The following is a 144,179-nucleotide window of genomic DNA, read 5'->3' as shown; positions in this document are numbered from 1 at the left end:
TTGGTCAGGTATGCTAAAATGGCCTTCCTCTGGGACAGTGAGAGGGCATGATCTGGCCAGAGGTGACGGTCAGCTGACTCCCTGGATAGCTCTGAGGTCTAATACAGAAAGAGCTGTGCACAGGGAAGTTGCCCGCAGGTTTTGAAGAAATGAGTCAACAACAACACTGAGCTGGGGTGAGGAGTAATCATTGCTGTTTTAAAAGAAGTTTGCAAAATTGTTAAAAAATAAAGGCCAGAATATAATCACTTGAGAGGATTTGCCACTGCTTGTTCAGGTATTCCTGCACTACCAGACACAGAGAGTTCCCAGGCCTCAATAGTGCTGCATGGGACCACGTGGAAGAGCAGATGCCATTATAAGATAGGCAGGATAGTTGGGATATGTATTCTGGTTTCAGTCACATGAAAATGTCATGCAAAGGAGAAAGAGTAGAAGGGACATTGAGAAATGAAAATCTGTTTGTTAGGACAATGTGTGCTCCTTAAACATTTAAATTCATATTATTACTTATTTAAATGCTCAGTACATTCTTTAGTTTTGGCAACAGATGAAACTGTGGGGTGCTGGGCAAATGGCAGCCTGAGCTCGTCTCTGTTGCCCTTGTCCATTTCTCCAGTCCAAACTCTGCACTTCTCCCAATCAAAGAGGTTGGTGGAGCTCAGGAGTGTCCTCTACAGAAGAGAGTTGACACAGTTATCTTCTCTGCTTGAGCCTGGTAAGAGTGAGATCAGTAGCAAAGACCTGGGGTGAGAATCAGACCAAACTCTAGATGCTCAAGATGGGAAGTCCTGTGGATCCCTGGAGGAGATGTTTATCCACTCCAACTTTTCTTGGAGATTGGTCTGCCCTCCCATGCCCCAGAGGAGGAAGGGAGCTGAGTCCTCTCCACTCCTAAGGACTTAGGACCCAATCAGCTGAGGAGACTGAAAGGAGAATTGCTTCTCTCAGTGCTCAAATGGGCTCTGACGACGGGGTAGTGGATGCTGAGTCATGAGAAAGGAGAGTAACATACCTCCCACACACATGGGAAGACTATCACTAGGAAGTTCTCCCCAGGTCTCAGGAAGCCAGCAAGGAAGGAGAGCAAAGATACCTGAGAGGCCCGGAAGCCAGAGAGAGGACCAACAAGCAGAAGCTACAGTCAGCAGTCCCCATGAATACCGCCGAACTGTTGGAGGAAGCAAATGACAATGAAAATCAAAAAGTGGCTGGCACCGTGGCGCACGCCTATAATACCAGTGACTTGGGAGGCTGAGGCAGGAGGATCTCAAGTTCAAAGCCAGCCTCAGCAACGGCACGATGCTAAGCAACTCAGTGAGACCCTGTCTCTAGATAAAATACAAAAGAGGGCTGGGGATGTAGCTCAGTGATAGAGCACCACTGGGTTCAGTCCCCAGTACCAAAAAAAAAAAAAAAAAAAAAAAAAAAGTGATCCCAGCATTTAAGAGAATCTCCACGTAACAACAACAAATACTTGTGTGTGTGTGTGTGTGTGTGTGTGTGTGTACTTTCTGGAACAAAAAGCCTTAATTTTTGAGCTACACCATTAGTCAATGATTTGACTGGGAGGATGGTCACTGTTGAGATTCCAAATATTTGAACTGAAAGACTAAAAGCGGAAGAATTAACTCATAACCCAGAAGAAAAAGAAAGAAAAACTGTTAAGAAAATGATAAAGGACTCGTAAGATAGATCCAAAAGACTTCTTGTGCAAATAACAGTAGTTGCAAAAGAATCAAAAAGAGGTATGAAGGAGAAGAAAGAAAAGACTAAGTTCCAGGCAGATTGATTTAGAATTGGAAAAATAAAGAGGAAATCTTTCAAGTTTCTAGGCAGAAAAATGAAGCACACTGATATGAGACTTTGGCCTGCAATACTGAAAGGAAAAATACACTGGTAGTAACATCCTCAAACTAACAAAAGAAAAGAATTGCAACTCAAGGCTCTGAATCCAACCAAGCTATCTTTCACTTATCAGGGTAAAAGAAAAGCATTTGCAGATGAGCAAGGAATCATGGACTGTCACTCACATGTGGCACTGAGAGCTCTTGACAATCACAAGGGAATCAGAACAGAGATTTGTTAGATAGAGGAAGATTTATTTCACATTGGCCTGTGGTTAAAAAGATAATGATTGACTAGGAAAGTCTAATTCAAACACTACATGAAATATCTTGAAATAGAAAAGACACACCTCATAAGAAAACCTAACGAACAGAAACACAAAGGACTAAACCATCTCTTCAAGACCAAGGAGTTGAGGAATGCTGGATAGAAGGGGAAAGGAAATGTGATTTTGCATTTTCACCAAGTGGGATATAGTTGAGAACTAAAAGCATTCTGAAGTTCTCATTTTATAGGAAAGACCTTAATCAGCATTTATATAAAGGAAAACTGCTGTTATCTTGTATTCACATAATACTAAAGAAATGTAGCAACATAGGGAATTAATGAATATTGTAATAACAAAATACAGTAAGCCATTCAAGTCAGTAAGGCGAAAAAGAATGCAGTGACTTGTCACAACCTGCAGAAGCAAGAAAAAGAGAAAAAAATAAATAAATACTAATATAGGATGGAAGAAATAAGTAAAATTTTCACTCAAAATAAAAAAATTCTAAAGGAATTGTGTCAGAAAGCAACTTCTCTAGTTGTATATTTCTTTAAAGAAAGATACATAAAGTGGGGGTGATGAGGTTTTGAAAACAAATCATTGCACCAAAGTGATGCAAATATAAACAAAGAGAAGAAAGATGTCAGTATAAATAAGCCTACAGTTTTCAAAGGTATTATAAAAGTTTTAAAACCCATTTGTACTGAACAACATCAAGTTACATGTAAGGGAGGGAAATGTGATGAAATACGATTTTAAAAAATCATTATTATTGAATCTGGGCTTGGTGGCATATGCCTGTAATTCTAGTGAGTCAGGAGGCTGAGGCAGGAGAATCACAAGTTCAAACCCAGCAACTTAGTGAGGCCCTAAGCAACGTAGAGAGCCCTATCTCAAAATAAAAAATAAAAAGGGCTGGGGATGTGGCTCAGTGGTTAAGTGCCCCTGGGTTCCGTCCCCAGTACACTCTCCCTCCCAAATATATATACATACATACATATTATTATTAGGAAATTATATTGTATAGGACATTTTGGTATATATCTTTCACTACATCTTTCAGAATCTTTTTTTTTTTTTTTTTTTTTTTTTTAATGGTACTGGGGATTGAACCCAGGGGGATTTACCACTAAGCTGTAACCCAAACCTTTTAATGTTTTTTATTTTGAAACAGGATCTCACTGAGTTGCTCGGGCTGGTTTTGAACTTGCAGTCCTTTGGCCTCAACCTTCTAAAATCTCTGGGATTATAGGGAAAGAAATTTAATAGACAAAAAATAAGTAAGGATATGGAGAAATTGAATGATACTATCTACTTCAAATTAATAGACATGATTCTTTTGTCCTTCAAATAAGAATATATATTTTTCCAATATGTCCATTCATAAAAATTGTTTGGTACTTGGTCTCAAAAAAATCTCTAACAAAAATTTAAGATTTTAACCAAGTTTACAGGTCCTAAGGAAAACCCTCACACCAAAAATTTTTTAAATCTTTGATCATAACAAAATAAAATTAGAAACAAATATTAAAAAGATAAAAAGATTATCACCTGTAAACTTTAAAAAATTTCTAAAATACCTTGGACTAGTGAGAAAATCAAAACAGATTACCAACTTGGAATGCAATGAAAAGAATAATACTTCAAGCAAGACAGAGGGGATACAGTGAAAGCTGTATTCAAAAGAAGTTTTATAACTGTAAACATATTAATTTCCAAAGAAGAGCCAGGTTCATGGTGCACGCCTGTGATCTCAGCTATTCAGGAGGCCGAGGCAGGAGATCACAAGTTCAAGGTCCGTGTGGGCAACTTATTGAGACCTTGTCTCAAAATAAAAAATAAAAAGAGCTGGGGATGTAGCTGAGTGCTAGAGCACTTGCCCATCTTCTCTCCCTCTCTCTCTCTCTCTCTCTCTCTCTCTCTCTCTCTCTCTCTCTCTCTCTCTCTTACACACACACACTCACACACACACACACCCAATTTCCAAAAGGGTTAAAATAAAGAAGCTTCACATTATACATTTAAAAAACCCCATATTTTCAAAAATATGAAGAGTAAAATAATGAAGATAAAACCTGAAAGAAATAAAATATAAAAAGAAAGAATAAGGGCTGGGGAGATAGCTCAGTCGGTAGAATGCTGGCCTTGTAAGCACAAGGCCCTGGGTTCAATCCCCAACACCGCCCCCCCCCCCAAAAAAAAAAAAAAGAAAGAATAGCTTTACAAAACAAATCTGAATGCTGATAGTTTGAAAAGATAAATAAGAGAGAAACTTCTGGGCTGGGGGTTGTTACTCAGTGGTAGAACACTTATCATGTAGGTTCCACCCCCAACTTTAAAACAGAGAGAGAGAGAGAGGAGTTTCTCCTAAACCAGATTAATATTTTTAAAGGGGAGAAGGTAGCAAAATTATACAGAATTACATTGAAATAGGAGGTGCATGTAATCATAGACCCTGAAGTGATTAAAAGAATTTTAAGTATGATATTCAGCCTCATGGATAAAAAGAAGACTTCAAAGAAATCACTAAAATAAATCACACTTTGATCTAAGGACACTAACTTCAATAAACTGATAACCAGTAAAGAGATTGAAAAACTCTATGAAATAAACTTTTATGTAACCTTTAAAGAACAGAAAATTCCTTTGGCAGTGGGGGTACTAAGGATTGAACCTAGAGGATGCTCTAGCACTGAGTTATAGCCCCAGCCTTTTTAAAAATTTTTAATTTGTTCTTTTTAGATATATATGACAGTAGAGATGCCCAGCCCTTTTTATATTTTATTTTGAGACAGGGTCTCATCAAGAGGCAGAGGTTGACCTTGAACTTGCGGTCCTCCTACCTCATCCCCCCCCTAGTAACTGGGATTACAGAAGTGTATGATCAACCTGGCTAAAATCAGCATAATCTTAATAGTAAAACCTAGAGAGAGAGAGAGAGAGAGAGAGAGAGAGAGAGAGAGAGAACCAGGAAAGAAACTACAGATCAATTTACAAATACATGAAAAAATCCTAAGCATTACCAATTAAGTATAACCCAATAGCAAAAGATTATCACATAACCATTTAAAGTGTGACCTTGAGATGCAAGGATGTATAATATCAGGAAGTTCTCATTAGAATGCATTACATCATCAGACTAAAGGAGAAAACCATTAATCAAATGAGATGATAAAAAGGCACTTGATAAATTTAGCTGCCATTCCTAATACAAATCAAGCAAACCAGAAGATGTTTGGGGAATTCTCCCAGGCTGCCTTAGAGCTACAGCTCAGACACCAACCTTATGATATTTCATCCGATCTGGTGTAAGACATATTTCACAAGAGCTGGGCCTCAGGAAAGATTTCCTAAGAGGGCAGTGTTAGAATATCATTTTGATAAATTTCAAGAATGAGAAGCTTTTCAGTTAAAAAAAATACAGAATTTCAGACATAGGTAGAAATGACAAGGACACATTTTTCTGGGACAGCACTTTTAGTATAAGCAATGCCCAATTCAGAGATGTGCAGTGTGTATATCACACATGGACCTACACTTAGAATAGCCTGTGTTTGGTTTAATGCTTTGTTGTTCTATCTTAAAATTCTTGTTTTTCTCTAACACAGTACCCTGCGTTTTCATTTTGTACTAAGCTCTGTAATGTTTTTTAATTCTTTCTTATACATATTTTGGTACTGGGGTTTGAACCCTGGACCTCATGCATATTAGGCAGGCATTCTACCACTGAACTCTATTGCAACATCCCTAGTGAGCTCTGCAAATTTTGCAGTTGGTTTTGAATATAAATTAGCACTCATCATTTTGCTGCCTAACACAGATCAGTTTTGACATATTTTAAGGGCTCTTAACTCAATTAAAGAAGGCAATATAAAGTTGTTAGTGGTCACACTCAAGAATGAGGCTACCTGGGGTGGGGGGATGGGCAGATAAGTTTAGTGTTTCTAGGCATTGCTGTTTTTAGGTGTTAGAATGAATGCCTTTAATTTCACAACTAAATCTAAAAAAATAAAAAAAATAAAAAAAAACAGTTTAAGAATAAAGCTACTTCTGAATATTACTGAACCTTTAAGAGGAAGGAAATTCTGACATACACTACGACATGCATGGAACTTAAGGCTGGCTTGCTAAGTGAAATGAACCAATCACAAAAAAGACAATGTTGTATAAGTCCACTTAAATAAAGGATCTAGAATAATTAAAGTCATAGAACCAGAAAGAAGATGATGGTTGTGGGGGGTGGGGGCAGGGAGACAGTACAATGGGGTTATTGTTCAATTAGTGTAGTTTCAGTTTTGTAAGATGGAAAACATTCTTGAGACTGGTTACACAACAATGTGAATATATATATATATATATATATATATATATATATATATATAAAACACTACTAAATGGCATGTTTATTTGTTTTATTTTTTATTTTTTATTTTTTCTGGGGCTGGGGATAGAATCCAGGACCTTGTACATGCCAAGCATGCTGTCTACAACTGAGCTGCACTCCCAGCCCTGAACTTTACATGTCAAAATGATTAAGATGTTAAATTTTAATATGTGTAATATTTCATGTTTAAAATTTTTAAAAAATAGAGAAATAGAGTTTTCTAAAACTCGTGTACAGAGGTGCTTGGCAGAACATTGCAGGGGATTTCCTCCATGGTAGAAGAGACAGTGGTATGAGATTCATGGGTGGTTGATGAGAGATTTGGCATCAAAAAAAGTCAATTTTTTCTTGGTACACAATCTCATCTATTTGCCTCCAAAGAACTATACCTTGCAAACTATCTTATGTCCCTCTGACTTTTCCTAAGTGTGTTTTTCATTTTCCTGATAAGAGTTTATCCTATTCTCAAATGTATTTTTTCAGAACATACAAAGCATATGGCACTGGCCTAGACACGAGGCGTCCTCTCATTCCCTGCCCTCTTTGAAGAGATGTTTCATATGGGGGAGACAGCTCCTCACATAACTCAACTTGTGGTAAACGTTATGAAGCAGACATTAAAGAGGCAAGGAGTGGCTATAACAGGATCTGTGACTTAAACTGGAGATCAGGCAAAATGCCATTATTGTGGGAGATAAAAGATGACTGTAGATCCTTTGAGCCCCCCTCATGGAGAAGTGGGCTCTATTGTCCTCCCTTTGAACCAGGCTGGCCCTGTGACTTGGCAAGTTCCTGTCTCAAAAATAAACACATAAATAAGACTAGGGATGTAGTTCAGTGGTTAAGCAGCGGCTAGGTTCAATACCCGGCAACCCCTGCCAAATTTGCTGTTTTGAGTCTTTACCTTTGGAGTAATTTGCTACATAACTATAGCTAACCAAAACATTGAGAAGTGAAAAATAGAAGTGGTATTTCTGCTTTAGCACATAAGCAAGATTCCCAATATTGAATCAAACTGTGCATTTTAGAACCATTTTCGAAACCCCAAGGAAAGGTGGAGAAAGAAAAAGGAATCTGATGGTTCATGGCTGGAAAGGAATGAGAGTCAACAGGTGATGTGATATTTACCCAAGCAATGGAGACTTCCTTTCTCTGAGACTCATGGCTGCAGTGATGGTGTGATGAATTTATAACACCTAAAAGCCAAAAGAGGGTCAATCTTAAGGGCATACAGAGATAAACATAAACCAATGCATTCTCTGGTTTTATGCAACAAGGCTATCTATAAACCCATAAACTTCTTAACCCTTCTGATTTCTGGCACCCATGCCTTCAACTCTAATGTCCTGAGGTTGCTATATGCCTACTCCCCAAAACCCAGCTGCAGAGGAACACTTCATTGAATCAAAATGGAACGAGTTTCTGGAAGACCTCAGCCTTCCCTTCTGCTGTCTTGGGCCACGACACCTGCAAGGAACTGCCTCTGCAGAAAGTCACACTTGCTAGTCAGGACATCTCTCTTCATCTTCTTCAGAAAGGGGCTTAAAATGAGGGGAGAGGCAGGCAGACTATGTGTTAATAACAACCACTTCAATTTATTTCACACTTAAATTGTTCCAGGATCTTATAATATCATGACAACCCCATGAGGATATGTTACCCCTATGCCATAGATATGGAACCCAAGGCTCAGAAAATATAAGAGCTTTGCTCAAAAAGTTACACTGCCCGTAAGTGACAGTGCCAGGAGTGAGCCTTTTGAAGAAGGAAAGGCTCTCCCTGAACACACTTCAAACCATTCAGTAAGAAAGGTCTATGTTCTCAGGGGGCTTCTTCAATTGTGGGTATATATATTCTTTCAGGTAAGGTCTTTCCTTAAAAGGGAAAGAGTTTTGGGGGTATGAATTAGCACTTGAAATATTATTCTACCTTAGTGCAAATAGCCTTTTTCTGGAATGCAGATCTATTTATTAATAGAGTTCACCAAATACAAATAGCACGTGGTTCATGTGAGGTGTTGGTCAGAGAGGGCTTCATTACAAGTCAGAGGACCTAAGTTCTACTTGCAGTATGAGCTGGAACTTTGTGGCAAATGACTTTATTATTCAAATTTCTCAGACCCCAGTCTCTGTTCTCCTTACTAAACTAAAAATAATTTGAGGAAAGGGAATGTTCTGAGTTTTTGTTTGTTTGTTTCTGTATCTCTAGTATCTAGCATAAGACCCCAAAAGGTCTGAGGTCGGAAGAGTTAGAGAAGGAAAAGAAAGGAAGAAGGAGTTCATCATGTAACACCCGTCATGGAGGTGACAAGATGAGTTAAAACAATTTGCGGGGTGTGTTGACAAGGTTTGTTGTTAATTTGGGTGGCAAGCTTTTTGGAGGAAATGGGATCTGCAGCAGGGGACTCTTGCATAAAGGGCACAGAAAATAGAATTGATGTGTACACACAAACGGATGCCTTGGCAACCTTCCCTTCCCCTTGTTCCTCCCAAATCAACTGATACCACAAATGACAAAGAGGTGGAACAAGAGGAAGGCTGTCAACAAAGACGCTGCTTCCTTTTTCATTACCTTCGGGAATGGCAACAAGAACGTAGGAGTCAGAGCTGCCCCCGACACAATGCAGAACTGTGACTTAATTTTATGCCACCAAACTCATCTGATAGCTGTTCTTTGGTGTCCTCAATTCTTTTTGCCTTTGCAAAGCTAACTCCCATTTTAGGATTGTGCCAGGATTTAAACTGGGAACATCAGCAGCAGAGGGCAAAGGAGTCAAGCTAATAAGCTCTCCGATTCTGCTTCTTGCAGACTACTTCAGTTTTGAAGGAGAAGGTATTATTTTTAGAATTCCTACAGGCTTTCACCCTGTGCCCTGAATGATTAACTCTTAGCATCTTCCATAAGTTTAACCCTTTTCCTCTCTGGGTGCTCCTGGAGAAGTAAGTGCACTTTCCTATCCAGAGACCCTGTTTTTAAAATAATCATTTTCGGCCCCTCCAACACCTCCCCAATTTTGGCCTTCACCCTCCACCCACTTTCTATTAAAATCATCTCCAGTCAGTCTCCAGGCTCATTAGAGGTGGTATATAAGAATGTTTTATTTCAGGGGGGCGGGGGCTGGAGATGTGGTTCAGTGATAGAGAATTTGCCTGGCATGTGTGAGGCACGGGGTTCAATCCCACTCCCACCCTCACATAAAAGAATGGTTGTTTGGTGCTGAGGATTAAATTTAAGGTCTCATACATGCTAAGTATGTGCTTTTCCACTGAGCTACACCCTAAGTCCCAAAACCTTAAGTAATGTTTAAACTGCAGTTTAACTTTTCTGGTGCCTACAAAGGTTGACTTTGTAGGATTTTTTTTTTTTTTTTTTTCTTGGTTCTGAGGATTGAACCTAGGGGTGCTTTATCACTGAGCCTTACCCCCAGCTCTTTTTATTTTTATTTTGAGAATGCTTAGGGCCTCACTAAATTGCTGAGGCTGGACTTAAACTTGGGATCCTCCTGCCTCAGCCTCCTCAGTCATTGGGATTACAGGCACAGGCCACTGTGCCTGGTGACTTTGTTGGATCTTAAAACAGATAATACAGTTGCTCATCTATGTCATTCAAATACAGAATATAAAAAGATGAAAGGACAAGGGATGCACACAACTCAGTAGTCTTCAAGTTTACTTAAAGCTTCTGTGGTCTTCCATAGAATATGCAGATGAAGTCACTGCTGACTTATAAATCAACAATGTACTTTAGAAATGTAACTCCTTTCCATGGTCTATTATGTTAAATTACCCTTGACTAATCTTTAGGAAAATCAAAGAGAAAGTTATGATTTTCACTCAAAACCTTTGTGTATCTTTCAAATCTTAAGAGAAAAATAAACATAGTTGTATTTTTGGAATGTTTGTACCTAAAGCAACAGAACATTCTCTGTGGTAATAGGGAGCAGTTCTTAATGTTGACTTCTCTGATTAAATGTATTATTTTTTAAAAGAAGACATAAATATGGTAGCCAAAAAAATAGCCCCCCCCCAAAAAAAAAGCATTCTGAGATTAAATGCAAAAGCTTATGTGGACTTGAACTTGCAGTGAAAAAACGGATGCGTTTTGTGCTGCTCCCCACGTGGGATAATGGGTTCTGACATCCTTCTGAGGCTGGTGGTGGTGGTGGTTCTCAAGGTGGTGATGGCTACGTTTTAAACAAGCCTATCTTAGCATTTAGTTCTCTAAAGCAGGTTTTAAATAAGGTCTGCCTCTGACAGAGAATCTTACTGTTCACTCTTTATAAAGTTACTAGCAGTCAAAAGGAAGTTCTCAATTTCTTTGGTGTGACTCATACAAATAAAAATTGGCATCCAAGATCTAAAGAACACAGTTTTAAAGTCTGAAATACAAATGACTTTGGACAGGGGCCCAGATGAGTGGGGAGGGGAGAAATGGGAGAGATTTTTCTCCCATGATCACCAAGCAGGTGCCTTGTGTACATTTTGTAAGGTCACTTGTCGAATAATGATTACGAACTCCATGAAAATAATCAGTATGCACAAGACCCTGGGTTCAATCCCCAGTACCACAAAAAACAAAAACAAAACTTGATAAAAATAAGTTTGATGAAGTCAGTACAAAACACGGAGATGAAACATCGGTGGTGAGACCTTGGCACACGCAAAGAAGGTCATGAACATTTGCCATCTTTTTTATTTGCTTCCTCTCCCACCACACAACATCTCTGCTGATGTTAAAGAAGTAAGGAAATATTTGTTGATAATACATTCATCCTGACACATATAGTCCTTTACTAAGCTTATGGCTTATCCAAACAAGATTAAACTCCCTCTCTCTCTCTCTCTCCCTCTCCACCCCACCTTTCTCTCTCTCACCCTAACCTCTTTCCTCCTCCAAGAAACCCAAAATAAATCAGATCTGCTAGAAATGATTTCTTCCATAGCGCCCACTGTCCTCAGAGTTCAGTCTGACCTGACACAGCAGACCAGCCCCTGTGAGCTCGCCCTCCACCTGTCCTCCCTCCCTCCCCTCCACAACTTCACCTTCACCTTGTCTGCTCTGAGGTTCTAGGACCCACCTCACCCGTCCCAACCTTTGCTGTTGCTGCTCCCCTTCCCTCCAAGTCTGCCTAATCCTGCCCTCCCCTCCAAATTTAGTTCACATGCCTCCTCCCCCTCCTGAAAACCTTCTCGGACTGCCTCCTTGCCCAGCTCAGGATTAGCTCCTTGCCAGAGTGTTCCCACACAGGCTGCCCATGCTCGACCACAATGTCATACTAATTGAAATGCTTTTCTTTTCCTGGTAACATTGCTTTCATTATAGTACAAAACCTGTCACATCACAAGCACTCCATGTACATTTGATAGATGTATTGTTTAATCAGAGTGTGTTTCTAATCTTGTTTCTAGCATACATTGGCTTAATCTCTTGTGTGCCAAAGTGGGTAAGAACAAATAAATCTTAAATAGGTTGCTTGACTAAGAATATTTTCCTGGTAGTGATTTGGCAACCTGAAGATGAGTAGAGAAAATAGCAATGGTTACTGAACAGACTGCGGATCTGGATTTTGACTTTCTGTGATGAATCATTTATTTAACTTATGAGTGCTTTAAATTATTTTTCTGGGTGTAACAATAATGTGACTAATTAAAAATAGTGAAGAGCACATTTGTTGTGATTATATTAAATGTCTTTTTTTTGCTGCTGTTCTTAGGGCTACAATAGCAACCCCCAAATTTATCTCCTTGCCCTGCCTTGCCTACACTGACACACACTCTCTCTTAGCACCTGACCAGACTCTGTCTTCATTGGAGTCCTTTAAAGCACATTTCACCAAATTTTCAAAGTTATAATGGATTTTGGAAGGAAGAACTAGAGAAAATGGTGACAGAGACCCACTTAGTTGACAGTTAGAGCTCCCTTTTGACCTCTTCAAATAAACCAAGAAACCAAGAAAGAAAATCATCTAAGGCAAAGCTGCTGGGATAGTCCCATTGTACCTTGTCATGTGGGTTTCTGTCAAGCCTGAAGTCAGTTCTGCAAGTCAGCCGGTAGAAAAAAGAGCTATTTTAGAAAGATCATCTCAGGAAGCTTAGTGCACTTCCTTTGAAGTAATGAGTCCAGTGAACCCTTGAACTGGAGACTAGAAGTCCTTAATTTCTGCTGTCACTTTGAAAGGTGTTACTCTTGATAACTTTCTATGTTATTTATGGGAGAGGAACAAAAAGTGGTCAAAAAAATTATTAACTAGAACCTTGGCCCGCTTATTTTTAATTGACATATATTAATTGTATATATTCATGGGGGTGCTGTGTGATATTTCAACACATGAATACATTGTGCAGTGGTCAAATCAGGGTAATTACCATATCTATCACCTCTGACATCATTTCTTAGTGTCAGAAATTTTTTTTTTTTTGGCGGTACTGGGGAAATTTTTAAAAACATCCTCTCGTCTAGTTGCTTTGAAATATACAATAAATTATTGTTAACTATGCAGATAAAAAGTGTTAAAAGGGGACCCTGAAAGTCTAATTAGAAACCATTAAAAATAAACATATCCATGGGTGAAGTGGCACACACCTGTAATCCCAGCTACTTGGGAGGCTGACGCAGGAAGATGGCAAGTTCCCAGCCAGCTTCAACAACTTGGCGAGACACTGTCTTTAAATGAGTAAATAAATAGGACTAGAGGTGTAGCCTGGTTGTATGGCACCCCTGGGTTCAATTCCCAGTACCCCTCAAAATCTTAGTATCAACCATAATTTGCATTTTCAAATGAATCTGAGAAACTTTTTTACCTAAGGCAAGTCTGTGATTCAGAAAAATGTCGTAGATCTGGGATGGTTTTGACATAGATTCTTTTCCCAAGCATTGAAGCAGGACCCCAAAGGCTCAGTTTTAGTGCAGTTTTGTGACCTGGTCAAGTCACTTCAGTATGAACTTCATTTTCCAAATCAACAAAATGAAGTTCTGACTGTTTTGACCACCCGTGTTAGATTATTCCATGCCCGGATTAAGGGACGCCACGTTTTTGGTAACACCAACTACCATTTAACAAATAGTCCTCCCCTGTCCAAAGGGCGAGGAGCTTATAAACACCTCCTACAGCTTCCCACCCTGCGAAATGCAGAGGAATGCCAGGCAGCAGCCACCAGCTGATTCCTTCACAGCCCTCTCCCTGGTCCACGGGTTGGGAGGCTTTTGGAGGCAGCTGGGTCATGCCACTTTGACCCAAATTGGTAAAGCAGAAAAGCAATCAGATATGCCGGCTCTTACATAACCCATGCTCAGGAGTGTGAGCAGCGAATCCCAAAAGGGTTTCTTCAGCACCTTTGTTCTTTGGGAAAAGCCCAAGGCCCTTCAGCTGACCTTGGTACAACTGCCCCTGACTCTTCTCTTCCCCACACCTTTTCAGTTTGTTCTCCACCATCAGAGATGGTATGTCTTCATGATTCCTTTCCCTCCTTGCTAGGAAAACGGGCTCCGTGATGGCTCACTTAGAAGATAATGTATGTAAATCATTCACCACCACCCCATCCTTCTGCACACATTTTCCTTGTCACCAGAACCTAGATTTTGTTCAAGGAGGCTCTTCGCCCCACGTGACTAAGAGAAGGGCTGCAAAGCAGGTCTCCAGAAAAGACGGGGTGGGTCTGTGCCAATCACTGCACTCCCATCCTCCCATCCCACTGCCATGATTGACATAGGCATGGCTGTGACTGTAATTCCAGCCAATGAGGGGGAGCCAGTTGAGAGGCTTCTGGGAATAACACACACAGCCAAGTCCTTGTGAACCCACTGGAATGCCACCACCATCTTTTTTATTTATTTATTTGTTTATTTATTTTTTACAGACTGCGTTTTGATTCATTGTACACAAATGGGATACATCATTTCATTTCTATGGGTGTACACTGATGTAGATTCATGACATTCGTGTAATGTACGTAGGGTAATGATGTCTCATTCCATGATTTTTCATACTCCCCCACCCTCATTTCCTTCTACATAACCTAAAGTTCCTCCATTCTTCTCTCACTCTCCACCCCCCACCCCCATTAAATATCATCATCCACTTATCAGGAAAAACATTCAGCCTTTGGTTTTTTGGAATTGGCTTATTTCACTTAGCATGATATTCTCCAATTCCATTCACTTATTTGCAAATGCTATAATATCATTATTCTTTATGGCTGACTAATATTCCATGGTGTATATATTCCACAGTTTCTTTATCCATTCATCTGTTGAAGGGCATCTAGGTTGGTTCCACAATCTAGCTGTTGTGAATTGAACTGCTATAAACATTGAGGTGACTGTGTCATTGTAGTATGCTGATTTTAAGTCCTTTGGGTATAGGCCAAGGAGTGGGATAACTGGGTCAAAAGTTGGGTCTATTCCAAGTTTTCTGAGGATTCTCCACACTGCTCTCCAGAGTGGCTGCACCAATTTGCAACTCCACCAGCTATGTAAAAGTGTGCCTTTTCCCCCACATCCACGCCAACATTATTGTTTGTGTTCTTGATAATAACCATTCTAATTGGAGTAAGATGAAATCTTAGAGTTGTTTTAATTTGCATTTCTCTAATTACTAGAGGAGTTGAACACTTTTTCATGTATTTATCAATTGTCTATATGTCTTCTTCTATAAAGTGTCTGTTCAGTTCCTTGGTCCATTTATTAATTGGGTTCTTCATATTTTTGATGTAAAGTTTTTTAAGTTCTTTATAAATTTCGGAAATAAGTACTCTACCTGAAGTGCGTGTGGAAAAATTTTCTCCCACTCTGTAGGCTCTCTTTTCACATTATTGATTATATCCTTTGCTGAGAAAAAGCTTTTTAGTTTGAGTTCATCCCATTTATTGATTCTTGCTTTAATTTCTTGTGCTTTGGGAGTCTTGTTAAGGAAGTCTGATCCTAAGTCAACATGATGAAGATTTGGGCCTACTTTGTCTTTTATTTGGTGCAGAGTCTCTGGTCTAATTCCTAAGTCCTTGATCCAGTTTGAGTTGAGTTTTGTGCAGGGTGAGAGACAGAGGTTTAATTTCATTTTACTGCATATGGATTTCCAGTTTTCCCAGAACCATTTGTTGAAGAGACTATCTTTTCTCCATTGTATGTTTTTGGTTCCTTTGTCTAGTATGAGGTGACTGTATTTTTGTGGGTTTGTCTCTGTGTCTTCTATTCTGTACCATTGGTCTGCCTGTTTATTTTGGTGCCAATACCATGCTGTTTTTGTTACTATTGCTCTGTAGTATATAAAGTCTGGTATTGTGATACCTCCTGTTTCACTTTTTCTGCTCAGGATTGTTTTGGCTATTTGAGGTCTCTTATTCTTCCAGATGAAGTTCATGATTGCTTTTTCTATTTCTATGAGGAATGTCATTGGGTAGTAGAAGACAGGAAATAATTAAAATCAGAGCTGAAATCAATAAAATTGAAATGAGAAACAATTCAAAACATTGACAAAACAAAAAGTTGGTTCTTTGAAAAAGTAAACAAAATTGATAAACCCCTAGCCGCACTAACAAAAAAGAGAAAACTCAAATTATTGGAATTCATGATGAAAAAGGAAAGAGCATGACAGACACCTTTGAAATACATAACATAATTAGAAGCTACTTTGAAAATCTATACTGCAACAAAATAGAAAATATCGAAGACATTGACAAATTTCTAGAGACATATGAACCACCCAAACTGAATCAGGAAAATGTACACAATTTAAACAGATCAATTTCAAGCAATGAAATAGAAGAAGCCAACAAAAGCTTACCGACCAAGAAAAGCCTGGGACCAGACGGATTCTCAGCTGAATTCTAAAGACCTTCAAAGAAGAACTAATTCCAATACTCCTCTAAGTATTCCATGAAATAGAAAAGAAGGGATCCTTTCCAAACTCATTCTATGAAGCTAATATCACCCTGATACCAAAACCTGATAAAGACTCATCAAGGAAAGAAAACTTTAGACCAATATTTCCGATGAACATAGATGCAAAAATCCTTAGCAAAATACTGGCAAATTACAAACAAAAATATATTAAAAAGATAGTGCACCATGATCAAGTGGGGTTTATCCCAGGGATTCAAGGTTGGTTCAACACCCAGAGATCAATAACTGTAATTCATCACATCAATAGACTTAAAGTTAAGAATCATATGATTATTTAAATAGATGCTGAGAAAGCGTTTGATAAAATACAGCACCCCTTCATGTTTAAAACACTAGAAAAAATAGGAATAGTAGGAACATACATAAACTTTGTAAAAGCTATGTTAAGCCCACGGCCAACATGATTCTTTTTTTTTTTTTTACATTGGCAACCTCTGTAATATCTAGAGACTAGATATTATAAAATTAGGACTCCTTTGTCCAGTATATATACAATATATACAGCACAGCAAAGTTAAGTGAAATGCACATCACAGGGCAATGGGTAAGCTGAAGTTTTCTAGCACACTCTTAATAAAACATCCTTGCAACTTCTTCCCTCCCACCTCCCTCAACCCAGTGAAAAAGTACAGACAGTATTCTGTTCAGAGGTGGCTTAACAATTCCAAACAGTATTTCCCATCACATTTTAAAAGCTATTTACAAAGTTTAATTCTACCACTTCTACTTTTAAACATATCAAGCACTTCTATATGGCCTGCACTTCAAGCACTTCTAAATATACAGAAGGACTAGATATTCCACATAAGAACCTGTCCACTATGCACACAGCACTGGTAAATAAAATTACACACATAGCAATGGTTAGAATCTGAGGTATTTTCTAATATGACCATTTTGTCCTTGAACCTTTCTATCCTCACATCCTTCTCTCTTTCAGTCCAGTGGGCAATTACAGGCATGTGTAACGCTTAGAGATGGCTGAACAAATTCATATTCAAAAGTCATTTACAGAGGACAAGCTTCCCTATGAATTTCAACACAAAGTGTACAAAATGTGCTAATTTTACTAACTACTTGGTCATACACTGGCAACCTCTTTAACATCTAGAGACTAGATGTTACAAAACTGGGACTCATTTGCCCATTATATACACTATATATACAGAAAAACAAAATGCACAAAACAAAGAAAATTGATGTCTGAAAATGTCCCAAGTATGAACACACTAACATATTGCAATTGCTTCCCTCCCACCTCCTCCACATCACTGAACAAGTGCAGACAGTACTATACTGCTCACAGAGGTGGTTTAACAGTTCCATTTCCCAAAAGACTATTTCGAATGAATTTTAGCAAAAAGATATTTACAAAATGATATCTTACTACCTCTACATTTAACATACATCGGGCACTTCTAAACATCTAGCCAGACTAGATGTTTCAAGTAAAGACTCAGTTAGTCCACTATGTACACAACAGTCTTGAATAAACTGCACACATGTGACAATAGTTCTAATTTAAAAATGTCTTCAAAATAAGAGCATTCTGGCCTGTCACCGACCCAGTGGGCTATAATGCTCAAAATTTTCAGAAGACAATCCTTCCTAGGAATTTTAACACAAAACATACAAAATTTATTTACTAATTCTACTTTTGTCATACACTGGCAACCTCTTTAACATCTAGATAGACTAGATGCAGATTAGGATTCATTTGTCCTTTATATACACAGCAAAGTAAAACAAAACCCATAGACATAAGGTACAAGTCTTAGCTCACAGTAGGCACACCCAAGGACCAGCACACAACTCTGTACGAATCAAAAGGGGGTTTGGCTACTGCTCCCCCCCCAAAAAAATTCAAAATTTCATAAGAATTTTAACAAAAAGAAATGTACAAAACGTGTTGTATGTTACCACTTCTACTTTTAACATATATCAGGCACTTTAGAACATCTAGAAAGCCTAGATATTTCCAAAAAAGTACTTAGCATTTTTCAACTATCTATACAGTAACGAGTAATAAAATGCACACACAAAACAATGGTTACAATAGGAAAATGTCTTTTACATAAAACCAGTCTGCACTGGACCTCCTCCTTCTCATGGTCAGTCTTCTCCACGTCCTCCAACCCCCTTAACAAACGTGGACACTGCAGCTCCAGAGATGGGCTAAGGAATCCATTCCAAAGTCACTTGCAGAAGACATTTCCGATTTTTAAAAACAAAAGGCCATTTACAAGACGTTATTTTCTAACCATCAGACCTCGGCAACCTCTTCACATTGAGAATGTCCGGACTAGCATACGTTTTAACAGGTTGGGGGATAAGTTGAGAGCAGCTTTTTCATATTATATACACAGGCCTTCTACACACGACCAGGACCTCTCCCCAGGGTGGCGGCCACGGCATGTGACGACCGCTTCTCTCTGGGAGAAGGAGCAGCAACCGCCCGAGGCCGTTCCACCCGTCATCGTCTTGGGGGGCTTCCCTCACCTTCCAGGACGGTTAAGGCCTTTGGTCGCCTGTCCCGACCAGGCGCGGTCTCGAGGAGCCGCCCCCGCGGTCGCGGAGGGCCCTAGTCTGCGCGGCTCCTCTGTCCGACGCGTGGCCCAGCTTTGGGGCGTCCACTCTCCTCCGAGGGCCCTCGAAGTCCCTGGCGGCCTCTGGTCTGGGCGGCCGCCATTCTTCTCAGCCCCGCCCGACGCCACCCAAAGGCGCCACGAGCTCTGCGACAGCTTCAGCTGGGACGAACAGGACTGGGCCCCGAGTCCCGGCCGCCCGCGGGGTCCGGGGGCGGGATGCGACAGGTCGCCGCCGCCATCAGGTCATCCAGCCAGGGGAAGAGGCTCGCAGGTCCTTCACAGGCAGGGCCAGCCAGTGGGCAGTCTCAGCGGGAGCTCCGGAAGGCCGTGGCCTGTCCCTGGGCCCCCAGCTCACCCGCTGGCCTGAGGCCCGAGGGCCCCAGAGGGCCCGGAGAGCAGGCCGCGCTCCGTTCCTCACCACGCTCTCCCCAACATGATTATTAATGGAGAAAAACTGAAAGCATTCCCTCTAAAACCTGAACAAGGCAGGGATGCCCTCTCTCACCACTTCTATTCAACATCATCCTTGAAACTCTAGCCAGAGCGATTAGACAGACCAAAGAAATTAAAGGGATACAAATAGGAAAAGAAGAACTCAAGCTGTCACTATTTGCCAATGACATGATTCTATATTTAGAGAATCCAAAAAACTTCTAGAACTAATAAATGAATTCAGTAAAGTAGCAGGATATAAAGTCAATATGCATAAATCTAATGCATTTTTATTTATAAGTGATAAATCCTCTGAAAGAGAAATTAGGAAAACTACCCCATTCACAATAGCCTCAAAAAGAAAAAAAAAAAAAAAGAAAAAAAAAAAACTTGGGAATCAACTTAAAAAATTTGTGAAAGACCTCTATAATGAAAACTACAGAACACTGAAGAAAGAAGTTGAAGAAGACCTTAGAAGATGGAAAGATCTCCATGGTCTCGGATAGGCAGAATTAATATTGTCAAAATGGCCATTCTACCAAAGGCGCTATATAGATTCAATGAAATTCCACCACCATCTTTTGAAAATGAGAATGATAAGTTGCCAGGCTGAGTGAGGTCCATTGAGTGGAGAATTGAAATCACCTAGATCCTGAGTGATGGAGCTGAGCTGATTAACCATCAGCCCTGGAAATCTCTACCTTTCGTATTTTTTTTTTTTTTTTTCCCACAGTACTGGTGATTGAACCCAGCTCTACCACTAAGGGCTGTATTTCCAATTTTTTTTAAATTTAAATTTTATTTTGGTATTGGGGATTGAACCCAGGAATGCTTTACCATTACGCTGTATCCACAAACCCTTTTTATTTTTTATTTTGAGACAGGATCTTTTGGTTGCTCAGATTTGTCTGCAAACTTGGGATCCTCCTGCCTCAGCCTCCAGAGTCACAGGGATTAGAGTCATGTGCTATCATGCTGGGTCTACCTCTGGAATTTTTGTTATCTGAGATTACTTTTTTTTCCGTACCCTTCAAGTCAGAAGCGCAAATCATCGTAATGATGCTTTATGTTAGCAGACTAGTGGGGCAACAAGGAAGTCTCATTTAGAATTGCATGGGCCTGGTGTCAAATCTCAGTTCCTCTGCTTAGAAGTTATTGCTGAGGAACAAATTACTTTAAAACTTAATGGCTTAAAATATCACTAAATTCCCCTTTATGGTGGGGGAATATATCCCAAGACATCAGTGGAGGCCTGAAACCAAGAATAGTACCAAATCCTATTAATACTGTGACTTTTCCTATATGTACATACTTACAAAAAAGTTAGATTTATAAAATACACATGGCAAGAGATTAACAATGAAGTAGAACAGTTATACCAAATAGTGTAATGAAAGTTATTTAAAATTTATGAATTATTTCTTGAATTTTTCATTTAATATTTTCTGACCTTGGTTACCTGTGGGTGGCTGAAACCTTGGAAAGCAAAACCACAGATAAAGGCAGACAACTGTGAGAATAAGTATGCACTGTCTCTCAGTGTCCGTGGTTGCAAACTTGGGGTGGTTTGAATGGGCGATTCTGGCTTCGCTTCTTTCCTGAGATTGCAAATGGGTGTCAGGCGGGGCTGCCAGGATCTGAAGGCTGAAAAGGGCTGGCTGTATCTGCTGCTGAGGTGGCTCCTTTGAACAGCTTACAAGTTGGTGCAATGTGGTGTGAGAGGCTCAGCTCTTTTCCTCAAGGGCTGTGTCACAGTTGAACTTCCTCTGTTTTAAAATATCGGCTTTGTTATTATTTAGGTTCAGTGGTGTCCTTGCTTCAGGTGATGACAGCCGAGGAAAAGGCAGTTTGTTGGCTGGGGATGTAGCTCAGTGGCAGAGCACTTGCCTAGCACGAACCAGGCCCTGGATTTGCTCCCAAGCCTTGCAAAGAGGGAAGAGAGAGGGAGAGGGTTGTGGCACTCACGGATTCCCAGAGGAAGCATGCCACAGCAGGAGGGCTGCGTGGGGAAACACCAGAGTGGGGGTGGGTAGATGGAGCGAGGGAACTGTGGGTAAGAGCTTCTGTTATGATTTCTATGGGAGAAACGAATAAGGCAGGGCAAACAGGTTTAGGATTGGCCAGTTTGAATAATTCCATTGGGCTCTGAGGGTTCTAGCTGTCTAGTGCCTGGCCCTGGGGTGATTACGGCAGGTGGATAGTGGCCTGGCATTTGAGAACCCAATAAAGGAGGAGGTTGGGGATGTGGGCTCTGAATTGTTTGGTTTGTAACTGAAAAGTGCACTCACAGAAGAGCCCTTTCATGTCTCTAGGAATGAGCCAGCAGTGGGAGGGAGAGGTGGTCCCTCCAAGATCAGCAAGGCCCTTGGTGTCCTAAAACTAAATACAAAAATAAAAGCCATGGTTAGAACATCTTCACCACACCATGCTGGCTTTGCTCTGAGTAAGCAGTCCAAGAGAGCAGGACAGAAGCTGCAAGGTCCTCTCTGTTCTAGGCTCAAAGTCCCCTCAACACAGACCTGTGCTAATTCAACTTGGGACGGACCACAGGAGGGCATGAATACCTAGAGGTGAGTATCATTGGGGCCATCCTGGAGGGTGAGTGCCTCACAGTCTCAGTTTCTTTATCCGAAAAAGACAGTAATAATATTAAGTTAGTCAGACTTCTTAGTTGCAACCTACCAAAAATGACTCTGGCTTGCTTATGCAAAAGTAAAAAAAAAAAAAAAAAAGATGAATTTTGGACAGTTTACATAATGGAGAAGAAGGTATATCCAGGAGTATGAGATGTGCAGAAACCACAGGAGGCCAGGGAACAAGAAATGTCGTCAGGACTGAGCTGGTTGGGAAGCTTGTGTCCCCGTCACCTCTTCTGGACACTAGGTATTGTTGCCAGAGCTCAACCTCTGGCCTGACAGCTGCTGTCCAGTGCCTGTTAATCATCTCTGTGTTCTGAAGGTTCTGCAGTACACATGGGGGCTGGGGCAGGAGGACAGGCCTTCCAGGACTGCCAAGCACCCACTACGCTGGGGCTGTCATGGGAATTAAACAAAAGTTAACTGAGAGCACTTAGAAATTGCAGGGTGTTTAATAGACAGGAAAAGCAGTCACCTGGGGAGGAAGGAGAGCGGGTTCTGGAGCTCTGACGTTGGGAGTGATGTCATCTTATACCCTGAAGCATTCTCATAATATTTCCATGAACTCTGATCATTTCTTTTCTTTTTCTTATCACTGCTGGGGGTGGACCCAGGACTTTACAGCGCTGGGCAAGGGCTCTAACACTGAGCTGCACCCCCAGACTCACTCCCTAATCATTTCTAGTCACACCCTCACCCACTCCTGCTCTCAGATGCAGATACAAATTCTTAAACTGTTGAGATTTATACAAATTCTAGACATATAATGATCTAGTTGCCCTGTCACCAGAGTTGGAAGCAAGAAGAGCATGTAATTCACTCAGACGAGGTAAACTAAGAGCTTCCTGTGAACATTACGTCCTTGCCCCTTGGTACCTGACGCAGACCATGACCACCACACTCTAAGATTTCAATGTTGTTATTATATGTTCTATCTCCATTTGAATTGCAAAGGTGTGGTGAGATGCCTCCTCCCAGAGAACCTGGGTTTTGTTACCTGTGGCCATGGGCCCTGCTCTTCAAAAGCAATCATTTTTTTTTTCAAGTGTTTGAACTCCTTCGATTTAAATTCATGGAGGTTGACCTGGGTAACTGAGGGCTGTGGTTCTGAAACTTTAGGGTACAGAGGCTCCTGACCTACCATAATTCAACTTCCAATTTTTCAACTTATTGATGATGCAAAAGTGATACACATTCAGTAGAAAGCAAACTTTGAATTTTAGATTTTGATCTTTTTCTTGAGTGCTATGTAGCCTGATAATTCCTTCAGCACTGGGCAATAATCAGGTAGGCAAGTGACTGACACTCTATAGTGTACTGTGTTGCTAAGCCGTGTTGTTCAATAGGTTAAGGGCAAAAACGCATTTTCCTTTTATTATTATTATTATTTTTTGATTCATTGTACATAAATGGGGTACAACTTTTCATTTCTCTGGTTGTACAGGATATAGAGTCACACCATTTATGCAATCATACATGTACATAGGGTAATGATATTTGCCTCATTCCACCCTCTTTCATTCCCCCACAACCACTCATTTCCCTCTACACAATCCAATGTTCCTCCATTCTTCCCTTCCCCCTTCTCCCCCATTATGTATCATCATCCACTTATCAGAGAGATCATTCAACCTTTGGGTTTGGGGGATTGGTTTATTTTCACTTAGCATAATATTCTCCAACTCCATCCATTTACCTGCAAGTGCCATAAGTTTATTCTTCTTCATGGCTGAATAATGTTCCATTGTGTATATACACCACAGTTTCTTTATCCATTCATCTGTTGAAGGGCATCTAGGTTGCTTCCACAATATAGCTATTGTGAATTGAGATGCTATTATCATTGATGTTGCTGTATCACTATAGTATGCTAATTTTAAGCCCACTGGGTATAAACCAAGGAGTGGAATAGCTGAGGCCAATGGTGGTTCCATTCCAAGTTTCCTGAGGAATCCCATACTGCTTTCCAGAGTGACTGCACCAATTTGCAATCCCACTAGCAATGAATGAGCGTACCTTTTTCCCCACATCCCACCAACACCTATTGTTGCTTGTATTCTTGATAATAGCCATTCTAATTAGAGCGAGATGAAATCTTAGGATAGTTGTGATTTGCATTTCTCCTATTACTAGAGATGTTGAACATTTTTTCATTTATCTGTTGATTGCTTGTAAATCTTCATCTGTGAAGTGTCTGCTCATTTCCTTAGCTCATTTATTGATTGGGTTATTTGTATTCTTGGTGTTCAGTTTTTTGAGTTCTTTATAAATTCTGGAGATTAGTGCTCTATCTGAAGTGTGTGTGGTAAAGGTTTTCTCCCACTCTGTAGGCTCTCTTTTCACATTATTGATTGTTTCCTTTGCTGAGAAAAAGCTGTTTAGTTTGGATCTATCCTATTTATTGATTCCTGCTTTTATTTCTTGTGCTTTGGGAGTCTTGTTAAGGAAGTCTGGTCCTAAGTCAACGTGATGAAGATTTGGGCCTATTTTTTCTTCTATTTGGTGCAGGGTCTCTGGTCTAATTCCTAGGTCCTTAATCCATTTTCAGTTGAGTTTTGAACAGGGTAAGAGATAGGGATTCACAATAGCCTCAAAAAAATACTTGGGAATCAATTTAACAAAAGAGTTGAAAGATCTCTACAAGGAAAACTATAGAACACTAAAGAAAGAAGCTGAAGAAAACCTTAGAAGATGGAAAGATCTCCCATGCTCCTGGATAGGCAGAATTAATGTTGTCAAAATGACCATACTACTAAAAGTGCTATACAGATTCAATGCAATTCCTATTAAAATCCCAATGTCATTCTTCATAGAAATAGAAAAAGCAATCATGAAATTCATTTGGAAAAATTAAGAGACCCAGACTAGCCAAAGCAATCCTTAGCAGGAAGAGTGAAACAGGAGGTATCACAATACCAGACCTTAAACTATACTACAGAGCAATAGTAACAAAAACAGCATGGTATTGGCACCAAAATAGACAGGTAGACTAATGGTACAGAATAGAAGACACAGAGACAAACCCACATAAATACAGTTTTCTCATACTAGACAAAGGTGCCAAAAACTTACAATGGAGAAAAGATAGCTTCTTCAACAAATGGAAATCCATATGCACCAAAATGAAATTAAACCCCTATCTCTTTTACCCTGTACAAAAAATGCATTTTCAACTTATAAGTTTATGGGGTTGTAACCCCTTTGAAAATTGAGGAGCATCTGAATACAAGGATTATCAGGAGGATGTGCTAAATGCAACTTGCTGAGTTCCAGTCTAAGTCCAGTTTCCTTAGGTCTGGAATAAGGCCTGAGAATGTGCATTTCTAATACAATCTCATGTGGTGCTGAGGCTGCTGGTCTGGGGACCACCCTTTGAGAACCACTGACTTGGATGATTTGATGCAGATTCTGGCCCACTTTGTAAACTCCTTATACCCTACCCAGTAATTATCTTTCATAAAGAAAGTCGAGATGACCCTATGGAGCAAAATTATATGATACTTGTAAATAAATATTGAAACATTATTTTGGTTGGAAAGATGTTTGGCTGCATGAAACAATAACTTGCCTATAGTAAATTAATCACAAAGCAGTCACTTTTTCTCACATTCTCTAAAGCTGTCCAAGACTGGTGAGACAACTCCACATCATCAGAGGCCCAGGCTCCTGCTAGGTTTCTGCACTGCCATTCTTGACAAATGGCTATTGGCCTCACAAGATGACTGTTCCACCTCCAGGTTTTACCTCTGCTCTTAGAGGAAAGACAAAGAGTAAATATGTGTATGGGCTTTTCTGGAAGACTTTCTATGGACTTCTGTTCCCATTTCCTTTGCCCAAACTATGTCATGTAGCCACATCTAACTTCAAGGTAGCCTGAGAAATCAAGCTGTTTTAGCTGAGGACTCATCAACTCAAATAAAATAGTTTAAGTTATTTGCTGGGCATGATGGTCCACATCGGTAGTCTCAGTTCCTTGGGAGGCTGAGGTAGGAGGATCACTTGAGCCCAGGAGTTTTAGGCCAGCCTGAGCAACATAGCAAGATCTTTGGTTAATAAGGAAGAAAGGGAGAAGGGATGATAATTAGCAGGTTCACCTGTTTGACTCTCTCGCAGGATCCCACACGGCATGCTCAGGCCAAGTCCACCTACAGTGCTGAAGTAACCACAGAAGGGAAGGGAAGGAAAAGACTCTGGGAGACTGTCTGCAGTCATATTTCTTGCTGCATGTAGCAGATATTAAGTGCAAAGGGCAAACTCTGGATTAGAACTTCCTTCCTTCCTTCCTTCCTTCCTTCCTTCTTTTCCTTCCTTCCCTTCCTTCCTTCCTTCCTTCTTTCTTTTCCTTCCTTCCTTCCTTCCTTCCTTCCTTCTTTTCCTTCCTTCCCTTCCTTCCTTCCTTCCTTCTTTCTTTTCCTTCCTTCCCTTCCTTCCTTCCTTCCCTTCCTTCCTTCCCTCCTTCCTTCCTTCCTTCCTTCCTTCCTTCCTTCCCTTCCTTCCTTCCTTCCCTTCCTTCCTTCCTTCCTTCCTTCCTTCCTTCCTTCCTTCCTTCCTTCCTTCCTTTCTCTCTTTCTTTCTCTTTCTTTCCAAGGATTGAACCCAGGGGTGCTTAACCACTGAACCACATCCCCAGCCCTTTTTATCCTTTTTATATTTTATTTAGAGACAGGGTCTTGCTGAGTTGCTTAAGGTCTCAGTTGCTAAGGCTGGCTTTGAACTTGAGATTCTCCTGCCTCAGCCTCCCAAGTCACTGGGATTACAGGTTTGGGTCACAACACCCAGCTTAGAACTTGTTTCTTAACTATAGAACAATGAAGTTCTCTTATGCTTATGTATATAATGACTTTCCAAAGCAGGAAAAAGCATGCTACATTTCCCAAAATTATTCAACATCAGAAGCTTATTAAAAAGCTTTCTGGAGCATCTCCCTAAACTCAGTTCCTTGGGCCTTTGCCAGGAAACTTTGATATACACATTGTCAAACATCAGTACATTTTCAGAGCTCCCATATGAGGGAAAAATGAGATACATTCTTTTTCAATCAATGGGATAGTCATATTTTTATAAGGGGAAGTATCGCGTTCCCTCTGCCCGCAGAGAGAGACACGACAAACGTCTGAAGCTTTGGAAGTATATTGCGTACAGTCTTCCTTTCTTTCCTTCTTATCTATCCCTTTCTCTCGCTCTCTTTCCCTCTCCTGCACTTCACTCTTCTCCCGCTCGGCTCTTGCCTGCTCCGGCCGCTTCGTTTCTCCCGCTCGGCTCACGCCCGCTTGCACACCTCTATTCCCAGCTTCTACTCCTACTCTCAGTTTCTTCTTACTCCCAGCTTCCGTGCCCTCCCAGCTTCAGCTTCTCCCTCAGCTTCTGCCCTCAGCTTCTGCTCTCAGCTTCTTCTCCTACTCCCAGCTTCTTCTCTCAGCTTCTTCTTACTCCCAGCTTCCGCTTCAGCAGCCTCTTACTCCCCCACCCACCAAGCTTATATACACTTCAACCAATCAGGGGAGAGCACACGAGGTAAACGCGCGGACAGCTGCAGGCATAGAATAGGTACACGAGGGGGGCATGCTCTAATCACATCGTTAACTAGCCAATCATTGGAATTCGCTGGTTGTTTACTGTATGGCTGGCCGCTTTTGGCTCAGCGCCAGGCGCCATCTTGACTGTGCCCAAGGCTGGGGGTCCCAGAAACCCCGACAGGGAAGGAAATAATAAGAACGGCTGGCGAGTCAGGGCTGGGGTGTGGTGCCTGTCTTCTGTCTGGTAACTGGACAAACTTAACAGGCTCCTCAGCTTCTCTAGAGTCTCCTATTCTTATTTGCAAAATGAGAGCTGTAGGCAATCACCAGAATGTATCCCCCAAAACCAAAACTCTGCAACTTCACAGTTTGTAGAAAAATCAAGGTGTCATGTCTGAACAAATCTCCCATTCTCTGTTATCAGAGAAAACATTTGGCCTTTGGTTTTTGGAGATTGGCTTATCTTCACTTAGCATGATATTCTCCAACTCCATCCATTTACCTGCAAGTGCCATAAGTTTATTCTTCTTCATGGCTGGGCAATATTCTATAGTGTATATATTCCAGTTTCTTTATCCATTCATCTGGTTGATTCCATAGTTTAGCTTTTGTGAATTGAGCTGCGTGGCTGTGTCACTGTGAGTGGGACAGCTGGGGAAAATGGTGGTTCCATTCCAAATTTTCTAAGAAATCTCCATACTGCTTTCCAGAGCAGCTGCACCAATTTGCAATCCCCCAGCAATGAATGAGTGTACCTTTTCCCCCACATCCCATCAACACCTATTGTTGCTAGTATTCTTGATAATAGCCATTCTAATCAGAGTGAGATGAAATCTTAGGATAGTTGTGATTTGCATTTCTCTTTTTACTAGAGATGTTGAACATTTTTTCATATACCTGTTGATTGCTTGTAAATCTTCATCTGTGAAGTGTCTGCTCATTTCCTTAGCTCATTTATTGATTGGGTCATCTGTATTCTTGGTGTTCAGTTTTTTGAGTTCTTTATAAATTCTGGAGATTAGTGCTCTATCTGAAGTGTGTGTGGTAAAGATTTTCTCCCATTCTGTAGGCTCTCTTTTCACATTATTGATTGTTTCCTTTGCTGAGAAAAAAGGTTTTAGTTTGAATTCATGTCATTTGTTGATTCTTGCTTTTATATCTTGTTCTTTGGGAGTCTTGTTAAGGAATTCTGGTCCTAAGTCAACGTGATGAAGATTTGGGCCTATTTTTTCTTCTATTTGGTGCAGAGTCCCTGGTCTAATTTCTAGGTCCTTAATCCATTTTGAGTTGAATTTTGTGCACGGTGAGATGCCGCTTACTGCCAACCAGCGGGACAAATAACACATACTCTTCAGAAGTTCACGAAGTAGCTTCCGCTTTATTCGGATAACACCCTCAATATATAAGCAGTCTCATGCATATGCAATTGTAACAAGATATGTCCATCCAATCCTATTAAAGGTCAAGCGATCACGAGCTCAAGCACACATGTAAGATATATCTATCTGTCCACGCGCTAGGCGGCTGAACTAATTATCATACAGCCCATGGTAAACGCTTCCTGTTTTTCTCAAGGCGCATTCAGCATGCCCTTTGGCTCTCTGCCAGTCGCCATCTTGGATGCATGTGGCGTAACCCTGGGCCCCGGGTCTCGCCCGCCCCAGTGAGAGATAGGGGTTTAATTTCGTTTTGGTGCATGTGGATTTCCAGTGTTCCTGGCATCATTTTTTGAAGAAGCTATCTTTTCTCCATTGTAAGTTTTTGGCACCTTTGTCTAGTATGAGAAAACTGTATTTATGTGGGTTTGTCTCTGTGTCTTCTATTCTGTACCATTAGTCTACCTGTCTATTTTGGTGCCAATACCATGCTGTTTTTGTTACTATTGCTCTGTAGTATAGTTTAAGGTCTGGTATTGTGATACCTCCTGTTTCACTCTTCCTGCTAAGGATTGCTTTGGCTAGTCTGGGTCTCTTAATTTTTCCAAATGAATTTCATGATTGCTTTTTCTATTTCTATGAAGAATGACATTGGGATTTTAATAGGAATTGCATTGAATCTGTATAGCACTTTTAGTAGTATGGTCATTTTGACAACATTAATTCTGCCTATCCAGGAGCATGGGAGATCTTTCTATCTTCTAAGGTTTTCTTCAGCTTCTTTCTTTAATGTTCTGTAGTTTTCCTTGTAGAGATCTTTCATGTCAGGGACCAAGAAGTTCTCATTCTGAGAACATTCTGACCTTTACAATAAGCAGCAGCGCCCCTCCCCCCTCCTGGCTGATAATTCTGACAGTATGGCGCCTATGGTGCCGTCCCTGCTTCTCTTCCGGGACTTCACCTTCCCGCCGTTGCGAACCTCACCTTCCCGCCGGCGCTAACTTGCAGCCTATCAGGAGCCCAATAGAAGAACACAGTCAACCAGGCTGCACCTCGTCATACCCCTCATTCCCTGAGCATATAAATACCCCTGTGTGAACAATAAAAATTTGCAGCTTGATCAGAATTCCTGTCTTGCTGCCTCTCCCTGCGTCTCTTGTCCCTTCATTCCTTCTCTCTTAGGTTTGCCGTTCCGCGTTGATGTCCCGCGGGTCGGGACAGTTGGCGCCCAACGTGGTTGGCTCGAGCCTTTGTTTGAGAAGCGAACGCTGCCCTCTGGGGAAGACTTGGCCAAGCGGGATTCGGGATCGCCTCGGTGGACGCGACCGGGAGTCAGATCCAGGAGGAGAGTGAGGCCAGCGCAAGGTGAGTGACGCACCATGGGACATGCAGTTTCGTCACATGATTTGTTTCTGTCGGGTCTCAAGGAGGCCCTCAAGACTCGGGGAGCGCGTGTTAAGAAAAAGGACTTAAAATTATTCTTTTCATACATAGAGGATTTGTGTCCTTGGTTTCCCCTCGAGGGGTCAATTGATGGTAAAAGGTGGCTCAGAGTAGGAGACTGCCTCAAAGATTATTATGAGACTTTTGGTCCTCAAAAGGTGCCTGTCACTGCCTTTTCTTATTGTAATTTAATTAATGAGATTCTTAAAAGCTCACCCTTTGACAGTGGTACTCTAAAACTTGTAAAGATTGGGGAGCAGGCAATGCAATCCACCTCTCGCCCCCCATCGGCATGCCCTTCGGTTAGTATTCATATGCCCCCTACTCAGCCTTCTCAGGACCCTGGGACCCTCCCAGACCCCAGGAACCTCCCAGACCCCACCTTACCAAAAAAGTCCCCTAAAAGTCCCCCTAAGATTTATCCGGTTTTAAATCCCTATGATGACGTGACCCCAGAGGAGGAGGCTACCCTGGAGGAGGCAGCGGCTCAACACCATTCTCCAGACCTGCCACCTCTTAAAAATCCACTTCCCACTTATACACCCCCTGCCTTTCGTGCTCCGGCCCCTCAGGGACCTACTGCCCCCCCAGACATTTTTTCCCCACTTCCCTTGCCTAATCTAACCCCTTTACGCGAGTCTCTCCAACATAGGCGGGAACAAATCCAACTTTTAAAAGAACTAAAAGCCCTTGATGCCGAGCTTCGCTCACTGGCCTTGGGCACGGAGTTAACACAAACTGGCCCAAGACCCCTCAATACTCGTAAGGTGAAGCCACGTGGTCAGCCTGTTCTTGCCTTTCCAGTCACTCACAGTCAAGCAGATCAGCCCGCACAAACTGAAGCAGAGAATTTAAAAGGAAGTCAGGAAGAGGAATCAGGGGAGGAACAAGAGGTAGAACCAGAGAGGGAACAAGAGGAGGACCAGGAATCAGGGGATGAGGAGGAGCCCACCTCTGGACAGAGTGGAGCCCTTGGTTCTTATAAAAGGCTGAGCCTCCGCTTTCTTGAAAGACTTAAAAAGGCTTGTACACAGTATGGCCCCACTGCACCTTATACACTGGCCTTGCTAGAGAACCATAGTACACAGTGGCTCACCCCTAATGATTGGAAATTTTTGGCCCGAGCCACCCTCAGTGCGGGTGACTTCCTGTTGTGGAACGCAGACTTTAGGGAATACTGTCGGGAAACTGCCCAAAAAAATTCAACCAAGGCTTCCTCTAAATCCTGGACCTATGTTAAACTAGTGGGTAATGCGCCATTTGATACCAACCCTAAACAGGCGCGCTTTCCTACTGGGCTCCTAGCACAGGTTCAAACTGCTGGTTTGCATGCTTGGAGACGGCTCCCTCAAAAGGGCTCGGCCACCACCTCCCTAGCAAAAATTCGTCAGGGTCCTGACGAGCCTTACAGTGACTTTGTTGCCCGGCTTAATCTAACTGCGGAGCGCTTACTTGGACCAAGTGAAAACGAGAGCTCCTTTGTAAAATATCTTGCCTTTGAAAATGCCAACCCAATATGTCAAGATGTTCTTCGGCCCCACAAAGATAAAGGGGACCTTTCTGACTTCATTAGGCTGTGTGCCGGGGTAGGAACAGCCCATGCCATGGGTCTCGCCATTGGTGCCGCCTTCACCAAGGCCCTTCACCACCCTGGCCCACGTACTTGCTTTACTTGCAAACAACCTGGCCATTTTGCGCGAGACTGCCCAACAGGGAAACTGGGTCAAGGACCCATATCTCCTCAAACAAGGACTAAACCACCTCCGCTCACCCTTTGCCCTAAATGTGGTAAAGGTCGCCACTGGGCCAAGGAGTGTAGATCCAAGACCAATGCCCTTGGACAGCCTATTCCCTCTAACTTCTCGGGAAACTCCTCTCGGGGCCAGCCCCTGGCCCCGACCACCCCCAGAGCAAACCCAGGGGCAATAAGGTTTGTTCCCTCTCAGACTCCCAACCCAATCCAGGCTCCCTGTCCTTCTCCACAATCACCTCCCTCCAACGTGCTACCCCAGGCAGCGCAGGATTGGACCTCTGTGCCTCCACCGATACAATATTAGACTCTATGCAAGGACCTCAAATAATACCCACTGGGGTTGTAGGCCCCCCTCCACCTCATATGTGTGCTCTTATTCTTGGGAGAGCTCCTACCACCTTACAAGGTGTTCAGGTCTTCCCTGGCATCACTGATGATGATTACACTGGAGAAATTAAAATACTGGCCACAGCTGTTAATGGAGTAGCTGCCATCCCTGCAGGAACAAAAATTGCACAATTAATACTCCTTCCCCTCAATTCAGGAAATTCACCAGGAAACACAGCCTCTTTAGGTTCCTCTGATGTGTATTGGGTCCAACCTATCTCCCACAAAAGACCCACTCTTACCTTATTTATTGAAGGAAAGAAATTCCAAGGGATCCTAGATACTGGTGCGGACGCCACAGTTATTTCTCAAAAATATTGGCCATCAGAATGGCCCCTCACCTCATCACTAACTGACCTTAAAGGAATAGGGCAGTCAAGAAACCCCTTAGTTAGCTCCAGGGTGCTTAATTGGACTGACACAAAAGATAACACAGGGAATAAAGGAACCGTTACCCCCTTCGTTGTTCCTGATCTCCCTGTCAACCTTTGGGGACGCGACATTCTAAGCCAAATGAAAGTTATTCTTGCTAGTCCCGACTCTTTAGTCACTCATCAAATGCTTCGTATGGGCTTTATCCCTGGTACAGGCCTTGGAAGGCTAGGACAAGGACAGGTTGAGCCTGTACAGCCCATACAAAAAACAGACAAATTTGGACTTGGGTATGTGGATTTTTAGTGTCGGTCCCTGACCCTCCTGTACCCCATGCAGACAAAATTATTTGGGAAACTCAAACTCCTGTGTGGGTGGATCAGTGGCCCCTTACCCAAGAAAAATTAGAGGCTGCCTCCATGTTAGTACAGGAACAGTTGACAGCCGGCCATGTGGAACCCTCAACCTCACCCTGGAATACTCCTATTTTTGTTATTAAGAAGAAATCAGGCAAATGGCGCCTTTTACAGGATTTGCGCGCTATCAATAAGGTTATGCGCCCGATGGGGGCATTACAGCCAGGCATCCCTACACCGGTAGCTATTCCTAGGGACTATTATAAAATGGTCATCGACTTAAAAGATTGCTTTTTTACTATTCCTTTACATCCTGATGACAGACCCTATTTTGCTTTCAGCCTCCCCCGCATCAATTTTCAGGGCCCTATGCAAAGATTTCAATGGAAGGTCCTTCCCCAGGGTATGGCTAACAGCCCTAGTCTTTGCCAAAAATATGTTGCTCAAGCAGTAGACCCTGTGAGAGAGCGGTGGCCACAAGTTTATATATTACATTATATGGATGATTTGTTAATTGCTGCACCTAATACCTATGATCTTAACAATTGTTATTTGGATCTCTATAAAGCCCTTACTGCCTTGGGACTTCAGATAGCCCCTGATAAGGTTCAAACACAGGACCCCTACACCTACTTGGGCCTCAAACTTCAAACTAATCAAATTCAAATCCCTAATATACAATTGCGTGTGGACCATCTCCACACTCTTAACGATTTCCAAAAACTACTAGGGGATATCCAATGGCTAAGACCATATTTAAAACTACCCACCTATGTGCTTTTGCCTCTTAGTGATATTTCAAGGGGAGATTCTGACCCTTCTTCTCCTCGAGAGCTTACTCCCGAGGCACGGCAAGCATTAATTCAAGTCACAGAAGCCATTGCTCAACAATTTGTTACACAAATATCTTATAACCTTCCTTTGGTTTTGGTTATATTACACACCCCTCATACACCCACGGGACTATTCTGGCAGCGGGATCCACATTTTAAAAATAAGGGTTGCCCCTTGCTCTGGGTTCATTTGCCCGCCACATCCTCTAAAGTTATTGCTGTCTATCCTGCTCAGGTAGCTTCTATCATTATTAAAGGTCGCTTGCTTTCTCGACAACATTTTGGCAAAGACCCTGATAACATTCTGATTCCATACACTAAGGATCAAACCCAATTTTTGCTACAGATGAGGGATGAATGGGGTATTGCTCTATCAGGCTTTTTGGGAATAATCGATAACCACCTTCCCAATGACCCCCTTTTGCATTTTGCTCAGTTACATCCATTTATTTTTCCTCGGGTTACTCGGAAGGCTCCTATTCCACAAGCCCTTACTGTTTTTACAGATGGCTCCAGCAATGGCCGTGCAGCCTTTGTTGTTGATAATCAGCCTACCACCTTTGACACTGCTTATCCATCAGCACAGCTTGTAGAATTGTTTGCTATAACACAAGTCTTTATGACATTTTTTGATAAACCTATTAATATTTATACAGACAGTGCTTACATTGCCCATTCTGTGCCCCTATTGGAGATTTCACCCGCCATTAAGGCTTCCTCCAACGCAGCCTTTTTGTTTAACCAGCTTCAACAACTAATTCAGGCTAGAAAACATCCATTTTTCTTAGGACACATTAGAGCACATTCTGATCTTCCCGGTCCCCTATCACGGGGTAATGCTCAGGCTGATGCAGCCACTCGGTCCCTTTTCCCAGTTCTTATTGGATCCATCCAAGAGGCCACAGATTTACACAAACTTCACCACTTAAATTCTCAGAGCCTTTGGTTATTCTGTAAAATTACCAGGCAACAAGCAAGGGAAATTGTAAAAGCGTGTCCTGCTTGCGTTGTCTCCCTTCCTATTCAACATCTGGGTGTTAACCCTCGAGGATTACTGCCCAATCAGATTTGGCAGATGGATGTTACTCACTTTCCTGAATTTGGGAAAACAAAGTACATACATGTTTCCATAGATACCTTTAGTGGCTTTATTTTTGCATCACCGCATTGCGGAGAAGCTACCAAGGATGTCATTTCTCATCTTGTTTCAGCCTTTTCCATAATGGGAAAGCCAGCACATATTAAGACAGATAATGGCCCTGCATATACCAGTACCAAGTTCAAACAGTTTTGTGCCACTCTTCAAATCTCTCATACTACTGGAATTCCATATAACCCTCAAGGTCAAGGCATTGTGGAACGTGCACACCTCACCTTAAAAACCTGGCTTACCCGCCTTAAGGCCTCTTCCCTTGCATTTACCACTCCCAGGGATCGCCTTAATCATGCATTATTTGCTCTTAACTTTCTTACCCTAGACAATGAAGGACATTCGACCGCAGACAGACATTGGCATCCCTCTTCTAATTCTGCTCGCCCATCTGTTATGTGGCGCGATCCTTTAACAAATAAATGGAAAGGCCCAGATCCCGTCCTCATTTGGGGACGAGGCTCAGCTTGTATTTTAGATCAAGAACAAGCAGCCCCAAGATGGTTACCAGAACGCCTGGTCAAACAGGTCAATGATTTACCACAACCCAGGGACGGAAACCTTCCCCCTGAGGATGAATCTTCCTCTCTTATAGATGCAGCCGACAATCTATGCGAAAAATCCCCTGAATGACAGACCCTGTGACTGCACACCATTGCTTCTCTGGATAATGGCTGCCTGTTCACTGCTCTCCCACAGCCATGCAGGACTTGAGGACCCTGCTAAGGTCCCCTCCTTTGCTTGCTGCTTATTGTATCTATAGGTCCTTTGATATTCAACAAGATCATGGCTTTTCTTAAAGCTCAAATTGAGGCTATACAGGCAAAACCTATTCAGGTTCATTACCATCGACTGGAGATGATGGATCGTGATGGTGATCTTAAAAGACCATCACCCCTGTGAGCTGAACTGGACAGCCAATGATGGGTAAGATTTGTAAGAGCTCATACCAACCTAAGACAGGAAATGAGGGCTAGAGCCTCATTATCCAATGACGGGTAAGGATGTTGCTCTATCACGGACAACCTAAGACAGGCGCAGTTCCCAAGGGATTGTCACTCCAGCCCTATACCTGTTCAGGCAAGCTGTGCCCCCGTCTCGCCACATAACCTCTATCACCCCCTTAAAATATGGCTATCGAAAAATGGTCAATAATTTTATATAAGAAAGGGGGAAATGTCAGGGACCAAGAAGTTCTCATTCTGAGAACATTCTGACCTTTACAATAAGCAGCAGCGCCCCTCCCCCCTCCTGGCTGATAATTCTGACAGTATGGCGCCTATGGTGCCGTCCCTGCTTCTCTTCCGGGACTTCACCTTCCCGCCGTTGCGAACCTCACCTTCCCGCCGGCGCTAACTTGCAGCCTATCAGGAGCCCAATAGAAGAACACAGCCAACCAGGCTGCACCTCGTCATACCCCTCATTCCCTGAGCATATAAATACCCCTGTGTGAACAATAAAAATTTGCAGCTTGATCAGAATTCCTGTCTTGCTGCCTCTCCCTGCGTCTCTTGTCCCTTCATTCCTTCTCTCTTAGGTTTGCCGTTCCGCGTTGATGTCCCGCGGGTCGGGACACTTTCAACTCTTTTGTTAAATTGATTCCCAAGTTTTTTTGTTTTTTGTTTTTTTAGGCTATTGTGAATGGAGTTTTCCTAATTTCCCTTTCAGAGGATTCATCACTTATGAATAGAAATGTATTATATTTGAGTGTTGATTTTATATCCTACTGCTTTTCTGAATTAATTTCTTAGTTCTAGAAGTTTTCTGGTGGAGTTTTTTGGATCCTCTAAATACAGAATCTTGTCATCTGCAAATAGTGATAGTTTGAGTTCTTCTTTTCCTATCGTATCCCTTTAATTTCTTTGTCTAGTTGCTCTGGCTGGAGGTTCAAGGATGATGTTGAATAGAAGTGGTTAAAGAGGGCATCCCTGCCTTGTTCCAGTTTTTAGAGCACATGCTTACAGTTTTTCTCCATTTAGTGTGATGTTGGCCTTGCTTAGCATAGATAGCTTTTACAATGTTTTGGTATGTTTCTACTATCCCTATTTTTTTCTAGTGTTTTGAGCATGAAGGGGTGCTGTGTTTTGTCAAATGTTTTTTCTGCATCTATTGAGATAATCATATGATTCTTTAAGTCTATTGACGTGAGGAATTACATTTACTGATTTCTGGGTGTTGAACCAACGTTGCATCCCTAGAATAAACCCTACTTGATCATGGTGCACTATCTTTTTAATATGTTTTTGTGTGCTATTTGCCAGAATTTTGTGAAGAATTTTTGATATTGGTCTGAAGTTTTCTTTCCTTATGTGTCTTTGTCTAGTTTTGGTATCAGGGTGATATTAGCTTCATAGAATGAGTTTGTAAGGGATCCCTTGTTTTCTATTTCCTGAAATACTTAGAGAAGTATTGGAATGAGTTCTTCTTTGAAGGTCTTGTAGAACTTAGCTGAGAATCTGTCTGGTCCCAGACTTTTCTTGGTTGGTAGGCTTTTGATGGCTTCTTCTATTTCATTGCTTGAAATTGACCTTTTTAAATTGTGTTTGTCTTCCTGGTTCAGTTTGGGTGGTTCATATGTCTCTAGAAATTTGTCAATGTCTTTGAGATTTTTCTATTTTGTTGGAGTATAGATTTTCAAACTAGCTTATAATTATGTTTTATATTTCAGTAGTGTCTGTTGTGATATTTCCTTTTTCATCATGAATTTTAGTAATTTGAGTTTTCTCTCTCCTCTTCATTAGTGTGGCTAAGGGTTTATCAACTTTGTTTATTTTTTCAAAGAACTAATTTTTTGTTTTGTCAATGTTTTGAATTGTTTCTCTTGTTTCAATTTCATTGATTTCACTCTGATTTTAATTATTTCCTGTCTTCTACTACTTTTGGTGTTGGTCTGTTCTTTTTTTAGGGCTTTGAGATGTAATGTTAGGTCATTTATTTGTTCACTTTTTAGTCTTTTTTTTTAATAATTCCATGCAATGAATTTTCCTCTTTGTACTGCTTTCATAGTGTCCCAGAGATTTTGATCGGTTTATTGGTGTTCTTTTTTACCTCTAAGAATTTTTTTTATCTCCTCCCTGATGTCTTCTACTATCCATGCATCATTCAAAAGTATATTATTTAATCTCCTTTCTATTTTATTATCATTGATTTCTAATTTCATTGCATTACGATCTGATAGAATACAAGGTAGTCTCTCTATTTTTTTGTATTTGCTAAGAGTTGCTTTGTGGCCTAACATATGGTCTAATTTAGAGAAGTATCCATGTGCTGCTGAGAAAAAAGTGTATTCACTTGTTGATGGATGGAATATTATACACATGTCTGTTAAGTCTAAATTATTTTTTTAAAGTCTAAATTGTTAATTGTATTATTTGCATTCTATAGTTTCTTTGTTCAGTTTTGTTTGGAAGATCTATCTAGTGGTGAGAGAGGTGTGTTAAAGTCACCCAGTGTTATTGTGTTGTGGTCTATTTGATTCCTGAAATTGAGAAGGGTTTTTTTGATGTACATAGATGCTCCATTGTTTGGGGTATAGACATTTAGGATTGTTATGTCTTATTGATTTATGGTTCCCTTAAGCAGTATGAAATATCCTTCCTGGGATTAAGGTATTTCTTATGTGTCATCTTGATGGTCCTCACAAAAAGGTAGTTATAAAAGGAGAAATCCTGGTTCCTCAATCTCTACTTCCTGGTTCATTCAAGGTATGATGCTTCCTTTTACATGTACTCTGCCATTGGCCATGGGTCATGCTGTTTGGACTTTCAGCCTTCAAAACTGTGACCTAATTAGACCTTTTACATTATAAGTTAGTCTATCTCAGGCATTTTATTATAGCAATGAAAGTCTGGTGAATAAAACCTTCTCTCTCCATCTTCACAGGCAAGCAACATTACTTCTGACCATTCCTCCATCATCTTGTCCATCTCTGACTGAAGCTTGGAAAGGTTTTCTTCTGGAGCCTGGTGCGGTGGCACATACCTGTGATCCTAGCAACTCGGGAGGCTGAGGCAGGAAGATCACAAGTTCAAAGCTGGCTTTAGCAACTTAGTCAGGCTTTAAACAACTTAGTAAGATCCTGTTTCCAAATAAAAATAGTAATAATAATAATGAGTTGGGGATGTGGCTCGGTACTTAAGTGCCCCTGGGTTCAATCTCCAGTACCAAAAAAAAAAAAAAAGTGACTATTAGGGGCCCAACCTTATAATTCAGGTTAAATATCCCATCTCTATCTGCAAAGTACCCCCTGCCTTGAAAGAATAACATATTTATATGTTCTGGGCAAGTAGATATCTTAGGGGTGGAAATCTATTGTTTAAAGAAGTATAGATGGTGTTGAGACATTAAAAGTGCCACAAATACTGCAATTAGGCTTACAATGTGAGGCAAGTAGTAGAAAGAGGTAGAGAAGGTTGATATAAAAGAAAACCCAGCTGGGCACAGTGGCACATCCCATTGCTCCTGAGGTTGCTGTAGGAAGATCCTGTGAGTTCACTGCCAGCCTCAGCAATAGGGAGGTGCTAAGCAACAAGCAACTCAGTGAGACCCTGTCTCTAAATAAAATACAAAAAAAAAAAAAAAATAGGGCTGGGGATGTGGCTTAGTGGTTGATGCCCTTGAGTTCAATCGTCAGTACCAAGAAAAAAAAAAAATCCCCAAAAAACAAAAATAAAAGCAGACAAAAAAAAAAAAAAAAGGAAATAAATGACAACACAAACAAAATTAGAACAACACTAGTTAACAGTGCTAGAAGCTAATAATGGTTTGTGAAAGCACCATCCCCAAGAGCAGAGGTTTAGTATGGGACTCTTATTTTCTCTCTGATAACTATCCTAACGTCACAAAATAGAACTAAAATTCTAAAAATCACACTATTCAGAAAAACAAGGATTATTAGCATTCGCTAAACTTGTCCCTGGGGGCTTCTTCGCTTGCTTTTCAGGGTGGGAAGTGATAGAAAGTGCAGAGGCCTGAAATCCCTGCAGGGAACTGGGGAGGTGGAACAAAAAGGAACATGATATCTATATTCAGAGTGAGAGAAGGCTTGGGGCCAAGGGTGGTGACGCATGTCTAAGGGTCAGTCAGAGAATAAGACCCAGATCCAAGTAAAGGGATCCGAGTGAAATGTGTGCCCCGAGGTTCCTCAACCTTGGCTCTATTGACAGGTAGGACCAGACAATTTGTGCGTGGGTCTGTCCTGTGCATCATGGGAAAGTTAGCAGTGTCGCTGGACTCCACCCATCTGAAGTTGTTGGCATCCCTTCCCCAGAACATGACAACTGAAGATGTCTCCGGGCATTATCAAATGTCCCTGGTGGTGGTAGAGCAGGGACAAAATCAGCACTGTTGAGAATAGGCCAGGAAAGCAGCAGGCCAGGAGGTGCGGCCAGAGCCGGAGACCTTCCCTGACACTGCGAGGACCTGAGGGGTCTTCTCTGAAGCCTTTGCTGGAGCTGGTGGGCCAGCAGGGAGCCACCAGGAGTGTCCAGCCACTTTGAATATTGGTCTCTGAGTTGGCCGGGGCAGGAGAACTAAAGTAATTCATTCAGGGGTGGCACTCTGTCTGGTGTCTATTTCTTATGTAAGCACAGGTTTTTAAGGGCAGACCACTCGGGCAGTGGATGTGCTCATTTGCAATATAAACAGCTTGGGACCTATTATCTTACACTGCTGTTGCACTTCCTCTAGTTAACTGCCTGTCCTCCTGACCCCTGATTTGTAGAGCAGGGAGAAAAAGGTGGACAGGAGAGAGACTATGCAAGAGAGGCTCCCTCCAGCTGATACACACTTTGTCATCTGTCAGAGGAGAGTGGGGAGCTGAAGCTCTAAGCCTCAGTTTTTGTTTTCTGATGAAAGAAAATTTAAAGTCAGACACCAAAAGTGATGCAAGAGAATTTTATTATGAGTGTAAATACAGTAAGGCTCAAGCCAAAAGCACTCTCAAGAGAGAGAGAATAGGTCAACTGCAAACAGAAAATGACAAAGGAAACAATGCTGCTTCCAAAGTCATTGCTGTTTGATGCTTACCAGAACTGGGGTCCACCCTCTGCAGTCTTCACGAATCAGATGTTGACCTCCTCCTTCACTTTGGATGGGAGAGTTTTTGACCCTAGATGGTCCTCTCCAGAACTGTCATGGCGACCATCACAGAGGGTGAGGGGTTCATCTTCAAGTCAATCCTACATTAATGCAGGTGCTGTGGTCAGTGACTGGAAATACTTCATATTAGTGCACCTGTGCCCTTAATGAAATTTCCCTTCCAAAATACATTTAGAAACCTGTGGCCATAAATCCTAACTTTACAGTGACTTCAGTAGACCCTGCCAAGATTGATCTTTCTTTCTTGACGTATTTCTTAATTGACACTCCCTTTGTTTCCATTTGTTCATTCTCAGGGTTAGTACACCTGTTGTGCTATGAGTTACTTGATTGTTCATTAGAGGCAATTCAAAGAAATCCTGTGACCTTGCTGTGTTATTGGTTCACATGTCACTGTCCATTACCAACTACTACCTAACAATGTGAATTAGAAAAGGTGCACCCACCCCTACCTGGATGACTTTGAAAAGGGTGTCTCCTGGGGGTGGGCAGGGAGACGGGCTAAAAGAGCAGGTGACATGGAATCTCCAGTCCTGTGGGGAGTGCAGAGCTGCATGTCAGCCCCACCTGGCTTGGTGACCTGCACAGTGAGCACCTGCAGGACCAACCCTCTAACATGTGCACTGGGTCTCACATGCCAGGTGACACAGAGCTTTACACAGGCAAACCTGGAGAAGAAGATGTAACATGTGGGCACCCCCAGCTGTGAGAGGTACTGTCACGAGAGAAGCCTTGTCTCCAGAGAAGGGGCTCAAGAGTTCCCAGAGGGGAGGGGAATTCAACTCAGGACTAGAGGTTCTTGGCATACATGACAGGAAAGAATTTCAGCACGAGCCAGACATAGACAGAGGTTTATTTAGAAGGCAGACACACATTCAAGGGAGAATGAGAGTGAGAGTGAGAGGCCCAGAGAGTGAGAGGGTTCAGTATTTAGAGGGCTGTTTGGGGCCAGACTGGGGGTGGAGCCAGGATGCAGCTGCACAATTCCACACCGTCTTCCCTGCACTTGCTCATCTTCCTCATTTTATAAGGGCATGGGCCAAGTGCACGGGCCAAGGACCTGTTGCTCAAGATTTGCAACTGTGCTCCCTCCATCTCAATGGCTTATGGGCATTGCCTTTAAGACTCTCTCTCTCTCTCTCTCTCTCTCTCTCTCTCTCTCTCTCTCTCTCTCCAAAATCCCTATCTCAGTACCAGACTTTTTTATCAGCAGAGTTAGAATTTTAATCCAACATAGGGTCAGATTGCAAAGGCAATAGTGTTCTGAAGGAATGAGTATAAGGTGATTTAGAATATTCCAAGGGAGGAAAACACACAATGGGCACATAGAAAAGGTTGAATCTGGTTGCCTCTGTGTCTGGTCAAATGAGTCTCTTCATTTAAAAATTTAGGACACAGGTGGTGAGGGGACTTCAAAGATAAACAAGAGAACTCACTTTTGCAAGGAGAACAAACCTCTAAAGCCTTCTTAAGTGTAAAACACAGATGGTGTTGGCATGGTGGTGCACACCTGTAATCCCAGTGACTCAGGAGGCTGAGATAGGAGGATTTCAAGTTCAAGGCCAGCCTCCTGGGCAACTTAGCAACAACCTGTCTCTAGATTGAAAAAAAAAAAGTCTGGGATGTGGTTCAGTTGTAGAGTGCCCCTAGGTTCAATACCCAGTACTACAAAAAACACACAAAAAGAAAATGAAGAACACAGAACACAGATAACACAGATGGCTTAAGACCGTTAAACACATCTGGTTCACAAGATGTGATACAAAGTAAATCAGGATCCACTGCAGGACTCCTATGCTTTGGATGTTGTACGTAGAACTTTGATGACCCTGGAAGACTAGATGAACTAGGTGCTATCCTACCATGGGACAGAGAGGAGACTGTAAGTCAGACACTCATCACTTACAGATGTCTCCCCATGTTACACATGGAAACCTTGAGTCACGGAAGAGACCAATCTAACATGGGCAGATCCTGGGAAATGGTATAAATGAAGGTCTACATATCAAATGTCCAGTGTTTAAGTACACTTTGCTTCTTCCTTGTAGCTTGTCAAATATACCTTCATAGCAATAAAATGAGGGGAAAATGAAAATTTATGCCTAGTATATGACAAAGCACATAAAGCTAAGAAGAAATGACTAGATTTCATTATTATTGCATGTTTCTAGAGGTTCTGTTTGAATGCATAATAAAGACATACAAAATTCATGTGTTGTGTATTTATTCATGAAATTAATGTCTTGTTCCATTTCAGAGAAGTTACTATGTTGCTATAATCAATATTTCACATAACTTGTGTTCTAATGGCTGTAATGCAAATAAACTAGTTTACCTTTTTTGAATCTTAGTTGTTCTTTTAAAAAATTCAATTTAGAGAAATCGCTCTGTAACAAAGACAACAGAAACTGAAATTGTCCATATATACATATATATATATATATTTTTTTTTTTCCCATGTGAGAGATTGAACTCAGGGGTGATTAACCACTGGGTCATATTCCCAGTCCTTTTTATTTTTTATTTTGAGACAAGATCTGGCTAAATTACTTAGGGCCTTGCTAAGTTGCTGAGTGCTGGCCTCAAACTTTCCATCCTCCTGCCTCAGCCCCCCAAGTTGCTGGGATTACAGGTGTGCACCACCATGCCCAGAGTCAATAAAATTCTTAAAGCAACTCTTCTTCAAAACATACTTCAAATTTGTGTGTAACAGTATGTGCTTCTTAGTGATAAAACCCAGGGCCTCACACTTGCTAGGCAAATCCTCTACCACTGAACTACATTTCCAGCCCACACCCTTTTTTATTTTCAACAGGTACATAGTAATTATACGTATTTATGGGTTGCAATACATGTATGTGATGTACAATGATCAGATAAGGGCAACTGTTATATCCATCACCCCAGACATTTGTCATTTCTTTGTGTTGAGAACATTCAAAACTCCTCTCTATTAGCTATTTTAAAATAAACTATTGCCAACCATATTTATCCTACAGTATTCTAGAACATTAGAAGTTATTCCTCCTGTGTAAAATGTACCCTTGTGCCTTTAAATATCCTCTCCACATCCCTCTCCCCGACACCTTTCCCAGACTCTGGTGTCCACTTCCTTATTCTCTACTTCTCTGACATCAACTATAGCTTCTGCATGTATTTATCTTTATGTGCCTAATTTATTCCACTTGCTATAATATCTTCCAGTTCCATCCATGTTGTTGCAAATGACAGAATTTTATTCTTTTTTCTAGCTAAATAATATCCCATTGTACATATAGACCACATTTTCTTTATCTCTTCACCTACTGATGCACACCTTGGCCAATTCCTTGTGAAGAATGCTGCAATAAATATGCAAGTTCAGATATTTCTTCAAAATGCTGTTTTCATTTCTCCAAATGTACAGGCAAGCCAAAACTGACAAATGGGATTACATCAAACTAACCAGCTTCTACACGGCAAAAAGAGAACAAAAGAAAGAAACCACCTACAGAATGGGACAAAATACTTGAAAACTGTTCATCTAACAAGGGGTTAATAATATCCAGACTAAATAAGAAACTCAAACAATTCAACAGCAAAAGAACAAATAATCCCATTAAAAATAAGCAAATGCAGCTGACTGTAGAGGTGCATGTCTGTAATCCTAGCAACTGGGGAGGCTGAGGCAGGAGGATTGCAAGTTTGAAGCCAGCCTCAGCAACTTAGTGGAACCCTGTCTCAAAATAAAAAGGACTGAATGTATAGCTCAGTGGTAGAGTGCTTGCCGAATATGCATAAGGTTCTGGTTTCAATCATTGGTATGACCACCCGCCCCCTAATCAAACAAAACAGAATAAAAACATAACAAATGCTGGCAAGGATGAAGAGAAAGAGGAACTCTGATACACTGTTAGTGGGAATGTTGATTAGCACAGCCATTACAGAAAACTGTAGAGATTCTTTAAAAATTAGAATTAGAACTACCATCTGATCCAGCAATCCCACTACTGGGTATCTCCAAAGGAAATGAAATCAGTATGCTGAAGAAACATCTGTACTTGCAAGTCTATTAAAACAAGTCTTAAATTTGGGGATGAATCATGAATTTTACATGTTGTTTACAGGGTAGTTGGATTACATATGAGATCATAGACACTGTTGCAAAATATTTTAATTTCATCCTCTAAATAACTATCATTTACATCACAATTTCCATAATTTCTTGATATCTTTTAAATATCCAGACCCTTATAGTTTGGTAAGAGTTTCTATCATGTTTCATGCATATTATGTTAAACCTACTATACTAACATTTATGAGTGATGTAGCCTGTCCATCTACTCAGGAGACGGGCTGGATGATCACTAGAATCAGGATTCAAGGTCATCTTAGGCAACACAGTGATATCCTGTCTTTAAAAAAAAAAAAAAAAGCAGGGCTGGGTTTGATGGCTGTTCTAGTCAGCTATTTCACTGCTGTGACTAAAAGATCTGACCAGAACAATTGTTTTGGTGGGGAGAGGGTACCAGGGATTGAACTCGGGGGCACTCAGCCACTGAGCCACATCCCCAGTCCTATTTTTATTTTATTTAGAGACAGGGTCTCACCGAATTGCTTAGCACCTCGCTTTTGCTGAGGCTGCCTTTGAACTCATGATCCTCCTGCCTCAACTTCCCGAGCCGCTGGGATTATAGGTGCTGACCAGAACAACTGTAAAGGAGGAAAAGTTTATTTGAAGGCTCACAGTTTCAGAGGTCGTAGTCTGTGGAAGGCCAGTTCCATTCCTCCGAGCTCAAGGTTGAACATCATGGTAGAGTGTGTGACAGAGGGAAGCAACTCACAGGGTGGTCACAAAGAAAAGAGAGACTCCACTGGCCAGATACAAATATATACCAAAACCACACCCAATTCCCACCTCCTTCAACCACACTCTACCACTTCAGTTACCACTCAGTTAATCCCTATCAGAGGATTAATCACTGATTGGGTTAGGACTTTTCAACTCAATCATTTCTCCTCTGAGCCTTCTTGCATTGTCTCACACATGAGCTTTTTGGGGACACCTCACATCCATAATAGTGGCACATGCCTGCAATTCCACCAGCTCAGGAGACTGAGGAAGGAGGATCACAATTGCAAAACCAGCCTCAGCACCTTAGTGGAGGCCCTAAGCGATTTAGTGAGACCCTTTCCCAAATAAAAAATAAAAGTCTGGGATGTGGCTCAGTGGTTAAGCACCCGGGGTTCAATTCTGGTATCAAAAAATAAAAGCAAGGGGCAGGCAATGACATAAACTGTTGTAAATATTCTGCTGTCATGCATAACTCTACAGCCATAAATTAGAACATGGAGAGAAACAATCTGTTGCTCTCAGCTAATCAGAGTGAAGGTTTTGGAGAACTGAAAATCTTTCCTCTTATGGAGGAACTCCTACAGTCCCAGTCTCTCTCACTGTTCAAGGCAGTGCCTGTCAGTGGTCAGCAGGAGCACACTGTACAAGCCTTTGGGGCTTTGGGTATGGCTCCCTTTCATTTGGAGAACACAGAGCAAAAGCCCTAGGGATCGCCTGGGATCCAAACAGTGTTAGTTGTGAGATTGCCCAGGGTTCAGTCTGCACAGAGCTGAGTGCCAAGCAACACAAGCCATCTAAAGTGAGAGGACCACTCCTGGCCCAGTGTGAAGCCAATACCATACTACTTATAAAATAACCACACAAACACAATTCTAGTGTGTTACATGGTGGTCCCCAAAAGGATATGTCCACATCCTAATTCCTGGAACCTGCAAATACAAATTTTTTGGAAAAAGGATCTTTAACAGGTATGTTGGAAAAGACCATTCCAGATTATCTGAGTGGGCACTAAATCCAATGACAAGTGTCCTTATAAGTGATGAAAAGAGAGGAGGGATGGGAGAAGAGAAGGCTGGGTGAACACAAGACAGGGACTAGAGTCATACTGCTCAAGCCCAGTTCAGCAGCCACTGAGGCTGGAAGAGGCAAGAAAGGACCCTGTGCCTTTGAGAGGGCAGGGTCCTGCCAGTGCATTGTATATGGACTTCTGGCCTCCAGAACATGAAAGGTTTCTGTTCTTTCAAGCCACCAGGGTTGTGGTAATTGTTATTGCAGCCCTAGGAAACTAGGGGTAATTATGACAATACTAATAATGATAAGCATTTACTAGGCCTGATTATTTGCTAGGCACTCTGCTAAGGCATTATTATTATTATACAAGCATTATCTTCTTTAAATCTCACAATAGCCTTATGACATAGGTGCTATCATTAGCCCCAATTTACCCATGATGAAATTGAGATTCAAAGAGGCCAAGTAGTCTGCCCAAGACCACACAGCTAGTAAGTGACTAAGCTGGGATTTCCACCTAGGTCTGTCTGAACCCAAGATCTGCCTTACACACCTGGTGAAGTCACCCTGCCTGGTAATGTACCCTGCTGTAGCACCAACCCATGCCTGATGGTTCCTAGCCATCTGTCATATGTTCTCTGTCCCCTCCATAACAAGAGGTCCAGCTCCTTAAGCTTCTTCTCTGAACCTCAGCTCTTTACCACTGCCTTAGAAATGAGGCATAAACCACAACCAACTGTTCTAACTACTGAGTCATGGGGAAAGGGTTTCCCTGCTATCAAGAAATATTTTTGATAAACAGTCATGCAAAGTTCTTTGCACCTATTCTGACTCTGGGTCATTTTGGGTTTATTTGCAGATATTGCCAAGATGAATCAGAAATCTGGGAAACTATTTGTCCTTAGAGGACAACAGTCAGAATGGTTTGCTGGATACTTTTGCTGATTTTGAATTTGTGTGAGGACTCTCACTGTCCCAATGGGAATATTTAAAAAGAAAAGTTTGTTTTCTTAAGACTTAAAATATGTCCTCTGAGCTCACTAAACTATCAGAATATCAACCCTGGACTCTGGTGATTGCAAGGTTTAGAAAGTGAGCATTTCTTTTTTTCTTCTAATTTTATCCTGTCTTTTGGGAACTAGAAGGGATTGTTCTTAATCTGTTGGCAAGTCCAAAGAGGCTGTGTGTGTGTGTGTGTGTGTGTGTGTTAGGGTCTGGAGGAAATGGTTATTTTAATTTTGTAACCCTTATTTCTATTCTCTCAAGCAAAATTTACATCCCATTTTACAGGTGGAAACACTGAGACTTAGTGAATCTAAAGGGTTTTCTCTAAGATGACTCCATTAGACAAATCACAAATGCTGTGTGTGACCTCTAAAGAACCTGTTCTTCTTAGTGAAAATGAGAACTGTTATACAATGAGTTTTGAGGCTAATTTTAAAGCAAGTCATGTGTCCCTCCCGTTGCTCTGACCCAAATATGAGACAGGAATTCAAAGTCATACACAAAAAATTCCTGAATCAATCAGGAGGCTCCGCTGGAGTGATGTGGTTGGCTAAAGGAGCACAGGCCTCCCTTGTAGCTGCTGCAATGCTCCATCATGTGGGGTTGATTGAGTGCTCTGGTGAGTTCCCGGCCTGAGTCCTGGACACGACCAGCTTTCTGGAGCAGTAAGGAGATGCTCACTGAAGGTCTCCCACAATGGTGCCTTTGTACAGCACAAACTGACCACTGCTAACAGAGGTCTGCAGCTACTCTGAGGGCTGACGGGAGGGACAGTGTTAGGGTTGCCAATAATCCTTAAGGCAGCCAATGCTGAGCCGTGTGGACACTGACATAAGTCACAGGCCTAAACAAAAAGGAGAACTTACCTCTAATTCCACCTTAAAGAACTCCTTCATCCTGTCTGACGCTACTTTAAATGGCCACTGGGTCCTGCAGAGCTTCTTTCTTTCTTCTTTATTGAAACTGAAACCTGTTCCCAGGAAGTAATTTGATGAATCCATCTGTATGGTGGAGAATGGACAAACTGTTATCATCTCAGATCATCTGCATTTGAAACCTTAAAACCAAAATAATCATTCTCTGCACTTTCCCGCATCAGGGAAAAGGGGTACGAGGTGGGATTTGCCCTGGGAGCAGAGCAGGAGCGTCGGGGGTGGGTAGGAACATTAGCAGTAAAGCAGACAGGCATTTTCAGAAAGAAAGGAAAGGAGTCGCTAGTCAGGTATTTAGTGGTTGATGGAGGCATGGGAAGGTAAGGAGGCAAAAAGAACACTGAGAGCTCTTCCCTCAACTGAAAAGATTCAGGAGAAGGACATGTGTATTGCATGTAAACCTGCCGGCTTAGAAGAGTTCCGTCCAGGTAGAGGCCTGGTCTGCCTTACTCCTGCCTATTGACCTGGAACACAGGGTAAATATGATTCCATAGGGATGGATGGACGGGCAGATGGACAGAGGTATAGGATGGCTGGGAAGAAGACAGACAAGGTTTCTATCTGCATGAAACTTTTTCTAAGCCAGTAAGTACAACTAACAATGAACAAACAATTTCATGAGACAGTAGGTGCCTCAAAAAAATGGTGAGGAGAAAAGGGAGATGGAACTCTGCACAGGGGTGCACACCTCTAATCCCAGTGACTCCGCAGCTGAGGCACGGGGATCACAAGTTCCAGGCCTGCCTGGGCGACTTAGCAGGGCTCTAAGCAACTTAGTAAGGTCCTGTTTGAAAATAAAAATTAAAAAGCCTGGGGATGTAGGTCAGTGGTAAAGTGTCCCTGGATTCAATCCCCAATACCAGAGAGAGAGAGAGAGAGAGAGAGAGAGAGAGAGAGAGAGAGAGAGAGAGAGAGGGAGAGAGAGCTGGAGCTGGATGAGGTGGTCAGGAAAGGCTTCCTAGGAGGGTCTCCCAATTTGGCAATTGCAAACATAGGATACCCGGTAGTTAAATTGAGCTTTAGATAAAAGCTTTCTCAGTGTAAGTGTGTTCCATGCAATACTTGAAACATTTCTGAGCTAAAAAAATCATTCAGCATTTATCTGAAAAACAAGGGTAACTTGATGTTCCGAATTTTCTCTTGTGCTCCTATGAGGCCTGTAAATGGGTGCTAGAGAGGAAACAGTAAGTGCAGATCATTCCAAAAAAGCTTCCCTTTGTGCCTGCCTTGTGTAGGAAGATTCCCTGTGTGGTTGGCATAGAGGGAGGAGGAGATGTGGTACAGGTGACCCAAGGAGATGACAGGGCCAGATCAAGTGTGGCTCCAGGCCGGTACGAAGAGTTTGCATTGATCTTTGGAGTTTTAGAGAAAAACATCGACTCTGCAGATTATCTATTTCCATGAATATCCAGTTTTGTATTGTCTTTCCCAAAACAGACTCCACAGAACAAACTTAGGCCGTGTGTGGTGGCACATGCCTGTAATCCCAGTGACTTGGGAGTCTTGAGGCAGAGGATCAGAAGTTTGAGATCAGCTCAGCAACTTAATGAGATCCTGTATCAAAATAAAAAAATCAAAAGGTCTGGAGATGTAGCTCAGTGGTTGAGCACCCTTGGGTTCTATCCCCTTTGTGGGAGGGAGGAGCACTTAAAATGCTACTGGTAGAGGAGACTTAGGGACCTAAATTCTTACTAGTGGATAAATTAGTATTAGAAACAGTTTTGTAACCAAATAAAGGAAGAACATATAATTCAGGTCGAAGGAAAACAAAACAAAACAAATGATAAAAAAGGTCACTTCGATGGTGGTGATGCCGAGCCCTAACAGCCTGACCTTCCTGACTGTGACCTGAGGCTGACAGTGTTTGCAGAGTGGAGCTGAAATCCCGCTCTCCCCACTCTCTCTTCTCATGGAAGAAAGATTCAGTGGGAACCAGGCTGGCTGGGAACTGAAGCTGCCAGTGGCAGAGCACTCAAAACATCTAGGTGTAAAGCCCACACTGTGTTTTGCAAAGTCTGAACTTGCATCCTGTTTCAGACCTTGGTGGGTTTCCTTCTGATAACACTTCCTGCGGCCTCCACCTTTTGCCTCAGTCAATTGGCCAATTTTTTTTTAAAAAAAGTCCTAACTGCAGTCCCAAGAAAACAACCTTATTTTACCTCCCATGCAATGTGGGTTTCCAGATTCAATAATCATCTTGCGTGGGCCGGGGTTGTGGCTCTGTGGCAGAGTGCTTGCCTAGCACATGTGAGGCACTGGGATTTGATCCTCAGCATCACCATATAAATAAATAAAATAAAGTTATTGTGTCCATTTATGACTAAAAATATATTTTAAAAATAATCATTGCCGCGCAAGCACAAGGCCCTGAGTTCGATCCCCAGTACCGCAAAAAAAAAAATAATAATAATAATAAAATAATAATAATAAAAAAAAAATCATCATGTTAGGTCATCAGAGTGACCACGCTCTGCTCTTTACAGAGGGGGAAACTGACTTTCAGAGAACTGATTTGCCCTAGGTTTCAAGAGCAGTAAGTGGAATTTCAAGAGCAGTAAGTGGAAGAGAATGAACTTGAATTCCATGTTGTGTTTTTTCTCATCCACCAGGGATTGTTAATTTGTAAAACATTTAATGATTTTTGTGAGCTCACATAGTCACAAGTCTTCCTCTAAATCAAACTGTTTTTTTTTTTTCTACAAAATTACGATGTAGAAACCAAGAGCAGTATCTACAAGGAGGAAAAGCTTTTCTTTCTCTTTCTTGAGGACAGGGATTGAAGCGAGGGTGTGCTCTACCATTGAACTACATCTCCAGTTCTCTTTATTTTTTGAGACAAGTTCTTGTGAAGTCACCGAGACTGACTTCAAACTTGAGATCCTCCTGCTTCAGCCTCCTGAGTTGCTGGGATTCCAGGCATGTGCCATCGTACCTGGTCTGAAAACTTACTTCTAAGGACAGAAAGGAAGAATCCTTGTCACAGTACCTGGGATTGTGCCCATGAAGCTCTTTGACAAACCCTAGCACCATTCTGGGATAAGGAGGACAAACCATAGTACCTATGGGCACCTCCCCGCAACCTAACTGTAGCTGACCCTGGGAAGTGGCAATAAATTTAAAGATTAACAACAATGATGTGACCTATGGATTTCTTTTATTTCTTTGCTGGACTGAGTTACTATCCCTCTCTTCCCTTCTTATCAGGAACTATCTGTTTTTTGGTTCTAGTAAGAACTGAAAAAGTAAGGCCATCCTATTCCCAAAATAGAATCTAAGAAACAGATAAGAGAGGTTATAAAAATCAAAAAAGACTCAATCAAGAGCTCTTTTTTTTTTTTAATCTCACTTGTTTTAGGGTCCTCAAAATAGTTTTTAATGCTGTCCTTCACCTTCACAATGACTTTTGTTTTCAGTTCTAAATCTGAACAGCACAGAGCAGCAAAGTTTATACATTGTTTGTAGAAGAAAAGAGAACAAAAAGCACACTGATTCCTACAGAGTGGGATTCCATTGTTCACCATCCTCTGCTCCATTCCATATCTGGGTCCACTCAGTGATAACTTCAGGGTCACTAAAAACACAGCCCTCTTCACATGTAAGTTAACAGCTTCCACTAGGGAAGGTGTGAGCCACATCCACACTAATCATCTCATGCTTGTTCGTTCACAAATTCACTTACTTAAATATTGAGGACTTCTTATACACCAGGCAAGAAAAAAAAGCTCTCACCTTCTAGGAGAGAGACAAATAAACAAATATATAACATAATGAGAAAGTCACAAAGAAAAATGAAACCAAGTAAAAATGGGGTGTACGGAGCAGAGAGTGATAGTTTAGATCTGGTAATAAGGAAAGACCTCTTCGGACAGGTGGCATTTAAGTGCAGGGACAGATGGTGCAGATAAATATCTAGGGACAAACAGGACAAAGGTCTGGGAGATGGAAGTGGTTCCTCTCGGCAACCAGACAGTGGGTGAGTGTGGCTGAATGTGGTGAGCAAGGATGAGGAAGGTGGACCTGAGGGGCCAGAGTAGGGGCCCCTGTAGCAGGAAATACCGAAGATCTTATTCACTGTGAAGCATCTGTCCAGTGGCAGCCCCAAGGCAAGGGGACCTTAACTTGTCCTACCACACTCAACTCCAAAAGCTAGTTCACTACAGAATCTCACAGGTCCTGACCCCAGTAGCGACCATCTTAGTTTCTGTATTAATCAGCTTTGTGTCGCTGTGATCAAAAAACTTGACAAGAACAATTTAGAGGAGGGAAGTTTATTGGGGCTCATGGTATTAGAGATTTAGTCCATGGTGGACTGAGTCCATTGCTCTGGGCCCAAGGGGAGGCAGTTCATCATGGCAGAAGTGTGACCTGGAGCAGTTCTGCTCCATTCACAGTGTCCAGGAGGCAGATAGAGGGAAGGAGGAAGGGGCCAAAAGGAAGATGTACCTTCCAGGGCACACCCAGTGACCCACCTCTTCCAGCCACCTGCCTACAGTTATCACCCAGTTAGTTCATTCAAGCTAGCATGGACTGGTTGGGTTACAGCTCTCATAATCTAATCACTTCAAACCTGAATAGTCCTGTATTAACACAGGAGCTTTGTGGGGACACCTCATGCCCAAACCATAAACTGGAAGCATTTAGTTAGGAATTCTGGGGAAACACTCTAGGTCCTGTACAATGGTCCCTGTGGCTTCCAGTTCACCCTCCTGGAGGTTTTAAAACTCAGATAAGCCTCTCCAGCACCCTAGGTCTTGGCAAAGCAGAGGATATTTTTAATGGAAGTAGGCTTTATTCCTGCTGTGCCACCAGCAGGTTTTAAGACCTCATGTAGCCATTAACTGTTACAAGGGGATCATAATGTGTTTGAGTCCTCTCCTGTACACCTTGTGGTCTATGTGTATTTTCTCAAATCCAAGAAATCCATGATGAGATTTAAGAGGTTAGGAAGTTTGACAAGGTCACGTGGTTATTGCACAATGAAGGGATTTGAACTCAGATCTAATTGACTAGAGAGCCTATTTTTCCCACTATGTACCACATTATGTAATATTTACCGGGTGCTTCTATTCATTCATCAAAATATTTATTAAACATCTGTGATGTGTTTACTCCTGGGCTGGGCACACCAGAGTTGCAGAAATGAATAAGAGACAGTTCTTGCCCTCAAGTGTCTTGGAATTGAGTGGATTGTCTAGAATCTATACTAAACCTCACAGATGGAGTGAGATTAAATCTGCTGCACCTCCTTCTTGCTACACATCATTTTAGATTTTCTGGAATAGAGATTTGTCTTCTTCTCAGTAAAGAATTTTGCCAGCAGCCAGGCAGGATATGACGTACCTGTCATTGTCTACATCAGTCATTGCCTGGGTGAAAATAGTCCATTTGCTTTAAATTGACGGTGGTGCCACCATTAGGTAGATTTCATGGAAATTTGGGTCCTTAATTAATTATCTGTGTAATCCTAGTGACTTGCAGAGGATTGCAAGTTCAGGACCTGCTAAGCAACTTAATGAGACCCTGTCTCAAAATAAAAAGTAAAAAGGGCTGGGGATGTGGCTCAGTGGTAAAGCACCTCTGAGTTCAATCTCTCTTACCAACTAACCAAAGAAACATCTTCGAAGAGATCAGATTACAAATGTAGGGTTAAAATAAAAAGTGATCAGTGTAGGAGACTGGCCATCACATGGTATAATCCAAGTGATGGCGGTCTCTGAGCACCCCCAAAATTATCAGGAGAAGGATAGGATTGACTCAAGCATAGTGAAGGCCTGTCATTGAGGTGGAGAGAAGATAGCACTCTAAGAAGTTTCTAGATAACTTTCTAGAGATGTGAAAGTTCCAGTGACTTTTCCTTTGGTTGAGGAAAATATGAACTACAAATTTAACCTCACACATAAAAATTGCAACATCTGGCTGGGTGCAATGGCACATACCTGTAATCCCAGTGACTAGGGAAACTGAGGCAGGAGGATTCCAAGTTCAAATCCAGCCTCTGCAACTTAGTGAGACTCTAAGCAACTCAGTGAGAACTTGTCTCAAAACAGAAAATAAAAAGGGCTGGGGGTGTGGCTCAGTACTTAAGTGCCCCTGGGTTCAATCACCAGCACCAAAACAAATAAACAAAAACTGCAGCATTGGAGCTGGGGGTGTAACTCAATGCTAGGTTGTGTACTTAGCATGCATGAAGCTCTGGGTTCCATTCCCAGAACCAAGCACATAAACAAAAATTTCAAAATCCTCTGGACAAGAGCTTAAGAAAATATTTTCAGCACCAGCACCTGGTTGTTCCTTCAGAAGTTTCGCTACTTCCTAAGTATTGTGAGGGTTTGTCTTTTGTCTTCCACAGATGAGGTTATCTTTGCATTGTTGTTTCCCCAGCAACTGGCAAGATGACTGGTGCAGAGGGGACACTTGCAGAACTGCAAGTAGGGGTGCATGGGGAAGGGAGATGCTATAGACCAACCCATGGCCAAGACGACTTCCTGCTGACTTTCTTTAGTGTCAGGAAGGAACTTAGACTCAATAGTTTTATTGTGGTACTGAAAAAGCACCATATGACTGCATAAATAAATACCTGCTACTATTTGTGTTTTAAAAATAAAACTGGGGCTGGGGTTGTAGCTCAGTGGTCGAGTGCTGGCCTAGCACGTGTGAGGCACTGGGTTCAATTCTCAGCACCACATAAAAACAAATAAATAAAATAAAGACATTGTGTCCATCTACAACTATAAAAATAAATAAGTAAATAAAACTATACACACACTATGTGATTTTTTTTTTAAAAATAGATTATTAGATTTACAGATATTATTCGTGTTAACTTTTGTGATTTTGAAGTTTTGTTTTTTTTTTTAATTCGGTGGCATCATAGAATGAAGGGAATAGTATAATGAATGTTAAAAGCCCTTTAAATATTTCAAACATTTGCTGTTGGAGCTAATAAATGAATTTAGCAAGTTGTAGGACACATTATCAACATACACAAAGAAAAAAATATTTTTACATCCTGATAATTAACCTGCTAAAAATAAAATCACTCACAACTACTACAAAAAAAAATAGCAATAAATTTAACAAAGGAAGTGAAAGATTTCTACACTGAAAATTATAAAGTATCAGCTGAATGTGGTGGTGCATGACTGTAATCCCAGCAACACTGGAGTCTGAGGGAGGGGATCACAAGTTTGAGGCCAGCCTGTGCAATTTAGTGAGACTCTGTATCAAGATAAAAAATAAAGAGTGCTGTGGATATAGCTGAAAGGTAGAGCACCCTAAATTTAATCCCTAGTACCAAAATATATATATATACACACTCGCCTATATGTATATATGTACATACAGACAAATAGCATTGATGAAAAAAATTACAGAGGACACAAAAAAATGGGAAGATATCCTGCATTCATGGATCATAAGAATTAATATTGTTAAGATGAACACACTACACAAAGCAATCTATAGAGTCAATGCAATCCCCATCAAAATACCAAAGACTTTCTTCACAAAAATAACAAAATCAATCCTAAAATTCATATGGAGCTACAAAAGACCCAGATTGGCCAAAGCAATCCTGAACAATACATTTGAAAAACAAAAAACAAACAAAAAATAAAGCTGGATGCATCATAATATCTATCTGCTTTCGAATCATACTACAAGGCAAGAGAGTGGCTTAAAAATTGACATGCAGACCAATAAAACAGAATAGAGAACCCAGAAATTAATAATGTACATACAGCCAACAGATTTTTGACAAAAGTACCAATAACATACAATGGAGAAAAGACAATTTCTTTGATAAATGGTGCTGGCAAAATTGGATGTGCATATGCAGAAGAAGGAAAGTAGATCCATTCCTCTCATGGTACCCAAAAAAAAAAAAACAACTCAAAATAGATCAAAGACCTAAGTGTAAGACCTGAAACTAGGGAATTACTACAAGAAAACATCGGGGAAACATCAAGACACTGGCATAGGTAAAGATATTTTTGATAGGAGCCAAAGGCACAGACAATAAGAATATAAATAGACAAATGGGATTTTATCAAACTTAAAAGCTTCTGCACAGAAAAGAAAAAAAGTAACTTACAGAAGTTAAAAGTCAACCTACAGAAAGAAAATATTTGCCAGCTACTCCTTCCATAGAGTGTTAATATCCAGAATATATAAGGAATTCACAAAATTGAACACGTAAACACCTCAAATGACCTAATTTAAAAATGGACTAAAGATCTCAATTGATACTTCCCAAAAGAGGGCACAGGAAGGGCCGAGCATATGAAAAATGTTCAGTATTACTAATTTTCAAGGAAATGTGAATGCAAACCACACTGAGGATATCATTTCGCCCCATTTAGAATGGATATTATCAAAAAGAAATACAAATCAAACATTGGTAAAGATACAGAGAAAGAGGAACACTTACACACTGTTAGCAGGAATGTAAATTAGTATAGCCATCATGGAAAACAGTATGGAAATTCTTTACTACAAATAGAACCACAATACGATCCTTCCATCCCACTGCTGCATATAGAGTCAAAGGAAATGCAATCAACATATCAAGGAGATACCTGTATACCCATGTTTATTGTGGGACTGTCCATAATGGAATAACCTAGATGCTCATGAACAGATGAGTGGATAAGGAAAATGTGGTATATACACAAAATGGAACATTACTAAGTCATAAGAATGAAATTCTGTCACTAGCAGCAACACAGATGAACAGGAGGACATTACGTTAAGTGAAATAAATCAGATACAAAAAGACAAACACCACATGTTCTTGTTAATTTGTCAAGAACTTTAAAAGTGAATCTCACAGAAAAGTGGTCCTTAGAGGCTGGCAGTTGGATTGACACCAAAACACAGTGGAGGAATTAGTTGTTTACTTTTGGTTACAACAATTTACAATATATTACAAAATAACTAGAAAAGAAATGCAAAAATTCCCAAACAGCAAGGGGTGGTGGCACAAGCCTATAATCCCAGCTACCTAGGAGGTTAAAGCAGGAGCCCCCTGGGCAATTAAGCAAGACCCTACCTTAAAAAAAAAAAAAAAAAAAAAAAAAAAGAATGAAAAAGGAATGTAGCTCAGTGGTTCAGTGGTAGAGTGATTGTCTAGCAGGCAGGAGGCCCTGGATTTAATCCCCAGCACTGCCAAGGAAAAAAAAAAAAAGACCAGTGTTTGAAGAGCTTGTTACTCTGATTTGATCGTTACATATTGTATACATATTTTGAATTAGCATAATCCACCTTCTAAAGATACATAAATATTATGTACCAGTAAAATATATTTTAAAGCTTTAAGTCAGATATTTTAATATTTGGGGATTTCCTTGAATCATTCTCCCCACATCTCTTCTCTCATCCACGGATTGGCTATCCTCATTAGATAATGTGGACTTCCCAAATATTCAAAATCATTTTGCTGTTCCTCCTAGGCAGTCTATCACCTGCTTGGAAGGCAAGTCGGTGGGCAGGATGTGAGTGCACGCAGCTTAACGGGGCTTGGAGGAGCTGGTCTGAGGGGGCTGCTTTCCACAGCATCTCCCTGCACAGGAGCGTTAATGGCCAGCACCAGCTTTGGAACAGGAGAGCTTGACTGAACTCTGGCATCAGGCTTACCTGAGCAGGTCATTTCCTCATCTGCAAAATGGGGAAGAAGGTCACCAGGACCAGAACACAGGAAAAGCACCTGCATCTCACTCTCAGGAGGCATGTGGTAGCCGTGGGAATTCCTTCTAGAACACCTTCCCAACCAGTGTGAGCACCTACAGAGATTTGGAAGGTTGCTGGGGGCACCAATGCTGTTTAACTCTATCTCTCTAGAACCACACTCCTCTGATGTTTGTATTCCTTTAACAGTGTTCTCTCTTTCCTTTTATCCAAACTCCATACTTTCATCTACTCTAGTCCTGCCTCCACTTTTTCAGAAAACTTTCAAATTCTACCACAAATTCTAGACAGTCCACACTAATTTGGACCTTGGACCCATGAGGACAGCTGAGAAGTTACTTAATTCCTTGACCTCATTTTAAGAATGACCACATTTAAATTACCTCCCATCAATTCTCTTCGGTAAATTTAACACATGCTGTAAAAAATTACACAAATCTTTTTTTAATCAAGCATACTTGATTAAACTTTTAGAGACAAATCTAAAAGAGGTCAAATAAAAGTGTGAGATGCTAACTATAGATGAGGAGGGTCCCAATTTTACATTTTGGTTATTCACTTTCAGTTGAGAAGGAGTCAGCCCACAGACCCACAGAGCCCAAGAGGCTCACTGCATACAGGATTCCTTGTAGGACATATTGTGCTTAAAGTCTATCCTTAGGGATGCACGCAAGGTCTCATGTTGCCATCCTGAAAAGTAAAGGAGCTAGAAGGAAATTAGGGCTATGTTGGACTTCTGCTTTGGAATTATAGAATGTTCCAGATGGAAAGAACTTGAACACTCCTCCAACCCCCTCATTTATAGATGAGATATCCCGAGTCAAGACGTGCCTTTCCAGAATTCCATGGCAGTTAGTGCAAGAACATATTATCTTTGTTTTAGAGTGACCACTTATAATTAGACGATTCTCATATTAATATCATTTTCTGAGTCAACTAAATTTAAGATACTGTTTGTCCTTTTTGTTAACAAATTTCAGTTTCCTTACTAAAAGGTAATATGAACTGAGCTTCAACCAAGGATAATTTAGTGCAAATAATTGGTTGAGCAACAGAATTTTAAATCTGATGAGTAATCAACCCATGTGCGTCTTCCTCTAACCTACTTTGTAATAAATACCCTTAAAAATAAGTGACTGCTACTGTAGAGCTGTGTGTGAGGTTTTATATTTCTATATTTAGCCTCAGTTGTCTGATCTAGGCATCCATCTTTCTGTTACAAGTGAGGGAACTGAGGGTTCAGAAAGTGAGCTGTCATCACATAGAGGTAAGTAGCAACAGCTCTGCCCTAATGAGCATACTAGCCCACCACCAAACATACACAGACCCATCTAGCAGGACAGGAGTGCTCTGTGGCCTGGGATATGCACGCTTCCAGTACCAGTTGTAAGGTAGGGGTGTCATTCTGGGTCTGGCTTGGGGCCATAACAATTTCCCTCTTCCACTGCCTTAAGAAACAGCTTTGCACTGAGGATCTGGTTTCCCATTGTTCCCTGTTAGGACATGGTGTGACTTTTGGCCTTGGCCTTAAAATACCTTTAGTCTAGCGCTCCTAGAGTAGAGGGCCAGAGCTCTGCATGAATGGCACAGGAGCAGGCAGGTGAGGTGTGGTCAACCCGTCTACACAGCCTTCCTTCCTGCAGAACTGAGCCCCACAGTGATTCATGAGGGTCAGGGAGTCCACCAGATTGTTGGAAACTGGTGCTGGGGCTTTGCTACAAATAGGCACCCCATTTGTTGGGAATATTTTCAAGGGAAGACACACCATTTGCTGAAAAGTGCTAGCTTGATTAAAGTATCATTGTTACATTCATCCATCAAGGGAAATCTACATCCGTTTGTCGTTTGAACGAAGAATGCCAGGAGTATGTTAACATAAGAGCTTAGGAATTTTTTGTTTACTAGTCAACATGACCCATCCTTGGGGTGCCCCAAGTTTTCAGAGTTTAAATGCCATCTCTTTGGTTAGGAGGAATTTCCTGGCTCTAAAGGAAGACTTCCATCAGTTTATAACTAAGACAGAAGTGAGTCCTAATTCACCTCTGCACTCCTCCCTTGCTCTGCTGTTTGAGGGGAGCAGGAAGAGGCAGCAAGGCAGCAAAGCAAGCTATAGTAGGCACAGCTCTGAATGATTCTTTGTGGTGTAAATAATGACTACTTCCTCTTAGAAATGCTGAGCAAGATTCTACACATTTCATCAATGAGAACACTCCAATTCCACCCTCTTCCCACTCTCTTAACAAGCAGTTTCACCCACACATCCAATAGCTCAGTGAAATAAACTGTCTCAGCATTCTACACATTGGCTGATGCTGAATCCTATACTCCAAACACATCCTCCCAGATGAACTCTAGGCTCCATCTATTGAAATCCAGTGGTGTTCTAGGCATGGAACCACCATATGACCTAGCTATACCACTCCTTGGTGTTTATCCTGAAGAATTAAAGTCATTATACTATAGTAATACACGCATACCCATGTTTATAGTAGCACAATTCACAATAGTCAAACTATGAAACCAGCCTAGGTATCCATTAAGCGATGGATGGATAAAGAAAGTGTGGTATCTATATACATACAATGGAGTTTTATTCAGTCATAAATAAAAATGAAATCATGGCATTTTCAGGAAAATGGATGGAACTAAAGACCATCTTGTTAAGTGAAATCAGTCAAACTCAGAAGGCTGAGTCATATGTCTTCTCTTATATGCAGAAACTAGAGAGGAAAAAGCAAACAAAGGTTGGGATGGATCTCCTAAAAATCAAAGGGAGATCAGTAGAGAAAAGGGACCAGGAGTGGGAGGTGAAGAGGAAGGGGAGAAGTGCTGGAGAGTGATATTGGTTAAATTATATTGTTATATTGTGTACGTGAATGTGTAGTAACAAATCACATCAATATGTACAACTAAAATGGAAGGGAAAAAAAATCGTGGTCTTTGAAGGCTCAGATGAAAGCCAGCTCCTTCAAAGTTTCTTGATGACCCTTGCTAGAAAGTTCCCCTGCCCTGGTATCTCAGTCGCTGGTTTATGGGAATCTTAGGGCACCATCACTTACATGTTCCATGCTAGATGTGGTTCCCAGGGCTTCAAAAACACCGTAACTTATGTAAACCTCAATATCACCTTACAATATAGGGAATAACATTTATTTGTTTGGCAGATGAAAAAACTGAGGTAAAGTTCAAACGATTTGCCTAAAGTTCTTGTAAGAAGGATTTAAAGCCAGGCAGTGTAGTCCCCAAGTTGAGCTTCTCAAACTGTCTTTCCATATGAAGAACAAGTTGCTAAATGGAAACTAAGAATTTTTTTCTGCACAAGAGAGTGAACTCACTTCTTTTGATGGTAACATGGAGATGCAACTGAGCACACCATCTTGGTGTCATAAGGCCAAAAGGGTAGAATTTGTAACTGTAAGGGCAGTTCCTGCAATCGTAGGGCTGCTTTTGCAAATACTTTAATAAACAATTCATCACTGGACCAATAATCAGAACTACAATTGGTGTCCCAGCCCCAGTTTGGGTGAATTTGGTAGGGTTTTTAGTGAGGGTAGGGAGCTATGTTGTGATCTTACTTTCACCAATCCAGTCTTTTCAGGAGAAGATGTGCTATTTTGATTTGTTGCTCCAATTTATGTCTAATCTTCCCCCACCCCAATTTGTTCTGGACTTAGAAGGGAAGACAGGATGTGATTAATTATTACCACTAACTCCCCAACCTCCTCTTGCATTTGGTAATATCCAAAATACTAAGTTCAGTTTCAGGTGACATTTTGAGGTAATATTTACAAACTCAAAGATACTCAAAAGCCAGAATTAAACCTGTACTGGGGATTGTGTGGTATGAAGAGTATTAGAAGGAAGATGGATATTTATGCATCCCTCCCATGTGGACGTGGATAGACTGAAGTCAAATGGACTGGGGTAGGGTGGAAGGGGCAGGATCTGGGACATGAAATGGCCTTTGGCAAAGTAAGTTAAGGAGCTTTGGGTCCTATTACTCTAGATTAGAGGTCAGCAGGCTAGAGTCTTCTGTTTTTTAAATAGTTCTATTAGAACACAAGCATGCCCCTTCATTTACATGCAGTCTATGGCTGCTTTCTGCCTTCTAAAATGCCATAGTTAACAGCTGCAACAGAGACCTGACAGCATTTGGTCTGTGATGCCTAAAGTTTTTCCTATCTGGCTCTTTATGGAAAAGAATTTTTGGATCTGTGGTCTAGACTTACGAAAGTGACTTGAACAGCCTGTGGGTGAGAGGAGTGGGTGGGACCAGAGGAAATAAGAACATAGAAGTGTGCTTGGAGCTGGGACCTCTAGTGGGAACCTGAAGATGACAGAGAATAAACTAGGGTGGAGACACCACTTATGCCTGATCATGTGGGGTGTCCCTTCTCATGTGAAGTGAGCGATAATAAAACCTTATATGCTGAATTACATCTACTTAGTAAATTCTGAGAGGATGAAGAAAGCGGGTTTTTTTCTCATCTTTCAAAATTAGCCCCACATAAACAATGTAAAACACAAGTGTTGGTAATCAAAAATGTTTTAATGATTAATGTTTAGACATTATTTAACAGTGTGGGTATATCCAGATGAGCTAAGCACACTTTGACAAGCACACTATTGAATGTTATAAGTTTCTGTATTGAAATATGTAAAGACATTTGCAAACTAGTACCTAGGAATGAAGACATACATTTACAAATATACACATTCTAGATTTGATAAGGTAAATGTAAACAGATGCTGTGACTCCATCCAAACAGAAAACCCACAAGACTAATAAGAGAACCAACTGGCTCCCTATAGTATGAATGTGCAAAATTAAAGCATGGTAAACTGATATTTACATAAATATCAAACCCACAATTAGTTTATACATTGTCAATGACCTTCTAAGATGTGTCACGAGTGGTTCCATGAATTTTTTTTCCCAATGGAGAAGGTACTCAGAGGCTAAACTCCAACACTTTAAAATGACACATATAATAGTCCTTATCTGTCTGACCACTGCCTCAGTGAATAAGACATGATTTTAGATAAGCAGTCTATCATTTTTAAACAAGTGGTTCTAAACAAATCTTTAAACTCTAAGTAGAAAAAAAAATCACAGATGCTATTAGATTTACATTAAACAGGTTATCTCCATCCAATTTCCCAGTTCTCTTATGAGTAGCTATCTGTTTAATTTTACCTTAATTTTTTTAAGGTTCTCCCCCCTCCTTTGTTAATTTTGGTAAACTAGGCACATTTAAAAGGAAGTCTGTCAAAACAGATAGCAGTACAGAAACCAATCCAAATTTGGACCCTAGCAACCAGTTCCCCATCATTCATCTATGGGACTCTGTCAAATGGTAAATATTCAATCATCTCTCTTAAAAAAAATACCAACCTCTCTTGCACTGGGGAAAGCAAAATGGACTTTTTTTTCTTGTATAAAAACACTTAGCACTTCAGAAATTAAAAATGGCCTACTTACCCTACACTCTTCCTAAAATCTTGAGGACAAAGAATATATATTTAAGTTTCATCAAGACTCCTTTAGAGCCCCCCCAAATTTTTAAATTTTTTACATTATTAATAGTGGCACTCAAAATAAAAAAATAAGATCTGTTAAAAAGTTAAACTGACTGTTCCTCTAGATTTGAGCCTGCTTGATTGAAAGCCAATATTATAAAACTGAAGGTGCCGTTTCTGATTTCACATCTAACCAGTCACTTAAAATTACGTGTCGCACGCTCATTTCATAAATCACGGTCTTTGATTCTTCTAAACAAATGAATACAAACTTGAAACATATCCTAATTTAAACTAATAAGCTTTGGGCCCTGCTTTTTAAATTTTAAGGCATGTGTGTTTCTCTACTGTAACAACATTATACAAATTTACATTTACAATCACATGCATGATCTACAGTTTAAAAAAAAAGTTTGGATTACAGTGTGTTTTAAATTGTGAATCACAATTCAGCACCTATCATGTTATAACTAATAAGGCAACAGCAGTGTCGAGTACTACGGTAACACTCCCTTTTCCACAGTCTAGCGCGGGGGTCGACGAGAGCCCGGAAATGTGAGAAATCTTATGCCTACTTGTATAATCGGTATACGTATTCTAGGGGTTTTGAACTGATGAAGGAGGTCCTACACGAATCACACTATTGTAGGCCGGACTAGTTACAGCAGCTGTTAACGAGCGTCGGGCACAATTCATTGTGCTTACAATTGCATGGCGTGTCTGGAGGTGTTCGACTCTGCCACTTCAATCCTTCCGTTGCTTCCTTGGCTTCACACTGTTTTCCAGGGAAGAAAAGCTGTTGGTATGTCCGTTCACGGCAGTCACAGACCCGTTCTGGTGGTCCTTCAGGTGGTCTTTCCTCCGAGAGGCTCCCTTCTTGTTGTAAGTCTGAAAGGCACAAGGTCGGATGAGAGCCAAGTGACAGTGGGAAGTTTCCTTTACTGGGAATCACATCCCTGACACTAGGCCTAGTTTCCTTTCGTGATTAGATCAGGAAGTAACTCTTCTAGTCAGGTTACCCTGTGCAAGCTTCTTGCTTCTGGTTTAATCACTCTTCCACTTTTCTGAGGCTTAGGTTGAGTTTAAGTTCCCTGAATCGCAAGATACAATAGAAATACTGTTCAAACCATAGGAGAAAATTCATCTATGCTTCACTCTTTTTATGTGGCCAAATTGGTTTGTCTTGCCAGGAAGTAGCTCTCCAGAAACTCCTGTCCCTTGTCTTAAAATTTTATCACTGCCTCAGCAACTATTTCAGCCCTTTGTACAAAGTGTGATGTTTCTATAAGCAATGAGGCAAAGGTCCTAACCTTTAACAACCCTCGTACCTGGCTTATGTTCCACAGTGTAATCATAAACTACCAAGCCCAGCAGAATAAGAATTCAACAAGCTATGCAATGGCCACAGAGAAGAGAAGTGGCTGAGCCCTGGGTGGCTGCTTTGCACCTCTGGCGCCTTTCCAGACTCAGGACCCCATGGCCTCTACCTCTTGGCTCCAGACATCCTACGTTGTTCTTCCCCAGGTTAGTGGGCAGAACTACTACCAGGCACTGACCACAATGGCAAGAACACACATAATCCAAGGGTAATGGGTGGCAGGAGAATCCATGGTATCTCCCAAGTGGTCAGTCTCCCCTGGAGAAGATCTGCCCCAAAGGGATCCTTCTGTGACCAAAAATCTAATCATGTGCTTGGGAATTAACTGAACCCTCAAACTTGAGCAGTGGATGTGGAAGCAGACTGACAAAAAGGGCAGATTTCTATCTATATCTGAGGATGTGATGGAAATTTATTCTGAAGATTCATTTAGACATGACATTCTAGGTAGCAGCCTTAGACTTCTGATTGAAATATCACCTCTCCTGTCTCTGCTGGAGGTCAGAGACAAGCAGTACAGCATCTTGATAAACAGTTCTGTGCTTTCCATTTGGATCCAGGACCCCCTTGCCCAGAATCTAGAACAGATTTCGGCTACCCTCCAACTCCAGTCTCCATTAGAGCACAGCACTGGTACCCAGAAGGGGATCCACATGTCCTTGTTAAATGATGGGATGAGGGTCTTTGTTGGAAAGACCCCAAATTTCAAGTGCCAGTGAACGATGAGATTTACCTCAATGTAAAAGTTCGTGAAAAGAGCAATCAGGGAAATCATGTATGCGATCTGGAAATACAACCAACCAAGAGGGAACGAACATGGCCAGATGACCCCGCAGCTGGTCTGAATGATTGTCAGCACAAACTGAACCTGGGGGAAGAGAAAGGACACAGCTGAGCAGTGACAGCACAGATGAGGTCCTGTGGCAGATGCACTGCATACCCAGAACCCCCAGCTTTCTTCAATCAACGCTTGCTAACATTTCTGTACATATGGCGAGCACTTCATGAACATGATCCACACACTACACTTATCCTGAACTCTGTGTGTGTGTGTGTTTTCTATGTTCTCCCTCTCCCCTCCAAGCTACTTGGACTATTTTCTTCAAAATTCAAGGATGCAGTATTGAAAAATGAAAGGGTACTTTTTAAAAGTTTCTTTTTAAGTCAGGGAACCTGTTTAAAGGGAACAGGTGATGTTACTGCATCATGAACAATCCAACTGGACATCCTTTCTATTCTTTACCCATGTACCCTTTGGTTTGGTGAAGGCTGATGAGCAGATTTAAATTCTTGGCAAATAATACTAAGTCCACAGATGATTGCTAATGAGCAAACCCTGAAAGCCCGTGGTACTGCTTGAAGACACAATAACAAGGGAGTTAAAAAGGTGTGTGGCTACTGGAAGCTACACCTTCAGGAAAAACAAGAGGATAAGGTTCTGTCACAACTGGATTTCTGGAAGCTTCCAATGCTTCAATATACAGAATACTTTTTTTATTCTTCACTCTCCTTTTTGGTACTGGGGATTGAACCCAAGGGTATCTACCATTGTGTTACATCCCAGTCCTTTTTATTTTTTGAGACAGTCTTGCTAACTTGTCCAGGCTGGCCTCAAACTTGTGATCCTCCTGCTTCAGCCTCCTGAGTCACTGAGATTATAGGCACCTGTCACCATACCCAGTATACTCTTTTTTAAGGTTAGTACTCTAGGTTGAGGAGTAGCTGGGAATGGTACTGAACATAAATCTAAACAGATTCATGAGCATAATCTTCTACCTTAAAGTACAGAGCCTAATGGAAGATCAACGTCTTCAGTCTATTCTTTCAATTTCTGCTTCTGTCAGAGTCATAATTGTGCATCATCAATCAATCTCTGTATCTCTTCTCCTTTGGTGTAACAAGAGGCTACAGAACAATTATCCCCCCTGGTAGGTGGTGAGAAAAAATTAACAAGAACTGTATGGCAGCTGGCACAGGTGTTAATGAAATGTCAAACACTGGAGTAGCTCAGAAGAGTTTCTCAGATTGTTATTTTTAAATATTGAAAAACCACAACTGATGGAGAGGGATCTGAATCAGTTTGGTTTGTTTGGGAAAATATGTCAACAAGACATGACAAGGGCTGAGGGTTTGATGTCTATACCTCTTGTCAGCCAGTTTTGGCCCATTACCTCCATGTCCTCATCCACAAAATGGGAACAAAAATCTAGTCAGGCTACTTGAACAATCCATGAGAAATCATTAACTTACCATGGGTGTCAGACAGTGTTAAACATTTGTAGGGGTAGTTGCAGTATTAACAAATAATTCCAAGAAATCACAAGGGGAGAGAACTGGTGTCTATAGTATACTGACAAGTGGGGAAGGCTGAAGAAAGTTTGGTAGGATATAACTATGGAGTGCACACAGCTCTGGCCTGTCCCTGGCATGGTGAAGGGACTGTTGTTCAGACTGTTGTCTGAAGCGGAGCAGGAGACATTTTCACCGCCTAACAAGCTGTAGGCACCCTGGATGCACAATGCTCCAAAGCTCCATCCCATCGGAAACTTCTGGGAACACAGTTTTCACCTTGGATTTCGGACTATAATTAGAAAACAAAGATAGTACACACAGGTGCATGCATATGTGCTTGAGTATACAAACCAAGAGCCAAGAACTGAATGTGAAATTGAGAAATTAGACTGAGCCCTCCCTAATCCTACAATTCAATTAGCTGTATGTCCGTGGCACAGTTTCTCCATTGATTAAAAATAACAACATTCCCTCATCTGCCTATTTCACTGGATCAAATGAAAAGGGTGGGGAAGGAATATCTGAGATGCTAGTAAACAATAAGAAGAGGAAGAGGTCTGTGTCTAGCAAGGAGCAAGACCTGGGGGCATGGGCTGAATCACTCACCAGCTGTCCCTGAGTGATGTACTTCTTCCACCAGAGGTATGGGCGCATGGAGGGGACAGATGACAAGCCATAGTACGAGTACATGAGGACATGGATGAAGCTGTTAAGTGTGGCACCGAAATAAGCTGCAGGTAGAAAGGGGATTTGGGAGGAGGATGTATTACTGTTTTATGAATAACAGGTGGAAAAAAAATCCAAGATACTTTCTGAGTCAGAAAGAGAGCTGATTTTGAGCAGAGAGGCTGGCAAACACTGCAGCAGCAAGCACTGCAGGGACGTGTAAGGAGAATACAGTCCCCAGTAGGGCAGGCAGTCACCAGGATGCCTTAAGCCCAGGGGTCAGCTGGAGCCTCAAGGTGGCCATCTGATGCAGGGTCATTCCATGTGCTCTGCTCTGGCACCTGCAGGCTTGGCTGCCAGACACCCCTGACTCCCAGAGGCAGCTGCTTTTTTTCCATGCCCAACTGTTATTCTGAAGGTCGGGGGCAGACAGCTGATGGGTGACATGCTCAAAACAAGCTGTTTCTACACATTTGCTGAGGTCTGGAGAGGCCTTTGAAGTCACCTTCTAATTATTCCCCAGAACTGCAATGCTGAAGTCATGGTTTTTATTAATAACAGAGTCCAGTGTCAGTTCCTTAGGGATGAAAGATCCATCTCATCACATGACCTCCAATTTCCAGTAGGACCACTCGTGTTCTCAGACTGTCTGTCCTCCTTGACAGTGAACAATGAAACAAAGCCACCAGCTTTTCCATGTACAGCTGGAGATGGACAAGGCAGGTGCTAGGGAATGAGCTTCCACTGGCAATGACAGGAATTGGCCCTGTGACCACGTGGGATTTAAAACTTGAAAACTGAAAACTGGGACTTGAACTCAAGGACACTGTACAACTAAGCTACATCCCCAGCCCTTTTAAATTTTTATGGAGATAGGGTCTTGCTAACTTGACCAGGCTGGGCTTGAATTTGGGATCCTCCTGCCTCTGTCTCTCAAGTAGCTGGGATTATGCCACCATGCCTCACTAATATGATGTCCTCTAAATATAAAGAAGGGCTGCCTCTATTAGAGTGTTGGTCAGTTAAGCCAGTTGTGAGGTGGGAGGGGGAACGGAAACACTAGGGAGGTAGGGAGGCAGGGAGTTAAACCAACCCTTCCAAGGTCTTGATTTCCTCCCAAACCCAAAGGAACCCTATTTGGAATGCCCTTTCTAGTTCTAAAACTTTATGGTTCTGTGAATCTTGGTGAACTGAGTTAATCAAGGGATGTGCAATCCTACAGAGGAAAAAAAATCCATGATCAGACCTAAAGGTTCTCAAATTCTTCAGTGTTAGAATGACAAAATTGTGATCGAGACATCTGTTAAAACCCTCAAGTTGAACTTGAAGGCAACAATTTCTGAAAATTGAGACCTTAGAGCATTGATATCCTATCTGATGTAGATCAGAAGACATGCTTCTGATGGCTTGATGACTACACTTCATCAGAACATATGGAGGAGACCTGATGTACAGCCAGCCTTCTTCCTTGACTCCATTTTCCTGGTGCGGCTGTCAGGCAAAACACTTTCCATGCTGTGGAGAACCAATATTCTGAGAGAACCAGGAACAGCTGGCCTCTATGATGAATGCTGTCTCTATTTCTTAATTTGTCCGAGGTTGATATCTCCCTCATCTCACTCCACCAGCACTGGATGTTCACTAAACTAGAAAAAGGTTGTGTGCACACAGGCCACATAAACTGTCATTAAAATCTACTTGGATGCAAAATTCAAAAGCTTGACCTAGGGAAACTACAGAAACAGCATGTTTTCTGAAAGTCTTAGTTTCAACTCAGACTCTCTGTTCATCCCTGTTCCCAAAGTCTCCCCTCTCTGATACTCACAGTGGCCACATGGTACCCAGTTCATCACAAACCACCAGATGTTGAACATGGTGGCATGGTGGTAGACGTGCAGGACCGTGATCTGGTGGTTGTTCTTACGCAGGATGAAGAAAAATGTGTCCATGAATTCTATGAGTTTAGAGAAGTAATACCACCAAAGAACGCGGATGATCTGAGAGAAAGAGGTGAAAGGATTTAAGGTTTATCCTTGATGCTTCTCTGGAATATTGCCTCTGACATGTTGCACTGACATCCCAGAATCCAGTCCCAACCCAGAGAAGCCCAAGTGTCCCACTAGCTTCTAACATCCCTCAGGTGTCACCCAGGTGAGCTCCAGTCACTGTGAGTGCCTTGAACCAAAGGACATGTGGGGGTGGGACGGGGAACTGAAATGACAACAGGAAAGCCTTTCAAAGGGTCCCTGACCCTCTTCAACATTCTAATAAGAAGCTCAAGGTTTAAAACTTTGAAGACAACTTACTGCCTCTGGAAGTAGCCTACAGAGCTGTCAGTGGAGAAAAAACTACTAAAAAGATGCTTTTGATTTCAGGGGCTGACATGGGCAGGTGACATAAGACACAGCAAAGAAACCAGAACTTGCAATGTCTGGTCCCTGCCCAATGAATATGTCCACCAGGCACTCAAAGGAAATACCTGCTCATACTGAGCTTCAACTGTTAGCCTTTTATTTAAAAAAACAATAAAACCTCACAGTGGAAGGTGAATTCTATCTTTAACAACACTATGAAGAAGATAGTACTTCTAAGAGAGATTTTAAAAGTTTATTATCCTTATGATGATTATATTCATGTAAATATAAAACCTGATAAATGTCTGTGATTTTTCCCTGTCAACTGTTAACAGGAGTTATTTTTATAGAGAAGGAGGGTTTTAGTTTTCACTTTATACCTTGCATGTTCAAATTTTCATACCACACATACATATTGCTTTTCTGACTCTTTCAAAAATATCAATATGGATTATCTGGGAGGGGAAGTTAAGGTCCATTTTGTTTTTTGTATAAACCAAACAATGCTTATCTAATAAAAATCATTTATGAGATACAATACCTTCATGTCTGATTCTCCCGCACTGCGTGTGCCCTGACAAAAGAAGTTGTAGCTGCCTTGCCACACACCTGTCACCAACTGAAAGAGGGGAAAAAAAGCACACACAATATCAGAACCATGTAAAGCACTATTCAATTAAATTTCTTTGGTTTCTGAGTCTGTGAGGATTTACTTTGGGCTGTGCTGGGGCAAACTGCTCCAAGAAAAACAATCATGGGGAAGTATGAAGAAAGACAACATTAAATACTCGAGCCTTGATTTCAAAGTGTGGGCACTTTGACGGATTAAGTGGGGATCTGGGAGTCACTTTTAGGCTGCTGCCTGCAGAGAACCTCCTTTATCTGGTTGATCTCTAAAGAATCCTCAATTCATCACTGGCTTGGCCCTAGCCCACCATCCCACCCCAGCAGCTCCCAACCCCTTCCCTGCACCAAGGCAGAGCACTGGAATTACAAATCAGTGGGGTGGGACATTTCTGACCCAATAGTCTGGCATGGGATCCAAGAATCTCTAATTTTAACAAGTTCCCAGGTGGGACTAACGCTGCTTTTTGGGGACCACACTTTGAGAATCACTGTTGCAGGTTCTGGGAAAATTCACTCCAATTTCATCTTCCTTATCATTTCCTGTTGCTATGAATTAGACTTCTGCAGACTGCAACTGTGTGTCGCAATTCACCTGCAGCAGGTTAACACTGTGGTGTCAAAGGAAGGACCCCAGAAATGGGGTGCAATCTTTTTGTTACCACCCTTCAATTATCCCTACCTCACCAGAGGGGCCGTTTCCTTCTTCGCACAGGAGAACAAATGACTTAATGGATACCTAAGGACAGACTCTAAGAGCTGAGGCAGAAAGTTTAACTTGACCGTTTCATGCTGTCCATTCACCAAGTTCCAGGCTAACATCATGAGATGCTGCTCTTTGTCTATGTAAACTATAGCTCACTGCTCCTTTTTAGCTTCCTCCTAAAGCCCAGAGCAACCTTGAGTTTTCCTGGTGACCAGTTACTGCTGGTGGGGGCAAAATCTGAGATGACCTGCCTTGAGGGGGATCCCATTCAGTATCCATAGGACGAAGGTCACAGGTCTTCAAAGCGTGCTCCCCAACCAGCAGCATCAGCATTACACAGGAACTTGTAAGAAATGCAAAGTCTTTGGCAATCATCAAGAATACAGACAATAAGTGAAGAAGAGGATGAGGAGAAGAAGGAACACTGTTGGTGGGATTGTAAATTAAATTAACCACTATAGAAATCAGTATGCAGGTACTTCAAAAGACTATGCATGGAACCACTGTGTGACCCAGCTATCCCACTCCTCAGATTTACAGCAGCACAATTAACAAAAGTCAAACTCTGGAACCAGCCTAGGAGTCCATCAACAGATAAATGGTTAAAGAAAATGTATATACACAATGGAATTTTATTCAGTCATAAAGAAAAATGAAAGTCATTTTTAGGAAAACGGATGGAACTTGAGATCATTATGTTCAGTAAAATAAGCCAAACTCTAGCCTCCAAGAAAAAGAGAAAATATACAAAACTCAAGAATTGTATGTTTTCTTTCATATGTAGAAACAAGACAAAAAAAGGAAAAGAAAGATGGGGGTGGGAAAATCTCATGAAAGTCAAAGGGAGATCAGTAGTGGAAAGGGAAGGTGGGGGTGAGGAGAAGTGGTAGGGAGTGATAGTGCCCAAATTATATTGCTACATTGTGTGCATGTATGAATACGTAACAACAAATCCCATCATTACGTACAACTATAATGCACCAATTTAAAAAATGTGGAAAGAGAAAAAAAGGCAAATTCTTGAACCCATTCCCATTCCTTCAGAATCTAAAACTCTGGAGTAGACCACCAAGGCTGGGTCTCAGAGTCCTAGATCACAGACCTCGTTGAGAAACTCATGCTGTGTTTTTCAAAGTATGGTCCCCAACACCACCCAGGAACTTGTCAGAAGCAAACCCAGGTGCCACCCGAGACCTTGTAAATCAAAAACTTCTGGGTATAAAGCCCAGTTTTTCTGTTTTCTGATTTTTGTGGTGCTAGGATTGGAACCCAGGGCCTTGTGCATGCTAAACAAGCACTCTACTATGGAGCTACATTCCCAGCCCTTTTAATTTTACTTATTTTTGAGACAGTGTCTTGCTAAATTGCCCATGTTGTTCTTTAACTTGGATCCTCCTCTGTCTTAGCCTCCTGAATAGCTGGGATTACAGATGAGTGCCACCACACCTGGACCAGTAGCATGCTTAAATAGGTGGTTCTGATGCAGTTAAGATTTGAAAATCATTAGCTTAAAGCTGTTATTCCCATTCTAGTTGCATAGCAGAACCACCTGAGGAACTTTAAAAAAAGTTACTGATGCCTGGTCTCACCCCAAACCAGGATCTCCACAGTAATTCCAGTATGCAACCTGGACTGGGAAGTAAAGGTTTCAAATTATTAAACTTAAAATAGGAGATGGTTTGCTTACCAAGAGTGTTTTGGGAAAGATGTACCCAAGAGTACAGAACCCAGAGACAGACTTTAGTTACACCCTCATAACGCTTGAGCACAGGTGTTTAGCTTAGTGAGAAACAGATTCCCTCCAGGTACGGCAGGTTCAGACAAGGGTCTGTAGACATACTGCTGTAATTCCATCCAGTCTGACCTCAAAAATAAATGCCAGTCATGGGTGTAGCCACTGTACTCACACTGAACACTTGGCTTGGTATCCAATTTTTCTTCTAACATCCTTTGTGCTGTTTTCCTTTGGCTTTGTTATCTTCTACACATAAAAAAGCATTAAGGGTTAACACAGTTACTGTGGCCAAAAAACAGCACTGGGATTCTGTGCTACTGGACTCAAGTAGGGAAGCATCATTTTATAACAACAAGCTCTGTGAATGAGGAGGCGGCTTGAGTGGGAGACCAGCACCTGAGGCAAGCTGGCCAATTCCCACAGGCCCTTGTCATTTTCACTGTCAGAGATGAAGTCGGACTAAATCATCTCTAATGGTTCTCTGTTCTATTTTTCAATTATTTCTCCATTAGGTCTTTAAAAACAGACTACACGCTATTCTATGCTCTCTGAATGATCAGTACCTACACCCTTTTTTGGTCTTATACCCCAAAGTCACCACCAGTTAAGTAGGTCACATGCAAACTTTTCAGAAGTTCTGAGATTCAAGATACAAAGAAGTGGAGAGGAGGAAGGTGTGGAGTCCTGAGGAGACCTGAGTGGAGAGAGAAAGTGCTGTCCAGGCACTCTGTTCCCTGCCCTTCCTTCCATTCCCACGAGAGAACTGATGAGCCACCTCTGTGGCTTGGGGGCACAGAAAGGGAAAAGACACTTCCTGTTGAAATAGTCACAGGATAACGCAGTGAAGTTTTCATGAAGATAATTTTGTACAATTAAAAATTTACTAATGTGACTGTCTTCATTATAACTGTTGAACTTCTATTATCTTAAAAATATTATATTCTGGGACCTACTGTCACTCTTTCTTCTAGCTACTATTTTGGTTTGTCCTGAGATGTTCTATGTTGATTTGCTTTTGTCAGTCTGTGACTGGATGGCTAGTGTGTGTACCTGAATGCACAGGTGCAGATGCCTGCACTCACGGAAGTTGTGTTCATGCTGCCAGGGTGGGGAGATCAAGGTGCTCTCTGGAGAAGAGGAGAACAAATCTTCCAATTCTCTAAGTGCCTCAATCCTCGGGATGGGTGCTGATTAAGGGGCTCTTGTAAACTGCAGAAGGGACTCCTGACGACACCTCCTTCCTGTCTTTTGTCTTCCAAAAGGGATATAGGTGACATTGCCTTGACTCTTTAAGCTAATTAAGCTAACATTCCATTTGCCTTTCCCCCACTGCCCCCAATAAATGAGGGGGAAAAGACTCCCCCCTCATAAAACACTGTCTTGGGAGGGTGAAGAAACAAGTCTACACTGGGTGGTGAACTCTTTTGCTACTGAAACATAAACCATCTGCACACCTGAGAGTTACTCATTTTATGGTCTTGCTCTTGGCCACAGCCAAGCATTCCTCCTCCACCTGTATAGCCCCTGTGGGAGCCCTGAAGCTTCACTGCAACACTCCCTCCATTGCTGTTGCCACTTAACTTCTCCTGGGACTGCAGTGCCTCTCAAACCACTAAATTCCATGTTCAAACCTCTGCAGAGATTCATCACTGCCTTCAGAATGAAACCCCAACTCCTAGGCACAGCGTTCAGGTATTCACGTCCTTCTCCAACCAACACTGAGCTTATCTTTCACTCCTGCATTACCTATAGTTCACCCAGATCTCTTTCCATTCTCCAAACACCTTGTACTTAACCACTGATAGAAGGGAGAGAGTGTAATTGGGCATTAGCCCATTTCATCCTATCTTCTGCAAGCTGAGCCAGGGGACCTTGGGACCAAGGTATTCCAATCTCTTTAAGCTTCAAGTCCCTTATTCCTCAGATGAGATAAACAGATGCTTTTACCTCAAAAGGATGTGATGGGAAGTCAGTGAGAAGAAATATGTCATGTTTATCTTACCCAACATGGTACAGGGGATAAGTATAACAAATTCTGGCAATAACCATTATTTCCTTTCAACTAGAATGTTCTCTGTACCCATGTAGCCCCAATTTCCAGCTCTCAAAGTCCTTTCTTTCAAAGTTCAAAATTCTATTTTCTTCATGATTTCTTTCTTGAGTACAGCACATTGAGATCTATTTTCCTTCCTCTAGACTCACCCTGCCACGACTTGTAGTTATTTGATCATATGCTCCTTTCAGTCTTTGTGCTCTGCTTTAAGTTCTTCTGAAAGCTTTCTGGAGGGTGGTGACTGTGACTCCCACATCAATAGGTTCAGTACAGGAAGTAAACAGGAGGTGCTAAACAAATATTTGCAAAACTAATGACAAAAGTTTAAGACATTGCATTTCTCTCACCAAAATCCATGCAGAAAAAAAGCTTTACTTCATTTTTCTTTGTAAATGCAGAAATTAAAATGCCAGGAGGTACTTCAATGAGACTTGAATGTGATAGTGGGCATCTGAATTTTGCTTATAAAAGGAAAATAATTCCATATCACTCTTCATAGTGGGATGTGGAAATTTTCAAATATCTCTGGTTTCAGAAGGGATAGAATTTAACCCACACTGACCAAGGGCCTGAGTTAAAGTATATTTATTCATCTAAGATTCTCAACCCTCTATGAAATGGGTCAGTACTAGAGGCCCCTCCATCCTCCTCAGAGGAACACAATGTGCCCATGAGTAGTGGACCCAGAAGCTCTCAAAGCAAAATTCACAAGAATCACACCAGTGGAGACAGGGCTCCAAAGTCACATTAGCCACCATTTCCCTTCAGGGTTCAGGCCTGGCTTCTTGTCAAGAAGCTTCTTTGGTCAATGCCTGAAAATTCATCACACTGCACACAAGAGACACTACAGTGGGAAAGGGGCCCAGAGATGGATAAGGTAAGTAACTGAAAGTAAGGGCAGTTGGCTACTCTGGGTTTCTATGCAACAGCTCAAAGGAGGGCAGGGCCATATTAGCATGAAAAAGCAAGCCATACCAAACCTCCTGCCACCACCTTCACAACTCTCCATACCACCAGCTACTCCAGGAACAACCCAGGCAGCATTATTTACACGGCCTTTTCCAAGTAACCAAGATACAAGCAGTACCACTGCAAAACCATAAATGCTTTCTCCTTCCTTAGTGTAAAGTAAACTTTAATTAGGTTAGAAGCATGCAAAGGGCTATAATTAAAACACAGAAGCTTTCTTTTTCCTTAGGAGACAAATTCAATAACCAAAGGTGGTTTGGTGCATCTTTTCATCAAAGGAAGAAAATTTAGGTGAGTATCACAGTTGAGCCTGAATGTTAAAATTCATGAACTCAATCATTTTTAATGGAGAGAACTGAATTTTTCTCAGATAACATCACATTTAACCACAAATGAGGTATAACCCTTAGCAGGGCTCTTTCTAGAATGCTGTCAGAGCACCTCAGGAAACAAAGTCATTTGAAACACCTAAAGACTAAGTAGAAAAATATCATCCTGGTGGCCCTTAACAGATCTTCACCCTAACATTCCAAGATGCCAGAGTAACGAGATCACCCCCTTCCAAAGGAGTTGGCTCTTTTAGTGATAAGAGCTAGCTAGATGAGCTGCGTGGAGACTGCTCCCTAAACAGAATGGAATGACAGGCAATAAAAACACATTGTCCATACTTAAATTCAACTGCATCACAGGGCCCGAAGTACTTTGCTAAGCAACACCATTAAGAGCAAGCAGAGCTGACATTTTTCATAGCTTTGATCATTTTTTATGTGAGTCCCCAAGTGTGTAATTTTTAGATCTGGTACAAGCACATGTTTTAAATGAGGAAAAAGAGATGAAGTAGTAATATGGGTAGCCTGAGGCCACACAGCTTCTTGGTGGTTGGTAACTTCCTACCAGGACACAGGAATTCTGACCCAGTCCAAGATAGCAGTTCCAAGCTCCTGACCTTCCTTGTCTGTTTTGGAATCCTTAGTAAGAGCATGATGGGGTGGTGGCGGTGGGGGGGGAATACATAATCTATGCAGAATTCTGGAGAAAAGCAGACCTTTAGCTATATCTTTATCCTTAGCAGATTTCTGCTTTAAAATTAACCGTTAGGGGCTGGGTATGTAGCTCATGGTGGATACTTGCCTAGCATGCAGGAGGCCCTAGATTTGATCCCCAGTACTAGGAAAAAATATTAACCATAAGCTATTACAAAATGAAAAGCCCCTATATCGTCTAGTAGTTGGCTGACCAATTTTGGCACTGCCATTATGGAACACAGTTAAGTCAAAGAACATGGCTTTGAATTTTGAATCTCTCATGTTCCAAGCACAAAGAAGTCCATTAAGATAAATTCACATCTAAGCCCTCCAAAAGTGCTTCTTCCTTTTCCTTATGTCCAGGAACACCCTTGGGTTCCAGTTGAATGGCTTTCTCTTTCTTGGTTAAGTCTTACAGACAGGTTCTGTATACTTGAGAAGTCTTTAGAACAAAGCACAAAGAAACAATTTGTCCTCAGGCCAACCAGAAACAGGTATGTCTAGAATCTTCCAAGTGCCAGGCCCTGCCCTCTTATGCTGTAGGTTCTTTTTCTTACTGTACAGACTTCCTGGAACTTTCCTCCAGCAGAAAGTGAAATGAACATTAAGGGAGTAAGTCTAGTACCTGGCATAAGGTAGCCACTATGTTAGTCTTCAATATGATTCTAGCCAAAGGTTTAGGCTTCCAACCTTGAAGGTCCAAAACTAGGGCTGGAGTGGTGCTGCTCCAACTGTAAGGAAGCCCTCATCAAAGCATTCCTCCCTTAATATAAAGTCTCTAGCCCACCTACTGAGACTTGCTTTGCAGAGCTGTTTTAGTTGATGATCTAAAGCATGATGTGCACCTTTTTCACGCCAGCTGCAAAGTCAAGTAACCAAAGGTCCAGAGTCAGTTTAGAGGACTGTGGCCTGGTTTTGGGCCAACCCCAAAGCTTCCTCTCTAGAAAAGGCATTCTTTCCTTCCCCTGAGTGTGAATGCGGGGGAGTGTGGGCTGTGTCCTTTTCCTTTTCCCCACTAGGAGGCAGTATCTCAGGACAGTGTCAGATAAACAGAATGGCAAGTAAGTTGCCCTCCCATCCCTGAAAGAAGTTTCTTTCTGAGCAAGGGATTTCAGTTGTAAGGAAACTAAAAGTGACAAGTATTTTAGGCATCGATCAGGCCTAAGTATTGATTTTAAGTGATGTTTCGACTTCTCTATATCTGTTAAGTGGGCAAAAGAGAAAAGTATCTTTTTAAAAGTATTTTGGTAAACAAAACAGTTATTTATAAAGTTAAATAATAAATTGCCAGGTTGTTCAAGTGTTTTTCCAAATCCTGTTTTTCCACAATAACACAGTATTTTAGGAAAGCCTGAAGCAAAAATAAACAAGAGAGTTTAAAATATAATGCTTCCAAAGCAATTGCCCTGCGGTTCCATTAGAGGACATTCCAGCCAGAGCCCAGGGAGATGCCTGCCTGGTGTCTGGGGAGTTGCTTTAACAGTCCTACAATTACAGAGGTTAGAAAGCACAAGCACAATGTCCAGCCCATTAAATGCTCAACTTCTTTCATCTTTCCCATAAAGAAGCACCAGAAATCTTCAAAGAAACAGCAATACTGACTTCTGGTTTTGACAACATGAAGTGAGCAAAAGCAGAACCGACTCCACGATACATTACATACACACACACACACACACACACACACACAAAACATACCGGGACTCCAACATGGAGGATGCCAAACTGGGGGGGGGCGGGCGGCGTGTGGGTACTGCTTCAAAAAAATCGTTCTTCAAAAGAAGTAGTTGGTGTACAAGTCTTTTCAAAACTTTTCTTGTTTGGGGGAAAACATATTTACCTAAGATGACCCCAGTAATACTAGTTTGGGATATTTACCCAGGACATTCTACAGACCTTTGTTTTTGTTTTAAATAGGCAAAGAAATTTAACAGACTTAAACATTATTTCAAAGGTATGAACTCACAGATGTAATTATAATTAGACTTTTAAAAGTATGCTTTTAAAATCAGTATTAGAGCAAATGGTTAAGTTTGGATAGATAGATATTTATCTTGAAGTTAAAAAAACAATGTTTCTATGTTATAGAATGAAATAGAACAGGTAGTGAACTTTCAGAAGTAAAAGATATAATATTATGATCACTTAAACTAAAAAAACAACAGATGGATAAAACAGACACAACTGAACAGAGTATGGAGTCAATTAGAAAAAAAAAATTTTTTTTTTTTTTAAAAGCACCTGGATAAAAAAGAATAACCTACGAATGAATAAAAAGGAATGTAACAGACTTCTCTGGAACCTTCGATGTGTTGGAAAAATAAAATGCTAATCTAGAATTCTATGCCTTAATAAAATATTAAATATAAAGGCAAATAAAATGGTGCTCAAACAGAAGCAAAGCATTCATCCCCCACAAAAGGAATGACTTCAAAAGAAAAAGGTTGAAACTCAAAAGAGAAAACGATGACAGATCAACAGTGTGTGAAAACAATCAGGTAACAATCTATGGCAATGGTGGTGATTGTTTAGGATCTTACAACAAGGTGGACCCAAACACCTGGAAAGAAGACAGGAAAGATGGGTGGATCAGAGCTAAAATCTTTTAAGATCCTTGTACGCTTCAGGAGAACAGAAATATTGATTTGCCTTAGGATTTATGATGCATGTTAAAATTATATGGGTTACCATTCAAATAACAGACCTGGAATGAATAACTTTCCAATCACTTAAATGAAAAAGTAAAGAACATAAAAATTCAACAGGAAGCACAAAAGGAGAAAAAAAAGGGCAAAGAAAACATATCCGCACAAAAAAGGTTAAAGAACTTACTCCTAAATAACCATTATGTTAAATGAAAATGGACTGAATTTCCCCACTAAAAGACAAGACACTGTTAGATTCAGTCATTAAACTCCTATGTGTATCCCTTTCCAAAAAAAATGGTCACATTTGCACAAGGGTACATGTCTATGAACATTCAATGCAGAACTGTTAATTGCAAAATCCTACATAAATAGCATGCTTTTCCATTCAAAGAAACATGGATAAAACAGTATAATAAATTCTAGCACTAAAATAAGCAGAATGAATCGATCAAGTCCATAAGAACACATGAATTCATCTCAAAATGTAATATTAACTGCAAAAAGCTATTTGAAAGCATATACAGTATGCTACTCATGAAAATTAAAAAAGACCTCAGAACATATATGTTGTGTGTGTGTGTGTGTGTGTGTGTGTGTGTGTGTATGCAGGAAAAGTATAAAAAATCATTCAGAAAGAAACATGAAATTTTAAAAAGTTGTATTTGTGAAGAGATTTCACTTTAGATGCATTTTTATAATATATTCTTATTTATTTATTTATGAATGCTAGGGATTGAACCCAGGTTTCATGTATGAAGAATACCCACTCTACCACTCAGCTATACCCCTGACCCCATGTTTTCTTTCTTAAACAAAATCAAGAACAAAATCAAACCAATAAAATGTCACCATCTGTTAGGTGTACATAGGTATCATTTACATGGCTTTTAAATATTTTAAAACAGCTCAAAAATTACACTTTATAATAAAAATTTCAAAGTGGAAGAAAGAATAAGTTTAGACTTATGTCAAACCAGATCTAGAATATCTATCTAGATATTCATTTTTGTGTTTCAAAATTTTGCGTGTGTGTGTGTGTGTGTGTGTGTTTGTGTGTGTGTGTTTTACAATGCTGGGAATTGAACCCAGGGCCTTATACATGCTAGGCAGGTGCTCTACCACTGAGTTACATCTCAAATTATATTTTAAATGTTCGAATATCTGACAGATAATTCTCTCACACTATTTCATAACATACAGCTCTAAATGCAAAGAAAAAAACACATGTAAATACTCAAAAACTAATCTTTTTATAACCTATGATTTATCTTCAGTTATTTAACATGAAGATGTGGTTCTCGTATTTGTCTTTTTCCTATTCTAATTCAGGTCGTGGTAGAGTACTCAGCTATATTCACAAAGGAAAGGAAAAGATGTGGAAATAATCCTTCCATTACAGGTGTCTCATAAGCCAGTGATCTGCAAGTCTGGGTGGAAGAAGGGATGGAATGTCATAAGGTACATCACAAGTGCACTTCAATTGGAAGGAGAGAGTCATATTCCTTGGGAATAAGAGGGAGGTTAAAAAGGCTGACAATAAAAGAAAAAAAATCACACTCTGGAGTTGAGTCCTCTCCCTCCGTGTTCTGAACTTCTGTGGCACTGAATCCCCAAAATTGATGTGTAGACTGCCAGACAGGAGGTCTCAGGTCTGAGGAGAGGATGAAGGGAGTTTCTAAGGGGTAGAGGCCCAAGAGAATGAAAGAGTCGCATGGTGGAGTTTGAGTAGAGCTGACAAAACAGACTAAGAAAACCCAGAGAGCATCCTTCCTGAGAGGAGCAGCAGTCCTCCCAGCACAGTATCCTGGGGTGATCAAAGTCACACAAGCTGCACAGCATTGACCTGCCTCCCTGGAAGCTGCTGATGAGTCCAAGGATCAGCATGAGGCACAGGCTGATCAACAGAGACGTTCTCTTTCAGATTGTCACAAACCATGCAATTAGATCCTCTCTGCGTAGGGCTAAGAGGTCAGAAGCAGAGCGAGAGAAGAGCAGACACATCAAAAAGGTTCCATGTCCAGGCAGAGCAGCTGCCTGAGAGGAAAAAGCAGGTGTAAAACCCTAACAAAGGATTAGAAGTGACTTTGATAGCTTGCTGGGTGTGTGTGTGTGTGTGTGTGTGTGTGTGTGTGTGTGTGTGTGTGTGTGGTGTTGGTGGGGAGGAGCAGGGAAATGCAGGTCCAATCTGGTAGATACTACAGAATAAGGAAAAGCCCGAATGAGCACCATGGAGTCAGGGGTTTTTATCTTGAGTCTTGGGGATAAGAGGAAAGACATATAGATAATTTAAGAGGTGAAATCTGCCTAATTTCAGGGGCAGAAGGTACATGAGACTGTTACATCTGCTATAAGAGCACAGATTCACTCTTATAAGGCTGAGTAATACAAACTAAGTTTCTCTTCTATAGCTTGGAATTTTATTTCTGAATCTTCACCACTGACTGTGACATAACGTAACACCTACTAAGTTAATAAGCAAATGTTTTTAAAAGGCTTGCCATAAAATCCGACACTTTCAAACTAAAGCACACTACTATTCCAATATACTTCATATATCAGGATTTGTGGCCTTTCCTGGAAATAAACAGTAAGGAAACGAGGTCATTAAAAGACCTTTTTTTCTTTAGATTTGCATTAATGTATAAACTATGAACAAGTCCATATTCCTTCTAAATTTTAAACTCCCTTTCACAATTTTAAAAGTGGGATTTAGGGCTGGGGTCATGGCTCAGTGGTAGAGCACTTGCCTAGCATGTGTGAGGCACTGGGTGCAATCCTCAGCACCACATAAAAATAAATAAATAAAATAAAGTTATAAAAAAAGTGAGATTTAGTTCCCTCTTTTCACTAAGTTTTAATGTTTTTGGTGCTTTCCCTTTCCTTTTCCTTCCTCCCTTCTTTTGAGACTTCTCCCTGTCTCCTTTAGATGACTGATCATTTTCCTTTTATCAACCCTGATATTGTCAAGGTAGCTATGAATTTATGCTACAGAGTTAAATAAACAAAAATACCAATGAATACTTATTTACACTGAAAATTCTATATAAATCCAAATATGCAGATAAGCAGGAAGATAAGTAAAGACTGATAGTTACCATCCTACATGGGTGTGGCTCTACCTCCTGGCACATTTCTCAAAAATGAGGGACCCAACTGGTTTCCTGATCTCTTCAGTTCTTTCTGTTTTAAAACTCCATGACTGCCCTTCGTTTTAGCAGTCAATGTAGCAGAAATGCCAAGAGAAAACAGAAAAATGTGGAGCTAAAATGAAATTCAAAACTTAACAAACAATGCACTACCATGGTATTACTAATGGGTTTCTGTACATATAAAAATGAAGTCAGACAAAAATCAAAAGGTAATTATCTAACTCAGAGAACTAGGGTTTGCTTTCAACTCAGGCATATCTGATTAGAATATATTTTTATAAACGATTTTAATACAGGAACTATTGCTTGTCTATTACTCCCTTCATGTACTCTAAATTATTTTAGTGCTAAAAGTGTGATTTTTCTTCTCCACATATTTTAAAAATCTGTATATTCAGTACTTAGACATTGTTCATCAAAGTCTTCTATGGTTCTTGCTAAGATGCCAGAGGAAAATCTAAACTTTCTTTAGAGGGTTTTTCGGAACACCCCAATTCACTCAGCTACATACAAGCAGCAATTCATACACCGGGGAAGCATCTGTTTGAAAGAGGTTAAATTTATGCAGTTACAGCTATATCATCAGGGCTTGAGAAACATCTAATGCAAACACGTAAGTTCTCTTTGATTTAATCATCTTAAATATTTTTTCTAGAATATTGTATGTATAATAATGAACTCTATAGAATCTCTCTTAAAGAAATAGTTGTCATCAATCATAGGAGAGTAAACAGTTTGCTCTAAAGAACCTGAGGGCTTGCTGTGGTTTTGTCCCTCGAGCACTGAGAGCTGTGCCCAGCGCTGGGGCCAGGAGTCGCTCCTGTGCACTTCCCCTGCCTCGAGTCCTGCCATCTCCATCCTGGAGGCTAATTAAACTGCCTTCAATCTAGAACAGGACAGAAAAAAAGTAGAAAAAGGGTGGTAAGCATTTCTTGGAGTGTCAAACACAAAAGTAATAATGCTAGTAGCATCTACCATTCTAGTCGCAAAATCAATACCTTGGCTTAGGAAGTATGTGGGAGAACAAGCCGTGGATCTCTCACAGCTTGACACCTCTGATGATCAAACACAGAAATACAGCGTTTCCCACTAGCTAGTCCCCCTGTACACATGCCAACAGACACACCACAACATGCAGCCTGGGAGAGAACTCCACAGCCCAATGCTGAGGGAGAACTCACCTAACTCTAAACACTAAGACTCACACTGATTTCTCCTCCACCCCCATTCTCCTCTTTAGTACTCCTTGGAGAATTAAAGTCATAATAAATTTTAGAGGGCTGGGTCTATAGCTCATTTGGTAGAGTGCTTGCCTTGTACTCACAAGGCCCTGAGTTCAATCCCCAGCACCACCAAAAAAAAAAAAAAAAAAAAAAAAAAAAAAAAATGCTTAGAGACTTAAACTGGAGTTCCTGAATGTGTTTCTTCTATGTATGGCTTTATTCTCCACCCAAAAGGACTTAGGTTAGTGTTATAAGCTGAAAAGTAAAGAATCCTTTCCTAAAAAAGTGTTCACAAATTGTGTTTACCACTGGAGGGCAGCTTTCTTCCCCATTTTAGTTGTATAGGCTAAATTATTGCAAAATAATTGCATATTATATGCAAAATATAGTGAACTGAAGCACTGATAGGTAAGCTACGTTTACCTTGTGGATCACTGGGTCTGATTTTCAACATTCCAGTCATACAAAAGAAATAACTGGGCCTGAACTCACAGACCATTCAAAACCTAAATGTGGATGTAACCACATTTTTGAGCTCTTAAAAAAAAAAACAAAAAACCTATGAGATTTGAGAAGTTATCAGATCACAAGAGAGGCTAAACTGCCACAAAACTTACCAAACACAAGTACCACCCACTTCCTTCCTCCTCCATCTCCACACAAACAAGCACTTAAGTGCTTAATAATAAAATGCGCATAGATCTGTTTTCACATTTTGTTCATTTTCCATTCTGTATTTTTGCTTGTCTGAGAGTATTTTTGAAAATATTTATTTAAATTCTGAGTATCATAAGAAACATAAATAACAAAAGAATCAATAGCAAAGGCTTCCATTTTAGATATTCTAGAAGATATCTGTAAAAACAACTCACATTTTGAAAAATCAATTTAAAAGCATATTCAGAATGCACTAAAAGACTTGCTCGCCGGTTCTCTCCCTATTGCCTATTTAGGGATACAACTCGGGATAACAATGTAAGTGCAAAGAAGCCCATCTCGAACTTTGACCTACCTCACAGAACATATAGAGAGACAGCAACGTGAGCCCAAGGTTATACACCACTAAAATTCCCCGGCAAGAGAATGGCTGTTTATTCTTCATATATTTTGGTCCCAACCATACAATTAGTAAATAAATGACAGAGCAGACAAAAGTAGGTATGTAATTGTCCAGAAGAAACCATCCTTTTACTCTGGTATCTGAAAAACAAAAGAAAAATATTTAGTAATTAATAAGGTAAATATAAAAATGAATGTAACTTTCAAAACATTACAAAAAAAATTCTAACCATGATTCTATAAATTTCTAACACCCACCCACACCCACACACCCACACAAACACACACATATACTGCTTTTGTTTTTTTGGTAATGCTGGGAATTGAAGCCAGGCCTTGTGCATGCTAGGCAAGAGCCTACTAGTGAGCTACATTCCCAACACAAAGTCACCTGATATTAATGCCCCTAATCCTGACAAAGCAGAAAAGGAGGCATGAATTTTCAATATATACGTTAAGCTCCTTGTTATATGTTTTGAATAATAATGTGCACCATTTGCTTTTTTGTTGTTGTTGAGTCCAATAATTATAAAAATATGCTTTCTAAAAAATCTAAAAGAAAACTAGGAGAATGCCACATTTCCCATTAACTGGATTAGCTAGATTTGTAGAGTTACACATAGAGTCACAAAATCCAAGAAATGGCAGTCTGAATTCAAGTTCTCCGTGTCAGTAAGAATGCCCCTTATGTTCAGACTCAGAAAACAAGCCATTTAGCCAGGTTAATGACACTGCCCCTGATTAAAAAGGCAGCACCTGCCATGAATGCAGTGGTCAAAGGAGAGGACAACATGCTGGTGATGCACCATGATGAGGTAAGAACTATTTAAGGTATTTAAGGAGCTATTTGAGGAGGAGCTTGAGAGAGAGGACCTACGCTGATTCAAGGGAGCTACTGGTATAGGAGAGACCTCCCCTCCCTATCTCCATTCCCAGGCAAGGACAGGGAGGGAGAAGAAAAACAGGCCCAAGTACCTGCCTGCAGCAAAGGGGCTGATGGCTGGATGGGGAACTAATTACCAGCCTTCCTCTCCTGCAGACACCCTATACCTTCCCAGTGTTTTCTCCCATGGCTTCCCAGAGAGGTTGCCTCCCCATCATCCTAGGAGGGTGGAGGGTTAGTGTCAGTACTACAGAACTGGTGGTTCAGAGAAGTCCTTCAGAGGAGGCAGGTCCCAGAGACCTCAATAAGGGAACTGTTAACACCTCAGCCTCCAGAACAGCTGGGATTACACAGCTGCATCATTGCACAAACCTATTTGTGGTTTTTCTTGAATCTTTATGTGAACTTAAAAAGTTCAGAAATAGAGACATTAAAATAGGGGACTATAGGTGACATTAAAAGAAGGCAATATAGAGCTGATTTACTGTCTAAAAGATACTGGAGGCTAAGGAGTCTAACAAGTGAATTGGAGTATATGTATTCCCCTCTGACATGACACTAAGTGAAAGACCATGAAAAAGCCCTTAAGGGCTGGGGATGTAGCTCAGTGGCATAGTCCTGACTAGCAAGCAAAGATCCTAGGTTTGATCCCTAGCACTGCCAAAAGGAGAGAGAGAGAGAGAGAGAGAGAGAGAGAGAGAGAGAGAGAGAGAGAGTGTGTGTGTGTGTGTGTGTGTGTTTGCTGTGGTAGCACATGCCTGTGGTCCTAGCACTCAGGAAAAGTCAAGGCAAAAGGATCACTTGAGCTCAGGAGTTCAAGGCCTGCTTAGCCTCAATAAATAAATGAATACCCCTTGAAATTGTGAAAGTAGAAGAGTTTTAACCCCTACTGCAGCAGAGCATTTTGCAAACCAGTTCTTTAAGAGAATCAAAAGAACTGAGAAAAGCATACCACTGTGATGGTAAAAGCTGTAGTATTCTCAAGCTATAAAATTTGTAGCCTAATTTGATCTCCAGCTGAAGCAGCAGAAGGCCACCCACAGCAGCTGTATGTTTCTGCCCCTGGAGCCAGGGCATACCACTCCACTTTCACAAATGCCAAGGATGTCACCAAGCCTCTTGTTACCCAGGGTAACAAGGTCTTTTACAGAAAATGTTAACATTTTCTAGAATCTCCTCATGCAATATTTACAAGTGGCTATAATGGGCACAAGGGTGGGGTGGGTGAGAAAAACCAAAAACCACCTTACCTCGGGGGCCCAGCAAGGCCTTGAAATAGGTACTGAGTGATGCATCAAAATGTTCCATTTTAAAAACCTATTAAGAAGGAAAAAAAAGTCATTGATCAATCTTTCCTCAAAATGCTTTTTATATAGTACTTTCTCATAAAAGAACAAGAACAAAATTCTTTTCACAGACTATGTGATGGACAAGGTTAAATTTCTCATGTTAAAACAGTTTTCTTTTTAACACCCAAAAGAAACTTATGTGCTAGTTCTAATTTGAAAATCAAAAGGAAAGACACAATCTTGTGAATTCACTTTATAAATGAAGCGCCAGCTTTCTGAACTTTTCTCAGTTCCATAAAAACTCTTCCCGTGAAGCTGAAATCTCAGTGGGAGAACAGTGGAAATGGATTTAAAGGTGGCAGACGGAGACAATCCATCTGGGCAGGAGCCTATGCTCACACGACAGGGACAGGAAGGCCTGCACAGGAACGGAATGCCACAGGGAGAAGAGGGGGCAGGGTTGGTGTCCTCACTTGTCACTGTTGTTAATTATTATCTCAAAACACTTCATGTCTACAGTAAAAAATGAAAATATTGAACACTGAAAAAGACTGTCAAAAATCTCATCACTTTTCTCCAACCCGATTCCTCACTCCAGTCAGAAAGGCTTTCAGAGACAGTTCCCCTTTTTGAGTACAAAAGGGTCATGCTAAATGGGTATTTTTATAATTCTGGGTTGCAACCCATTAGAAGATGATCAAGTCAACTTAGCATTAAAAATAATCATAATTTGATCATAACAGAGAACAAAAATGTTTTACCCTTGAAATGAGAATGAATAAATATTATTTCATAAAACTTCAGTTTTACTGTGTCAAACTTTTAAGTGCCATGTATTCAGCTGTGATGTAAAATATATTCTTACTATGGGGAAGGCACAGTTTAACAAATTTAGAAAAGTACTGTTGTCTACAGAACTGTATATATTACTTGCTTGTTTTTGCTTGGTAAAATAATCTTGGAGATAGTAGTTGCATATTTACCTCCACCTTCTAAGATTCTGTAGTTCTTTGCATTTTCTTCCCACTTAAGATTTACATTTAGAGGGTAGCTAAGCATCTTTTCATGTGCATATTGCTTAGATTTTCTTTATTAAATTTAGGAGGCATGCATTTTCAACTTTCGTGGCCACTCCTCTTATACAAACAACCTGGTAAACACCATAACTTCCAAGGGTAAAGGCAAAATCAGGTTTTTCTTTTTTTCTTTTCTTTTTTTTTTTTTTAACTAAACTGTTAGTCATTTAGTGATACTTCTTTTCCTTGCCTTGCAACACTGAAGCACATGTATTCCTTGGCTAATTTCAAAATAAACTACTTTATTCATGAAATTACCTGGTGATTCTAGTAATTACGATTAAGCCAATCCAGCCCAGATGTGATACAGAGAGAGAGGAGGCAGGGATGACATTGTGAAAGCAACAGTTACCTGGGTTCTGTCCTGAAGGGACCTGAGGAGGTTGTGACTCCCTCAAGTTGTGGCCAGAATCCAAGAAAGCACCAGTTCCCACACACCTAGGGCAGTCACCTTTGTCCCTTATAGCTACACAACCGTGGGACTTGGTCCTTCTGAAAAAAAGACCCTGACTACTGAACTGGATAACTGATACATCAGCTGCTCACCGGGGACAGATTTACCTGCCTCCAAGAGGTTTTAAATCTAGATCTTATAAAATGGTAGGTTATTCTGCTTTTTAATAATGGGTCACAATGCAGGTACAATAGTCAGGCATTAAGCCTGGCAGGGTGTTAAGCAGGTACAAAGGCATAACTTTAGCAGGTAGATGAGTGGTTCAGTGCTGGGCTCTTTATCTGACAGCTAGGCTTTGAAACCCATTTTTTCCTACTTACTAGCAATGTGGCTTTGGATAAGTTATTTAAACTCCTATCTGTAAAAGAGAGAGAATAGTAATTACCTCTAAGATTAAGATGATTAAATGATTTAATATAATAAGACCCTTAAAGTGGTGCCTGGCACACTAAGCCCTCAACTGAACTTCTGCCACAGGACCAACTCCATGATGAACACTGTCAGCCATCCATGGCTATTCATGCTGCTTGGCAGCAGCACTATCCGCCTTCTGAGCTGAAATCATTGTCCTGTGTACTAAGGATGGTTAACTTATCCCTGGTCCCTGTCTGTTAAATGCTACCAGCGAGTCCCCATCATTACGACAACCCACAATGTCCACTTCTAAGTCTTAACACACTCCCCTAGGGAAATAGCAATGGAAGGTAAGGGAGCTGTTAACATCTCAGAAAAGAAATTTGCCAGAAAAAGACATTCTCTAAACATGAAAGGCAGGGCTAAAACGAATATACTAATTACATAAGTAAATGTCAAGCATCTACTGTGTACAAAGGTTTGTCAAATAGGGATAAACACAAAGGAGCATACCTGGCCACCTAGAACAAATGAGAGGTTCAGAAAAGAAGCCATAAGCAATAAACCAAAAGCAAAATGCAATTTCAAAACTTAGATGTTAGAATGATGCAAAAGAACAGAAACTGCATAAACACACTTAATACCATGCGCAAGAATAAGTTAAAATAACAATATTTGGAATCTAACATCAGGAATATACCTCACAAAAACAATAAGGGACTCATTCATTGCATTTTCAACTAAGGGGCCTTTCAGAGGGTTGCAATCAGTTTCAGTTTCTACGTAAGAAGAAATACACATAAGGAGGATATAGAAAAGATGAAGACAAGGGGGAAAATGTTTGAAAAAATGGAATTTGGCTTAGGGGGTAGGGGAGACAGGGCAGAATAACAATAGTGAACTGGGACAAAATTAAGGTCCAGGAATTGCTGCAAATGACCCACTATTACAAGGACAGCAGCCTAGGACAGAGTCCAGTTTGAGAATTTAGGTTAACATCATGCCTCTAGAAAAGCAGCCTGATTAAACATAAGGTAAAACTTCAGTCCAAGAACACTGGACCTAGCAGCGGGCTATCACAAGAGACTGTGGAATTTAGTATTTGGAGACACTGAAGAGTCCTGTGACAAGCCATCTGTCCTGAATAATCTGAGTCTAAACCCATCTTGAATAGAGGCCCAGGAGAAGCTAGTGAATGCAGGCGTACTTTTTCATCTTTATAAAGTGGAATATCTTTACTACAAAAGCACATGCAAGAGATGACTTTGCCAGAAACAGCCAATCTGTTCTTAGACTGCAATTCTTCTCAGTGAGAGAATTCTCTTGGATTTGCAGAACTTTTTAATATCAAGCTTAGGAACATACTGAAAATTAGCAAAACAGTCTTTAGAAGAAAAGATATGTGGAAAACAACAATTTTTAGAGCCATTTGTTGTTCCTGAAATGTCCATGATGCAAAGGGAGAAAAGTGGGTAAAGGTGGTTCTTGGAACACAGGTCCCTAATTAGTAGCATCTTCACCCATGAAAGTCAGGCCTATTCTGGGCTGGACACGGATATGTTAAGTATTTTCTCCAAACTCTCCTGCTATCATGGCTTCAACTGCTAATGTATTACACTCTTCTCAGACAAGGTTGTTTGTTCTTATACAAGTTACCAAAAGACATCTTTACTAAAGGTTTCCTTGTTATCATTTACCCAGCACAATGTCATGTTTTTGTCCAGCAGCCACAGATCTCCACAATATGTATTCACGTTTTTATTCACACCACACACTTTCCAAGTGCCTACACCATGTACCAGACATTTGAGACTCAAAGGCCCTGAGAGATACAGCAGGCAACAAATCAAAATTCAGGCTGGTGGGGAGAAGAAATATACAGAAAGAAGAAATAAATATATACAGTAGCCCCCACACAGTTTCAGTTACAATCCCTGTAAAATGACTGATATTCCAAAAATATTAAATGGAAAACTCCAGAAACAATTCCTAAGTTTTAAATTACATGCTACTCTGAGTAGCATGATGAAATCTCACACCATTCCCCCTACCCAGGATAGGATGTGAATCACCTTTTTTCCAGGGTATCCATGCCGTATATGCTACCTGCCCCAAAGTCTCTTGATTATCAGATTGACTGTCAAGGTATCGTAGTGCCTTGTGTTCAAGTAGCCCTTACTTAATAATGGCCCTAAAAATACAAATGCTGGCAATTTGAATATGACAAAGAGAAGTCATAAAGTTCTTTCTTTAAGTGAAAAGGTGAAAGTTTATCCTAGTATGTATGTACAGGAAAAAAAACAGTATATATAGGGTTTCATACTGTGTGTGGCTTCAGGCATTTACTTTAGGTCTTCAAATGTATCTCCTATGGAAAAGGGAGGACTAGTTATATTAATTATGGACAGAAACACACTCACATATATATGTGAAATAATTGCTAGTAAGAAAAATAAAACAGGGTAAAGGGAACGAAATGAATCATGGAGTAGGCATTTATTTTAGAAAATGTGGTTAGAGAAGGATGCCCAGGGAAGATGGGAACACAGCAGAGACCTGAATAGCAAGAGAAGCCATGTGTCCATCAAGAGGAAGGATGACCTACTCAGAGGGACATATGAGCACAATGGCCCTGAAGCCAGGGGACAGCAGCAGCGGACAGTCACAGGGCACACCTTGCAGGGAGTATGTGGCCCAGGGACTCAGAACAGAAGAGGGTGCCAATTCTTAACTGCTCACATAGCCTCTTCTCCTTCACCCTCCCAGCTACAGCCTGCCTGCCAACAACCTGCCCTTTCCATTCTCATCTCCCTTGCCGAGCGTCATCTGTTGTGCCACATGAACAGTACAAAAGGTCTCAGCAAATGAATTCTTCCTAGCCATGCTGGGCCGGCCCGCTCTGCTGGGTAAATTGGGCACTTGCTGACAGGCCTGTGGGTCAACCTATACTCTTTTGTACTTTTCTAAAGGCATGGGAGGCAGAGGGGCCTGCAAAGTCCTTGACACTTTGCCTAGTGATCTCTAACTGTGAGAACAGCACAACCCTCTTAGCACAAGATGCCCAATCACACTGCCAGGTGTGCAGGCTGCCTAACTGCCAGTCTTCATCTTCCAAGCTGTGGGTCTGTGGCATCACTTCTCAATAACCCTTCTCACCCTACAGGCAGCCTGAGTGCTCTGAGCTAAGTGGGAACACAGCTGGCTCTGTACAATTGTTACAAAAGAGACCAAGCCCAGGCACTGAGTCCCTGGAAAAGGAGCTTTGGTCCCATACGCAGCAGAAGAATAGGCCATTCTTTGATCTGACTGGTTCTCCACAAACTGATAGGAAAAGAGAGCATGACTGCGGGAGTCAGCACCTCCAGAAACTAGACCCTGTTGACACAAAGCCCGAATCACTTCCTATCCTCTTTAACCAGGAGTCCCTGACCTCCATTCAACCTAGGGGGTTCCCCAGAATTATAGGTCACAACAGGGAGTAACAGGATTCATTTTTCAAGACTCCAACCATAACAGCATCCAAAAGCTATTCACTAGTTCAAAAGCCACACACAGAAAATGATGAGAAAGAAAACAGAGTAAGGGCAGGCAAACTAGAATAGGTTTTAAAGAACTCTCTCTTTTTAATGCATATTTCCCAATAGACACTCTTCGCTGAGAGCCACTTCTATAAAATTCTGGAGGATTTTTGGCAATCCTGCAACTACATTATAATTGTGCCTTGTTTTCACTTGTGCCCACCCCCTAGTGCACCCGCTGACTACCCCTCAAAGTGCAGTGTATGCCTAGGTGAATCATGTGTGGGAGGTTAAATAAACACCAGCACTCACTCTGGAATCATGCTTGAAAAACAACACTATACCACAATAAGCTTTATAGCAAGTCAGTCCCGTCCTCCTTCCTTCTTGTGAGCTCCGAAAGACAACAAAAGTGAGGGGATGGGGTAGGGATGGCAACAATGGAGGACACTTGCTTGGGCAAATGAAAGGACAGGACAGAGTGAGTTGCTGCCATGCAGTTCTCAACATGAAGCAGCTGTCTCCACAAGAATGCAAATGCTGAGCTTCTTGGCCATTTCTATCTGGTGCAGGGAGAAGTGGGAAGGCTGCCCACAAATGAAAGGTACTACTGGGATCTTGAGGTAAATCTGCTTGAACAGATTAAATTATATATATATATATATATATATATATATATATATATATATAGAGAGAGAGAGAGAGAGAGAGAGAGAGAGAGAGAGAACTTCCTAAACTCACAACGAAGCCATTAGCTGACTTGAAGATGTTTGGGGTTTCAAGCCTTGGTTCGTCTGGCTGCAAAGGCAATGCTAGCAGGTGGAAGTGAGTCAACTTTGAAATCTTCCTGTGAAATCAGTCAAGTCACATTCCTTTTGGTTTAAAAGTATATTTATTGTAGAAGTCTATTGTCTAAGCATAACTTCCCATCAGAGGCTTTTTTTATTTTATTGAATCGTAAGATTTCATCTAAAAATGAGTCAACTGAGCTGAGATTACAAACCCATGAGCTGGAAGAGGACAGCCTGAGATTTCCCTGCCTGTTCTCTTTTCTCATGCCCATCCATTCCTTTTCACAGTCAACTTGTTAAGCAGGCATGGGAACACTCTTCAAGTTGGCTGCCAGTTACACAAAATAACAAAAAATTAAATGGTGCTTTAACTTGATAGTCACAACCCTGTTTCTTGGATTTAAAAGGGTTTTCTAGGTTGGGAAAATCAGCTCCCAAATGAAAGGAGGAAAATAACCACCTTACTCAGAAATGTTAAAATACAAAGGACTGTATGGGAAAGAACACACAAGCACTAATAAGTTTTCAGATACCCCTCTAAAATGCTGGCATTTAAATAAATAATAATGATGGATCAAATCTTGGCTCCAGAAAAATACCTGCCATAACAACACTGGTAACTCAGATCCTGTATGGTCATTCCAACAATCTATGAAGCTCTGCTCATTTTTTTCTCCTGTAGAATTCCCACAAGTCCTAACCTCCATTCCAAGGGCGTAACACACTCTTGTTAATGCTCTGATGAAGTCTCTTTTTCCTATCATACATTATACATGGAGAAAAAGAAAAGACTTCTTTGGGGGTCTTGTCTAAAGTAAATGCAAAAGTGGGGACACTGATGATCTGCAAAGCACTGCCACAAGTCAACCCCAAGGGTAAAAAGGTGGAACTTCTTATTCCGTAATGGATGCTTTGGGGGAAAGTTTTACATGTTGCAACAATTAGTATTGCCTTGTACTGAAGTGAGATTAAACAGGTCAAAAGATAAACCTCTAACACCTGCCCCTTGGCTGCCACCAGTTAGTTTAAAAGTACTATTTCAGAGGCTGGGGGTTTCAGCTGTAAAGTGCTTTCCTAGTATGTGTACAGCCCTAGGTTTGATCCCCAGCGCTTCAAGAACAAAACAGTACTATGTCAACTTTTAGTGGAGGAGGAGATTCTTTTAAGGCAATGAAGAATCACCCCAGTGGCTTTGTTCTTAACTAAATCATCCGTAGTCCTTCCTCTCTGCTCTGCTTTGTCTTCACTTCCAATCTTTCTCCTTTCCCACATCAGGGGTGACAAAGCCCCATTTCTGTGGTCTCTTGTAGCTGTGCTGTCTGGACCACTCCCTGGCACACAGCACTTCCACTCTGATGTGACCTGGATACATCTGATTCAGGCATACAGTAACATACTCTGCACCTTCTTGGTTAAAGCCCAAACTTGTCAAGGGCAAGTGCTCCTATTTGTTCTGAGTACATTAAGTGTCCATGGGTGACAGTATAAATGCAGGGATACAGCTGCTATTGCAAAATAAAAAGGAAGAAAACAGCACACCTAGACCACAATAGCAGCTTCCTAAAACTTGAGACTAAATCCTAGCTATAGAAGGCATTGCTCAAGTAGAACATCCTGAATACTAGTAAAATGCTCTCATCTACTACATGATCAGCAAAGGCATTGAATAAAGTGTGAAACAATTAAAAATTAAGAAGAAAAACACACATACCCCTTCAACATTCAAGGGAACATCTTTCCAACTCAGAGAGATTTTTTTCCTAGTCTTTGAAGCAATATATAAATACACCTGATCTAAGAAACTCAGAATCTTTTCAGCAATGGGAAAGGTATACTAATATGATCTTCTTATAACTTAATGCTAGGGGAATTTTTATTCACAGCTAAAAGTACAGAATATATGTTCAAGTTCAAAGTTCTTCCCCTAACTCTTAGTAGGGTTTAGCCTTTAGAACATGGACCCCCACAAACCAATCCACTCAATGAACAATTGGGGGCAATTGTTACTGGACAAAATTACTTATCATTTGAAACCAAAGAACAAGAACTGGCGATAATTTTTGTTTAGACAAAGCATATTCTGTCATGTTTGGAAAAAGACAATAATAACAGACCCAACAGAATGCTCCCTGCTGGTGAGTGAGACTGGACTTAGAACTTGGCTCTTACATAACTTTGCTGACAGTAACTAATTAATGCCTATAAGGCTGCAGTGAAGTAAGGTAAAAGATGCTTCCAGAGTGGGGGAATCTGGTCAGCCCTGTGACTGGTTTTATTTCTGTATTCTCGGGGATTTCTAAAATGTTTGTTCTTTATGTTACTTTTGAAAGGCAGTTGACTCAATGAGTTAACAAATATTTAATGTGTGACAACCATGTGCCAAGCAGTATATTGCTTGTTAGGAAAAGGACATGACCCCTGCCCTCCTGAAACTTATAGTAATAAGAAATGTGCAAAGACACCTGAGTGGATCATATTTGAATAGTGGTGGTTAGAAGCATACAATCTGAAGCCCGCTACCCCACCACTTATCAGCTGTGTGAACTTGAGCAAGTTACTTTATCTTTTTATGCCTTAGTTTCCTAGTTTGTAGGATAAGGGTATTGTAGTGCCTTCTTCAAGTGACTAAATGACTTGATATATGTAAAATGCTTAGACTAGTGCATGGCACACAGTACAAAAATATATTATCATCATCATCACAAAGGCCTTTGAATTGATCAATTTCACATTCAATTTTTATGAAAGTGTTTTTCTAGGCCATAAATTGGAGTTCTGAATAAAGTCAAGGGCAACTGAAACTTTCCGTACCTCACAGCCTGTTCTTTTAGATGGAAGCCATGCTATAAGGATACTTGTGAATCATGGAATTGGAAAGAAGCTCTAGAAAAGTTCTGGAATGTTAAGGAGATGTTGGTCATGGACTTGTGAGTTCAAGTGTAGATCAGTGTCCATCCACCCCAAAAATGAACCCAGGTCTCCTCCTCTACAGTTTAAAATAGCTCTTAAAATAGCCCCAGCAGTTTTCGATAGTGCGTCTTCACGTATATTTTGTTAGAAAGATGGTGACAAATATGTCTTAGTATTATTTGAATACAAACGGCTTTATTTTTGAGAATAAGAGAATTAACACAATTTAAAATGACATTATCAAGTTTTTAAGATACTATACAAATAAAAACCAGTTGTGTTCACCTAAAACAGTAATAGAGGCATTAGAAATCTCTGCAATTAAGACCCAGAGAGGAGGAAAAGGGTCTCATTTTCATACTCCCATCTTTGTTTCCATTATATCTCAATCAGTGATAAAATTCCAAGCTTATTTGCTTCAAGTGTTGTGATTTTCATTTATAATGCAATTATCTGTCCTTTATCCACAAAACCCATTAGGCTCCAAGCTCTTCAGAGGGACACTTCTGGTGTTACCATTTGCTTCTCCACATGACAGATTTGTATTCTGGCTGAACCACGAATGAATGAATGAGTGAATGAATGCCTTCATAGCTTTCTAGAGTTTCAGATCAATGGTTTTCAGACCTGGCTACATCTCAGAATCACCAAGGAGCTTTAAAAAACATAGATTTCTATGGATAATCCCTTGAAATCTTGATTTAATAGCTAAAGGCTGAGAAATTTATTTGTTTTTAAAGTTCCTCAGGTAAGTCTGAGGTACAACCTGCTTTGGGAACCACTGAGATACACATTTTAAAAATTGGGTTTTTGCACTCAAGCAAAACCCCCTGCAGCTCTTGAAGTTTTGCTACCTTGAAAGTGTCCATACTATACTGACAGAGTCTATACTAGGAGCATGGCCTCAAGGACAAGCTATTTTTGATTCCAACAAATTTTTTTACAGTCCCTTATATGCTCTAACTTCACCAGTTGAGGGTGAAGGGGAATCATTTCTTTTCAAACCATCCCTCAAGATGAAATAAAATCCTGTCAAGGTAGAGACCAATTCTCATATTTTTCAAACACTGAGTCACATGGTACACATTACATATAAACAGCATGCATTAAAACTCAAGTGTCAGGTCTTCCTCCATTTTGGAATGTTGTAAAAAATACCACTGTGAGACCTCTAACACCTGTCACTACCTACCTCCTGAGCCAGGTGTCAGTGGTAGTCATGTCTGTAATGCTCTGGGAGGGCAAGGGACTTAATGATCTTGCTCTCTGTAATTTCCAGCAGCTATTTCTGGTACACGAAAGGAATTCAGTAACTACTTGTTTAATCATACTGAACTGGGGCAGGATGGGATACTGCTGGGCTGCCTCCACCAATGGCACATGGTTGGTCAATTGTGGACACTACTGGATAGAGGCAAAGTAGACAATGGGAGAAAGAATCTGGATATCGGCTGACAGATGTGGATTCTGGCTGTTGCCATCCATCCTCAGCTGAGCCACCCTCTATTATGCTATCTCAGTACCTGGACTAGATGAGCTCAAGCTTTCTTCAAACTGGTATCTATGGAAGGCAGCCTTTGTAATGGTACCCACTGACCCCCTCCTCGTGACCGAGGATTGTGCCATGTGACCAACAGAATACAGCAAAGGAATATATATCACTTTTGGCATTAGGTTGGATGCTGTGGTTTCCATCTTGGTCAGTTGCTGTGTTTCTGTCTGTTTCTCCATCACTGGCTCTGAGGGACACCAGCTGTCACGGTGTGGACAGTCCTGCAGAGAAGTCAATGTGGCAAGAAACAGGCTTTCTGCCAATACCCACCGAGTGAGCTTAGAAGCAGAACCTGAGGTTGCAGGCAGTTCAAGATGACTGCAGCTGGGGCTGCACCTCTAAGAAAGACCCCGAGCTAGAACAACCCAGTTCAGCATTCCAGGAACTAACCCTCAGAAACCATTCAGGACAATAAATGTTTGTGGTTTAAACTAATTCGGGGTAATGTTTTACTCTGTAATAGATAACAGGCTTAGAAATTATATAGCTAGGGGACTGGGGGAAGAAGTTCTTAAGAGTCTCCTTTGCCTTGTTGGCCTTCCTAAGTTACTACACACTACCAAACACAAGCATGGCCTAATAAAATATAAACGCACCCCCGCCCCATTTCACTGGAAGCGGGAAGGGAAGTGAAAAACTTGTTATCTAAAGTAAGAATGTGATTGTGAAAACAACACTTTTATTACTAGCCTGAGACAAGGGACTTAACATACTGAGTTATCTACCATGAACTCAGTTTTTCAGACTCAGTAAGGAATTATCCTCATTGCCTAGAGAAGGAAACTGAAGTTCAGGGATTATAAATAACTCAGTCAAACCACAAATAGAGCCATTTAGTTAACTTCAGGTTTATAAGACAGGCTAGAAAACTGTATTGGTTTTGGACATTTCCTGGAAGCAAGACTTAAGAGTGTTAACCAGGAAATTTTCAGACACCACAGGAAGTGCTGGGTCACCTTACTGCTCAGTAGATCAGAAAGATGTTACTTAACTTTAGAGTTGGTTCAAATTTTGTGCTCTCTGCAAGTCACCACACAGTTGACTTTTTAAAATCCATCTTATAGCTATCATTTGGCAGATTATGGTCTGCAATAAATTTTGAAATGTGACCTATTATTAAAATGAAAACAATAAGCCTCTCTAGCTTTTAATCACACTATACCCAAGATATTATAGGATCTGTTTTCTGTTGAAAATAAAACAATTGCTATTCTTATGATATATACTAGCACAGAAATTTTTCATCTTAAGATTCCACAAATTTGTTTCAAAATAGCAAGTGAATCCAAAGGACACCAATAACAACCCCTGGATCTCAGCAGGCCTTCTAGTGTGGCTTGAAGAGATGATGGATGACTGGTGGGCAACTCCCATATCTTCATACGAAGTTGGGTGCTGTGGAAGGAGGGACAGGCTATTACAAAACTTTCTCCTCTTCAGAAGCCCAGAAACGGCCTAAGGACACCACAACATAAGCAGTGTTCCTGGGGTGGTCACACATTGTGGGTCAGCAAGGCAGTGGTCCTTCATGTTTTAAAAAGACCTGTGTAATAGCTACTTTAATGGCTACACTCATAAAAACAGAAAATAAGAAATGTTGGCAGTGATATGGAGAGATTTTAATTTTAATATTAATTGCTGGTGGGATAACCAAATGGAATATCTGCTATAAAAAATCATTTGACAGATTATATAAAAGTGAAACAGAGCTTCCATATGAACCATCAATTCCACTCCTAGGTATATATCTAAGAGAAATTAAAATACATGTTCACGCCAAAAACATACATAAATATTCAAAGCAGCTTTATTTGTAACAGCCCCAAAGTGGAATCAGCCCACAATCCCATTAGCTAATCAATGAACAAAATGTGGTATAATCATACAATGGAATGTGGGTCACCCATAAAAAAGAATGAAATACTAACTACACTATGGATAAGCCTCAAAAAAAAAAAAAAAAAAAAAAAAAACCTGTGGGAAGTGAAAGATGCCAGGCATGAAAGGACACATGTTGCATAATTCCATTTACGTGCAATGTCTTGAATAGGCAAATTATCATAGAAAAAGCAAGCACAGTCCATGGCCACACTACCCTGCATGTGCCCAATCTTGTCTGACCTTGGAAGCTAAGCAGGTTAGGGCCTGGTTAATAACTGAATGGGAGAAAGTACAGTAGTGGATGCCAGGGGCTGGTGGAAGGGAAGGGGGAACGCACAGTGGCTGATGTATGTATAGGGTTTCTTTTTCAGGTAATTAAAATGCTTTAGAATTATACATACTTAAAAATTAAGAATAAATTTTTAAAAAGAGATACTAAAATGGAGCTTAAAATTTTTGATACTCAAGTCCACTTCTAGAAATATACACTAAAGAAATAAAAGCAGATGTGGTTAATATTTACCTAAAGATTGTCATCAGTGATATTTATAATTATATAAAAACTGGGGTAGAGGGCATAATCATTAAACATCCATCTGCAAATCAACCAGCTACAAAAATTATAGCACAGGCAGACAAATATTATGCTATCATTAAAATGAAGTTATTGAACATTTATTCTGGAGAAACAAAAACATATGTTCGCACAAAAACATTCACAGCAGCTTTATTTATAGTAGTCCAAAACTAGAACACCAAGATGTTCTTCAACAGGTGGGCAGTTAAACAGACTGGTACATACATCCACACCAAGGAACAGTACTCAGCAGTAAAAAAGAACAAACCACTGCTATACACAACCACCTGGGGAGACTTAAACTGAGTGAAAAAAGCTAATCCGCTTAGATAACATTTTTGAAATGGCAGAATTACAAAGAGGGGGAAGAGACTGGCAGTTGCCAGGGTTAGAAATGGCATGAAGGCAGGAGGGAAGAGGATGCGGCAGTAAGTGGACAGGTGTGGACAGGAACACTCTGTATTATCCCAGTGATGTGTGCTGCAGTTCTGCAGAATGTTCCCAGCAGAGGAAACTGGGTAAAGGGGTTAGGGTTATCTATCATTTCTTAAACTGTGTATAAATCTACAATTGTCTCAAAATGTTTAATGAAAAATATTCACAAAAGTGAACAAAACAGGCCAGCAAACAAGACTAAGTACTTGACTTAAAAACTCAACCAGTATCTCTTGCTCAGTTAACACAGGGGTGACTTTTGGGGCATCTGCAGCTGTAAAGGCAGGTGTGTGTTGGAAAGGGAACTCTGAACTGTGACTCTGTTCCTCAGAGGTTCCGTCTTTACCCAAACGCTGCTGTTGTAACTGCCCTCATCTTCACAGCACGCCAATCTGCCTCCCAGCCAACACTGATCTATATCCAGATCACTCAGATGACAGGGGCACCATTCTGAGCAGCCTAACCTTCTGATTCCCTTCAAGGGATCATACACCTCACAGAGAGTTTTCAGAGAGAAGGAAAATCAGCAAGAAATGCCAAATAAAACCTCCCTGAACAAAACATTATCTTTAATGATTCAGAGGTACCTTGTGATCTTGAAATATTTGACTCAGAAATATAAATGCAAATCTCATTTACAGGATTGTAGATGAGCAGACATAGTAACTAATAGATCGATTTATCTATTATGACTCTATGACTTCATGTACGAAGTTCTTGCTATCAGTTTCCTTGCTACTTTCCTTTCTCATATATGGAACTCAGAAAACTTCACCAGGTTTGAGCTTGTGAAATTTCAGGTGTTTCTGATAATGAAAAAATAATAAAATTGTACTGCATTATAAAAGTAAAAACTGTTCTTTCTTCTACCTTCTGGACCATATTCTGATCAATCCTCTGAAAAACAAAAAAGGTTAAGGTTGAGAAGCACTTTTATAATGTGGAGGAGTCCTGTTATGGGACTGCAGCTTACTGGGGTGAGCATATGTGCAGGGGTCACACTCTGCACTGGACTTTTTGCTGCCTGACGACAGAAAGGAGACACTCAACTCCCACAGCTATCCAAACCTCTATGGATGCTCTTGAGAAAAGGTTGTGGTGACTTCTGTAACTATCCCTGAAAATTCTCCAGCATGATTAGACCTCTTCAATGCTTTTCCAACAAATGTGCCACATGTTTTAACACCCCCCCACCCGACAACCATTAAAGGTGAAATACTGAGTATTAGGTCCAAAGGTGATTACAATTTGGTGGAACTGCAAGGATATGAGCAAGTTACATTAAATGTAGCTGAATAGTCTGACTGGCTAATAAGATTTTTCCTTCATTTTGGTTCTCCCCAAGCACCAATATTCAATGCTAAGCTGCCATAAAAGCCATTTTGCTGTAATGAAACGAAGAAAAGGAAGCTAGTGATCAAATTAACTTGAAGTCAATTAGATGCCCAACTACAGCCAGAACACCAAGGGAGAAATACCAACAGGTCCCAGAATGAATATTAAGGACACAGTTAAAAAAAAAAAAAGAAAAGAAAAGAATAGAAAAGAAAACTCCAAAATAACAACAACAAAAACACTTTTTGTGTATAGAAGTTATAAAAATCCTCTCCTGGAGAAGTCAATCAGGTAAAATTTTAGGAAAAGAACTTAGATAGTAAAAACATGCCTATACTGAGCACCAAATGTACTCAAGGCAGTAATGGTAGGTGGTGGGGACTGACAAGGTGGTCTTTTTCCGGAAGCTCAGAAATCTATTATGCAGTTGGAACCCTTATTTTCATCTCATTTCAAAACACAGAAATTCATCACAAATTAACAGCCAGCATATGGGGATATGGGGAGGGTCACTGGATTATTTTCCTCTTCTTATAAAGATACTAATCCATCCCCCATCATGGGGATTCCAGCCTCATAACTTCATCTAAACACAATTATTTCCCAAAGACCCCATCCTCCTAATTCCATTGAAGGTTAGGGCGTCTGGTTATGAATGGGAGCAAAGATATCAAAGGTCTAGTCCACAACACAGAAGTATCTTCCATTTAAGAGGTAAAAGGTTCCAGTGTCTTGGGAGGCTAAGGCAGGAGGATAGAGAGTTCAAAGTCAGCCTCAGCAAAAGTGAGGCACTAAGCAACTCCGTGAAACCCTGTCTCTAAATAAAATACAAAATAGGGTTGTGGATGTGGCTCAGTGGTGGAGTCCCGATAGTTCGATCCCCAGTACCACCCACCCAAAAAAAGAGGTAAAAGGAATGACATTTACAGTGTCTAAAGAAAATTTCCATTTTTAAAAACATAAGGTGAATAATTTTCCTTCATTCATCCAGTCAAGTTAATAAAAACATATGATCTTCCCCTTATGAAAAGGCTGTATTCCAGATGTTCCTTTGTAAATTAGTCAGTTAACTTTTGGAAAATGATTTTTTTCCATAGAAATAATGTTAAATAGTTCTTAACCCTTTGTGGGTCCCACATCATTATGAAATTCTGATTAAAGCAAAGGAGAACAACTGTTCTCTATCCCACATGACAGAAGATTTGGATAAAACTGAGATTTACAGAGTCCTCAAAATCCTAGGAGTCCTCAGTGCCTGAGTGAAGAATCTAGCTGTCAATGGCTGAGAGATGTCCAGACCAGTCCTAAACTATTTAACTCATAATCAAGTGGTAAGGGCAGGAATATATATTCTCATTATTCCTAAGAGAAAATGTAATCTGTCATATGTATAATTTGAGTTGAGTCCTCTGGGCTTTGACACTATATTGTAACAGTACTTACTGAAATAAGAACTTCAACAAGCGACTAAACCATACAGAGCTCCATTTCCTGGTCTATAAACATGAGGAGGATAAAGCTTACACCTCACAGGTTTGCTATGAGGATTAAATAAGATTATAGGAAACACTTGGCACAACGCATAAACACCTAAACTCAAGGTGGTTATTTTTATTATTTTTAGTAAACATTTACCAAACATACTTTTAATGCACTGCTGTACACGTGGGAGAAAATCCGCAAGAAAAAAAACCTGCTTTCAAAGAGGTCACAGTCTAGCAAGGGAGTGTGGTATTAGGAGACAGGGAGGGAGGGAGGGAAGGAAAAGGGGGTGGGGGAGAGGGGGGAGAGAAAAAGGGGTTGGGGAGAGGGAGGGAGAAAGGGTGGGCAGAGAGAAGAGAAGGTTCGTTCAAGGTTCGTAACTCCCATAACTGGTCACTGCCTAAATGATTAGAACAGTAAGCACATTTTTTGTTAAAGCATGCTCCATCCTTTTTATTTTCATTTCTGAAGCAGTTTCGGAACAGCTTCAGAGTGATAAAGGACACGCAGTCTTCTGTTGTAATGTTGGGGCACTTCAGGCCTCAGAAAGCAAAATCTCTCCCTCTGAAGCACTCCTGCCCCCATTTCATCTGCTCCTTTTCCTCCCCAAGGGCACCACAGAAACAGCAATTTCTCTTCCCCAAGGCAGGCCACAGAAACCAAAAAACACACCTGTCTTACATAGATTTTTTTTGTCTTGGAGTCAACCATAAAAAAAATTCTCTGACCTGCCTCCTCTGAGAGTAGACCCCAAGTTAGTTGCTCCTTTCAGAAAGGGTCCTGCCCCATACCTGGAAGGAAGGAATGCTGCACAGAGGCCAAGAAGAATCTGAAAGACAGGCCTTGCTGGGTTTCCCCACGCAGCTTATTAGCATGGACCACACCCTTCTGGCCAATGACATAACTATACGGTTGTCCATGCTTCGATCATGGCTATGCAATGAGCCTCCATAAATCCTAAAAGACAGGGTTTCGGGAGCTTCTGCACAGCTGAATCCCAGAAGGCTCACAGGAAGGTGAACAAGAACTCATCCACTTGTGGGGAGGGAGGTACACACCAACTCCAAGTGACAGAAGTTCCTGTGCTGGGGACCCTTCCAGACCTTGCCCTGTGTATCTCATCTGACTACTTATTTGTATGCTTTAAATATCCTTAAAATAAATGTGTAAATGTAAGTATAATGTTCCTCAGTTGTGTGAGCAGTTCTAGTAAATTAATGGAACCCGAGGAGGGGGTTGTGGTAACCCCAATTTGTAGATGGCTAGTCAGAAGTTCCAGAGGACTTGTGACTGGCATCTGAAGTGAGATGTATGTGTGTGGTGGTAGGTGTCTTGTGGGACTGAGCCCTCAAGCTACGGGATCTAGGCAGATGGTGTCAGAACTGAATTCAATTAGAGAACACTCAGCTGTCACTGAGTGCAGAAGTCACTTCACTGCAGAAGTAACTACCTGTTTGCTGGTGGGGAACACCATACATGAATCCCCATATATTTTGAGATCACAGAAGTGATCTGTTGTTGTAAGCGCACAATAGGGCAAACTGTATTTGCTACCCCTAAGCTCCTCAGAGGGAGAGAGAAATAATAACTAATTGCAATAAAATGATCAAAGTGCAGGGATCAAGTCTGTCTAGGGGATACTGGGGGGATATAGAGAGCAGTCAATTCTACACGGGAACCAGTGGGGGATAGCACAGGCAGGGTGTTTTAGTTTTTTCGCTGCTGTGACTAAAAGATCTAACAAGAACAATTTTAGAAGAAAAAATTTATCTTAGGACTCACGGTTTCAGAGGTCTTAGTTCACAGAAGGCCACTCCATTCCTCCAAGCTCAGCTCAAGGTGAGGCTGAACAACAAGGCAGAAGAGTATAGAGGGGAGCAGCTCACATAGTGATCAGGAAGCAGAGAGAGAGAGACTCCACTTACCAGATACAAATATATACCCAAAGGCACAGACCAATTCCCAAATTCTCCAGTCATACCCCACTGCTTCAATTACCACTCAGTTAATACCAATCTGGGAATTAATTCACTGAGTAGGTTAAGAGTCCCACAATCCAAGCATTTCTCCTCTGACCTTCTTGCATTCACACCTGAGCTTTTGGGGGACACCTCACATCCAACCATAACAAGGGGGCAGTAAAGAAATATGAAAAACAACACATGAAGAGATGGCAAGGGCTCCAGTGATTTCAACACAGGGAATGGGGTGCTGAGAATGAGGTGGGTAGGAAGCTGAAAAGAAGGTGAAATCAGTCTCTCAAAACCACTGCAATAGTTCCCACGAGATGAAGGCATCCTAAGGTGGGAGTAGGGGTGGGAGTAGAATGCAAGGGCCACAAAGAAGAGATGTCCAGGAGTGGACAGGGTAGGGAGAGCAGGAAGCACAAGCTTCTGCCTTCTGATTTAAAGTATAAGGAAAGTATAGGTGTAGGTTATTTGCAAAATCATGCTAATTTATATAAGTAACTTGAGCATCTGCAGATTTTTTATCTGTGGGCGGTCCCAGAACCAACCTCATTCTGCACCCTGAATGGGGACACCATCCAATGGGACAGGGAGCATAGGGACAAGTAGGGTGGAAGAAGGGAATATAGAAAGTTTTGCCTACCTAGAAATTTAATGTTCTACTACCAATTTTATTACTAAGTCAATTATACAATATCACATGGGAATATTTTGTAGCCTGTTGAGTTAGAAGGCAAGCTACATATTTTGAATTAGTGAGTGATAATTAATAAAAATTCACTGTGCGGATATGTTCTTTTATGGGTGAAAATACAGACAATGAACTGTGCATTGAATTATTAATGTTAAGTGTTTAAAAGGCCAAGGGTAAACTAGGACCTAAGCCTCTCATTTGCTTAGGAACGTAGGTACAGTCATCCTTTAGCATCAATGGGGAACTGGTTCCAGGACACATGAAGATTACCAAAATCTGCAGATGCTCAAATTCCTTATACAGTAAGTAAATAATAAAAAAACACAGTATTTGCAAATAACCTACACACATCCTCCCATATATTTTAAATCATCTCTAGATTATTTACAATACCTAATACAACAAAAATCTGAACAAGTTTAGTATAGATAACTTTCTTTTTTGAATATTTTCAACCTCTAGTTGGTTGAATCCAGGGATGAGGCACCCACAGATAGGAAGGAGTGCTTCTACACTGTAGTCCTAAGAAAACATTAAGCCAGTTATGCCCCAACATGAACTGCACACTTTAGGAGGCTGAATTATTTAGCAAATTGCTATTTCCTTCACTAAATGGTCTGCTAATGACTGACTGCTTACAAGAAAGTGATTTCTCCTATCCCATTAATATCTCTCCAGGAGAATCATAACCATTTAGAATCTAACCAAGATCAAAAGACATTTAGAAAATTTTTTCAAGGCTTTTTCCTCGAAGATCACAATGATTATAATAGTCACTAACAAAAACTCAGTCTGTACTAGGTGCCAGTCTTTCTATTTACAAGAATATTCTAACTTAATCTTTATGCCAGCCCTCTTGGATATACCTCCCCCTTTCACAGATGAGAAATGCTCGAGGCAGAGCATTTATGTCATTTTTCCATGGTCACAACAGTAGCAAGACGACTGACTCCAGGGCCTGGTGGTAGTTCAAACCACAGTTCCTCCCTGTGTTAGCGTCTTTCACTGTGATGATAAACTTAAAAAGAGGAAAAGCTTATTTTGGCTCACAGGCTTAGAGGTTTTAGTCTGTGGTTGGTTGGCCCACTGCTTTAGGGCCTCTGGTGAAACAGTGCATCAGTAGCAGGTGGTCGGGGCAGAAGCAGCTGCTCACCTCCTGGCAGCTGGGAAGACGAAAGGGAGGAGTATCTAGGTTCCAACATCCCCTTCAAGGGAATGCCCCCCAAGATCTAACTTCCTTCCCCTAGACCCTACCTCCCAAGATTGCCACAGGCTGACAACCAAAACCTTTGCACATGAGTCTTTGGGAGATATTTATCCAAAATAGTACTCCCCAAGTTACAATAAATATAAAGAAGAGATGCTTATTTGTGAAAATTTATAAACTACAGGAAAAAATGGTTTCATCCTGAAGGAAAAATGGTTCATATAGAGCATTTAGCATGGAGCTATTCTATTACTGTACAATAAATAAAAAAGCATAATTTTACTTCTTCTACCTTTTTCTGTGCCTTAATAAAAACACATAATGTTACATTTGAACACTACAGCAAACAATTTCTTCATACACCTAATTGGAGTTCTAGAGCAATATTTTTAATAAATACTGTTAGTTATTCCTCCATTATTGGCCATTTAATATTTCCAAGTTTTTATTATTCTTAAATCATATTGCAACAAACATCTTTGCACATAAAACCTTAATTTTCTAAATTATTTCCATGGGTGAAATCCTCAGAAATTGGCTGATTGGGTCAAAGGGTTGTAATTTACACTACAAAATTCCTTTTCCAAAGCATTTTTACCTATTAACATTCCCAACAGCAGGGTTTATGTGAACAACCCATATAACTGCACCCTGGCCAGAATGGGGTAATCCACATGAAGGAAAATCATTTTTCACCAATTTAATCTGAAATAAAATGTTCTGTGGGAATGTAAAAAAAATATATAAATCATATAGAAATCCCAATAGCTGAATAAGTAAACATTAAATACATACACTGAAAGTTTGTAAATTAAGAGTCATTTCTTGCTAGCACATCAGAAAAATGAATAGCAAATTCTGTATCCTTGACTTTCTAAAAGATGAACCTGTGAATCCAAGTCAGTAATTGCTAATTGGACATTTTTGTTAAGAGGTTTCTTTTTCTTGGATTATTAGCAAATAGTATATACAATTGTCTGTATTCCACAAATGTTGCCCCTCAAACCAAAGAGCTAAGTCTAGTTATTTTTAAAGCCTCTCAGAAATATTGTACCTTACATAAACAATAGTAATACTTGAGAACAAGTATAGTTTTTTAGGAAGCACAATTCAAGTATTTATTATCTATTTTGTCTAGGGATGAGGATTATTGTTTTTAAAAAATGGAATACTCAAACCCAACCAGAATGGAACCTGTAAAAGAACAGTAAATTTGGTTATGATGAGAGAGGGTAATAAAACCCTTTTAAAAAGCCAAATGTTTTGTGTATTTAAGAACCTGAAGAAGACTTCTAGCTGGTTTTAAGTTCTGCACATAAAAACAGAAGATAAGCCATTTTTGCTACTCAGTAGCTGAGTCAGTCAAATTTGGTTTATTTCATTAGTATCATTATAAATAAAGCAGCATAAAATAGCTTGATTTTTCCAATTCCATGTGGAAGCACTTGGTGATCAGTTAGGAAAATAAATGACTTGCTCACAGAGAAATTTCATATGCATGTGAGAGGCCACAAGGGAGAAACCTGGACAGTCCTCTGCCTACACTTTTCAGCCCAGTCACCACAACTACAGTAAGTACATGGCAGGACACAACAGCTTCTATTTAGAATCAGTCACTCCAACCTGGGTCATAAAATCCTCAGTGATAAGCGGCCCACTATTCAGAATTAAGTCACACTGAAAGGAAACCTTCCTCAGCAAAACATCTGGCAAGTACAGAGATAAGGCATTCAAGGTTTAATAGGATGAGATGGCATTAACTCTGCCCTAATTTGTCCCAGCATTAAACAAATCTTACATCATTACAGACTGTGATGCCCCACTAATGAGTTAAGAGGATTTCATTATGAAACCATAATATTCTTGCTTTGGTGATTCCTTGGCTTCAGGGTTGGTAACATCACTAAAAATAGAAACACACCAAAGATAATAATCATAATTGCAGATAACACTGAGCATTTAATAGGTGCTAAGCATCATAGCATGAACTTCATATGTCCAATTAATCTTCTCAACAGTCCTATAAAGGATTATTTTTCCCACTCACAGGAGAAATGGAGGCTCACACATTGGAAATTACAGAGCCTGTTCCTAATAGAAAACGGGATTCAAACCCTAGCTGCTGGCTCCATAATCTGAAATCTAAATTTTCATTCAAATGAGACTAAATTTAATCTTTTCTACTAGAAAAACAGGAAGAGATCCCCATGACCCACTATGGATCTCAAGTAGTAAGTTTTGTGAGAAACAATTCATGCTCAGGGCAATCTAACACCAAGACAATGATGTGCAAAGATAGAATGTCAGTTTGCCAGCCAATAGTTACAATTCTTATGTGACATACGCTTGATTTAATTTTTCTTCCCCCTTTAAATGAATCATCAGACAGACTTTGATGTTCTAGAGACAACATAAGGGCAGTCATATCAATTCTTGGGCAGCAGGCCTGCTTAGAAATGACAAAAAAGCAAATATAGTGATAACATGGTTTCAGGGAGGCTGCAAAATGAAAAAGTCTCAAGTAGAAATTTCTGGTTTGCATGTCTTGGAGGATAACGGGACATGGACTAACAAATGTCTACTGTGTTCAGCACTGGTTGATTCCTAGAGCCAGAATGAGTATGAGTTTCTCCCAGATCCCTTTAAAAAACAGATATGCAGCATGTAAGAAAATCAGTTATAGGACTATATCTACAGATATTAATTATGTAAGTTACATTCAAATGCACATTTAAAAACATGAATTAAATAGAGTTATAGGAAAAAACTATGGGCTGATGACAGTCAGTTAGGGATAACACCTAATTTTAGATTAAAGCAGAAAGCACTGAAATGGGTTATAATAAAATTGAAAAAAAATTCTGAATTACATCTACAAAGCAGATATCAAAAATGAGAAGGATTAGGTTGAGGTCTGATGAAAAGAAATTGTTTCAGAGAAATGTGCAAAGAGTAGAAAAGGCCTACGCAGACATTGCATAAATGGATCCCCACCTCTCATCAGCAGCTGGGAGTACAGATTAACTTGAGGCCAAGGACATTTTTGGGACACTGATAACCCTGTTCCATGCAGACTAAAACAAGGTAGAAAGCACTATGTTAAAGGTCACCTGGTCTCAAGGTGTGGCCCCGTACTCTAGGCCCTCTCTCTAAGAGCAATACCCTATCTAACTGCTAAGTTCTTCCAGGAAGGCTGGCTCATAATTTATCCTTCAAAATGCCATGCTTCACACTGGGGTTACTACTCACCAACTTCACATGTGTCTAGGTGTTCTATCAAAGCACAGGACAATTAAGAGGAAAATACAGCAAAGGAGAATCATTTAGGCATTATTCTTCAATCTAAAACATAAGGTCTAAGCTAAGATACCCACTACTGTGTCTTAAGCCAAATCAATGTTACTGATGTCCAAATGTCATTTTTTTTTTTTTTTTTTTTTGAGTACCAGGGATTGAACTAAGGGGTGCTTAACCACTGCACCATACCCACAACCCTTTTTATGTTCTGAGACAGGGTCTTGCTAAGTAGCTTAGGACCTTGCTAAGTTGCTGAAGCTAGACTTGAACTTTTGATTTTCCTGCCTCAGCCTCCCAAGTCACTGGGATTGCAGGTGTGTGCCACCGCACCCAGCCCCAAATGTAATTTTAAAGCACCCTTATCTTACCTATCACTGATAGGAAAGTATGAAGTTGATGTGCCATCTGTAGAAGTTTAGCATGTCACCTATTTACAAGTATTCTCCAGGATGGAGTGAGTCTGAAAGAGTTTACAACCGTTCAGTACAGCTGGAATCGCATGTACACGGAGAGTTAATAGCACACTAGCACCCATCAAGAGATAGGGAGGGGCCCAACGGTCTCCAGAGGGCTGCAGTGAGGAGAGCAAGCCAGGGCTGGGACATTGGAGGGGCTGTGCCAGACACAGGGTTTCCTCTGCCTATTAGATGCTCGGCAGGCCAAGAAAGGGGGATGGAAACAGCTACCTGAGGAGTGGAGGTGGAAGAAGGCGCCACACTGGGAAGGATTGCACCCTGAGTGGGTCTGATGAATGTTTCAAATTCCACCTCAACCTTATTAAGCAGCCATGTAATTGATTGGCATGTGTTAACACTGCGCTTCACCAGAAACCAACTAGGCAACAATTCAAAGCACCTTAAAACATGTGAATGCTTCATAAATATTTACTCAATGAATTAATTCTAGGCAGAGCATCAGAGAAGACTTCATACAAGTGGCATCTGGCCAGGTTAGTAAGAATTTTACAAGACAGAAAGCTTAGGAAGCAGAAAGCTGTGGATATTTAAAGCTGAAGGCATAGCATGAAAAGAAACTCAGAATAGAAGGGGCAGGGTATCAGAATAATTCATCCCTCTCTTTTATACTATTGATGTGATCACCCAATAACCTTATAAATATTCCCTTCTTCCTACCTGTGCTACCACCCCAGTCCAAGGTCATTTTCTTTCACCTGGAGTCCAGCTGGCTTTCAAGCTTAACCCTTTCTTATCCATCAACATCCTTCACCAGAATGTTCTTCGTAAACCACAACTGACAGGCCCACTTCTGCCTAAAGCCTTTCAATCTCCCTGCTCTTTGGATGCAGACTATAATACCCCACTGGTTTAGAGGTTCCTTCATGCCCAGGCCCATAACCACTTCCAGCATCTTCTGCCCTCCTTCAGGTCCTTCCTCCGGCTCATTGCCCTCTACCACCACCTCTGCTTCTCTTCACCTTCTCCAGTGCGCCCTTTACTCAGGCAGATCCTACACAGGGAAAGCAACCTTTATATATTTACTTGGTTTCCTACCTCCTGAATTCACTGTGCTGAAAGAAAGCGTACTCCACAGAAATCTTCTGACTCCTCACCAAAGCCCAGGCTAGGTTATGTCCCTCTGTTGACACTCTAATCACATCTCAAATACCAACTATCTAATGTGCAGTTAACTTGAGGACAAAGGCTGTGCCTGTCTGGTGCACCATGAACCATCAGCACCACGTGGCACACAGACTGCCCATTCCCTCTCTGTGGGCTGGATAGTGAAGCTAGAAAGCATACTGGGGACAAAACAGGGATGACCTTAAAGGCCAGAAGTCCTGTGACCTTTAGTCTGTAGAAGTTGGGAGAAGACAGCTAGCTCTGTGGTGGTCTTGCCCTAGTCACCAACAAGAATGGCTGACTCTGCTTTCCAGGCCTCCATCAAAGGAAGCAGAAGAAAGTCAAGGTCTGCCTTCCATCACCCTGTTCCAGATGAGTGGGGAGCCCAGAGACCTGGAGCAATTCTGTTACCCAGCAGGACAAGATATAGAGACACCACCCGCCCCCCACCCACTGTCACTTGCCTCCTTAGAAACTTGGGAGTGTCCACCTGCCTGCTGCAGTGTGCAGCCATGGGTGAATGGCCTAAGGTACAACAGAAAAGACGCCCCCACCTTGGGTGAGCAGCTGGTTCCACATGCATTCCAACTTGGGTGCCAATCCCACCAGTTCTGAAACAGGATGACCCCGCCCTCTTGAAATACCTATTGCTGGAACCCTCCTCCTCTCCATCTGCTCTTGGTGAATGCCAGCATCAGGATTCAGACTTTTGGGGTCCACACCCATCTCTGGTCCCACGACAGGATCTCACTGCTCAGGCTGGAACCCCATCAGCCATTCCATAAATAACTCTTGCTGTCACACCCACCCATGAAGCCTTAATCCTAGGTAAATCCAACTGGCTGAATGACTCTTCTGCCAAGACTCAGGATGTCCATATGAATAAAATTACTTCTTAAAACATCACTCCCTTACACACTACAAGGGCAGCAGATGAACTTCAGAAACATGCCAAGTGACAGAAGCCATGAGGTCACATATTGTTATGATCTCATTTGTATAAAAATCTATACTAGGCAATCCAGAGAGAGAGAAGGCAGGGAGTGGTTGCCAAGAACTGGAGAGAAGGGCGAAGGGGGAGTGTCTGCTAAAGGCCACAGGGTCTCCTTCGGGATGATGGATTATTCTGGAATTAGACTGACTGGTACAACATCACTGATGTACTAAATGCTACTGAATCAAATACTTTAAAATGGTTATTAAATTATGAAAACTTCAATTTTAAAAATTCAGATGTATTAAAAAGTCTTTTCTCTCTCATAATTTCTGTTTTTAATATACTGTCATTGACATAGAGCAACTGCACATATTTATGGGGTATAGTGTGACATTTCTATGCATGTATATAATATGTAAATGATCAAATCAGAACATTGGGAACATTAAAATCTTCTCTACTAGCGATTCTGATTTCTATTAACTGTTGTCAACCATAGTTATCTCACTTTGATATAGGACATTAGAAGTTATTGTTCCTGTCTAACTGAACCCCTGTACCTGTTAAATATTCTTTTTCAATGTTCCCTTCCCCTACATTCTTTCTAATCTCTGGTAACCTCCATTCTACTCTCTACTTCTATGAAATCAACTTTTTAGCTTCCACATGTAAGTGAGGACTTGTGATGTCTTTCTCTGTCTGACTTATTCCACTTAATAAAATGTCCTCAAGTTCCATCCATGTTGCTGCAAATGACAAGATTTCCTTCCTTTTAAAAGCCAAATAATTAGTATTCTATTGCATACTATTTACCATATTTTCTTTATCCATTCCTCAGTTGATGGACACTTAGGTTGTTTGCATTTCTTGGTTATCGTGAATAAGGTTGCATTACACTTGCAAGTGCAGATGCCTCTTCAACATACTGATTTCCTTTCCTTTGGAAATATATCAAGTGGGAGATTCTGGATCATATGACAGTTCATAGAATGTCTTTCCATTACTCTATTTTCCCCTGGATCCTTTCCCACTTCTTTTATTGGGGTACTGGGAATTGAACTCAGGGGCACTCTATCACTGAGCCACATCTCCAGCCCTATTTTGTATTTTATTTAGAGACCAAGTCTCAAGGAGTTGCTTGGCACCTTGCTTTTGTCGAGGTTGGTTCTGAACTCTCCATCCTCCTACCACTGGGATTACAGGGCATGCGCCACCACACCCAGCCTTTCCCACTTCTTTCAAGAATTTATTCATTTCCTGTTTTACTTTCAATTGCTTATCCACAGGGTTCTTTTTCCTACTGACAAATTAGGTTCAGTTTCCCCAATCTGAAATTCATTTTCTGAACTGATTGCTCCTCTAATCTTATCTAGAATGATTTCAAGATTTCATAAAAAGCAGCCAATATGAACAGACTCCAATTTTTTACTTCCTATATCTCTCTAGTTCCATTTCCAGCAATAAGGCAGATAGTAAAGCCTCTCAGCTATAATACATATAAAATTGATTAAGAGAAGAAAAAATTGTTAAAATGAATGGATGAAGATTAACAGGCAAGAAATTCAGATCAGGAATGAGTCATTAAAAAGAAGTTGCCAAGGACAATCAGCCAAATGGGAGAAAATGTTTGCCAACAATTCATCTGACAAGAAACTAATATCCAGAACACCCAAGAACTCAAACAACTCAGCAACAAAAAAATAAATAATCCAACTTTAAAAACGGGCAAATGACCTGAACAGATATTTCTCAAAAAAGAAAATGATCAACAAGTATACAGAACATGCTCAACATCACTAATCATCAGGGAAACTATAATGAGACATCACCTCAGCCCAGCTTGAATGGCTATTATTAAATAAATGCTAGCAAGGATGAAGAGAAAGGGGAACTCTAATACACTGTTGGTGTTAGTACATGTAGTAATAGAAAACACTTTTAGTGTCACTACTGAGGTTCTTCAAAAAACTAAAAGTAGAACTACCATATTATCCCCTACTGAGTATATACAGAAAGTCAGTCAAAGGGGTCTGGGGATGTGACTCAGTGATAGAGTGCCTGCTTAGCACATGTGAGACATTGGGTTTAATCCCCAGCAGTACTATCACCACCAAAAAACAAAACAAACAAAAAATCAGTATGTCAAAGATATCTGCATGCCCATTCACAATAGCCAAGACAAGGAATCAACTAAAGTACTCATGGACAGATGAACAGATAAGGAAAATATGATATATATACAAAATGGAATATTATTCAGCCATAAAGAAGAATAAAATTGTCATGCACAGCAACATGAATGGAATTGGAAGGCATTAAGTAAAATAAATACAGAAACATATATACCACCCATGTTCTCACTCATATGCTTGAGCTTAAAAAAAAAAGTTGATCTCATAAAAGTAAAAACAGAATATTGGTCACTAGAGGATGTGAAGGGTAGAGGATAAGGAAACAGGTTTGGATAGGTGTCCAAGTACAGTTAGAAAGGAGGAAATCTTCTAGTGTTCTTCAGCACAGTAGAGTGACTACAGTGTACAACAATTTATTATGCATTTAAAAATAACTAGAAGAGTTCAAAGATTCTTAACATAAAAAAGCAAATTACCTGATTTCATCATTACATGTTGTATTTAACTACATGTTATGTGTAATCAAATTATCACACTATATCCCGTGAATTTATATACCAATCAAAAATTTTTATAAGAACCTTCCAGATATCCTTGGTGCTGCACTGTCTAATAGGACAGACATGGGCTACATGTGGCTATTTCAATTCACTAAAATTAAAATAAACAAAAAATTCAGTTCCTCAGTTGCATTAGTCACTTTTCAAGTGCTCAATAACTACATTTAACTACTATTTTGCAGGACAGTGCAAAATATATTCATTTAAAAATCTCAATATCTAGAAATCCAGTAGCTCACTGTATTGGTACCTGATTTGGTTACTACAGAATCCAAGGATATAAATATCTCAAAAGAATTCTCCAGAGTAAAAATCAAGGGGAGACTAAGTAGAGCTTAGTTAGATGCCACACAAAAAGACTAGATATTACATAAAAAGACCTGAGGAATCTTTTGTAACACATTAAGAGTTAAATGGTTATATAAAACAAGATGGAGATATGGGACATGATGCAGCAAATTTTTATTAAAACAAAGGCATTGTCCAACATCAACAGTAGAAGAAAAGGTCAAGTAATATTGAACAAAAAACAGGCATGAACAAAAAAGAAACTGGCTATTTTTAAAACTACTCCAAATGACAGCCAATCCCAAAGCTCAAATACTATAAAAAGCAAAGATATCAAAGAAAAAGGGATGAATTTAAAAAATAAAATGAACGTCTACAAAACTATTACTGCTACATTAAAAGTCTCCTTTATTCCTTTCAGATTCGTATTTTAAAATTGACCACTATAGTACTGATAGAGCCCAACCAAGTAATCAGTGTTAGAGGCATTTATTCACTTTTACATATTATTCCACCTAAGTAGGGTAGCCTGCAGATACATTCATTTGATAAAAAAACCAAAACCAGTCTACCTGATGAAGTCCAAATGTGACACATATACATTCTGTGTCATACTCAAGAAACAGAAGAAAACAGGAGGCAACAGCTGCTGAAATAAGAAGGGGAAAAAATGCTATTTTAATAGCTAAATAGAAGGGTGGGTTCCTCTTCATATCATGGCTCAGTCATTTTACATTTGGCTTATGCTTTCAGGCTGCTTGGGAGTTTTGTTTAATAGAAATATGATTAGTGTAAATGACAACCCACAATTCAGCATACAAAAAATCTTCAATTAAGTAGAAGGGCCAAGGGAAGAGAGAATAGAAAGTTTAGCTGGTCAACTCAGAATGAATAGGAGCTCTTGTTTCCATCTTATTCCCTTCCTGGGGAATGAAACATAAGTGAAGATAATTGTCACTAAAGAGGTTTCCACGCAAGGCTTATGGAAGTCATTAGTTTATCAGTCATATTACATCTTTGTAGGATTTTTAAAATTTTAATCACATTCAGTAAAGCTTTCATTGAAAAAATCCTCCTTTTCACCTGTAAATTCAAATTACATGGTGACGATGCCCTTAGGTAAGACAGTGACCAAAGAGAGAGAAACGGTATCAACAGACAGGTAGAGGCAAAGTGGTGCCATGGGTGGTGGTGCACACCTGCAATCCCAGCTAGTCAGGAGGCTGAGGAGGAAGGTTACAACCTCGAGGCCAGCCTTAGCAACTTCCCTGTCTCACAATAAAAAATGTAAACAGAGCTGGAAAAGAGCTCAGTGGAAAAGCATCCCAGGTTTAAGCCCTCGTACCAGATTAAAAAAAAAAAGAAAGAAAAAGAAAAGAAGGAACAAAAGAAAAGGAGAGGAAGGGAGAGGGGCAGGCAAAGTGACACCACAGGAAAAAAACAAAAAACTCCAGTGCCAAAATATTCTACACAGTTGATATAAAATGGTTTCCTTTCCCATTTCTTAAGATATAGACTGTATCTTTCATCATACAGCCAAGTTAATTATGAAGAAGAAAGGAATTCTGAAACTAAAAATTGCAAAACATGTAAAAATGTTATTATCGAGTAAGTTCCATTTCCTATATTCCAGTACAAACTATCAAGTGTTGTTTGGGCTTCTACCATCACCAATGCAGCAGAGTCTGTGACCAGAAGGGACTATGTGACAGAGGGACAACAGGAAGCAAAGAGGTTTCTGGAAAGAAGATCAGCAGCACTGGGGAAGATAGGCAAGGGAACACCATAGAATTGAATTTAGTTTATTTTAATTTACTAGTTAGTATCAACTTATTATATTTTATGTATTAAAAACTCAAGGGTATACGATTCCAATTGCAGCAAAAATAATTTAGGTTGAACACTAGAAAAAAGGTAGGTGTGGTATGGTATACAGTCATGCACTACATAATGATGTTCAGTCGATGATGAGCCGTGCTGTACAAGGTGGTCCATCCATAGGAACATATGGAGTTGATCATTAACAGAGCTAGACACTTCCTATCACCCAGTGACACCACAGCTGTCATAGAGTCCTAGTGCCATACTACTTACGTGTCTGCGCTGATGCTGGTATAAACATACCTGCTGCACTGCCAGTCTTGCAAAAGTACAGGACACAATAATGTAAAGTACATCATACTTATAATAATACTTAATAACAAGCTATGTTACTGGCTAATGGATTTATATTATACTTATTATTTTAGAGTATATCCCTTCTATTTGTTAAAAAAAAAAAATTCCTGTGAGTCAATGTATGTACCCCATGTTACACTGGAAGCAGCCGCCTATATCTCAAGTGCATCTCTTGCAATCTCTTGACTACATCTCCTACGTCTCTTGATTGACTTATACTATCTAGGTTTCAGTAAGTACACTCTATGATGTTCGCACAAGTACACAATTTAACAGTGATGCATTTCTGAAAAGTATCACCATTAAGCAACTTGCAATCATGTAGTTTGGTTTTCGTCTATGATTCTTGGCTCAAATGTTCCACTGCCCTTGTTATTTTCTAAATCACTAGAAAGATAAGATTAAAGTACTTGGTCTTTTGTCCTTGGTTCTTGAAGCAGCTTCAGAGTGATAAAGGACAGCCAGTTTTCTTGTAATGTTGGTACACTTCAGGCCTCAGAAAGCAAAGTGTCCCTCTGACACACTCTTGCCCCATTTCATCTGCTCCTTTTCCTCCCCAAGGGCACCACAGAAACAGCAATTTCTCTTCCCCAAGGCAGGCCACAGAAACCAAAAAACACACCTGTCTTACATAGATTTTCTGTCTTGGAGCCAACCAGAAAAAATTCTCCGACCTGCTTCCTCTGAGAGCAGGCCCCAAGTTAGTTGCTCCTTTCAGAAAGGGTCCTGCCCCATACCTGGAAGGAAGGAATGCTGCACAGAGAGGCCAAGAAGAATCTGAAAGACAGGCCTTGCTGGGTTTCCCCACACAGCGTATTAGCATGGACCACACCCTTCTGTCCAATGACATAACTATACGGTTGTCCATGCTTCGATCATGGCTATGCAATGAGCCTCCATAAATCCTAAAAGACAGGGTTTCGGGAGCTTCTGCACAGCTGAATCCCAGAAGGCTCACAGGAAGGTGAACAAGAACTCATCCACTTGTGGGGAGGGAGGTACACACCAACTCCAAGTGACAGAAGTTCCTGTGCTGGGGACCCTTCCAGACCTTGCCCTGTGTATCTCATCTGACTACTTATTTGTATGCTTTAAAATATCCTTAAAATAAATGTGTAAATGTAAGTATAATGTTCCTCAGTTGTGTGAGCAGTTCTAGTAAATTAATGGAACCCAAGGAGGGGGTTGTGGTAACCCCAATTTGTAGATGTTTGGTCAGAAGTCCCAGAGGACTTGTGACTGGCATTTGAAATGAAGTATGTGTGAAGTGTGTGTGTGTGTGTGTGGGCGGGGGGGTCTTGTGGGACTGAGCCCTCAAGCTATGGGATCTAACCCTACTTCTAGGCAGATGGTGTCAGAACTGAATTGAATTATGCAGAAGTGGTTATGCATCAGGGTTATGAGAGTACGAGTGGAAGAAACTGAGTTTGAATTTTTCTCTCTGCATCTACAGAAAAGGTGACACAGGATTTCTTTAAAAAGGCTGTTCAGACGCATCACTGGAGAAATTTAAAGAAAGGGTACACACAGGCATTCTGCATCCCCAATCCCAGCCTCAAGGACCAGATCCCATCTGGTCTCCCTCCAAACGTATTTGGTACTTCTGAACCTCAAACTCTACAAACCAAAACCTGAATTCATCACCTTCCCCTCACAACTAACTGTCTTTTCCTTCAGACTCCCTTATTTCTGCTACCATAACCTTATTAGAATCCAGTCCTGAAAGCAGGTTAGACTTCTCCCTAGGTGCTGGACAAGAGGCCCACCAAGCTTCAGGTCCTGTTGATGGTTATGCAATTTTGGTTACCTTCCCTTCAGTCTCAGTCTTGTCATCTCTTTTCCAGAAGTCTTCTATGGCCTCTAGAACTTCCTCTTATCCAATTCATCTGATGTGAATCTGACAGATTAACCTCTCAAGACATGGCTTTCACCTAGTCTACAAATACTGACCATTTTATCTTACAGTCAGGAGATCCAAAGCCCAAAATGAGTCTCAGTGGGCTAAAATCAAGGTGCCAGCAAGGCAACATTCCTTTCTGGAGGCTCCAAGAGACAATCTTTGGCTTTGCCCTTTCCAGCTTCTAGAGGTGCCTGCATCTCGGCTCCTCTATCTTCAAAGGTAGCAACAGAGGGATGAGTCTCCTCATAAAGCAATCTTTTCTTGTTCTCGTCTCCCTCCCTCTTTCACAGTTAAGGACCCTTGAGATCACACTGGGCCCACCTGGACAGTTCAGAATACTCCTATCTTAAAGTCAGTTGACTAGCAACTTTGATTTCCATATGAAGCCTTAATTCCTCTTTGCCTGTAACTTAACACAGGCACAGGTGTTGGGGATTAGGGCATGGACAACTTCTAGGTTTGGATGTGGTTTGTCTCCCAAGGGTTCATGTTGGAAGCCTGGTTCCAGTGTGTCAATGTGAGCAGTAGTGGAACTCTTAAGATATAGAGCCTAGGGGAAAGTAATAAGGTTGCTGGGGGTTCTGCCTTCAGAAAGGATTGATGCAACTCTTTCAGGGACCCTGTGAAAATGGGTTGTTATAAAAAGAGCAGGGCAATCCCTTCCTGCTGACTAGTTTCCTGTCCTGTCCTCTCACCCTCTTGCATGTGCTCCTACCGTGATGTCACGTGCCACACTGCAAGACAGTCAAGGGAACCCTCAACCAGAGACCAAACCAATGGAGCCACCTAATCTTGAACTTTCTACCTTTAAAACTATGAGCCCAATAAACCCTTTAAAAAAACAAAACAAAACAAAACAAAACAAAAAACAAAAAAACCTCTTCTTTTCTTTATTTATTTTTACAATCCTGGAGACCAAACCTGAGTTGCATGCATAATAGGAAAGCTCTCTACCACTAAGTTACATCCCTATCCCAAACCTCTTTTCCTTATACATTACCCAGTTTTTTCAGGTATTTTGACAAAGCCACAGAAAATGAACTAATATAACTTTTCTTTTTTGGGAGGGGGGCATTATTCTGATGACCACAGCCACCAACTTATAAAAAGGCAATTGTCTAATAAAATACAGATCTTGGTACTTAAAAGTCTGCATTAGTCCTTTCATAACAAATATTAACTGGCTTCCTATTGCTAAAGGATTCAGTCTAAATCACTTTCCTCTCCCCTCCTCTGGGATTGAACCCAGAGCCTTATACATGCTAGGGGCAAGGGCTCTGCCACTGAGGTCCATCCTTAGACCACTGAACCACTTACTGTTAGTAAGTGGTTAATAGTAAAGATAATAGTAAATAGTAAAGCCTTACATGGTTTCAAAATATTTCTACAGCATTATCTTACATTGCTTCTTAGAAGTGCCCTAGTGATATACACAAATCACAAATCTAAGGAGCACCAAAAACACCCTGAGCTTCTCCTCCCCACCCACTCATGTAATCTGCCCTCTCCACTCTATCCCAATCAAATGCCACCCACCTTCCACAGCTATCTTACTTTCCCTGCCAGAAGTGAATTGTGTTTTCTCCAAAATTCCCACAGTGTCCTGTTTACCCAAATTTAGATCACTGGATAGTGACAGTGAAGGAAAAACTTTAGAAAGAGAAAGAGCTTCTGGTGCTGCTCTGTAGCTAGGCATGTGACCCTGAGCAAGCCATTTAAACACTCAACTTGGTTTCATCGTCTGTAAGGTGAAAACGTAGACCAAATTATGTCTAAATTCTTTCCCAGTCCCTAAGTTCTATGAGATTTATAGAATTTTTATCTACTTCTCTCAATCCCCAAGGTCACTATCTAATTAAGGCTACAAATATGTCTCAACTGGATTCGTATACTCCCTTTCCAATGATCTCTCCTGCCTTCAGTCTTATGTTGCTTCTTGACCCCAAAAGCATATTTCAAGGTTACTCACCTGCCCAAAGCCAGTAAAAGGCTCTTAGGAAAATGTACAGACTCCTCAGTGTTGCCCTCTATGTTCGCATAAGGCTCCTGCTTCCCTCTTTAGTTTCCTCACTGGCTCACAGGTTCCTCACATCCTCCTCAGTCCCCCCAACCTGCCCATTTCCTCTTTCCATCAGAAGATTCAGTGTCCTGAATCTGCAGTATCCTTCCTGATTGCTCCATGGCACTCTAACTACTCTACCACAAACTTCGTCACTTCCTTGTTCATATCTGTTCATTTTGCCAGTACCCTCAACTAGACTCTTAAGTTCCAGATGGTGGAGACTCAACCTTGTCCCTGCCCATGGTACAGACTACTGGTTGTTACCCAACATATACAGCAGCAAAACTGTTAATTATACACGAACACCCAGAATCAGGACAAAATCTGGGGGCTGGCTATGTAGCTCAGTGGTGCATGCCTAATATGCACAAGGCCCTAGGTTCAATCCCCAGTACTGCAAAAGGGGGAGAAAGGAAAGAAAGAAAAACGCGATTTTTCCAGGCTCTTGAAGCTTTATGTGACTACATGTTCAAGTTCTGGCCAATAAGACATAAGCAAAAGTATACAGGAGCAGTTTCAGGGAAACGTCCCTTCAAGAGAGCACCATTCATGCTCCTTCTACTTTCTGTCTCTTCTTCCATTCTGCTACCTGGAAGATGGAAGTCATACACTACAAGAGATGTATAGTGAGATAGAAGAAGTCTACGAAGGGTTATACCAACCCTAGATTATCTACCCAGCACACTACCTGTTATGGTTTAGATGTGGTATCCACCCAAAAGCTCATGTGACAGACAATGCAAGAAGGTTCACAGGAGAAATAATTGGGTTATAAGAGCCTTAACAAATCAGTGAATTGATTCCCTGACAGGGATTAACTGAGTGGTAACTGAAGGCGGGTAGGGTGTGGCTGGAGAAGGTGGGAACTGGGGCGTGGCTTTAGAGTATATTTGTATCTGGCAAGTGGAGTGTCTCTCTCTCTGCTTCCTGATCACCATGTGAGCGCTTCCCTCTGCCACACTCTTGTGCCATGATGTTCAGTCTCACCTTAAGCCACAAAGAATGGAGTCTGCTGTCTATGGATGGAGACCTTCAAAACTGTAAGCCCCCAAATAAACTTTTCATCCTCTACAATTGTTCTGGTTGGATCTTTTGTCACAACAGCAAAAAAGCTGACTATAACACACCACCAGACACTTGGGGATTCTATAATTGAAGCCACTATTAATTTAGGGGATTCCCATCACTGGTAACCAAACGTAACTGCAACATATATAGCCACAATTGCAGTATCAATAGTTATTTACTGATTCAAGAAAAACTTCTACCTTTCCTATTGCATAATCTTTTTTTTGCTAAGTGTATGTTGTGTCTCGACAGTATCCATGTTCCTTTGCAGAAAGCAGCACACAGAAATGCTCTGTAGTGTGTAAATGATCAATGAATTAATGGCCAAGCAGCTACTGAAACAGGCTCTGTTCAATGTATAAGATCTACTTTAAGCTCAACATTGCTTCCAATAAAAAGGAAATTTAAAAAGAGTGCTGGTTTCCACTATTACTTTACTCATGGAATACTTGGGTGCTTAGGCACCAGAGTTGACTCATTTCCTTCCGTGGGCATGGTGCCACCAGAGTAGTCTATCACTGGCATGTTCTACCTTAAAACTCTATAAGGTAATATGCAAATAAGCAAAGCACTTGAAATAAAAACATATTTTTTATGTGGAATGAACATCTAGCAATCTATATGATCTGAAAGCATTCTACTCCCTCAGGATGGAAGCATGGAAGCCAACTTGCTACAGACTCCTGCCCAGGTGAGCTACTCATGAAGTATGACATAGTCTCAGGCTATCAAGACATATTCGGTTTCACATAGCCACCAGTGCAGGTTACAACACTGATAATATGTGAAAGGTACATGGTGTATCTCGAGCACTATTCATGTACATTAATCGCTAAATACCTATACCACCTGCTAGATAAGTAGGTATGTAGGTACTGGGATAAAAAGTAAACATGCCAGACAAATTCTTAGGAATCAAGGAAAGGAAATCATTGGTCATTCTCACTTGATGAAAGAAAAGGACCAAAGCACTGCTTCCAGTTTGATGGCTTGAACAAACTGATCAACAGTAATGCTCCTGACCATGTTGGCCAATAGGAAAGGTCTGTGGGGTATTCAGGTAAACCGAGCTAATGAGTTATAAATCTAGAACTCAGAAGAAAGTATGGTCACTTTCTCAGAAATAAACATCTGAGATGGACAATGAATGAATGGATGTAACTCTGAAGACGTTGTAAGCAGAAGAGCTAATGAAATTTGTCTTCCAACAATATTTTGCAAACATTTACCTTAATATTGATTTCTGGGAGACCCTTTAAAATATGCCAGTCTCAAAAAAAAAAAGATATACTCAAGCCTGAACTCTCTACCAAGGCTCAGCAAAAAGCACCTACCTCAGACTGGAGATGTAGCTCAGTGGTCAAGCACTTGCCATTCTAGAATGCATGAAGCCCTGGGTTCAATCCCTAGCACCAAAGAAGAAAAAAGAAAATCACCTATCTCACTGTCACTGCAATCACAGTCAACTTTCTTCGAGGTCATGAACTCATTCCAAACCCTCCTACTCCTTGCAAAGGAGATAGAAAGAAGCTGCTCTGAAAATGAAACTACCACTGTATTTATAGCATTGTCCTGGGGACACGGAGGTCCTGAGATACTGTCTTTATGGGGCTCTTTGGAAAAGTTTCCACCTGTTTCACAAGACAACTACCTTCTTGGTTAGAGCATTTTGTAGAGAAGACAATTGATGGCCAAGGCAGATAATGGACACAGAGACACTACACATGCTCTAATGGCTCCCCTAAAGACTGGCTTGGAGAGGCTGGCCTACCTCAGTCATAGTCTAAACATCTGAACCAAAATGCTGCAGCTACAAACAGCTGATAAACAAATATTCAAGAGGCTTTTAGGCAACATTTGTTCCTATGGGCAGCTACTTATAATTCTTATCCGACTGAAATCGTATAACCTATGTGATCACTTGAATATTCAAAATAAATTATCATGTTCTCCAAACTAATTTGTACAAAATGTACAAAGACAGCATTACAGCCTCAGTTGAAATTAAAAGAGGCATAGAAATGTAATTAATATAGTTATGCAACCCTCCCCAGTGAAAATGTCTTAAAAGATTTTAATTCAAGCCTGTGTAATATAAGGACTATAACACAAAAACACATTTCTTTTTTTGAACCCGATCTAAACACTTAAATTTTATAATTGTTGTTTAGGTCAGAAGGTGAATGAGAAGGGAGAAGCATAATTAAAATGTGTAAAAAGGAAAAAAAGGGGAACCTTTTAAAGCAAACAAAACTAGTAATCATATATTCATCTTTTCTAGACAAGGTGGCTAAAGTTAACAGTGGTTTTAAAACCGGGTCAGATTCCATGTTAATACATAAGCCATCGTGTGAATTTTGTGATTTCCTTATTTTAGAGAATATGGTATTTTTAGCCATCACTGTCTTGTCAGACCTAGTTACTCTCATTGAGAAAGAAAACTCAGTTCTGAAAGGGTCTAAGAATCCTGAGATAACTAAAAGTAGGAAAGGTGTCCATACCCTGAGCACTGTGGCCCAGCACGGCAGCCTCTAACAGGGACTGTATCAGAATGACCTGCTAGGTATTTCCAAAATACTCATGACTTACACCTCCACCCAAAGAGACAGAAGCTCCCTAGGGGCTTTGGACACCCTTCCCTCCCAGCCCACACTTCTTGTCTTTTAAACACCATGTAAACCAAACCCAGATAGGGCTGGGGCCGGGTAAGGACACCAATGCTAGATTCCTGAGGCCAGCCAATGGAGACAGGGCTTTTGAACACTGATTTCTCACATCAATAGAGTTCTGTTTTCCCCTGGTGCTGGGGATAGGACCCAGGGTTTTGTACAAGGTAGGCAAGTGCTCTACCACTGAGTTAAGATCCCCAGTTCTACACTTTTGATGCCCAAAAAAGAGTTGGTTTACATTCACGATATTTAAAAGGGGAGTAGGCAGGAAACAAAAGGTCACCCCTTTCAAGGACTGATCATAAGTATTACTCCCTACCAGCTTTCTCTGTCTTTGTTTAGTTACTATCAACAAAAGCCCTGCGTTGGTTGTACCATCAACCAGAAAATAATGACAAATAAGAAATTCAACATTTGTTTCTCTGATTTCTGAACCCAAAGCTGTACATGCAGATGACTATTTAGGTCTGACAGGCTACAGATGAGCAGGGTGGCTAGGAGCAGTCACCAGTCTAGGTTTGAATTCTGACTGTCACATAGTAGCTATGGAACTTTGGATAAGTGATGTAAACTTTCTGAACCTTAGTTTCCTCATTTGTAAGACTGGGGTTCCTAACACCACAGGGTTTTATAAGCACAAAATAAATTAATTTATGATGAGTACTCTGGAAAAGTGCCTGGTATGTGACACTGAACAGTTAGTACTCTGCAGAACAGTCCTGCTTTTTCTAAAATCTGCTGAGTATTCCATTGTCCAGGTGCAGCACAATTTATTCTTCTGCTCTCAATCTTATAATCTTCTGTTATTATAAATAATGACTTAATTATCCTGCATAGAGTTATCTTTCATCATGTTAATCAAATTAACAGTGCCCCACTTAACTGTCATACATAATACTTGATGCTACCAACACCCTCCAATGGGCATAGGTACTATGATCTCCAAGTTCTAGTAGGGCCTGAAGTCTCAAGAAAGAGGAATAATTTACGTTCCTGAGTCCACACAGACCTATGTGGCAGAGGAAGAACCCCACACAGATGTGCTAATCCAAAAAGCATCTTCAATCCACTTCCTACAGTTCTCCTTACTTAAAAGAAGCATAATAGATGCTGCTGTCTTTCATCCAATTCAGATCCATAACAGGTAAATATTTAGAAGTTCTGTCAGAAGCAAACTCAATTTTTCACTGATCAAATCAACTAACAAATACAGTTGATCTATATATATTAATTTGTTTCTTCTGCCACAGACTGAAGCAGAGTTACCCTGAACACACCCCTAGGGACATATACCACATTGCCAAACTCCCAAGGAAGCAAATGAATAATTACTGAATTTGGTGTCCTGAGAACTATTCTTTGGGGAAGGAGAAATTCATAACAATCACTTTGTAGTAGTATGTACTGTGCTAAGGCAAAAGGGGAACAGTACTATGGGGTTCATAAACTCAGATAAAATACATACCTGAGAGGCCAATTCTGCAGCAAGGCTTTACAAGAGATTAGTTCTGACAGAATGAAATTGTTGACTTGGAGAAAAGAAAGGGCAAAGGTGGAACTTAAGAGAAATGGAACCTATAACCAGCATAAACTAGCAGGGGCGTGTTAGCCCACTGTAACTATAAGAATTATAGTTTAAAACTGTACGTATGTTTCAAGAAAATGGTTATTCTCAGGCCATACAGTGGTGCATACCTGTATTCCTAGCTACTGAGGAGGTTGAGGTAGGAGAATCACAAGCTCGAGGCCTCAGCAACTTACTGAGACCTTGTAGTGAAATTTTAAAAAATGTTTAAAAGGCAAGGTGTGTAGATCAGTGGTAGAATGCCCCACTGCATTCCATCCCTAGAACTATCTCCCCCAAAAAAGTTATTCTCCCAATTAGAGAAAAAAATGACAGTATTAACCCTGAAAAATCTTGAAACAATTTCCTAAATCCCAGACAGTAAAAGAGACATCAAAGAAAAGGTACAAAAGTCTACCTTAAAATATAAGGAATAGTAAGACATACTTTTGCCTGAAGGCAATTTCAATTCTCCTGGCAGGGGAAGAGGGAGGAGCAAGAGTGGAACTTAGTTTTTCTAAAAAAAATCACCATGTATTTTAAATCTAGGGGCTACACAATGCTAAGAGCAAATGCCTACAAGTCAACTAAAAATGTACTCATGGAGGAAATATGTCAGTGGGAGCCCAGAAGGAATCAAAATATTTGACAACAGCAACATTTATGGGTTGAAATGGGGGCGGGTGGGTAGGTAGGCCCCATTTCAGAAATTCAAAATTAGGTCAGGCTCGTTTCCTTAACAATTTGCTTCACTAGGCCAGAACATCCCCAGCAATCATGCTTTAACTCCTTAAGAGTGAAAAACATTGGCAGTTTGCTTCTGCTACTGCAACTTCCATCACCAACTCTGATATCTACCTAAGACCTAAATGATCTCAACTTTCATTCTCTATATCTGGTCAAACAGAAACAAAGGATTTATTCTTGGTGAAAATGAAAATAAGAAATTTTAATCTTTCATTTTTAAAGAAAAAGAAACCAATGCCCAGATTTTACTTTCGCATGGCTGGTGGCAAGTTAGGACAAGAAAACACAACAGCCAATTTCTATACAAGAATAGGGCACCCTACTTAAACAACCATGCTTCCCAGTCTTCTCAAACTAAAGTTTTCATACACAGACAGATTAACCTATGGTTTTTTGTTGTTGTTGCTGCTGTTTTTGCAGTGCTGGGGATATTGAACCCAGGGCCTTGTGCTTGCAAGGCAGGTACTCTACCAACTGAGCTATCTCCCCAGCCCAAACCTATGTGTTTTACTATAATCCTGCATTAGGAGACCATGTGTACTTTAGTATCTATTACATGGACTATTATATGAGGTGTAACACAGCTGATGGAAGGAGCCCAGGAGCCTGGTTCTTACTCCTGGTTCTGCTAGACACTATTTGTGTGCACTTTAACAATATTGGAGCTTTCCTTTTCTCACGAATGATATTTAACTCAAAGGTGCAGAAAGCACCCCAATTTCAGTAATACTAAAACACTGTAAAGTCCCTACAGTGATTTTAAGATCTGCTGATTATAAGTTGCATCTCTACCCAGATGATAAAATGTGGAAAACCATCTAAGAACAAGTGAAATATAGTACCAACATGTACTTGCACAAGAACAACCAAAAAACAAGGCTCTTAAGAAAGAGGCTGACCACAAAGAGGAGGAATCTAAACTCAAGAAGAAGAAACGGGGCTGGGGAGATAGCTCAGTTGGTAGAGTGCTCGCCTCACAAGCACAAGGCCCTGGGTTCAATCCCCAGCACCGCAAAAAAAAAAAAAAAAAAAAAAAAAAAGAAGAAGAAGAAGAAGAAGAAATGGCTTTTTTTGAATATCTAACTGGGCTGTTAGGATATTTCCATCCAGTTTCAAAACTTCCTCCTGTCCTTATAATACCATGTCTTTTCTACTACCCAGTATTGGAATGTCCTTCTCCTCTTGCTGGCCCTTGAGTCCAAGTGGTCTCCAGACCCTATCCTTGACAAATCTTCTACAATCACCTGTCTACAGTCTGTGTGGCCATGGCTCCAGGTCAGACCTTATCACTGCCCCAGTCACCTCTAACGGCCTCTGACCTCTCTTCACATTCTCAGTCTGTCCTTGCCAATCCATCCTATACACTATGACAACTCCTATTTCTAGAGCACAGCACTCACAACTTACCCCTTTCCCGGTTCAAAAGTTTAGTATTCAATTAGCAAACACCTCGGGAAAGGGAACAGATTAGGGAGTAAAGATGATCTGGGCTGGATTCTTTGTGACTTTGGGCAAATATCTAAACTTCGGATCTCCATATCTTCATCTGTAAAGTAGGAATGTTCTAGTACTGATTAATGATAATTGAGATAAGTTCCCCACAAAATGATCTATATAGGTTAGTACCTTGTTTATTTAACTTTTTCTTCCACTTCTGCCCTCCCTATCAACTTCAGTCAACTGGACTACTTGCTTCTTGCCCAATGATTATATACCTGTTGCTCTCCAAACTCCCTCTTGCTTAGAATACAAGTCCTCCTATCACTGCCTGCCAACTAAGACCCCCTATGAAATAGAAGGTTAAATTTCAGTGTCCATTCACTTCAGTTTAATTCAAGTCAGTCACCTGTTTGGGACTGACATCCTGGAGGACCTTACAGAAGACACTATAGCTGACTTTCTATTGTTTCTGCAGGCTCTCCCTTCAAGGTACAATAGCCAGCTAGGTGAGGTGAGATTCAATCCCACTTGTGGGTTGGGTCCCAGATTATGAGATGTCTACTATTCCAGTTATTGCTTCAAGAAACCAAGACCTAAGCCAAAGCCTCTCTTTGGAGGTGTTAGGAAGAGAAGCCTTTTATGTTACTGTAGTGCCAAGAAGGTCCAGTTAGTTGCGGACAGTTATTTTATAAAATCAACCTAAGAACATAACCAATACCTAAGAGGTCTCTGAAATATGAAGCCAAAGTCCTGCCTTCAAGGACTTTTCAAGCATGAGGTTAAGCATAACTGAATTTGGGTTTCTACCTCTTGCACCAAAAGCATCCTGATCAATTCAGCAGTGCAAGGGACTGATGCCTAACATGGATGACTCTGTTGTAAAGTTTTCCCAGACACATGTAGACAAGTACCCCAACAATCTGAGACCTTTTTGTTCCAAGGTATAGATTAAGTGTGTGTAAAAGGCTAAATCAGGAAGCCCTTTGGCATCAGGAACCATGTCATTCATGTTTGTATCTAACCACCCCCCCACACACATATTAAATACACAACCAATAACTGATAGTTAATGGATTAATAAAAAGAAATCATGTATGGGCTTTAAAAAAGGTAACACATTTTAGCTAGATTTGAGAGATAACAAATTGTTACTTTTGAATGGCTTAAGATGGGCTTTAAGCACAAAGTTAGATTTTTAACCAGTTATGTAAATGGCACAGCCAGCTGAACACATAATCCTAGCAGTACAAGAACAGGAGAAGGTATATTGCAAGAGACAGAGCTCTGTGAATTTGGAAAAGTCACCTAACATCTCTAGGCCTTAGTTTTCAAGTGTTTAAAAAAAAAAAAAAGAATTGAAAAGAAAAGAAAAAAAAAAAAAAAAAAACAGGTGGGTGATAAAACTCAAAAAGGGATGTTATACAAATTATGTGTGGAAAGCAACCATTAGTAAAAGGATTTTCACAATAGTAAAGGAAACAGAAATGAATGCAAGAAAAAGACTTTATAGGTAACTAATGGGAGGATTAGCCTACTAGTAACAGAATTAGTAGATACAAAGAAATACAAAAAAATAAAATAAAATAAATTACAAAATGTATCAGGAGAGGGAGAGTATAATGCCAGGAAGGAAAAGGGTAAAACTATGGACTCACACTCTACAACCTTTCTTAGTTACCCTAAAAGAAGATAAACAGTTTTGCCTTGATTTGTGTAATTCAAGTTGGAATTAAGATACCCAAGGATAAGTACTCACCTCTAAAAATAGAAGAACAAGCAATAATTATACTGAGAGCAAAAGAGAAAGCAGTGAAAAAAAAAAAGACTTTGCAAACATCAAATGTACAAAAATTGAGGTATCTAACCAAAAGATCTGGGAAGGAAAAGGAACCATTTACCAACACCATTTGGCAGACCCCATGCTGGACTCTTTCACCTGTATCATCTCTTGAAATCCATATCATAAATCTGCAACATGCATCCCCCCTCCCATTTTTAGACAAGGAAATTGCATTAAACTGGTGAGAGTGTCTGAATTTATGAGACACTTTCCTTGAAAAATCTTGACAACCAAATTTTAATATGGTTTCTGCTTTCACTTTTCTGCAATGTTCTATCCCAGTCTGTAAAATTATACATCTATAACATCAATATTTTCCGTTTTATCATCAGTTAGGAATGGAATAGAAAATATGAAAAAAGAGACAACAGTACAGAAAGTTTCTGGCAATGACCAGAACAAAAATCTAAAAGAAAAATGAGCAACATTTCTCTTCCAAGGGCAGAGCCTTCCTGCAGCACCCCCAGCAGTCAGTGTCTGAGCTAACTAGAAAACTGATCCACTTGTCCCCAATCGCAGATACAAAGCTAAAGTGTTTACACACAGCCACCTAATGCAAAACTGTTTGAATGTGTACATTAAGCACCAAGAGCTGTTAGCTGTGACGTGCAAGAAAACAAGTGCAGACCAACAAGTTGTCTGCCAAGAGGTTGGGGGAACAAATTACAAAACCTAACAAGCAACATTAGCTCTTCCGTACAATCCTATAAAACACTTCCTGCCACGGGGCCCGCTTTAAAAAAAAAAAAAAAAAAAGCTACTGGTTCCCCACAATTCCTCACCAAGCACCTCTTAGTTATCCAGCCCAGCACATAAATCATATACTACATGCTTAAAAAGGGGACACATACACACACCTTTGCAAAACTCCAGCGAAATGCATTCTCTAAATTTACAATCACGGAGCAAGATGATTTTGACTCACAATTAACTGAGGAGAGGAAACTGCCAAGTGCAAAAGCACGGAACGGTTGCAAGACAGTTCAAAAAGAACAACTTTTGCTCTAGGCATTACTACCTCCACCCCTAGAGCAGAGAGCACAGTCTCACTGGCATGGAAACAGTAAAAGGGCACTTTTCCTAATAACTCACAACACAACGCACCCCACAGTTCCGCAGGCTGAGGGCCGCTCCCGCGCCTCGTGCCTCCCTCCCCGCCTCTCCGACGCCCGGACTCCCTAAAAGGGCCGCCCAGGTCGCCAGCCAGTCCCCACCCTCTAGCTTTCCCACCGGCCTCATCTCTCCCTGAATACCAAGGGCTGCAGTTATCTGGTTTTAATAAAAACTGAAGTGGTCCCGAGCTAGCGGGTTTTCCTCAGAGGGGCGGAGGCAAAGGAAGAAGAGGAAAAGGCCGGAGAGAACCCGCATCACCCGCGCCGCAAGCTCCACGCGTAGCTAGGGCAAACGCACCCCGGCACCCGGAGCCCACCCGACCCAGGTCCCAGCATAGGCTCTTGGAATCATCCAGGTTTTGTTTCCTCTAAAGAAAGCGCTGTCTGACAGGGAAGGAGGAACTGAGCGCACACACATATCCATCCTGCCTCTTGTCTCAGGCACTGTGTCTAGCCCCCGCGGCGACTGTCAGCACGCAAAAGTGGCTGCCTGCCGCTTGCACCCGCCGAACAGGTGCGACAGCATCCCGGTGGAAACCCCCGAGGCGCGCTGCCTCAGCCTGGATGGCTGGGCGGGCTGCCTTGCGCCCGCACCGCTTTACCCGCACCCAGGGTCCACGCTCGAGGGGCCGGGCTGCCCCCGGGAGCCGACCGAGCCGGCGGAGCTCTGGCCGAGCCGGCAGCTATTCCTCTGCACTAGGTTCGGGACCTAACAGCGGTTTGCAGCCCGCGTTCCGGCCGCGCGCTGGCGCGGGTGTCATGGCCGAGCGGCTGGCCCCGGCGAAGTTTCCTGGAGCCGACGGCTTACCTCTTGGCCTGAGGGACAGCAGCAGCTTTGAGAAGCAGCAAGGCGGCGGCAGGAGAGCCCGTGGCCAGCTGGAGCAGAGGAGGATGTAGGAGGGAGGCACCAGTAGCAAGGATCCGCCGCGATGGGAAGAGGAAGGCGCCGGGTATCTACAATCAGAACGTGGGCTGACCGTGACGTCACAATGGCGCGGCCAGCCAATCCGGGCCCGGAGAATGAATCAAGCGCTATGATGTCATGAGGCTCGGGAGCCAATCCCCAGGCAATAGAACTTTCGTGATTGTAAATTCCAGAATCCGATGCAGTGGGGAGCAGACGCCGGGGTTGGTCCCCTCTAGTTCACGTGTTTTGGGGCAATTTTATTCTCTTTCTTCCTAATAAGCCTGCGTGGAAGCCAGAGTCTGCGCAATAGCAGTAGTGAAGTTCCCAGTGCCCTGAACTCTGATTCTTTCAATGCGAGTGGTGGCAGCATTCTGTGGCAGCATTTGGGCGTTAGAAGCCCACCCTCGTAACGGTCTTTTCTACAATGCTGAAGGGGATCCAGTTCTCATTTTTTAGCTGAAAGAATTAAATGCCAACGGAGACCACTGGGGCAGAGGGCTGCAGTTAACGAGATAAAGTAACAACAGAATCACTCAAAACTCTTGTTACTCTTAATTCCTTTTAGATAGATGTTATAAATTTTTCTTACGGATTCAGGTTTTTCTTTAGCGGTTGCTATCAACTACGTCTACTCCAGAAAATTATTCCAAAGGTTCTGTAAAAGAAGGAATGGTGATAATATGAGGGGTGCTGTTCAGTTGGGCAAATTTAAGCACTTAAAAGAGGCTCAGGGCACAAATAGAAGAACCTTGCTATTTTTCATTGATATCTGGGTAATGTAAGGCCTTCATCATCCTAGTATCCTACGATTTTCCCCATTTCACGCCCTCAGAATTTAGCATTTCTTCTTCTGCCTTTTTTTGCTGTATTTCTACTACTCCAGGTCCAAGGACCTTTATTATAGGCAAACTTATTCTTTTGTATACTTACAATGTAATGATTACCTTGTGCTAGCTGTGCTCCAGGCACTGGGTCATTGCCCTAGGAATACAGGTTTACAGACTACCTACAAATTAGGTAATTAAAACATACACAAATAATTGAGATTATTAACAGTCAATTGTCATTTGATGCAATTTGCCATTTACTATGCAAGGCATTATAAAAAAAGAAAAAAGAAAAAAAAAATAAGATTCCCTGGCCTTTAAAATGATAGTCAGAAAACAACTACAATGCAGAGTGATAAATGCTACAATGGAAACAAATTCACAGAAGTTTATTTCAAGGTGTAAGTTGAAAAAGCACATTTTGTTGGTATAGAAGATTTCCTCTGGGTATTTCCGTTATTTTTCACTCTTCTGCCAACAACCCAAGACAGAGCTATCACACTAAGTTTCTGTAACAGTTTCTGAGTTTTAAACTTTTTTTTTTAAGTGATACTGGGGATTGAACCCAGGGACACTACCACTGGGCTCCACCCTGAGTGTTAGATATACAGATTTTTTTTTTTTTTTTTTTTTTTTTTTTTTTTGCTGCTTGTTTTTGAGACAGGGCCTTGCTAAATTACTGAAGCTGACCTTGAATTTGTGATCCTCCTGCCTTAACCTAGAGTTGCTGGGACTGTAAGCATGTACTTCTGGCTGGGCTAAAAGTCTTATATTTAACAAAATCCCCCAAATGCCAAGTTTTACACCCTACTCAATTGTTTGTGTTGTCCTTACCTATCAGTGTTTTAAGCACATACTACCAAAATATCTGTATTTTTATTTTTAATGATAGACTCGTGTAACTATCAAACTATACATTAAATGTTAAATGTTTTTTTGTTTTAAAATAGAAATAAAGCTTTAATATTTTCTTCCCCTCTCCTAAAAGATACCTTTTACATGCTCCTTAACAGATAGCTTTTAGCTGATCCTGTGTGTCTTGGTCTTCCATTATAGCATTTATCACTGTACTGTAGCTGTTTCCTGACTATATCATCTCACTCAGTCCCTAGGGTACGTGTAGTCTGAAGACCACTGCTTTAGGTTGTAAACTCCATTGGAAGGGAAAATATATCAGATTTTGCTCATTACTTATCTGCAGATCTTCATACAATCCCTGTATGTAGTAAGAGCTCAATAGATGTGTTTTGGATAAGTAAATGAACTCTTACTCCCTCTCCCCACCACCATGGGTACCCTGGTGCTCCATTTCCAGCTCCATAGTCTCCAAACCTTCCGTCAGATAGTCATACCCCACGATTATTAGTTCCTCTTGAACATAAGTTAGTAAGGTCATGTTCTCATTCTTCCTCCAGCCAGAGACCTAGGGTTCCCAATATACACAAGTGTAATTTGAGGGAAACTTCACCACAGTGAACTAACATGACTATGGTATGAGTTATTCCATATTTCAGCATCATTTGCATTCATGGGTAAAATTGCAAGAAACATAATAGAATTGAAACAACTCCCCAGTTTAACTATTTATTTCCAAATAAATCAAAATAATACCCAGGAGTCAATTCCATGCTTATTAAATAATAGAGTTCAAAGGAAATAATTTCGTTAGCGTAAGAATCAGACTCCTGGCCAATGTGATTCTAGAGCTGAAGCCATCCCTGCTATTTTAACCTATCTATCATGTGATCTGGGATGGAGTGCAAATGAAAAAAACCTATAAGTCTTCTCTATTTCTTTATAGCATCCATGTGGTAGTCCCCCAGAAAATGATTAATTATCTTCAACAAGTAGCTTTTATTTTTCTCCTTATTTTAAAATTCTGGTAACATGTTTTCTTTTAGTTTTTATCAATAGGCCCAACTTTCCTTCAAGTGTACTAAAAGGTTGCTTCAGTATTGCTTTTGACAAAATATTTAACATCCTGGGAAAATTATTCAATTGTTAGAGTAGCTGCAGTTGAACAACAAAAAAAGAATACAATTGAAAGTTTCATTAGAATACAATATATTTAGTGAAAATGTTGTTTTATTAGGAGATAATTGCATGATGTAATGAAACCCATTTTACGAGATCTAAGCCTGTGTTTGCTTCTGGACATTTCAAAGTTAACTAAAATATAGACCAAGCATAAGGTATTTTATCCTAAGGATAACACTATGCAGTCTCTGTTGTTCCTACATTCTTCCTCCCCCTGCCACTCCCAGTAATTTACTTTCTTCTCTTATAATTTGTGTTTTCTGTTATCTTGCTGCCAGGAATTGCCATTGGCCTAGCTTATCTTTGGATAAGTTGGAGATTAAAGACAGTTTCCTTTCCTCCTCAGACCTTGGAATCTGTTCTGCACTTCCATTGTTACTTCGATACTCCTTCTCTTCATCCTGTTCAACAATATGTGCTGCGGCATAGCTCTGTTCCTGTCCTTTGGTGTTCATCTTGATGAATGTCAGTTACTTGAAGGCACTACCTGTACCTGGCCTACCATGTTGTTTCCCCAGTGGCTAGCAGAACTTTTGGCAAATAGTAGATGCTCAAAAATATCTACCAAATGAATGAATAATCTGTATTAATCCTGGATTCTCTAGCCTTTTCCTCTCCCCTTCCTTTTATGCTCTTTAATACTTGGAAATTAATTGGCAATAAAAGAGGTCTGCATCTACAGTCTTCTCTGTTTATATTGGTTTCAAGGTAATTTCAGACTTTTGGATTTCATCTAGACTGCTGCTTGCCAAATGTATTTCTCCTGCCCACACCTTTCAGCTGAATGCCAGACATAGATATTAAACTGTTTATTAAGGTGTCTCAAACTTAGGATAACCACAGATGATCTCTTCATTGGCCCCCAAATCTGACCTTCCCCAGATGTGAAAATAACTCTACCAATGCAGTTTCCCAGGCCAGTCACCTTACAGTTATGTTTAACTCTTTTTCTTACCTCCTACACCCAATGCATCAACAAAATCTTATTACTCAGTCTTCAAAATATATTGAGGATCTGTTCACTTTTCACTATCTTCACTACAATGATCTAGGTTTAGTTTCTCTCAACCATTGCCCAAAGTTTTGCAATAACCTCCTATATTAGTCTGTTTTCAGTGGTTATCACAGAACACCTGAATATGGGAAATTCATAAACAGAGGTGTATTTAGCTCATGGTTCTGGAGAAAGGAAGATCAGGTTAATGATCTAATCACCTCTTAAAGGCCCGCTCCCAACACCACCACAATAGCAAACAAATTTTAACGTGTGTCAGAGGGGACAAGCCATATTCAAAATAGAGCACCTCTACTTCTGCTTTTGCCTCCTGTAGTATATTTGCAACCCCACTGCCAGAGTGATTGTTAAATCCAAAGCCAAATCACATGTCTGCTCAATACCATCCACCAACTTCATGTCTCACCAGAGAATTTAAAAAAGCACATCCTTCAAGGACCTCAGAATCAGACCAGAGACCCTGCATCTTATAGAAGAAAAAGTAGGTCCAAACCTTCAACTTGTTGGCTTAGGATCAGACTTCCTTAACAGGACTCCCATAGCACAAGAAATAAAAGCAAGAATCAACAACTGGGATAGATTCAAACTAAAAAGCTTTCTCTCAGCAAAGGAAACTATCAGTAATGTGAAGAGAGAGCCTACAGAGTGGGAGAAAATCTTTGCCAATCATACTTCAGATAGAGCATTAATTTCCAGAATATATAAAGAACTCAAAAACTCTACACCAGGTATACAAATAATCCAATCAACAAATGGGCTAAGGAAATGAACAGAAGAAGATATACAAGCAATCAACAGATATATGAAAAAATGTTCAACATCTCTAGTAATAAGAGAAATGCAAATCAAAACTACCCTAAGATTTCATCTCACCCCAATTAGAATGGCAATTATCAAGAGCACAAGCAACAATAGGTGTTGGCAAGGATGTGGGGAAAAAGGTACACTCATACATTGCTGGTGGGATTGCAAATTAGTGCAGCCACTCTGGAAAACAGTATGGAGATTCCTCAGAAAGCTTGGAATGGAACCACCATTTGACCCAGCTATCCCACTCCTCAGCCTATACCCAAAGGACTTAAAATCAGCATACTACAGAGATATAGCCACATCAATGTTCATTGCTGCTCAATTCACCATAGCCAGATTGTGGAACCAACCTAGATGCCCTTCAGTTGATGAATGGATAAGGAAACTGTGTCATATATATATACAATGGAATATTACTCAGCCATGAAGAATGATAAAATTATGGCATTTGCACGCAAATGGATGAAATTGGAGAATATCATGCTAAGTGAGATAAGCCAATCTCAAAAAACTACAGGACAAATGATCTCGCTGATAAGTGGATGAGGACATATAATGGGGGGTGGGAGGGGTTAGCGTTAGGGTTAGGGTTAGGTTTAGGGTTAGGGATAAGGAGGGTGGTAAGAATGGAGGAAGGAAGGACTGTATAGAGGGAAAAAAGGGGTGGGAGGGGTGGGGGGGAAGGGAAAAAAATAACAGAATGAATCAAACAACATTACCCTATGTAAATTTATGATTACAAAATGGTATTTGTTTACAATAATAAAAAATAAAAAAATAAAAGAGCACATCCTTACAGTGACCCATGATGTCATGATTTCACACCTTACCATTTCTCTGACTTTCTAAACCTACTTGCCTTCTACCCACAATAAACTACTCCCTACTCCTTGAATATACCAAACACTGCCTCAGGGTCTTTGCACTTACTGTTCACCCATGCTTAAAATGATCTAACCCAGAAATTGCCAAGGCTTACGTTTTTGTTTTATTCTGTTGTCTGCATAAAAGCTCTGAGGGAGCAAAAGCCCACTCTCTTTAAATGTGCAACACTTCCCCCTCTGCCTCCCATATTCAGGAGCCCTTTTTCTATGCTTAATTTTCCCCTTTAGCATGTATCACTGTTTGATATACCTAGATTTCCTTTTTAATACTCATTTAGCATACCATTCCTCCAATAAGCTTACTGAGGGCACAGACTTTGTTCACAACTGTACCCCCAACAGTTAGAACATTGAATATTATGTGGTAAAAGCTAAATATTTATTAAGTGGATAAATGACAAATGAGTGAATGGAAAATTGAAATGCAAATCAATAGGATATACTTTTACAAGTACCTTTTTGCCAAAAATTAAGTCAGAGAAAATACCAACTATAATAATGTAAAAAATTTTTAAATATTATCAGTGGGTATCATTTTTTTCTGTTCCCTATTACAATGATGATAAATTTCTCCTTCTACTCACTGATATTTTAAAGCCTGAAAAATTAATATGCTTACAAATGAAGTTATGATGAAAAAATATTAAATCTTAAAATCTTAAATCTTATTAATTCAGGGTAGCTTACTTTGAGTGCATCTATTATTTTGAATATCAAGTACTTCCTCTAGAAATAGAAAATGTGATTTTTTAAAAAAAATTTTTTGTAGTTGTAGACGGATTGAATGCCTTTTATTTTTATGTGGTGCTAAGGTTTGAACCCAGTGCCTCACACACACTAGGCAAGCGCTCTATCACTGAGCTACAGTCCTAGCCCGATTTTATTTAATTGAAACAAATTTGTAACCAATTCTTCCCTCTTTTATTATTTATAAAGTTCTAAGTTCATTCCCAATAGTCTCTCATTTTATTCTTTTGACACCATATTGAGATAAGAAAAATTGAAACTTTCAAGTGTCAAGTGACCTACCCATGGCTGCAAAGTCAGTTACTACAAAATTAAAATTTCAGTCAGCTTCAGTTCTCAACTTCTTCAAATGCTCCAATCGGCTAAAGATATGATTTCAAAACCAGGACAGATTCTCAATGTGTTTTTTACTTTGTTCGTTATCAAAAGATACATTTCATAATTGCTTTATTTCATTTGATAACAGTATTTTCCTCTAATCTTTATGGTCGAATGACACGGTATTCTCTATCAGGTATATTTCAATGAAAGGAACTAAGTTATAAACTTAAAACAGATACCCTATGAGCAAAAAAATTGGGGCAATCAGACTGTTTAAAGTCTAGAAAATACAGAATACATTATATCTTACTTTTATATTTTGTTGATGCATAAGATTTTTCTATTTAATCTGCACATATTTTTTTCATTTTTCTCATCTCTTCTTATTGTTTACTTCTCTGAGTGTGACCTAGAACAAAATGTTTCTTTCCTTCTTTCCCTATGACCAGAGCACTCTGAAGCTTTTATCATGTATAACATTAATTAGCAGTTGTTTCTTACATCTGTCTTCCCCAAGTCAAGGGCAGAAAAATGTGTCATTTATTTTTGTACCTCTAGCATGGTGCTGTGCCAGAACATAATAGGCAAAAAACAAACGTTTATTAAGCTACACACTCAGAATACCATTTACTTTCTTCTATAACCTCTTAGCAGTACACTTTGATCAAGCAAGGTGCCGTATTGGAGACACCCATGTGGCAAGGAACTAAGGTTGATCTTCCTCCAGTGGACTGCTAGGAAGTGATGTCCTCAGTCTAACAGCCTGTAAGGAACTGAGTCCTGCTGATGAATAAATGAGAGAACTTGGAAGTGAATCCTTCCCCAGTAAAGCCTTGAAATCATTATCAGCCCGGCCCACAACTTCATTGCACTTTGTGAGATACTCTGAAGCAGAGAATCCTGGTAGGTGAGCAATTCCCTGATTCCTTATCTGCAAAAACTTTGAAATTAAAAAATGTTTCAGATCACTAAGTTTGGGGATAATTGGTTACGTAGGAACAGACAATATCAATACTCGTACTTTTTAAAACACTATCAGAGGCAGAAGAATTGAAATAAAGTTCATTTACTTTTCAGAACAATCAAGGTATATTTATTTTTTGATAATTATGTCAATATTCCAGTTAGAAGAATTTACCTTTCCCAATATGGCTTTCTCATATCACTGAAAAACACTGGCATGTATGGCTACTGATTGCCAAATGTCAAAAGAATGAGGCAGAGATCAAGGGAGGCAATTAAATTGCTTCTTCATTTTGAGACTTAGAAGAGACCATCATTTCCCAAAACATGTTCACAATATCAGTAAACATTTTCTCAACTCTGATAGTCAAGTGTCTCAAATTTTCACTTCATTTATTATTGTGAATTAAGACCTTGAAGGTTACTGTTATAACCCAAACAAAATCAAACACAAACATCATATGGGAAGAATAATGCATTTACTTTTTTTTCGCTAATGGGTGGACCCAATTAGTTTGTTGGAGACACCAATTAAGTAACTAGGCTATGGAAGCCAGAAAGCCTGGAAAGTTGGGTTGTGGTTAAATATTAAAGAAGAATACCTAAGGACTAAGGATAAAGGGTGCCACAGTGGATGCATGGGACAAGTATAAAAGGACAGAACCAGTGTTCAGAAAGCATTCATGAATGTTCTGTTCACTTTTTAAGTCACTCTCTGCATCTAGCAGAACATCCAGAAGTCAGTGGATGCTAAGTACCTATTTACTGACTATTTTGGGGGGGAACTGGTGTGTGTGTGTGTGTGTGTGTGTGTGTGTGTGTGTAATTGAGATAACAAAACTACAATATGTGGTAGTTATGTGCTTTAATAATATGTGCAAATAATAATAGTACCAGTAGTAGTAGTAATAATAATAATAATAATAATAATAATAATAATAAAGGTGTTATGGGAACTCAGATGTTGAGAGGATGGGAACCTGGCATTGAAGCAACCAGGCCTCTGCAAAGGCTAAACATTCATCCTCCTCTTAACACCACCGTCCTCCCCCTTCCCAAGTCTCACAAGTCTTTTTATCAAACAGGTCTTTTCTATCAACCTAGCTACAATCAATCTCTACTCTTTCTCCTAGACTACTTCGTTCACAGCACTTGTCACCATTATCTGTCATTGTTTCGCTTATTTTTACCCCCTACCTTCCCTCTTATTAAATATTTCAGAACGACAAAAATGTCTACTTTGTTCCCAGGGTCTGCTGGCATAAGCAATGCGCGTTCAACAGGTATAAGTTGAACAACTGAAACTAAAATGTTGAGTAAAAAAGGAGTACGGGTGTAGGGAAAGAAAAGGCCTGGATGTCCAGCCACGGACTTCAAGCATAGCTCTTCCTCCAACGGAGCCAGGCCATCCTTGCACGTCGTGCACAGAGCAGCCGGGAGGATCCTCAGGGGCGGGGACGCCCTTTGTCGCTAGCTCGAGGGGCGGGCACAGCCCCCCTCACATCCAGCCCTCGGAATCCCCGCCGCGGTCCCGCCGGGGCCACCTTCCGGATCCCGGGAACCCAGCAGGCCCTATCCAACAACCGCTCCAGGACAGGGTCCCAGGACAAGAGCCCGCCCACCTGGACCCTCCTCCTCGCGCGGGGCTCGGGGACCGTTAACCGCCTGCGGCGTAGGGCGGTGC

The 144,179-nt window shown here is 40.7% G+C and overlaps 1 protein-coding gene across 1 annotated transcript; it reads right to left on the bottom strand.

The window, feature by feature from the left end:
* Positions 1-63,334: 63,334 nt before the first annotated feature.
* Positions 63,335-134,947, bottom strand: Elovl5 (ELOVL fatty acid elongase 5). The gene is made up of 8 exons (XM_047557849.1): positions 134,793-134,947; positions 88,339-88,405; positions 86,159-86,346; positions 71,556-71,633; positions 70,486-70,657; positions 68,601-68,725; positions 66,436-66,570; positions 63,335-65,212 (listed from the first exon to the last, which is right to left on the bottom strand). Exons 2-8 carry the CDS (start codon positions 88,394-88,396, stop codon positions 65,069-65,071), a joined length of 900 nt encoding a protein of 299 aa, XP_047413805.1. The 5' UTR covers positions 88,397-88,405; positions 134,793-134,947; the 3' UTR covers positions 63,335-65,068.
* Positions 134,948-144,179: the final 9,232 nt, after the last annotated feature.

This window comes from Sciurus carolinensis, chromosome 7 (assembly GCF_902686445.1).
Source record: "Sciurus carolinensis chromosome 7, mSciCar1.2, whole genome shotgun sequence".
Taxonomy (NCBI): Eukaryota; Metazoa; Chordata; class Mammalia; order Rodentia; family Sciuridae; genus Sciurus; species Sciurus carolinensis.
Note: the sequence above shows the minus strand (reverse complement) of the source record. Positions and strands in the feature narration are given on the sequence as shown.

Excerpts from the sequence above, each read along its gene's own strand:
- Elovl5 (XM_047557849.1), bottom strand. The coding sequence starts at position 88,396 with ATGGAACATTTTGATGCATCACTCAGTACCTATTTCAAGGCCTTGCTG. Across the intron at positions 66,571-68,600 it reads ACATCACTCAGGGACAGCTG|GTTCAGTTTGTGCTGACAAT; the intron begins GTGAGTGATTCA and ends CTCTTCCCCCAG. Across the intron at positions 65,213-66,435 it reads TCACGAACTTTTACATTGAG|ACTTACAACAAGAAGGGAGC; the intron begins GTAAATCTCATC and ends TGTGCCTTTCAG.